Here is a 144,179-nt window from a genome sequence, read left to right as displayed (position 1 = left end):
GAGAAGCGTGCATGGATAACAAGCAGCTGCTCCCGAAGATATTTAAAAGCTATTCCCTGAGATAACTAAGATGATCTTCACAATATTACTGCACAGCAATGGAGCGTGGAAGTATTTCTTGGTCCTTTGGCAGATAGAAATCTTCCAAATGTGATTAAAATTAAAACAACAGCCACTTCCTTTGACACAAGAAAATTTGTGGTTAGGCATATAAGTTAAAAAAAAGAAAAAAAAATCCTAAAAAGGCAAAACAGCAGCTCAATGCAAATCAACGAAAAAGCTACTGGTGTGAAGAAGGAGAGCAGAATTACCTCAGTTGTACCTTTCCGTTGTACCTTTCCTCAAGTATGGAATACGACTCGCTTCACTGACTTCACTGGGAAGGGCATGAGGTGCTAAACTAACGAGAGGGCAGTGGGGCCAGCAGGAGAGCCCCTTGCCCGGTGCCCTCGCAGCCCGAGATTCGGCTGGCTCTGGGGGATGGACGCTCCCACCGCGCACAGGTTGGCGTGGGCAGCCCCTCCCCGATGGGCAGCGTGTGGGAGGCCGGACAGGGCTCGGGGCAGGGGCCGGGGCTGCAAACAGGCCTTGACGGGCAGGGCTCGGGGTCACAGCCGGGCCTCGGCGGGCAGGGCTTGGGGCAGGGGCCGGGGCTGCTAACAGGCCTTGACGGGCAGGGCTCGGGGCAGGGGCCGGGATCACAGCCGGACCTCGGCGGGCAGGGCTTGGGGTAGGGGCCGGGATCACAGCCGGGCCCCGGCGGACAGCGGCTCCCTCCCGGTGCGCAGCCGGGCCCCGGCGGACAGCGGCTCGCTCCCGGTGCGCAGCCGCTCCCGGTGCGCAGCCGCCGGCGGGCCCCGCGCCGCCCGGAGGAGGCGCTTCCCACGGCGGGCGGGCGGCAGCAGCGGCGGCCCCGAGTGCCGGCGTGCGCGGCCGGGAGCGCAGCGCTGCGAGCCCGCCCGGCAGCCCTGCCCTGCCCTCGGCCAGGATGCGCTCGGAGGCGGCGGCGCAGCTGGGCGGCCTGGAGATGTTCGCCAGCGCCGGGAAGGGCCGGGGGCTGCGGGCGCGGCGGCGCTTCGCCGTGGGGGAGCTGCTGTTCAGCTGCCCGGCCTACGTGGCCGTGCTGACCGTCAGCGAGCGCGGCAGCCACTGCGACGGCTGCTTCGCCAGGTAGGGCCCGGGCGGCGGCCGCGGCTTCACAGCTTTCCCCCTCCTCGGCTCGTGGTGCTGTGGAAGTTTAAACTCAGAGCTGGTGCTCAGCAGCTCGGGAAAGAGAAAGGAAAAGGAAAGAAAAAAAAAAGTTCAGCTCTTCCCGTGCTCTGGCGGTCACGTTGACACGTGCGTAACCATCCTCTCGCAGGAAGTTTCGTTGAGTTTTGTAATAACTCCGTGCTCGCTGCTTTTAATGAAGGGTTGATAAGGGAGAAAAGGGTCTGCAGTCGCCTAGTTCACACTTCCTATTCCATAGTGCGGATGGAATACCTATGAATGAAATGTGTATATTTCCGCAATGAAATACACAGAAATATCTGTGTATTACCTCTGTCTGAAACCTTAGTCTGCACATTGCCTTTGCTGGGGCGGAGCGCAGGCAGTGTAAGAAGTTGTTTGTGGCATAGCTGGGAGCATTGGCACTGGAGTGCTGCCTGCTCCTGTGTGCTTCACCCTTCCCGTTGCTGGAGGGATGCGGGGGCTCGAGTTAGCGGGGCCTCTGCAGCTGCACCTGACCTGTGTGAAGGGGAGGGGTTCAAGGGTTTGCCTCAAGCCTTCTAATGTGAGCTGCTATAGGGAGAAAGAGAGAAAGAAGGGCCTATTAGGGTTAGCGACTTCAGCATGGATACGACACTCCTGCAGGTCACACCACACCATATTTTTAGAAGGTGTAGTACTTTTGTGGATTCTGACAGCTTACTGAGGAATTAAGTGCTTACCTGGTTATAACTCAGAGCAAATGTTAGTAGCTACCTCAGTAAAGAAAAACAACTGTTGCAACTGTGCTATTTTTATCCACACATCTTTTTTCTTTCCTCATTGCCTTATTTACTTGTGACTTGTTCACTTGATTCACCCCTCCTTGCATGTGAGCACCTAATATAGCTCCTAGTGAAGCCGGTGAAGCAGTCCCATCAATTTGAAGAAAGTACAGCTCAGGTGATTTTCCTCAACTCCTTTACACCTTTTCCCAGCCTCTAAAATTTGTGTCAAGGTGTTTTTTTGGGTAAGGGTTTTTTTAAATTTATGTGCCTAACCACAAATTTCCTTGTGCCAAAGAAACTGTCTGGTTTTGCTTATCATATTCAGATTTGTCGGCCAAAGGACCAGGGAATACTTCCATACTTCACTGATGTGAAGTAATGCTGTAAGGATAATAGTTATCTCATGGAATAGCTTTTAGTTGTCTTCGGGAGCAGCTGCTTGTTATCCATGCAAGCTTCTCCTTTGGAGCTCTGGAGGAGCACAGCGATCAAGGAACAGACTGACTGCAGCAGGACAGCAGTTAGTGGGGTAATCTGAAACTTATTTCACACCAGGGTGATGAAGTGCCACTAAGAGGAACGATGTCTCGGTGATGTAAGGCGATCCGCCAGTGCTCAGACATTTGTTCTGTGTCTGTGACTGTTGCATTAGCACTGAACTAGCACGTACCAGATTCCGAACTGTGCTCGTTGAACGCGCAAAGAGCCCTAGCTGGAAGGTTGTGGGCTCGACACCAGCCGTGGGAAGGGAAACTTGGCGAAGCTGTCGTGAAAACTTTAGTGGCGACACGGGCAAAATGAGGCTGCAACATTGTATTTGCATGAGATAGTGGTTGTTACTTTAAATACGCGGTTGTAATGTCAGCAAGAGGAGTCATGATGTTAGCCCGGCTCGCTCAGGTTGCACCTTGTGTGCTTTGCAGATACAATCAGAGGATGCCAGACTTGCTGGAGCTTATGGGCTCCGAATGCCTGTGACCATCAAAATGTTGTACACTATCACATCATATGAGGACCCTCACCCTTGATTTACTCCAGTGAGCTTACATCAGTTTGAGACAAATTTTTTTTTTTTTTTTTTTTTTTTTTTTTTGCTACTTCCACCAGGGAGGGTGTGCAGGCATTTTAAAAGCATTCAGTACTGCTGAGAGATCCCTATTGCTGTCATACCAAAATGTCACTTGTTGGGTAACACATGTTCTATTTTTGGTGGGATCTGTTGCAACACATGCACTTTAAAGTAGAAAAGGACCTTCCTCGTGGCAGTTCCCCCTGTTGGGGTATATACAAATATAAAAAAGGAGAGTGTGAGCCTTAGGTCTGCTCGGAATTCACAGATATCGGAGCAGACAGGGTGAGACAGTGAGGGGCTCTCAGGTGACAGGAGATCAAACAGTATATTTAATAGTGCAGTATTTTTTCTTGGCTTTTGGAGGCACTTACTCAACAAAGGTCATCCATTCTATAACCAAAGAAGCAATAGAATGGTCATAGCAGAACCAAAGGGTTAATAGTGGTTTTAAAGTTTGCAAAACACAATAAGTTTAGCTCATTATGCATTGTGTAGTGTTGTATAGTGGCAAAAAAATGATGGTGTCTGTCAAATAGCATAGAGTACTATGTTTTCAAACCCAACAATTCATCAAGAAAGCAGAGTGCTTTTGCATAATGAGAGTTGCTTGGAAAAATGTACTTTTGAAAGTCTAATAGAGTTTTCATTGTGAAATGCAAAGTACTGTGCAAAAAGTGATCCAGCATACAGTTTTTATTTCATTCAGGTTTCTAGAACAGAATAACTTCTGTGTTCTTTTTAAGGAAAGAAGGATTGTCCAAGTGTGGAAGATGCAAACAGGCCTTTTACTGCAATGTGGAATGTCAGGTATGACCATGCTGTTTGTGAGGATGGGGGGGAAGGAGGGTGGGAGTTGCAGAACTCCAGTTTTTGTTTGTGTGGCATTGATGTCCTCTAATTGTAGCTATGGTTAATAGCAGTCCAGTCAGTTCCAGCATCCCACAGATGCTGACCATGGAGTTGTGCATTACAGGATTTCGACATGGTCTGCATGAGTCTTTTAAGATCTGTAGCTTCAGGGCTTGGTACCACGGAGACTTTGATTAGAGCTGCCTGTCAACCCACTAATTATATCTGTATTACTTCTTTTAAGGACCAACCACGTTATTTAGCAGTAGCTCACTAAAATGGTAAGAGATCCTGTGTCTAATTTAAAAAAATCAAATCACTAAATAGCCATCGTAGGAGAGAGATTTTTTTTTTAATTTTTTTTTTTTTTTAACATTTGCAAATATTTTGAGTACTGAGACTACCACAGCTGATGGTAGTCATAATCGTTTGAAACCTACCAGGCTTTTTCCCTAACTTACTTACTCATTTTCAACTTTCATTCTTTTTGTGTACTTTGTTTTTTAAAGGCCCCTGAATGTAGAATATAAGTGCATACTAAAGTAGAGCAATACAAAGCCGTCCAAAACATTTGCATGCAGTTTTAACTGTGTTTTTAATTCAAATTAGAATAAATTTAAAAAAAAAAATTCTAGTCTTTTTGGCCCCTCAACTTGATCCACGTGGAAGAATTATCCAGTTTCTGTGTGGAAAAACTCAAGAGGGTTGCTGGTTGAATAACGTGAGCTATGCAAGGTCTGTGGTGCTGGGCACAGAGTGTGGAACAGTGCTTATGAAGGATTTGAGTCGCCCAAGGTCTGGCATGCAGCTGTGTGTTAGCTATAAATAATGCAAACCTTCTCCCACACGTTAACATGCTGTTTGTTGGGTGCATGGGTGCATGCCAAGTAGGCTCTGTTCTCATTACCTGGACAGAGATGTTGTGGTTGGTGCTGTTCAGTTCCCAGGCACTTTGGACATGGCTGTTGCTTTTATTTCAAGGATGTATCTTATTCTCCTGTTGCACAAGTTTCAAAAGAAGTCTGACCTCTCCTCAGTTTTCCTTCTGGTACCTCCCTAACTTCCTGGTTTCCCACAGAATCCTAGTGAGTTGTGGGTTAACCAAACAGCCTTTTTGTTTTGAGGCACCAGGAGAGCTTAAAAGACTAAACAGAAATGAGTTTTTTACTAAATTTGCAGTAGTTAATAGAATTTCCAAAGTGAAAGCTTACTGTATGAGCATCCTTAAAGGCCTTGAAGAGGGATCTGGATGAGCTTTAAAGACAGTGTAGAGAAAGCCTATGATTCATTCATGGAAAATGCTTGTTCTAAGAAGTGTTTCCTCATGTCATTATTTCTTACAAGATTTTAACTAGATGAGGGAAGGAAATCCTTTAACAAAGCAGCTGTTTAGCAGCTTTTATCTGAGACTGAGTTTCTTCTCTTACTATATAAAATGTACAATGGTTTATGAAACAGCTATGTAAGATTTTCTGAAGTAGGAAAGCTCAGTGATTTGTGCTGGAAAAAATAGCAAGTAGATGTCATGCTGGAAGTAGAAGGACTTCTTCTCATCCATGGTCCTTTGCTTTTATCACCAAGTGGCCCTCCCTCAGTGTCCTGACTTCCAGCCGTGACAAAGTTTATACTTTTATATTTACAAACAAAGAGGGATTGATTTATTTCCTTGTTTTTTTTTCTTTCCCTGGTAAAGTTTTGTAAATGTATTACTTTTTTTAGATTGATTTTTAAGAAAAAAAAGTATTTTTTGGTGGTCAGAATTCTCTCTCTCAGGGGGGACATGTTCCCAGAGTGAAAACCTGAACTGCTTGAGCTGAGTGTCCTTAAGTCTGCTAAAGCTACTGATCAGCAAAAGCTTGTCTGTCTGATAAGTTAGTGATTTAGAATCTTTCCTACCTGTCTGTGGTATGATGCTCTAGATATAAAGGCCTTTTTTAGATTTTGTTGATGTCTATAGTACTATAGAACTATAGTATGACTTGCATAGGTACTAGCAACTCCCTCTTGATGATGATACACATGTGGCTTTTGATTCCCTAGTTGGTATAACACTGTGTTCCATTTTTTGGGCCCTTCTGAGTCAGCCTGATGAAATTTATGAACGTTGCTGAGATTGAGTTCTTTGACATTCTTTCAAAGTTACCTTCAAGCACAATATTCTCTAGAAACCGTTCTCCACTGTCTGTACATGCTACATAGACAGTCTGCGCTGCATCTTCATCCCTGCCTCGTTCAAAGGTGCTTTTCAGCAGCTCAGCAATTCTTTGGCAAAGCCAGAAAGGATATCTGTGCCTTGATACTGAATTTGTAACACTGGAATGTACAGGAAATGTATCCCTTTTGCCTCCATGGATGTGAGACATCATGCAACAGTGATAAAAGGCCAGGGCTGCACTTGAGAACTGTCGTGGTATTGTTCATTTCATTTATATATTATAAGTTAATTTTTCCCTGTAAATCCGTATTTTTTTGCTCAACTCAGCTAAAAATTGTGTGTAACCAACAAGGGCATGGTATGATTTCATATGTTGGTTAGTACCTTGTTAGTCAATACAATTCTGTTAGACAAATATTTACCACAAGAGGCATACTGGGATAAAAACCCAAAGCTTTTGAGCTTGCTCTTTTCTTACTTAAAGATATCCTATACCACAATTCCTAGGAATTCTTGCTCATTGTGGGGAGGGGTGGATCTGTGGCAGGTGGAGCTATACACACACACACACACACCCCCACACAGGCTTTGGCACAGCTCCCTAATGTTCCTGTTTTGGTCTCTTATTTTGCTTTTAGGATAGATAACTACATGTTTGGCCTATATTAAGCTGGACGTTTGCATAGGTGTGGATTCAGGGCACGTGAGAGTGGAAGTTACCTTCACTGCCTGTCCTTGCTGCTTTTAATGTTTTGTGGGTTGAATCTAGTCTGGGTTTGCTGGGTCTTTCTTTTCCCAAGCCCTAATCCGGGTCTCCTTTTAAAAGGGATTGTGATTTCCAACAGATTCACACCATCCCACTCTCTAGTTTCACCTCTTTGGAGCACAGGCATGTTATTATAGTAGTGGCTTTCAGCCCCCATGTGCAGCTGTTCGGGTCTTGACTTCTTAAATTATAATAATTTTAGTCAAGCAGGAGGAGACCTGTGCTCATTTTTTCTCTTTAGAAATTAGCTACTGAAACACCCTGAAGTGAAATGTTTTAAGAGGGTTATGTGGTTACAATTTTGGAACTGGTGAACTCTGGAACTACTGGAACTCCTCTTGCTGTTATTACGCATGGCTGTCATTTATCCCAGACAGAGTGGAGATCAGCTAGCCAGTGTGCAGAAGATGTTTCTGTGGTGATTTTCAACATTCAAAATGTATTTTGAACAGACCATTTGTGTTTTTCTTAACATGTCATGTTAAAGGCTGCTGTAGTTGGTATTGCTGGAGTAAATAAAACAGGTATTTGTAACCAGCTAGTAAGCCTCAAAATGTAGTTGCACATCTGTAATTAACATTAAGCAGGTGTGTTTTAAATGGGACCTTGTAGAAATTGCCAAATTGCCTGCTCCTCTTTGGTGAGCTGTAACAAAAAATGCAAAATTTTTTGCTGTAATGATTCTGCACGAAAGGATTTTGACACTGAAAGGTTGCATTGGGTGTCTGTCCTCCTATAGAAAAACTTTCCCAATGTATTTTTCTTTGGTCAATGTCTCCATGAACATGTTAATTGTTAGCCCATGGAGGACAAATACCCTCTAGAGCCCAGCATTTGGTAAATGATGATAGGGAAGGATGGCTGTGAAGATATATAAAACTTCTACCTTCACTGCTTGTTGGAAGGCTGCATCAGACAACTTTACCAATTAATATCAGACATCAGAAGTTGCCTCACTGAAATTCAGTTAAAGAGTTGGATGCCATTTAATCACAATTGGGCCTTAAGATTTTGAAGAAGTGAGGTTAACCCCTACCCTGGCATGCCCATCATTTCTCTCTAGTGTTTGTGTGTGTTTCTTTTTAATTGAGTGAAATAGAACAGAGTTTTTATTTGGCATTGAAAATGTCCATGTGAAAAAGGAGGTATGAGGACATTTGTTTGGATTTGAGTCTTATTTTTTGTATTGTTATATTTTGTTACTTGTTGTTTTTCTCCTACGGTGAGGTATAAGACAGTGTTCTGGGAATCAATCCAGTAGTCCTGGATGGCAGAATCCTTTTGAAGAACGCGGTGAAGAGGAGTGTTCCATGCTTTGATGTAAAAGGCATAACCTTTAAAGAACTTCCCTTCCAAAAGTGTTGTCACTCCTAAATTAAGAGAAAAATATTATGGATGTAATGAAAATAGGGTGAAAGTACCATTAATGTAGCATTAGGGATTCAGCTAGAACAATGCTGTTTGTTATAATTCAAACTACTTGGAGGAAAATGTGGAAAAGAATGCAAAATAGTCCTGCTGTGATCGCAGGAAAAGCTGCTGTCATGGTGTTTCTATCCCAGGTATTCCTCAGTCATCAGAACTCTTTTTTTTTTTTGTGGTGTTTCAGGCTTTTATCTCATTTTGCACAATTCAGCCGTATCTTGTCCCTTTAACCTCCCCACCAGTTCATATAACTCAGTATGATTCTGCCTGGGGAAAGATTTTAATTAACGATGTGTAAAGAATAAAGGGCGAAATGGATTTTTTAAAAAACACTGCTTCGAGACAGGCACGTGATTTTGCATTTTGATTTTTTCATCAGGTAATTTCTCCTGTTTATTTAATGAGTGTGTATGGATGAGAGTCCTGCAAAGCTTCAGGTTCAGTGCCTTCAATTTTTGAACAATCATGCTAAAGTTAGTGTGTGTCCTGGGTAAGCAAGAAGAGGTGCTAGAGGAGATTTCCCTCTGTCTCTTTTTAGCCTCTAACCTGTAGATTCCTTAGCAAAGGCTGTCAGGAATTTTCCAGAAAAGTTTTTTGGGGCATATATAGGAAATGGGTCTCTCTGGGGATGCATTTTGTAGTGTGACAGCTGTAGGAGAGTCAGGAGTGTAATTTCACATGACATGATTACCGTGTAATATACTATTTTGGTTCTGGTCTGTATTGCCACATCCTCTTAGAATATTTACACTGGAGCTTATTTCAAGCAGCCTGTATGTAGGTTTTTTTGGAAGTACCATACTGAGATATCAAGGACAGCAAAGTTGGCATTGTGAGGGGTTGAATACCCTTGCAGTGTCACACTGCTTCAAATACTACCCAAGGCTGAGGCTGGTGTTGACCTTTCTTTTCCTAATAAAATAACCTCCTAAAGCTGTCTGTGCCTAGGACAGTTAAAATAACTGTTTTCAATGGAAGAGGTTTTGGTGCAGTAACTCTGAAATTAGTAATCTCAGCTTTTGTTTTGATCTCCAAAACCTGTAAATAAGCTGAGCAGGAATCTCCCTCCCAGCAGACCTGCAGCCTATCTAGCAGTCCTGTGCAGATGCTTCAGGCAGCTTCGTGTGTCTCCCTAGTGTTTCAAATGGCTCTTGCCTGTAGTGGCTAGGCAGTGAGTGAAATCATTCCTTCTGTGCCACTCAGTCACTATGATGGGCCATATTGTTGAGTTTTTAGAATTATTTTTAAAAATTGGTGGTGAGTGGGCCAACACAGGACCTGCCATACCGAGTGAATCAGTAATGGGATTTAAGAACATTCTGGAAGGTGCTAAAAGGTTTTCAAGTTTTCGCTTACAGATTTGTGGGATTTGTTGTAAGTTTTTTTCTCTGCTAGTGTTTTCCACCAGTTTGAATCTGGTATGAAAACGAAATTTGATGCTCCCTATACAGACAGAGTACTATAGGTCTGTTCAGACAGAGTTCTATAAATGCATGTTTGGGATGAGATATAGCAATAAATAACTGTGCATTTCTTGAATATTTCCATGTTTAAATGAATTAATAATTTAATAAATAAAATGAAATTTGTTGCAGTCTGAGGACAGCCTTTGCTGCTGCAGATTGTTAATATGTGATTCTGTGCTATTCTTTGGAAGATTCTGTGGCCTTGGGTGAAACTTGTAGACAAAAGCCATTGAGTGCCTTGTGCCATCACTCCTGTAGATTGTTACTGCCTGTTGAGCTAGGAATACATTGCCTAAACTATAGTCTGTACATTTAACTTAAATGTTTGTCAGAAATGTTTGTCTATATTAGTGTGTTTTCATTGTCTAGTTGTACTTTTATTCTTCAGCATTTAAGGAAAAAAAATCTGGTAATTCCATCAGAATGTTTAGGTTTGACCTTACAGTCAAATGATTCTTGGTGATTGTGAATCCATTGACTTCAGACACATTACTCCTGATTACACCAGGGTCACCTCATAATGAGGGGCCAAAGTATTAAATGGAAATGAGCCCAATAAAGTCATCAAGCTCAGACCTACTGCATCCTCATATGCTTGATCTGAACAGTAAGAACTGGTGATTTATAAATCATGTTGTCTGTTTGCTTCTTCGTCATTTAATACTTTTATTCTGTTGAGTAAATGAAGATGTTCTGACCTCAACTTGTCCCTTGTAAATTTGTTTGAAAAAAAGCAAGATAGCTGTAACCCTTAAATGTGACTCAAGCTTTTGTTCAGATTTAGTAAGCATCATCTTATTTTTTGAAGGAAACATATTTCACTTGACCTCTAGAATCTGGCAGGACTTTCTTCATCCCCTTTTTCATAAGTTTATCTCCATGGCACTTTTTTTTTATTATTATTTTTTTTCTATGTTTTCAGAAGGAAGACTGGCCAATGCACAAGCTGGAATGTGCCTCCATGTGCGCTTTTGGGCAGAACTGGAATCCCTCAGAGACTGTGAGGCTAACAGCAAGGATCCTTGCCAAACAGGTGAGCAGAAGGTGAAGCTTGGGAGGTTTGCTCCTGCTCCGGGTACCAGGGAAGGCAGGACAATGAAAATTGACTGACAGTAACTGGCCCTGCAAAGCACACACACACACTCTTAAGTTTCCTGTGTACAGACAGGTGTAACACAGAGCTGCAGCAGCTGAATGAACTGACCATCAGACTACTGCAGTAGGGTCAGGGCCAGCATAGTCTGACTGGAGACTTTTGCAGGAGGCTGGTGAGGTCTTCAGTTCTAACCTGTGGCCAAGGTACTGCTGAACAGAGCCTGGAAATGTTTATTGTTGGCTTCACATTGGTGTTTCAGCCTCTGTTCCGGTAGATTTGAGCTCTTGGTTACACATATGGGCAAGCACCAAGGCCACATTGATGAAGAGAAAGAACAAAATTTGATATTTCAGTTTAAATTCCAAGGAATGCTTCTAGAGTTATCTGGCTGCAGGCATTGATGCATAACTTTATGAAGCAGTTGCCTGTTGTAGTATTTTTCAGCTACAGTTGCATAGCATTGTGCAGCATATAACTCCCAGTACATGAGTGAGTCAAAAACACCTCTGAGGTATTCAGGTATAAACATTTATGATTATGAGTTAGCTGGTGAAAACCAGACTTTGAGAGAGAAATCTCAGACCCTTGGCCTTTGGAGAAAAAGAATATTGTAAGGAAAGAAGATTGCAATGCCAACCTCCATTTCAGTGTTCCTTAATTATATGGATACTGAGGAAAGCACAAATGCTTACAGGGAGGGGATGGGATTCATGAGTTTCAAGGTTATTGTGCTGTGTATCTTTGTACAGCTCTAAACTCTCTCTGCAAAAACAAATCCTCTTTGAAGCATATTTTTGTGATTGAGATCTGCTTATGTGACAAGGGCAACCTGGATACTCTACATAGGGAGGATTTTGGTGGCCTGCTGGGAAGGTAGCTGCATCCTTGCTGTGTGTGTAGATGTGTGTGCATGAATGTACATGTGTGTGACTTAATTAAAGCACAGTTTGGTGGTGATCCACAAACAAAATCGAATGTTTAATGACAAAAAGTCGTCGGAGTAAATTTCTGCTTTCATCGCTTACAGGGAGTGGGGAGAACCCTACATGTCATATAAAAGCTAAATATGCAAACCATAGTCCCTGAACCTCAGCTGCTGGGCCACCTGCAAAGCCATATTTAATGGCCAAGATTACAAAGAAGTGGCCTTAGGCCAAGAGTGGAGCATTGCTTTTGAACTCTGTCAACAGTCAGTTTATTCACTTTCCTCAAAGCAAAGCCTGTCTTCTGTCTGCTTGCTATTGTTAGCAGCTTTCTGGGTGTCTAGAACAAAGCAAATGACATATTTAAAATACTGTTCAGTTTATGTATATAAATTTGATAGGAGTTCATCTTTTGCTACCTAATTTGGTGTGGAGAGAATATTTCTATGCCTTTATTTCGGGCAGTCAATTTAACCCATTGCTGTTCATCAACTCATAAATTCCATAGACTGTGCATTTGGATCTGTCTCAGAGGTAGGAGTTCCCAAATTCTGAATAAGTACACAAAACTGCCAAAGTGAGACATTAAAATCTTTTCTTATTTTGTTCCCCTTGTTAGAAAACTCACCCTGAAAGAACACCATCAGAGAAGCTGCTTGCTGTAAAAGATTTTGAATCACGTAAGTAAAAAAGGCTTGCAGGTAAACAGAGGTTTTGATTTAACTATATTAACGATTTGTTTCCCCATGGCTCCCCTCCATCAACAACTTTCAGAACATCCTACTCCTGCTGGAGGAAAGGAATAAACAGAGAGTTGGTTCCTTAATTTTTTTTGAAAGTGCAGTGCTGCTTCTTTGTTTTTCCCTTGGCTCTTTGTGGGAGCTGTGAAACAAGGATGAAAACCTAGATAGAGTTAATTATGTAGCATACATCTATCTCTTGCTTCTCTGGTATTCTAGTGTCTTTTGAGAATTGTAATGTTGTAAAATTAAAATAGCTGGTATTTGTTACCAGGAGGCATAAAATCAGAGACAGCACAGTTGCTTGATGGTGACAGTGACTAAGGGGCTAATTGCAGAACCCTCCGGACTGTGCTCCAGTATCTGTCACTGCCAGTCAAGTCTGACATGTTATATATTATTCCATAGTCCTAAATGCTCTAAAATAATCCAAAGAAGGAGATAAGGCAATGGCTTGCTTTTTACTGGAAAGCTACTGTTTACATCTGAGTTAGAAATGACCATTAATAACCATCCTGGTACAGATTTCACCAGTCTACCGTTTTCTTTCTTGGTGCTGAGCATAATATACACAGAGGCAATGGGCTGTATATTCACATTACTCACTCTGATGGCTTCCAGAACCTTTTACAAAATGCTGGCTAAATGTACTCATTGCTAGGATTTGAGGTAGCAGAATAACCAAGCACAGTAGTCTTATTCCTGAACAGCTCTTGTCATTGCTTTTGGGACAACTGGGAGAAAAAGGGGGGGAAATGCCAACATTTAATTTTGCCTAGGGCAAGGATAGTTCTACAGGTAAGTTGGCAGGATTGAAGTTGAGGAGAATGGGGAAGTGCTGAAGTAATTTCTGTGTATTCTTCTGCATTGCAACTTGTCTTCAATAATTTATTAATTTGGGAGATAAAAGGCTGAAATGTTTTTTCTGTTGCGGTGTCCCAGTTGTCCTCTAGAAGCCTTTGTTTTGTTAGCAAACACCCCTGTTCCTGCTGCCTTCTTGACTCACCTCACTGCTTAGCACACCTTTATAAGTGTCTTATGCTTTGCAACACCATACACAGACAGGAAAAGCACCTAGCTGTCAGTTGGAAGCTCACAATTTCTTATTTCTGATCTGTCTTAAATCTCATCAAATGGTCTCATTTCATTTTCCTCAGTGCTTTTCGTGACTCCCCCATCATTCCCATATGCTCTTACAAATAATTTCCTCCTTCTTCCACTGCTGTGCATCATTTTCTCTCCATTATTGTTTTGAGTTGGAGGGAACAGGAGAGAACTTAGTAACACTGCCACTGTGAGAGAGTGGATCAGGAAAATACTTCCAAACACTCTGCTCTTGAGGGGAAAGAGAGGGGAGCAGGAGTATATGGTTGATTATCTAGCTTACTCTGCATGGACCAGGTAGGGAAAGGTTTAGTGGCCATGGCTTTGGCTAGAACTTGTCATGGGCCTGAGGGTAAATCTCTGAAGAAACTCATAATGGAATACAGTTGGCAGGTGTGCCAGGACATTTCCACTGATGTTCCTGCTGTCTCCTAGTAGTAGATGTCTGTAGTCTAAACACATCTCTGTTGGTGGTCACTCCCCAGCCCATGGAGACGTGGGCACTTCCAGGCACTGTTTGCTACCTCCTGAAGCAGGTACATGCAACAGGTCAGGTGGACTGCATTCCTGGGCACCCTCATGTTATCCTCCTCTTGCTGCAAAGGAGAGACACTGTAAACATCCCCAGTGCTGTAGCTAGATCCCTATCATGTGTGGCCACAAATAGTTAGGGCTTCTGTGCTAGGAAACACCATGTCTTTCAAAAGCAGCAGGCATAAGCAGCCTTAGCAGCAGTTTGGGCTGCTTTGTGCTGGTTAGGAATAGGTATATATGAGAAAGTTCCATTATAAAAAGCATGCTTTCAGGTGAGTGAGGTTTAGTGTGAGTTCACACCACAGTAGGGGGGAAGGTCATGTCAGACAGCTGAGGACAGCCATCCCCAGCTGATAGGCTTCCAGAGGGCCAGGGCTGGCTGGGCTGTTTCTCCAGTTAACAAATGCACTTTAAAGACTACAACCCAAGAAAGTAAAGTCTGTGTCCAATTATCTGCTAACCTAAAGATGTGAGAAAATGCTTTTTAATCCTTCATGTTGGGCATGGGCTGGACTTGAGGACCTTGAAGGTCTTTTCCAACCTTGTGATTCTGTGTTTTCACGGCGCACGTGTGGCTTTAGCAGAGGCAACCTTGTGTTTGTGGAAGAGCAGGCACTCCTTGCAGTACTTCCAAGTGGCTTGTCCCTCAGAGGTTTCTGTTAATGTCTGGCCCTCTTTTATCCTAAGTCTATCTGGAGGGATTTTCCTGTTACTGAAATGGAATGTATTTTTTATCCACAGACATTGACAAACTAGACAATGAAAAGAGAGAGCTGATTCAGAACGACATTGCTGCTCTTCATCACTTTTACTCAAAGCACTTGGACTACCCTGACAATGCTGCCCTTGTAGTTCTCTTTGCACAAGTAAGTTGGCTAGAACACAGCCTGCTTAGGTGGATGGTGCTGTAGGAGTTTAGCCTTTCTAAAAGGGGGAGAATGTTAATGGCAATGGAAAGGGTAGTTCTTTGCTTATCTTAGGGACAGATGACTATACTTGATGGAGATCTGCTTCATTGAGCAGTAGTGGCTGGATATGCCCCACTTCCATCCTGAGGGGAGAGACTCTTGTCTGCAGACTTTCTATGAGTTGCCTCTCAAACACTGAAGGGGAAACAGCCTTTAATAAACCCTGTCAAAGTTAAGATTCTTGTGGGCCAAACACAGTGTGGCTGTTGTTGAACTAACATGGAAGGCTGCTAGCCTGAGACCCTGCAGAGGCAAATCCTTCATTCAGGCTTCAAACTTGTGGAAATCCTTGCTGGTCAGGTCATCATTGTGTTTGACCTTCACAGGGAGTAAACTTCAGAGACGTAGAAAGAGCAGCAGAAAGCACAGCCTAAAACTTTTATCTGGCGTGTGGCTTTTAAATGTAGTCAGGTGGTTTGGCCATCTGGAGAGATGAAGGAAAGACAAGATGTCTTGTTAGGTAACTTCTGATAAGTCACTTCTTTTTTCTTACCTACTTTTCATATGCATCTGAATTGAATGTATTGTAGTGGATGGAATAATACACTGGTGGAATACTGAAAGATCCATTTTCTTATTTTTCCTCTTTTGCTTTAATAAAAGCTAGTTTTGTACTTAAGTTTCAGAGTGAAATAGTGTCTTGAAGTGGGGGCAAATGTTGACCTCTGTGATGAAAGCTGAGATGGAAATATCCTGTGTGGTAGAGCTTGGCATCTACCAACAAGGAGGCACAGTTACTATTTTCTTAATACAGAGGTACTCTTATTCTGTAGAGGAATGATTATTTAGGACATTCAGCATCTGTTTATCATCCCTTGTGTTCTTTCTAATTACACATTTCCTTTCAATGACGAGGGGTTTTTACTCTTTTGAGGACTTTATATTTGTCAGAGGGATACTTTGAAGATCTTAGTACAACCAGTTACTTGTGGTATTTCTGAATATTTTTGTTAGGATGTAGCCAGAATTCCCCAAAGATTTCATTATTTTGGCTATAATAACTTTTGGTTCATGTCCTGTCCAAGCACAGCTCCAGCAGATTGTTGTACTTTAACTGATTTCTGTGAGCTACTGAATTCCAGATCTCATATTCCATCCAGCCTTCTCTATAGAGGTCACCCATAGGTGTTACTTGAAGCTCATGCTGTTCATCAGGTGCCACTGTGGACATTAGAATCTCCAGAAGTCATCTGGATGCTTCTCAGAAGTGTTTTACAGTATGCAACCTTCTGAGGTGTTAGTCCCAGGATAAATCTTTCCAGAAGAAAGGGAGGTATGCTTGTTCTTGAGCTGTACGAACATGTTTCCTAATAATTCGTTAACTTGACCTAAAACCAGTAGTATGGATATGCTGCTGCTTTTTTCTTTTCCTTCAACACTTACTCTGGCCTTATGTGGTCTATATTGCTCCTCCATTCCCCATTGTTTCTCCCGTGGTTCAGGGCAGTCATTTGGGGCTTGAATACCTCTGACTCCTTCTCATTGCTCTTAGTGAACTTTGCTCAATGCTCTTCCTTGCACAGCCTAAAGTGTAAGTGGTCCTTTTGAGTGAAATAGAGTTCTTTTGTCTGAAGTCCTTGCCTTTCATTGCTCTCTTCTCCAGACGTTGGTATCATTTTACTCTCTTTTGTCCCCATGGAATATAGCTCTTGATGCTGGAGCTTTTCTTCCTCAATCTCATCTTGTCATACTCTTCAAACAGTTTCTCTCTTGCCTCAAGTTCACCCTTTCCCTGAAGACCTTGCATGTTGTGCCTCCCTTTGCACATTCTCTTTTCTGCCATTGGGAACAACCTTGAACTCCAGTTTTATTGCTGTTGTCTATTCACTCCTTCCACTTTGCCTGTTTTTAGTCATGCATTCACCTGGTGAAACCAGTGACATCTCATCCCTTCTGATCCCTCCTCTTGTGTCATTTCTAATATGATACTTTCATGAAGTGTATTGGCTCTGGCTTAGTGGAGGGGAGTTGATAACTCACTACATATTTTTAAATATTTCCCCGTGATTCAGAACCATCAAGTTATTATTTGTCAGCCTTTGTAGCCTTATGTTCTTACTTGCTGTTGATATTATCTTTCCTTTCTATTGTTTTTGCATTCAGCAATTACATTTTGGTTTTGGGTCAGGTATACTCTTACATTGGCCAGTGGAGTAGCATGCCCATCTTGAGAGACTGAGAATCTTTGGGAGTTGTATTGCTAAAAATAGCAGGATAAAGATCAAGCAAAGATAGCAGAGATACTGAGGGACTAGGGATACTTGCCTTAATTGTGAACTCACCCTGAGTAGTTCATACCTGAGGAGTGGTTTTGGGTATTTGTGTATTTCTAAAAGCCAGTCCAGGCTGCATTCCAGCTTGTGGGCATATCACTTGTTGAGCAACCTGGTCTACTGGAAGGTGTCCCTGCTTCTGGGGATTGGAGAAAAAACATGAGATTGGAACTCAACATTTACAGTCCCTTCCAACCCAAACCATTCAATGGTTCTGTGATTATTGTTGGTAGTATTTGTTGTCAGCTCTTACCCTTTGCAAAAGAAATGCTGCACTATACTTGATTGACTGTTCCTGTGCCCTTTCTAGCTGTAACTGGACTTGGCCATGTTGTTTTAGTGAGCAGTTGTTCTAGTGCATTACTGGTGCTTTTTTCATGTTTGTAGGGAGATAATAGTGAATGTGGAGAGGGTTCTCTTTGTGTCAGTATGTGTGTGATTTGAAGTGGAAGTGGAATAAAGTACTTGACTGAGGTGCATTTTGGCCACTTAACGGCATACAAACCACATAAAAAAGCTGAAACTTCTCTAAGATTCCTTTGACTTGGATGAGAACAAAAGTGAGAAGGTTTTAAAACCTGCTTGAATCTATTCTAACAAGTTCTTTTGATCTTGTGTCTGTTGAAATTAGGAATACACTTCCTCTCACACTCTGTCCTTTTTCTGTCCCCTCCTATTCTATGTCTTTATGAGAGTCAAGTCTTTCTTGGTGCTTTTGTTGTTTTCCCATGTGCTTTAGCTGTAGCTGACATATGCAGTCTTTGATGACAGGTGGCATTGTGGTAGGTCTCTGTGACCTGTACTCCATCAAAGCTCTGCACTGCCCCAGCCTGGCCAAGCTTGCTGTCCTTCGTTCCCACATTGCTCCTTGCATGCGTAGTTCTGCTTTCCTTGTCATGGCCCAATGAAATCTCTTTGCCCCATATTGGAGCAAGGTTTTGTGTGCTCTTTTTGACCCCCACTCCTCTTGGTTGGGCCTCCAAGGAGCAATTCACTAGGTGTGTCCTGAGCAGGTGCAAGTATTGGACTCTCAGTTCTTTAGTGTCCTGTGCACTCCTTTGGAGTGGGACTTTGCCCTCACTTCACTTGTCAAGATGTCATGGAGCTCCCTGTGAGTCAGGAGAGGTGGATGGAAAATTGTAAGCAAATTTCTGTAATTGTGTTTGATGTATGAGAATGTGACATATGCATACATGTGGAGTATTCAGGTGACCAGAAGCTGATCCAGCACCTTTCTCTTTTTTCTTAGGTGAACTGCAATGGCTTCACAGTTGAAGATGAAGAACTCTCTCATTTGGGATCAGCCATATTTCCTGAGTAGGTTGATTTTAATATTTTTAAAAGATAAAATGAACTTATTTAAAAACTAATAGCAAAAGTAGGTATCTACCAAAAAATGAATTTATCTGGTTTTAAATATCTTTAATTGGCTAATGAAATGTGGCTAATTATTTGCAGTAGCTTTTCTGAAAAATTCCAGTAATTTTGGTTAAATTGCACATATAATTTGTTTTGAAACTTAGATTGTGAACTATATTCAGGTTGGTAGAAAACACTTGCTTGGGTAGCAGGTTCTGGACAGGGACATTAAGTAATGATCAAAGCCAAATGCAAAAGGATTGCAGGTGACTTGCTGTATTCACAGCTTCCTGTTTTGGCTGGGTATAATCCTTCCCCTGGTGCTCTCTGAAAAATATCCCTTCTACCTTTGTTCCTTGGCAAATAGTAAATCCCAGCTTCTTTGAGCCTCCTTACTATGACAGTGGGAAAAAAATATGTACAAGCTTCTTAGCTTTACAAATAAACTGCAGATGTTAAATGTTAACTGCAGTTCATGAACAGAGGACTACAGCTTTCTTTAGGGTCAAGAAACATTTCTTGCATTTTTTAATCTGCCCTTCCCAGCTAATATTGTAGCAGATGAGGGTATTTTCTGCCCCTGATCTTTGCACAGCCTGTATGAAGGTATTAGCACTGAGGCTTAGTTTAACTTCCTGGTGAGGCTTGGATTACTCATAGCTTATCTGTGTCAAAGTAACCTGAAACTTATGGATGCCCGCTTAAAGCTGGATGTGATTTTGCCAAGTGCTGCAGACAAGCAGTAGTAGCTAGTCCTTGCTTCACAGATTCTTCTTCTTCGTCAGGCAGGTCTGTCTGAAATGCATATCCCTGATCTACAGATTGGAAATTAATGCCTTGAAATGCCCATGGTCAGAGTCATTGTGGGAAGAGGAGAGTATTAAACCAGGATATCCTGGAAAAATGTCCACCATCATCCTTTGTAAATGCTCAGATACAAGAGTCAGGTCTTTCCTACTTAACAGTTATGCCTGTGAGCTAAAAATACTGAAGAGACAGTTGTTATTTTGCTAGATGGGAAGAGAAAGAATTAAAATTATGAATTCTATCTCAAATAAGCAGTGAACTGCACTTTCTCCAAGCTTTGTATTAAGGAGGTTTACTTTTCTCTATCCATCCAGGTTTTTGCCCAAATCGTGTGCATGTGTAACAAAGAGAGATCTCTTCCCTCCCACTTCAAACATGGAGGCTGTTTACATTTGAATAGAAGCCACCTAAAATTTTAACACCCATCTTAATTTACAATGCAGCAAAGACTTTTATTTTCCTGTATTTACTTGTTTCCTTTTAGGTTAAACATGTTTTTCGTTCTCCTCTGAGGAAAATAGTCTGTCTATCAGGTTAATAGTAAAGCTGTATGAACATACTTGTCAGGTGTCCTGTAGCACTGTAAGAAGTGGGAAATAACAACTTGCCTAGTTCTGCAGTAATAGGATTTAAAAATTGTAATGATTCATTAACACAGCCATTCTCCATATCATTAGAATAAATAACAGTACAACAGATTTTCCCAAGGTTACCTTCATGTTAAGCCTCAGAATAAAAACAGCTTAGAGAGACAGACTGACTCAATCTTTCAGACTTATTTATTTTGTGAAGTGGTGCTTAACTTTTTGCCTGTTGCTTGTGGTGGTGGTTGGGGAAAACATTTACTTTTCTACTTTTACAGTGTTGCATTGATGAACCATAGCTGCTGCCCAAATGTGATTGTGACTTACAAGGGAACCTTGGCTGAAGTCAGAGCTGTTAGAGAGATTGAGCCTGGAGAGGAGGTAAATGCAGTGGTTGAATGTGCTCTGTTCTCATGACAGGATTAATTCTGCTTCTCAGGGATCATTTCAATTAGATGGCAATTTAATAACAGGAAGGAAGGATCTCTTGTTTCTCAGAGAAATGCAAGATGGTGCTTTGGAAAAATTAGGATTGAAGGGATTTTTGGAGGCAGTACTCTATTTGTTGCTAAAACATGGGAAGGGCACCTGCAGCAGTCACTGTGTATCTGCCAGCCTCTCTCTCAGTTTACCCATCTGTAAAATGAGGCTGAGTTTACTGATGTTTGGCTGGTGCTTTGAAATTCCAAGATCAAAGCAAATTATTACTGCTATAATAGTTCCCCGTATAATAGTAATGTGTTGAAATTGAAGCCAGAATAAACAAGGTAAATGGGTACAGATAAATCCTCTGACTTCTGTTTGGACAGAGCATCCACAAAACATGGGACTTGGTCATATCACCTCAGTGACATTTACTGGGAAACCACAGAAGAACAAATGTGTGGTTTTAGGTGGAGTGAAACTGAACAGAGAGGAATAAAAATCTGTAAAATTGAGTAAGGCTCTGGGTTTACCTTGAAACTTTCTCAATCGAATAATGAATTTGGCAGGGATTTTTAAACAGTAGAGCTGTACTTTACTTAAAAAAAAAAAAAAAAACCAAAACAAAAAAAGATGTTAAACAGAGTTGGGGAGGATGTTCAAATACCTGCAGGGAATAAGGATACTGAACATTCTCTCTGGGGATGGAGTTTGAACAGAATATCAATGGCTCATTTGTAAATATTAATTTAATGAGCAAAGTTAATGTTGATAAGAGCAGATTTGATTTTTGATAGCATCTACTGTTTTCTGAGGTGTGTGATAGCAACCTGGAAGAAAGGTAGAGAGGTAATTTTTGTGAATTATAGCTGTTCCCCCTTGAGAACAAAGTGAGTTTAGTTGCTGTAGCCAAGGATGAACAACTCAGGTGAGCAACTTCTTTTGATGCCATTTGCCAGTGATGATTTGTCTGTGATGTTGGCAGTCCCTGCAAATGCTTTGTGGTAACAGACAAGGACTGATTCTGGCTTCAGAATTTTTTTGTGGAATCCCAGACATTTTCAGCATTTTGGGGGAAGGTGTATCATTAGAGGTAGAGATGTGGAATCTTTACCTTGCTCAGCCTCTTCTTCAGGCTGAATTCTGCCTTAGAAGCTGCATCAGCTCTCCAGGACCTCACAGGTTTTGCACATTGGGTTTTGTGACACTTCAGGGTTTTCTGAACGTGAGCTGTGGCTGTGTGTGGTCGCTGTGCAGTCTCCCAGCCTGTGTCTCCATCTTCAGGCTCCGTGCAGCCATTGCAGGGCAACATTTTAAAGTTTTTTTTGCTGTTAATGCTGTCCCTGCATTCCACATGCTTTGAAAGTATTGAAGGGAGAAGAGGAGTGTGAGGGAAAGGGTGAGATGGCACGCTCACGCTTAAGAAGAAGGAGCACTGTATGAAATGACATGTAATTTTACTTTTAAAGAAAAGAAAATCTTTAGGTATAAAGACTGAGCAAAGCATTTGAAATAACTATAGATGAGGAAATGGAGCTAAAGCTGTTCCTCGGTCTGCAGAATGATCAACTGTGGTGTGCATAGGACGTGTTTCTTGGGGGAGATCTCATTTTAAAAGCACTGCATTAAAGCTAGTTGCAGGGGTTCTTTTCTGAAGACCGTTGAAATAGAGGAAAACTTAAGAATAGTGCATATGAAGGGCCTTTAAAATGTTCAAAAGCAGGTTTTCTTTGCTTTAAAATATTGCTGCTGAAGTAAATCTGATATTCATTCTCCTTGAACTGGAGCACTGGGCCTCTCTTCTTTTCAGAGATCTAAAGGTCTTGTCCTAAGTTTCTAAAGCTACTAGTGACTGCTGTTGCCCCAATTTTTGTAGGTTTTCAGAAAGAAAAATTTGAGATTCCAGCCTCCAAGAAACCAGGCCACTGTAATTTATCCTAGGCTGGATACCTGAAATCATTATTTTACTTCTGAAAAGTAGGCATCTCTTTGTAGTCTGACAGGAGCCTGAGATTTATGCTGTGATAGTTTCCTTATCGACACCTGAATCTTGCTGTCCTGGGTGCAAGCCAGGATAGTATTTGAGGGAAATTCCATTATGGATAGGAAAGGAACACTTCTCTGTCACGTTGCATTTGCAAGTGACAAGTCCTGATGCTGCCTAGGGGCTTGGATGTGGGGGAGTGGGCAGGTGAAGTGGCTGCAGGGGTCCACAAGCTGCACAAATGTGTAGTTGTCATACCACATATATCAGAACTAGTATAATAAATATGTTTAGTGATGCTACTTCTCACTGACAGTTTTTTGTTTGTTTTTTTTTTTGCCACGTAGATTTTTAGCAGCTATATTGACCTGCTGTATCCCACAGAAGACAGAAATGACCGGTTAAGAGACTGCTATTTCTTTAACTGTGATTGCAGGGAGTGCACTACGAAGGAAAAGGTAATGGAATTGGTGTGAAATATACTTCTGACCATAGAGGACCTACCCAAGTCCTTAGATGTAATAACCTGTCTGGCTTAATTGCATTTTGGAAAGTAGGATAATGGGGATGAGGGGAGGTGGTTGTGTTTTTCTGTCTTTCTGTCCAGAATGCTTTCTGATACTCATTCTTTCCACTGTAATCATGACACATCAGGAAATTTCCTGGTAGAGACCTATTTAAAGTTGAGCTGCAAAGCAAAGATGAAAACATTGTCAAAAGTAGATAATTACACTGTGTCTGTGCTACCTGGCCAAACAAATTTAGCTCAGAAGTTAACTCCTAGCAAATAAATCTTGCTTGGGGCATTTCTGGAATAGAGTGCTGCTGCATTTCCTGGCTGGGACAATACTAGGGGACATTGCATGGTATGTCTGTATGGCTTGGAGACTCAACAGAATCTGAGGAACGGTCTTTTCTACAATAGCATCATATTGGTCTGCTCAGGGACAACACAGTCCTGGGTCACAGTCCCTTGTGATGTGCAGGCCAGAGTAATGTTCATTAAACATGAGCTGGTGCCCCTCAAAGGACAAAGGAAGACCCAGACAGTGTTCTTGACAAGATGTTAGGTGTTTTAAAGAAAAGCAATTCTTGGAGGGAAAAGGTACCCAAACCCAAAAGGTACTGAGACAACTGTGCCTGTGCAACCATTTGGACCTCCTTCACTGTAGGTCCTACAAGAATTGAGCTCTGTGTAGCTTATCTGTCATTCCAGACAAAATCATTGTGTCTGGCATAATCTAATCCTTAAGTTCCAGATCATTTTTCTTCCCATTTTTATCAGGCATCCTTTTGGGAGCTGCTTCCCACCAGACAGCCATCTCCTTCCCCTAAATGGTGCCATCTTTTGTGACTCTTTTTTTTTCCAGATAGTACCCAGTATTGTTGCTTGAGGCTATTCTGTTGATACCGTATCATTTGTGTTTTTCCCCACAGTTACCTTGATAATTTTGCCACTGAGTTTAATGAAGCCAGGATTTCATCTGTGATTTTCAACAATGTGCTACTCTGGGAGTCACCTGTCACTCAGCCTCCTTCAGTTCTGGAAAGAGTCCCTGTAGCTCTCTCAGCTGGCAGATTAAATAACAAAAGAAAAAAAATCTTGCAACAATGCGAAGCTTAAACAGCAAAAAATTGTCTCCAGATTGTAGCTGACTCTTCATGAAATAGTATGTTAGATAGAGAGATAAGAGTAAGTGGAGCTGTCCAGCAGAAATAACAAAATATATGGAAATGTGGTTTTGTCTGTAGATCTGAAGGATCCTTTTCTGTATTTAAGATCATGTCATTTTCCACAGAGATATCATTTGGTAGTCAACCTAAGGTCCTTGAGCTACTAGAGACTTAAAATTAAGCTTAAATTTGTTTTAAACCCTAATCTTGTGGAAGCAGGGAAATTTCTTGTGCAAAACTGCTTCCAAGACAAAGTCAAAAAGCTCTTCAATCTTTCAAAAGAAAGGGACTTCTTGGAAGTAGAGAATTGCAGAAGAACTGGAAGGCCAGGGGATCCTAGGATTTCTAGCCAAGACTTTAGAGAAAAATTGCAGGTGCACATTCTACCTTTGTTTTTTTCATTCTTTGAAGAGCTTATGTTCACATCTGTGTCTTTTTATTAGAGAAATTTGGTATAGTAGGTGCACTTTTACTTGTAGGGCTTGGAACCCGCCTTTGTAAGGTCCATTGTGTTTCCTTCAGGATAAAGAGAAACTGGAAATCTGCAAGCTGAATGGTCCTCCGTCAGCAGAGACAGTAAAGGACATGATCAGATATGCCAGGAACGTGATTGAGGAATTCAGGCGAGCCAAACACTACAAATATATCCTTTGTCTTACCCTGACTCCACTGGTGTGTGACCTAAAAATCTTGCTTGCTGGACTTCAGAAGCAGATGCAGGAGAAATACTATGACCAGTAGAAATTAAACTTATCTCTGTCCTCTTTGTGTCTGAAGGCATTATCAGGTAGATGTATAATGAGAGACTATAGATTTATTGCATTCCTTGACTTCTTCCTACCCCCTAGTGAATTACTGGAGATCTGTGAACTCAGCCTGGACAAGATGGGTGCAGTATTTGAAGACAGTAATGTTTATATGTTACATATGATGTACCAGGCCATGGGTGTATGTCTCTACGTGCAAGACTGGGAAGGTGCACTGTGTTATGGGCAAAAAATTATCAGACCCTACAGGTAAATATGAGAGACTATTTTTTTAATGCTATTATTAATAATCTGGACAATTAAGACAAGTTTGGGCAGAGAACATTTCTCTGAGTGTATGTTGTAGAAACATTCTACCCTTGATACTGCTTCTCAAAAAGGAATATTTAAATGCTGGGACAGTGTTTGTTGCTATCAGAATGTGGTCTGCAATATAGAGCAGGGCTGACTTTGAAATCCTTGCTTTGGGTTCTCAAAATAATTTTGTGCCACCTTGGGTGCTGTGCTAATTCTGCTTAGCTGGGTAAATACCAGTTTCTAAAACCATAATTTTTTACCGAAGAAGGGCTTCAAACTGCATCTGCAGCCAGTATTTTGTACAAGGTAATGGAGGCAAAGCCTGTGCTGCTGCCAGCCTCCCGTAGTCTCCCAGTGCTCTGTCTCTGCAGCAGCACAGTGGGCAGGGCTGCAGGAGAGCAGAGCCGTGTCCCAGGGCTGGGGCCGAGCAGCAGAGGGAGCTGGAGCCGAGATCAGCTCCTGTGCTCCCAGCTGGGGCTGCCCCGAGTCCCTGATCCCGCTGCCCCAGAGCTGGAGAATGCCCAGGCTGAAGCCCTGCATGGAGCAAGGCAGCACACAGCCTCTGCAGGAGACACGAATGCTATTTCTGATAGAATTCTCTGTTTTTGCAGTAGTGAGCCCGTTGGTTAGAGCCAGCCAGTTACGCTGGCTGTGCCTGGTCCTGCCTGAATCTCCCAAACAGATTCTCATCTTGAGATGTGACTCTCTTGCCAGCTGGGGGGAGCGCAAGAAAAGCTCTCCCTTTGGAACAGATGCCAACATAAAGTCACAGATCACTTGGCAGAGAGCAGTGATACAAAGAAGGAGCCAACATCTCCCCCCTCGCCCCGGGGGCTCAGTACTATTTATCTTCCCTGGGACTTGCCCAGCTCCTCTGGCTCTGAGCCTGGCATTCCAGGTCAGCTCTGCCCGCTCAGTGTGTGCGAGCACAGACTGCCATGTGTGCCCTGCACACTGCAGAGGGCCCCTCGCTTTCCAGCCCACCAACCATTGTGGAACACACAGAGCCGCTGCTGCGGGTGCAGGGTGGCTCCAAAAACTCCTAACAATGCAGGCTCTCTCTGTAGCTGGCTAGATTAAAACTAGTGGCAGAAAGTCATTGCCATCTGACAGCTGTTCAGAGGCATATGGTAGTTTCAGTCCAATTCCCAGCTGACAGGCGTCCCCATCCCAGACACAATTGGCACTGGCTCTTGGCAGTCACGGCAGAGGGGATGAGCGCTGAATGGGCAGGGGCAAAGAGAGGCAGCTTCTTGCCCCATGAGAGAGGGACAGAACTGGGAAAATGCTGTGAAACTGCCAAAGTTGATAAAGCTGAATTTCTTTCTCTCTTGCAGTAAACATTATCCCTCCTACTCGCTGAATGTTGCCTCCATGTGGCTGAAATTAGGAAGACTGTACATGGCACTGAAGAACAGGACGGCTGGAGTTAAAGCCCTGAAGAGGGTATTTATTGCCTGGTTTCTCCATTAATGCCACCAGTTCAGCCATGGGGTCATTGAAACACTGTGTGCTTCTCAATGAGCCTGGCGTGGTAGGAAATACACCATGTGTTAATCTATTTGGTCACTGGATTTTTGGCTCAGATTTGGTTTTTCTGGAGATGGAAGATAGGTCTGCTCTTGGGTGCCTTTTCACAGTGGGTTCATACTGCAGCAGCTGGAGTGAGAATTATGCTTAAACATTTGCTCTGAGTTCTTCTCTGAGCTAGAGCTGCACTAGTGTAAATGAAGCAGAACCCTATCTTCCCCTCATTTGCTGGGTAAGGACAGGAAAAAATGCTTGGCTCTTATAAAAGGCACACAGTGTTTCATTGAAGTCTGTGATTTCTATATCCAACTTAGACTAGGCATGCTTTTGGTGGTTATTTGTTCTGGAACCAATTGATTTCTACATAGCTGAAGGGAATTCAATGCATCTGGTAATGCTGAAATTGGCAAATACAGCATTTTGGTTTTATGTTTTTCTTCACCCCTCTTTGTTAGTTTGTTCCTTATTCTTTAGTTTTTTGTTCTGCTATTTTTATTAGTCTATACTCTGTTTCTTAACTATTTTCCCCAATGTTTTTGGACAGAAATTTATTGTCCTTTCTTAAGCGTCAGTGACTACTGTAGCATATAATGACTCAGTGTGGAATGTCACAATGTATTTATTTCTTCTTGCTTTTTAGATGCTGGCAAGTTTTTAGCCAGCAAATAACAGCACCATCCAACCATGGTGAAAGATGCTAGAAGAATATATGCTCTAAAATTTAACTGTTACTTAGTGTGAAATTGGAGTAGGTTTTCCTTCTCTGTGATGTTAAACCCTGCAGTAGAAATGGAAATTGTGCCAGCAGGAGCATGGGATGGTGGGTAGGGAACTGTGAGGTAAATTTGTTGGCATAGTTAGTTTCCTAACACAAACATTTTCTAATGACTCACTTCCAAAAGCTGGCTACAGGAACTGCCCAAAGTTATCCCAGCCTCTGATATTTGGGATTTAGTGGAAAAGCAAACCCATTGTTTCCTGTCAGTTTGTGAGCAGCTCATCCAGAAGGTCCTCCTTTCTTTTTTGGAACAAGAGGAGGGGTGGAGTCATTTCTTGCTGCTGAGGTAGAACCAAAAGCCTTTTTACTGACTTAACAAACACAAGAGCATAAAAGTTTCCCAAGAATGAAATGACTAAATAGTCAGAGGAGCAGGATACTGCAATTCCTTGCTCTGTCTTTGGTCTTTAAAAATTCTCTGACTTACACTGAAATTTTTTCTCAGTTCACTCTAGTGCTGCCTTTTATCACATCTTTTCTCAAGTGGAAATCTTTCCCCTGCACACACTCCAGGGTAGGAAAGGTGCCAGTCAGGGGTTTGGCTGCCTGCAGCCTTCCCTCTCGGGCCTGGAGCAGGCTGCAGGTGAAACACCAGGGACTCGGGTGCAGCAGCATCTGTCCAAACCTTACAGGATCTCACTTCTGCCTAAGAAGTTGCTTCCTTCCTAAAGCATTGGCAGCCCCTGGAAGGAGCAGAGGGTTTACAGGCTCAAGTTTGAAATGCCTCAGCATTACTCCTACACTAGGCCTGCATGTCTCTGACAGCTCAAGGATAAATTGGTAGGAGCAGAGCTCGCTCTGATACTGGCTAAGTCCTCTACCGGAATATTACCCACCACACTTGCAGTTTTCTGTCCTGGAGCTGGTTGCATTCAAAGTAGTTTTGTCAGAAATATAATTTTAAAAGGTGCTTTGGGCTCCTTTAAGATCAAAGATGTATTCTCTGAATATAAAACCTTTATTACTTAGTTTTGAATTTCATTTTATTTCCTACTGGGTTTATGACTACAAGGGGACAAAAAGTAGCTAGAGGTGTCAGACTGTTTCAAACCTCTAAAGAGAGTATTTATAGCCTGGTGTTATATATGAATCAATTGTGTGAATATATTTTTTTTTTCTTTTCATAGGCAATTGCTATCATGGAAGTAGCACATGGGAAAGATCATCCATACATTTCAGAGATCAAAAAGGAATTAGAGGACCACTGAGCCTTTGAATCTATGCAATCCTTCAAACCTTTATTTAAAAAGCCTTGTTATGGAAACCTTCAGGAGCACTTTGAAAAGCGGTAGAGTATGAACACAGTTCTGTCCTATAATTGGAATGACAAACACACGTAGGCCTAGCTTCCACACATCTACAATTGCCTTTTTTTTTTTTAAGGAAGTGTCCATGGTTTCTTAAAGGTTATGCCTTTTGATGGCTCATGCAAAAATGGCCTTTTTTTTTTCTTTAGGGATGTTGGTGTGGATCTTATTTGTGTAAAGTAAATAAAGTGGTCTTGGCCCCCCCTTGATTCCACTTGTACGCTTAAATGGGTGCAATAGTTTTGTGATATGTACTTTTGCCCAAATAGTTTTGCTTAATCTGACAAATTAGCAAAAGCCCTATTTTTTCTGTTGTGGTTTGGTACCCATTTATTATTCTTCTTGCATCATTTTTATTTGCAGTGGCTTAACTGAGAGAGAGGGGAAATGGGGTGATGGATTCTGTACATTTTACAGAAATGCCACCAGTGTTCCCTCAACCAGTTAATCTGCAGGTCCATCACTGCTCCTGACAGATGAGGATTCATCACAGCAAAGACCTAGAGCTCAATTTATCTTGTACAGAAAATACTGACACCTATGTTGGAGCTTGAAGGCTTGCACAAGACATGAACTATGCAACTTCTGGCTTTTTACACTCCTTTACAAGTTAAAGTGAGTTAGTGCAGAGGAGAGCTCGTGTTTCCTTGCAACCACACCTTCACCTCCAGTGGATTGCAACTATTGTAATAATATGTTAGCAACTATTTTTAAGAGAGGAAGAGGAACACTTTCTGAGGAAAAAGTCCAGGATTTTGCTTTCTCTACCCATATATAAAACAAGAGGATTTTCCCCCTCCATTTAGATCAATGGCAAGAGTTTGCTTTTAAGGGTGGGAGGAAAAAAGAGTGTAGCTGTAAACTTCTAGCATCAAAATTAAAATATGGTGCATAATAAAATTACCTGCCAGTTCCTTACTATTTTCACAGCTTATAAAGTATGATGAGAAAGAACACATCACCCTTAAGAACTGCTTTGTATTTTCTTTCTTGTAAGCACTGCTCTGAAAATAAAACTGCTCAAACAAGGGTTTGTCAGCTCATTTTGCTGGAATCTTTCACTGCTCTCAGCAGTTATTGCTGGAGTACATAAAACTGCACCAGATCTACACTTCCAGAAAGCCAAGGCCATTTAAGTACAGCCAAGCCTAGGAAGAGGGCACTATCTCACTATTTTTATCCTAACCTTGTCTTGTCAAATAAACTCTTGTCCTGGGAAATAACACCTTTACTTCAGGAAGTCTGTCCAGAGCCCAGACCACACTTCAACACCAAAGAATTGGATTAGCTGAACATGAGGCAGCAGTGGGAGCCTTGCCCCTGTCAAACTTGGATTACTAATTACAGAAGTAAATAGTATACAGGCCCTTCTGTGGCCCTGGCTGTGCCTATCACTTTAACACAGGAAACCAACTCAAGCGGTGTAGGTGCAAATACAAACCCCTTAAGCTGGTACAGAAAAGAACATAAACACTGTTTTCATTGAAAAAAAAGGTTTATTGTTTACTGTGAATATGAAGGACAGCCTTACCAAAAAACCTTAGAGACTGAAGACATTCTCACATTTGCAGAAGCATATAAGACACTATTTACACAAAGGCAGTGAAAGGGGTAAAAAATTATTGCAGTCAATTAATGCTGATAGAACTTTTTATTATAAAAAGAGAAAGAAAAGAAACAGTGCAAAAATACTGTCAAAAGTAATCAGTTCTATACACAAGATAAAACTGACAAGCATAAGCTTATGTACTGATATGAATAATACATTAGAATATAAAATAGCATGCATAGATTTTTTTTTTTAAAAGGCTTTCAATAGCATAGAATAGTTCTGCCATTCAGCCCTAACAGGAGGGGCTGGGGGCAGAAGGGCACATAACTGATGTCTCATTTCTCTACAAAATGTGTAAATACAAGGAGGTGGTGAGATTCAGATCACTGTTTTGTGCTAAACTGTCAGGTACAGAATTACAGAACAAATAAAACAGGAGGCATCACAATACTGAAGTAAAACAGGACAGTAAAATCCAGTGACATAAAACTTAAACATGTTATCTTATTTAACACATTTCACACAATAACATATGGGAATATTACAGTCATCTGCATGTGTAAACTTTTTCCTTTGTAAAATAACCAAAGAAAGGTACTTTACTAATGAGGAAAATGTGTTTTCCATATGGAACAACCTCAACAAGATAAACATCCTATTACTGGTGTTTCTGGCACTACAGATTTGCTTTCTTTTAAAGACCAAGCAGAAGCAAGAAAACACTTTTATTGAACACACACAAAAAGGAAGTTCTTATACATTACATCTATAAGTTGTGGAACTCACCAGCACAGGACATTGTGAAGGCCAGAGGAATAAAGGGCTTCTAAAGAGAAGGTAATGTGATTCATGAAGATGGATCCATCAGTAGGTACTACACACAGTGAGTGGGATACAGCTTTGACCTCAGAAACCCCCTAAAGGACTGGCTGCCAGGTACACCAGAGAGGCTGAGCACCCTTTTCTAGACACACCCCCATTTCTTCCTCAACTACCAGCCAGTGTCTAAGTCATGGGGTGCTCCCCCAACCTGACATGGAAAATTTGTGGGAAACATTCCTCTTTTTTGCCTCTCTGCCTAATCAAGGAACACAACCCCTGAAATACCTGGAACTGACTGTCCAACCACTGAGTCCCTGCCCAGGTGAATCAGGGGTAGTCCTTCCCTTGCTATTATATAGTGCTGGAATTCTCCAGTGGAAGCTCTTGTTTATCACTGATTTCCAGTTCATTCTCCGAAGGCAAAGTCCTGTTGTTACAGAGTGTGGGAAACTCTTGGTGAGGGTGCACATAAAGCACAGGCAACAAAACTTCAGAGAAATGCCAGCCAAAAAAACAGCAGAGAGAAACCAATGGAACTGTAATCTAAGATACTCCAAAAACACTGACTAAATTTATTTACTTTAAATATTTATATAAACACTGCTATTTTTGACCTGTGCGCTGTTTTGTTTCCCAATCTAACAATACTTTATTTATGGTTAATATCTCCATCTTGTTTGCCCAACAGCCATCTGTTCCCTTCCTCAAATCCCAATCCCTGCAAGCAGCTGCATGTATAATGTCCTTCTCTCTAAAGACTTATATGGCATCTATAGATACTACAAGAAAACCTCTCTAGAAGTCTAAGAGCGAGCTGGGGACAATTGCTTTTGGGGTTCTGGACTTGCAGCCTTTCTCTTACCGACATCAAAACCTATCCCAAACTCCATATGTCTTGTAGCATACATCAGCAGCTTTATATTCATTTTGTAGAAGAGTGGTCAAAGGCTGTTTTCATGCAGTCCTTCCTCTCATGGCCAGCTCAGGAGTTTGCCCTGCAAATGTTATGCAGCCTTTATTTCCTGCAGTGGCTGCTACTCTAGTGTTTTTTTATCCACCAAGATAAGCAGCAAAATTTAACTCAGACCTCCCTCAGTGATGCCTGAGAGTGCTACAGCAGAGATCAGCCTGATGATTCCACTTTCTGAGCACACAGACCACAAACTGTTAGCGAGGCTGACAACAGCTAATTCAGTCATCATCCCCTCCCAGGAGACCAGTGGGAAGTCAGTTGTTGGAAACGCAGCATTGTCAGTAGCTCTGCTGAATTCTCCCTACAGATTTCCATGCTATATCCAAGAACAAGATTGCCCAACAACATTTCTTTTAAGTTGCTTGTGGACTACACAGACATAGCAAGTACTGGATCAAAAAATTACATCCTGGCTGACAATGACAAGCACTATTGAAGTACTTAGGTTGGAAAAGAATGAGTGAGTCTATGTTTTGCCATTTGCATTTCTGTTTGTTTACAAGAAAGTGATTTTTAAAACCCCAGCTTTTGAAATCATGCAAATATTTAATAATATTTGTAGCTGAGGCAGCTGATTTAAATAAGTAGAACAGAAATACACTTCAATATAGTTCAAGGACTGTGCTGGCAATAGGTTGAGAAAGTTCTGAGAGATTGTGTCTTCTGCCAGCTAGAATTCGTTTAGGGAACTTCTGATAAGGCTGAGCATTTAGGATCTCTGTATGCCTATATAGGAAAATGCTTGTGGGAACAAGCTTCATCTTTCCCCAGGAAGTCAAGGACAAGAGGTGCCAAAACAAGCCTTTGTAGGACCTGAAACAATAGGACCTGAGCAGCTGATGCCCACCATCCTCTAGTGTGACTGATGGAGGACAGAAACAGGATCCCCACAGCAATGAGCAGCATCACAACTCAGCTGTCATCTCTCCCATCCCTGCTTGAACAATGGGAAGCATGAAATGCTCAGACCATAACTTTACCAAAAAGCTGATGCCATCACCTCAATACTACAGTTGGTAAGAGTTTAAATTAAAAAGGCAAAGGCTGTTAAATACAGATGAAGAGTGTACTAAAAGCAAAACACAAAATGGATGCCCAAGCCAGACTTACTCATCTGCTGCAAGTTCTCTCTTGGAAAGCATCAAGGAGTGTAGGCTGAACATGCCAGGCTGCAAGGTGGGTGCCCTAGGAGAAGACTGCTTGGGTCAAAATTCCATTCATTGATGAATCATTGTGAGATTTTCAATCCAGATTTTACTCCAAATGGATGAAACTGGTCTCAAACTACTGTTATGCTTTGATGTTAAAACATACAACACAACAAACAGCAACTCCAAAAACTAAACAGCGCTGTTGCTTTAAGGCTCATGTGTTCATTCCTGCTATGACTAAGAAAATTGGATGCAAAATGCATTTTCCTGTCACTCCCTAAAGGTTAGGAAATACTGCCCAAGCAATTTTGGCCTGATAAAACTACAACAGGTTCAAAGTGAGAAGGTTCATTTTTTCCCTTACAAAACTGTATCACATTTCAACCATAAAACATCAGCATGCTGAGGGCTGCTTGTAAGCTGGGGTGGAAAGGAAGACATGCACAAGCCCAATTCACTTATGATATTAACAGATCTAGTCAAGATAAAATCTAGCAGGGAAAAATACATTGAAGTCAGATGAAAGGAAAAATTTAAAATTACCATTCTTTGACAATGAAAGGGAAAAAGTGACTCACATTGGCCTCTATCTACCATACCAGCCACATTAGGAGTTAATTGGAAATGACTGTTTACCACATGGCCACTTATTTGGCTCATTAATAGGCACTGACTTAATTTGGAAAGGATTTTTTGTGCCTTTTTCTAATTAATGTTTTTCTAAGACACCTATGATGCATCTTTGCATAAAAAAACATTTGCTTAATTTTCTTCCCTTCAAACACAGCTCTTCACACTCTCTTATGCAATAACTTTCCTGTGCTCACTGTAGCAGCAGAAATACACATTTTAGCCAAGAGCAGCTGAATAATAAGACATAAGAACAGATTCTTTTCCCTCCTGATTTTCTACTTCTCACATCCAAGTGGAGCAATGGGACTTGACAGCTCTGAGTTCAAACTTAATTCATCATTAGGAAATTATTCAAAAAGTTATAACGAGATAACTAATTTAATACACTTTGCTTCAAGGTTTATTCCTTGGCTTTTTTCCCAGATATAAAGCATCTCTCCGCAATTATCATGCAGATGCTGCTGAAAAGACTTTAAATGGTTGCTGCTAATTTAACAAGAGATATGTTGGCACTGGCAGAAAAAATCTGAGGAAAACTGAAGTTGACTGAAAACTCAACTGATCCCTAAAAAGAACATGGTCAAGGTATTACAGTGAAACAATTCCTCTCCATTTTTTAGTGACTACAAGTCTTCACCAGGAACTCTGTCATCATGTTAGGCCTATATTGCAGAGCACCAAATCAACAGTGCAGTTTTAAACACATTCAAGAAACATTCAGGTATAGAACCTTAGTTCAGGCTCTCCACTAATTTTAGTCCCCTTAGTGCTGAAATTAAGAGTGCTTGTTTGCTTAGGCCTATGTACATTGAAGGTTTGGAGGTGGGGGTGCAACAGAAAAGCAACAGTAGGATTAAAATATTAAAAGTATCTGGGGAAGGGGTACTGAGAAAGGTGATTTCACCATGACAAAGTAACTGCATTGCATCACGTGCCCTGAGAGGCTGTGAAATCTTCACCCTTGAGAATTCTGAAACTGGATGTGACCCTGGAGAAGCCTATCCAAGTTTAAAGTCAGCAGTGGGGTGAGCAGGGCTGAGTCCAGAGACCTGCAAGGCACCTTTCTAGTCAGATTCCTTCTCTACCATCCAACAATAGTTCACACATGAAGACTAAGGCAACTGGAGATGCCTAATTTCAATGTGATTCCTTTTCTACACAGGGTGAGCCTCAAGGCAATAATACTTTCAGTGTAATTCATGAGAAGGTGCTTGATTTGGATTTTTTTTCTAGATATATTTGGTTGAAAATCCTCTGCTGTTCAACTCTCAGACCACCAGAGTTATTGGAAAAAGTCATTCACTGACTTCAGCCTGTAGTAGGTCACTGCACTTCACCCTACATTGCTTCTTATGAGTCCCTTCAAGGCTTGCACACAGCAGCAAAAGGCCTCCTTAAAAAGATACAATATTGATTTTTTTTCAAGGACTAATCTAAAACTGTAATTCTTCTGGAATTTGAACAGTTTAGCACCCAAAACTCTCTGTCCTCACAATGTCCTGTGCTTGAGCCCTCCGTAACGCGCCTGGCTGCACGTGCAGAAGCTCAGGTCTCCGTGCTGTGCACCCTCAGCTTCCACTCAGAGCTGTAGCTGACATCTAGCAGGTCTTGTTTTTACCAGAGAAGCCACATACTGGGTCCAGAACGTCCTTACGTGAGAAAAAGCCCACTGCCAAATAACTGTAGGTTTCAGAGGCTGTGCAGCAAAATAAAAGCCAGCAAACTACCTTTACAAAGGATTGTTTTCCTTACAGGCATGTTACAATGCAGACCAGTCATGTCAAATGTGGTTCACTTTGAAGGTCACTATAAGTTTTACAAGTTATAAAGTAATTCAAAAGTTATTCCAAGAAAAATAAATTATATCTTGTATAAAATAATCCATGGGAGACTAGTAAAGAACCATAATTCCTTACTTTCAAGACAACTTTAAAAAGTGCAATATATGCACACAGTGTTGTCAAGGCAGTTCCCCTTGTTCATCAGTAAGGTTCAGTCAGATCCACAATGCTGGGTCTGGGATGCTTGAAAAGATTAAATAAGTCTTGAGTTTTGGAGGAATTGTATGAGCACTTGGTAGACAAATTTGTACTGGGCTATGGTCTGGATCATAAACACTCTCTGCTCCCGCAGGTGTCTCAGCATCACAGGAACGTCCATTTTCTGTAAAGCAAAGAGAAAAAAAAGGCATAAGGATGTGGGTTCATTAAATCAAGCAATCACTGTCTCAAATATCAGTTCTCTGACACAGGGAACTATACTATAGTTATACAAGACAAAGGCTCTGTGGAGAAAATTAAATGTGCAGGCAAAGATACAGATCCTTTCACTGAAGGGGAAGGGAACTTATTGCCACCAAATGATCCAGAAACTCCAACATCTGATCTGCCATAGCCAAGCGTATGTTAGCAAATAACATTCCAGGAGGAATAGGTCTGTAAAGTGAAACAAGGACCCAGTAGCCACAATATGTGTTTTGCAGACTCCAGGGCAGCATAAGTTTGTTGCCACCTATAGAACATCCACTGGGATGTACCAGGGGTTCTCCGAGCAGGCATCTTCCAGCTTAGTTTACCCAAAAGACACTCACTTGTGTGCCCTGAAAATGCTCTGCAGAAGGAACTAAAGTACAGTAAATAGGCACAGATGAGGAAATCCACTGGGAAGGTACAGCTCTAACCCCATCGAGCAGGCACAGGCAGCCTTTAATGGTCTGAACTCTTTTGCAAATGAGTTCTGTGAAACAGAAGCCCATGAGGTGAAGCCTTAGAAATCACTGCACATTTCATTAGGATGCTATCATCAGATTTCTGGCATTTAGGGAGCCAAAAACCTATGATGCTGTTGTGTTTTATCTGTTACAACAGGTACACGAGGAGCTATTGAGAAGTTGTTGAGCCATGAAGCTCAGCCTGCCAGGCTCAAATTCAAACAGCGTGTAATGTGAGCCAAGCTCAGGGACACAAACCTTCTATGGCAGCAGCAAACGTGAGCAGTAAGGTACACACTGGTTTTGAGGAGGTTCTTGAGCAGCTCAAAATATAAAACTGAACAACAGCTACCCTATCAGGCAACAAAATAAACTGCACTTCGTAATGCCTGCTTGCAGAAATGCCAAGAGGAACTTAGCAAGTCTTTTGACTGAGATTGCTGCTAACCCTTGGAGGCCCTGCTGAACATGGAATCTGCTTCCAGGCACATCTGAAGTTTCCTGGAAAGTTTAAAATAAAAGTCACGCTGCATATCCATTTCTGTCCATGTATATAAAACTCAGAATCTCCATTCCATGTAAACAAGTATTAACTCATAGGCTATCACTTTCTGAAAACAAGGCCAAATATTCTGCCACATACCCCAACAAGTTGTTATAAAAGGACACCTCTAGAGAGTCAACGAGTGTAAATATTTGGGATGAGTAATGTCATATTATTATCAAACAGGTGCAAAGAAAAATGGAAGCTCTTTCCAGTTAACTTGGCTAACTTGGAGAAAGCCTCCCTGTGGACTCAGATGCTTAAGAAATGGTCCTTGTTGAGCACAGTCATGTGGAACCTGATCTCACCTGAACAACTGTAACAAAAATGTAGGCCAGCCATGAAGCTGCACATAATGCTCCTCTCTCAGCTTTTTGTTGCATGACAACTCATTGGTTTTTAGTGGGTACACAGAGATCCGTGCACCTTCTCAAAATGGAGATGGCTTTGCCTTATCTCAGAAATGGAAGAAAACACCATCCTGCCTATTCAGCCTCGCTATTTGTAGCCAGCTTAGTATTTGATTCCAGGTAAGGAGAATCCTTAAATTCACCTTCATTACAATGTACGTTTAAAAAAAAAAAAACAATACACTTAATGCTTTGCTAAGCTGGCACTTGCAAACAGAACAAACAAAAATGCTACTCATTTCTGCCTACCAAAGCAAGCCTCCCATGTGAAAGCATGCTGTAGATGCAATCATGAGTTAATGTCCCAGTGCCAAGTCTGGACTAGAAGTTGATAGAGCAGGTTCTCAATTACTTTCTCGTACTATGTGTCTACAGCAGTAAGGATGTAATGATGTGACATTTACTTGCCATGCAGCAGTTACTGAAACTCTATCCCTGCAATGAGATACAGCTTTAGACTCAACCAGCCACTGCCCAGAAGCCCCAGTGACTGAAGCTGTATAGAATTTGATTAAACATGGCTTTTTACCTGAACCTGAAACCTCAGGCTCAAGAGTTCTCGTTTTTGTTCCAGCACTGCTGCAGGTTTTCCAAAATGCTCTTTATCAAAATTTTCACACTCCCGATTTTTCTTCACTGCTAAAATGTTAATGCATTTACTTGCTAGGACACTTCTGTGAAAACCAGTTTCTAAGACTAAAACATTTTAAGTGATAAGTAATTTTATTTCAGAAAAAAACCCAACCAATTCTACTATAAAATAAACAAAAGAAAAGGAACTCCTCTGTGCAGAATCTGAAAACATACTGTCAAGACTTTTAATCTTTTTTAAAATTAGGTGTTAGCTAACCAAAAACATTAACTTGGTACAATCTAGAGAAACAAAGCCCTTAATGAAAATTGCATTTATTGTTAATGATAATTTCATTTTTAATCAAGACAAAATAATGCTTTAATTAAGGGACATCAGAGAAATCCCTTATTATTGAGCACCACCATCAGGTCCTAGTGAAGTTGATGAAAACTCATATGAATGATGTCAAGGCTCACTCCCATGCTGAGATGTTGAAGTGCCAAAGCTACTCTTTGCCCAAAGGGTGATTTCTGTAAACCAAGGTGGCCAGACCCTGTTGCACAACCCTTAGAGTTTGCTTCTGTGCACATACAGAGGGTGCTGTAAAGCAGACACAGCTGCACTGATGCTCACAAGCAAATCAGGATGGCTCCTTTTACTCTACAGCTTTCCCCTGGCACATAGAAATTTTGTGGCTGCTATGTGAACAACAGGAGCAGTCACTTCCATGCATCAGTGCATAAGGAAAGTCAAACAGAGTCAAGAGTCAGAGCCATTGCCCACACCAGAGCAGCTACTGAGCAGCAGTCAGCACTGGGAGGCTGCTGGATTCCCAAGGCACATCCCTGCGGGGCATTTCTCGGCCAGGATGCCTCCTCCTTTCCTTTTCTCCCCCAGATAAAAAGCAAAAGAAGAAAGTGTCAGCTTGACACAGATCTACAGGACAGCTACCCCTTTGGTGAGGCCCAAGCAGAGTTGGAGGAGATCTGTCCCAGATGTGAGCCCAGGATCTGTAGGGGTCTTGTAGCTCCAGAATGAGGAGCTGCTAGAGTCCTCAGTCTTCCCTGAACTCACCCAGTGGCTGATTATCGGGAGGGGCAGGAGATACAAATCTACTTGTCATTCTTGCTGCATTCTTATCTCTACAAGGAGCTTTGCTCCTTGAGCATTTTCTTTGGCAAAAGAAATCCCTGGTTTCCACAGTTGTCATGAAAACTGTGTGGCACATTGTTAGTCAAAACGTGATGGTCTTCCTAGACAGTTTTCCAGATTAAGATGCTACCCATAGTTGCTCTACTGGGGCTCTTGTTCTCAACTCCACACTGTGTTATTTGTAATGCTGGCTGCAAATCCCAAAGTCCTACTCCCCACAGGAATACATAAATACACAATTAAGTTTCATTCCAGGTGAGATTACAAGAGAGAGGAAGGAGCCCAAGAAGAGAATTTAGAGAGCAGAAAACTTAGTTAAAAGAGCAAGGACATTATTCTCTAGACTCTCTCAGGTACTGCTTGTAAATGCATTGTCGCTAGACTTTTAACTAAATACAGGTATGAATTAGACTAAATTCTTAAAAGAGGGAAGAAAGCCCTAACTTTGAATGTATTAATGATAATAAAAAATGCATAATGTCAGCTATACAGAAAACTTCAGTAAGTAACCTGCCATGGGGAATCTGCCTGTCACATTTAAGTCCTTATCTTGCTCACAAAGGTAGTAGAAAGAAAGCACTTCAATGCCTCTAAATTTCAACCTCAGAAATGAAGCCAGTCAGCCATAGGGGCAGTTCAGGGTTTGAAAAGGAAGCTGACTTACTTCATTATGCTCCAAGCAGCAGATCATGAGCTCTGTTAGGATCACCACTCCAGTCCTCCCCACGCCTGCACTGCAGTGCACCACGATGGGGGGATTGCAGGTGTTGCTGCTGTCCAGCACGCTGTTGGTGTGCCGACGCACCGACTGGATCTCCTCCAAGTAAGCTGCAGGAGGAAAAAGGCAAGGTTGCAAACACCTACATGTCCAAATGTATAAATTTGGAGGGGAGGGGGAAAGAATGTGGAAGAGTTACGCTCTGTCAAAGTGGCAATAATTTACATTTTTTACAACGTAATAATTATCTTGGCCAGGGTGCACTGAACAGCTCTGCATCCAGCAAGTACCAGCTGGGTGTCAATTATTACTTGGGAGTCTGCTCCTTTAAATTAAATAGTTCTTTAAAAAATTAAATTCTGTTTTCCCCCTTGCAAATCTCCAGGTCCCCTAAGCAGATGATTCTAGACATTACTTACAGCAATTCCTGCTATTAACAGGCTGGGATCAAAACAACAGCTAAGTCCCATTGAAACTACTGCCTGTCAAAGCCAGTATCAGATGGGAGGCGAGCGTCCATCTGCCCTGATTCCTCTCTTCCTTCTCCCTCCTAGACTGTGACAGAATCTCCCCCCCACTCTCTGCTCAGGGTTTGTTTCTCAATAGCTACAAGCTCTTCTGGGAGATCACTGCTTTGTTTTCCCTGAAGCCATTTGTAGAAAGCTCGGGACTCAGGAACAGCTGCCTTGTGTGGCTGTCCTAGCGTCATTCAACACATCCTGCTGTCAGACCATGCTGAGAACCTCACATGCTGGAAGCTCACTTCGCTTCTCAGCACTCCAAGTGGGAAGTCAGGCCTGAGCTGAACTCTCCTGCTCCGACCCTGGGTGTCAGGGCACTGCAGCCCCAGCTGTCCTCTCCCCACAGGCAGGACGGGGCTGGCTGGTTGGCGGTACCAACATCAGAAAAGCTGCACTTTAATGCACACAGGGAAATGGAACTCTAAGTGGTGGCAAACAATGGGAGAGAGGAAGTGGGGACAATCAGGTTCCGATTACTGCCATGCTCAACCACAGTTGGTAGGAGAAACAAAGTATGAAACAAATGAGCAATTGGGCAATAGTTTTTCCTTGAAGATAGATTCCGTGGTACTCCTTTGCTGAAGCTGAAATGTCATTTTTTATTTTTTGCCTTGTTGACAGATCTGGGGAAAGGAGCATGCACTATTTACATCCAGCATGTACCATGCAAAGGAGAATGCATCACCTAAGGAGTGTAGCTGTGGCAAGACTGAAACAGAACTAATGGATATTCCTGAGAGGACTTAGCTGCTACAGAGCTACAGTGCAGCTGCAAAGCTTTCAGGAACTAAGGGGGCAGGCATCTCCAACACATCAGTACACCATGAACAGACTCTTTCAGTGGTAATTTAAAGATTTCTGCATTATTCCCTATAGTAGTGCCAGAGATGTGTCTTGAGTTAAATAATGGTTTCATTCCTATTACTTAATATGGGAGTGCACATTACTTGGTAAGAATCAGGAAGTGTTATTAACACATTACAGATTAATATAATTGCTGTTTTTTCAGAAATAAACCAGGACTGAACTGGGGAGGCCCGTAAGCATTGCCTGGGTACCTGTGGTTACAAGGGTGGCAGTGAGTTCAGAGTTACTGCATGTGTGATAGAGCCCTCTGCTCTTTTGCAAAAAAAAAAAAAAAAAAATCTGGAGGAGATGCACTATATTTTAATAGGAACTGATCCACTCTCACCCAGACCTTTCTAATGACATTTGTGTACAGTCTATTATCTCCTACATTCATTAGGTAGTTGGGAAATGGCAGTGACTTACACCGACAGATCAGCCAGCAGAAGTAACCTATTATTTAAAATTTCCCAAGTTTTTGGCACTGCTGCTTCCTTGGGTTTTTCTTCTTGCTAATCACCTTAGCTCCTACCTCTGGAATTCCACTTTTTTTTTTTTCCTCTCCAAATTGCAGCAAAGCATAACCTAGTTGAGGCCTGTGTACACCACAGCAACAATCATTTGATATAAATCCCAGCTGTAACTAGGTACAGTCAACTGACTCCAGTGTGAGTATCATGCAAAATAAAGAAATCTTACACAGAAAGCCTTGGACTTCTTCTGGGCACCCATGGTCTGGCCAGTCAGTATACTGCAAATGCCACACTGTCCTCTCTTGTCCTGAGAGAAGGTGCTTGACCTTCAGACCAGTAGTTGCAAAGCAGCCGGAGTCTGTGCGGAACTTGGTGGTCACCTTGAACTTCCCATAAGTGGCTGAGCTGTGCTTAGAGCCCAGTTTAGGCCAGTAACGATGGCTCTTACTTCTTCCTCCCTCCTTGATAACAAAACAAGACAAAAAGCCATTAGTTTCTGCAATTATAATTCTCTACAAACAAAGGGCATAAAACTCTCTGGATAAGCCAAATATTCTTATTTTAAAGCACCTCAAGAGTAAGGAACATCCCTCAAAATAAAGAAAATCTAAACCTAAACCACTCAGCCATGTAATATTTTTAAGTGTAAAACTACTTGAAGACTCTTGTCTCATGACAAATGACAGCTACCGCCTACAACACCTTCATAAATACTCTCCTCCTGGGGAAGACTTTCCTTTAAATAGAAGGAGAATCTCCTCAGAAGCTTTTAAGTATCTGCTCTTGAGCAGCCTTGGGAACTGGACAGTGACTTGATGTGCTCTGCTACTCCCTGTGTTTGCTGAAAGCAACCAGGCATAAAGTCGAATGCGGTGTTAGTTAACATCGTGTGCCAGTTTTTACAACATAGCACATAGTTCTTGGATTACAATAGGAATAACTCTTTTGCTTGGCATAAGAATAAAAAGTCGTGGGGTGTTTTTGTTTGGGTTTTTTAACTTTTTGGTTTTTTTTTACTTCTGTGGAAACAACAGCTTCTGGTCTCTTTTCAGCTGATAAGAGTGATGGTATACAGAATTGGCCTTGGACAGTGTGGAAATCTCTGTCATTTTAACTAGGAGCAAGTTCAGCACTCTCACATTCCAATGGAAACATCTTTGTTTGGCTTGGCCCAAGCAGGGGAAAGGAGGGCTCCTGCTGGTTTCACTTTAGCACTTGCCAAAATGAGAGTCAGAAAGTTAGGAAGTATAATATGAGAGCAGTACAGGCATATGTTCAAACAGAGCCAGAGGAAAAGGGGATGTTGATAGAAAAAACAGGTTACTGGAGTGGGAAGTGATGATGACAGGAGATTGGCTCACATCAGAAAGAATTATTCTGTGACTTCACGTACCTCTTCAGCTGTGACCATGGCTATAACATTCACCCCCTGTTCCCACACCATCTGCCAGAAGTCATGGCATGTGTGTGGAAGGGGCCCTTGGGTAGCAATGTAGTGCCACTCCTCTCCACCTACAGTCACCTGGGAGAAAGGGAAAAAAAGTCAGTGCCTGAATTCTCAGCAGCATCGGTGCCAGAACTGCCTTTTAAACAAAAGAAACTACAGAGAATCCTTTACTTCTTTTTTTTCTTCTACTTTTAGTCAAAATTATGGACAAAAATCATCCTTTTGATAAGAGCAAATCTGTCATAATATAACCTTCAGTGATTCCACATCCTGTATTGATGCCCATAACCATAAAGCTTTGTCTAAAAGACATTCATCTTTCTTGCCATTGCATCTGGACCATACAAGGAAAAAAAAAAAAAAAAACAAGCAACAACAACAAACCAAATTAAAAAATCTGGGGATTTTTTTGTGGCCCTGAGTACAAATAAGCAGCTGAGTGACATCTCTGGGTCTGGTGACAGACCAGGATAAAAAAAAGCTGAGGACCAGTGTCTACATGCATTAATTGCCCTGCTGCAAATTAACACAGGGTAGTGCAGAGTGCCTGAACACAAATGACCCCGTGCCTGACAAGCTAAAGCCTCTGCTGGCTAGGACCTCCCTCAATCATTTTCCAATCAGATAAAAGGGATGTATTAAACAGCCTCTTCCTACACTGGTCACTGCTGAAGACGAGGCCAAGCCATCCCTAGAAGATGCAGCTCTGCCCACACTCTGCACATAACAGTGCTTGATAGGGCCTGTTGCCAGCTAGAGATGGGATCAAGACAGGCTTAATTTCAAGTTAATCTTCCTCACTCACCTTGGGTTTTTCAGTTCAGAACCTGAAAACTACCATAAAGTAAATCCAGCACATCAAATGGCTTTCAGATCATGGCTAGGAGAAATTTAAAATTACCCAAAGCTATAGTCATGTAAATCTATTTCCCAATACACAACTGGTTTACCAACCACACCTTACAGAAATATTTGTGTATTTGCATGACATGTAATGAAATTCTTTTCAAAGCATTAACATACAGATTTTCAGACTGTAAATTCTGTAGTGCCCTGAACAGAGTCAGGATTACCTTGCAGTCAGCTGGTATAAAACACTGCTTCATTTAACTGACAGAGGCAGTTAAAAAAATCATCACTTGTGCATAAAAAAATCATAATTTTATGACACATAATTTGCTATACATCAGAAAAGACTCACATTTATTTCTTTTTCTAACATTTTAGGTTAAAAACCAAAGTGCTTTTGCAACTTCTACATATCATCTCAGAAATATTCTTACCAGAAGAACTGGTTATTTTGGAAAGTTGAAATATTTTTCCTGCTCAGGCTAAGGCCTCCTAATTCTGTTTATTAGCCCAGAGCCACTCCTCTCAAAGTTATAAATCCCAGAGAAGAAGATTTACAACAAAAATGCTGACACACCCATAAATATCAACATACTGGCAGACAACGCTACGAGGAACGATCAATAACTCTGACAGGTTCAACCACATACTGGGTTTGAGGTACAAGTCTTTGAACACACTTTCAGGAATAAAAGCATTTTATTTGTTAGTCAAACAACTGTTTATTAAGCTGAGATGCTTGGAGTTTTACACCTGTAAATAACATAGTTTGTGTATGATAACAAGTTTCTCACTTCACTGAAAGCTGTTCGACCCCGTACATCAGCTCCTTTTCTTTATTTCACACTATGCAGCATTTTCTTTTTTGAATGATGGTTTAAAACTTCAAGATCAATGCTGGTAGACTTCTTAAGTTCTTGTACTAGATGAGAATTAGAGCAAACTGCACAGCCCTAAGCAGCATCCTGTACTTGGACTGATGGTCTGCAGTGGTACTGTGTTACTGAGTTTTTTGAGTCAATACTGACCTGACACATACAGATAGATGAAGTGCTCTGAAGAACTTTTGTGCTTAATCCATAAATGCAATTACAATTTTTCTCTTTGCTATAGATGATGATCTTTGTATCTTAACAGCAATGATCCATGGTAAATAAGCAGAGAAGTATTGTAAAACTGTGGGACCTGCAGACCAAGCAGTGGGAGCTGGAATCCTCTAGGCATGGATCTTATCAGGATGATAGAGGAGTTTTCTTTGTCTACTGACTTCTGGTCCAAGCTTCCTGGCACATGATATGAAAGGCCCATAAATAGTCTGAAGGGAATGGGATGCCTGGAATATTTGCTGCATTCTAATGCCCTAACTGCAGGAAATTAAAAATTAAATACTGGGCCGAAAACACAGACACACACTGTGCTGCTGAGGTAAATTTCACAGATGCAATTTCACCTTCTAAGTAAAAGCACATCTGCTTGGCTTCTGCAAGCGCTGCTCCGAGTGCAGGAGGGAAGCCCTGCCAAGGCCCTCTGTCAGGCACCAAAACACTGCTGCCTGCTCCTGGGTGCTCCATGGACATGAGATGTGTCTGTGTCCAACACTGACACACAACATAAAATGTGGGCTCAAAACTGGCCGGGGAAAATAGCATCATTTAGGGGTATTTTTTGTTTTTGTCCACCTACTTAGTAGGTAGACAATTTGGGGCTCAGAAATTCATCATCATAGCAATGTCTGATTATGCAAAAACTCGGTATCTGCTTCCCACAAGACTATGCAGAAAACTGCCAGGACCCTGGTTCAGAAATTGTTCTGAATTGCCAGGATTTAACACTGTAAATCACAGCCAAGGCCAGCAAGTCTCTTTAAACTTTTAAAAGGTTTTTACTCAAGGAAAATATTAATTTAACAGAATGTTTTATTCATTATTTTTGAATGATTTCTTTTTAATTTGGATTTTGACAATGAGAAAACGCAGACAACCCTCTCTTCACACAGACTCTGTCATCTGATGCAGAGGATTTCTGTTACTTCTCTCAGGGTACAGTAAAAGCCAACAGAGGACTTTGCAAATACTGCTGGAAGCTTTAAGAACAACAAGCATCTGCAGTCACTGGAACATAGTTCACTGTTAAAACTGACCATGCTTGTAAATACAGTCAGGTGGTATCTTTAATTATTTCTATTTTGAATTAACACGAAATCTGAAATTTCTTGTTAAAAACACAGTTTGAAATATGGAAGCTCAATGCAGTTTCCAAAAATGCAGGGATCTTATTGGTAAGTCAGTGCATACTTCAAAAAATTTCTTTATCACACTGCAGGTATGGGAGCTGCTCTAATGCCATCTCATGAGGTTTGACAAACAAGGCACCTCTTTCTACACTAACCAGTAGAGTCATTCCACAACAAGCTGGCAGAGATGGGCACCAAAAGGGCAGGATACCTCTCTGAAATGACTTCCCAGCCTCCAGCAGTTAAATCAACTTGTGTGTCAGCTGATAGGGGACTTTAGAGATGCCCGCAGTGACGCACAAAGGTGTAATGATGCATCCTAAACTTCTCAGAAGCTCCAGAGGTACAGAAGCTGCTGCTGTGCAGCCAGAAATGCAAACAAAGCTTTAGCACACCTTTATTTGCCAAGCAGAACTCAAACAAGCTTTTACCTTGATGTGTGAAGCATTGATGTAGCCTGTATTGTTTTCTTTGGTCGGCACCAGCTCCACTCGGTTCTCCTCGTAGGGAACGACCTCCCTGATGCGGTTGCGCTCCGTGTTTTCAGGCAGGGCAGCAGTGGTGAAGATCCCATCTGCCTTTTTCTTTGGAATCTGCTCGTATTCTGTAAACACCATCCCCTCCTCCAGCTTCCTCCTCAAGATTTTACACTGGGATTTAACAGAAAGGAGCACCAACACATTAATGCTTCTGGAAAGAACATTTACCATCCATCCATCCTTTGAATTCCAGTACACAGCCATCGTGTTCTTTCACTCGCTCCTCTGCAGTTATCTGAGGACACTTCTTTCTACCAAGTGAAACCCCTGGCAAATTTTATAATTTTACATTCCACCTCCACATTTTTAAGACTGATAGCATAGAAAGCAAACCTGTGCTAAATAATCTTGGTTCAGTTGGAATTTCAGAATGAATATAAGATTTCAACATAATAGATATTTTAATTTTTTTTTTTCCTAGGAAGATTGTACTGCAAGGAGTGTGATGTGGTCCACGTTTTCAAAATACTGCTTAACTCACAAGGATGCAATGTCTGTGGTTTAACATAACTCCACATACAGACAAGGTGGAGGTGAAGTGCTAATTCTTGGGTACCAGATAACACAAGGCTGCAAATTTCTATCCAGAAAACCACAAAGATTCTTTGCAAATTTGCTTCCCAAATCTTAACAGCAGAAACTGTTTTTAATATCTGAAATTCCATATACACACACACCCAAAAATCAGGAGGCAAACAACTTGTTTTTTAAAAAATTTAATCCCACTAGAGAAATTAACCAAACTCTATCTGTATCAGAACATGAAAGACAGTATCTGTGGGTGAGCACTGCAGAACTTCACCCAATCAAATGAAAAATGTGCAAAGTGTTAGATTTACAGATTGATTTTGTATGACACTGTACAATCAGGTGAAACAGAACAGCCTCCATTTTCATGGACTTCAGTAAATGTCCAAGATATTTGATGCTTTGCCCGCATTCAAAGGCATACCAGTGTTAGCCACAGAGTTTTTGCATTAATGGCTCTGAAATGGCTCTTTTAAGAGAAATTTTTTTTAACATCTTAAATCATATTTTAGTAGTTTAGATACTCCATGCTACTGGGGACAAAGGGAACAAGCAACATTTCGTGAGGCTCCATCTTACCCTCTCATCCATTGGCACCTTGGTGACTTCATCCTGGTTGTCCTCCGGCACTGGAACCCTAGCAACTGAGAGTCCGTTCAGTGCTGCCAACATCAAGGGCCTCTTCTGGGCCTCCAGGCCTGCCATCTTCTGCTTTTCTAGATTCTTTTGGCAAGAAAAGGCACGTTTTCATCTCTGTGTGATTATTTATAATGCCAGTAAAATGCTGGAATGTTTTTTTAATCTCCAAAATCTGCAACTCTCTGGCCAAGGAATGCAGATGATCACCATTAGCATCGTAAATTCAAATACAACCTCTATTCTTCCTGTTATTCCTCAAAGGCCTGCTCCTACATGAGCACAGAATTTTAATTTCAAAGAAGCAATCGCAGCATGTAATACAGTTTACATGCCATCAAAAGACACACAAATACAATCTCAAGCATTTTCCTGCAGACATTATTCTGAATGCAGGACACACAAAGCATCACCCTGTTACGTTAAAGTCTCGCTACCAAAGCCAAGATACCTGGGGCATCTTTTGAAAAGCAGTAATTTCAATCTTCAGCAACAAACACTAAAACACAGGCCATTGTTTCTCTTCTGTGATGGTAATGCTTAAAATGAGAAGTCTTCTGATGCACTCAGCCTTTATGGTGATTCAAACAGCACCCATAATATATTCTGCACTAAAAACTGAGCTCACATGTCCCAGACACTGAAAGCAATAGCAGCCAGGGAGGGATATTATTTATCATATTCATGAATCATATTATGGTACGGCATGGAGAACCAGAGCATGAATTTCAAATTCATCCTGCTGCCCCCTCCTTATGCTACTGGGAGTTGAAGCATCAAAAAAGACAGAGCATCTCCAGAAGTATCCAAATTAGGAACATTTTATTCCATTTCCTTAACAGCTCTTTCTGCTGGGTTTGGAAGGAGGGATAAGCAGAAGGGGTGCCTGGTTCTCAGCACACATATGGAAGCTGTGGTCACCAGATGGGCCAAGCTCAGCTCCTAGAAACACACAACTGAACCCAAATGCCCTCAGACATATGTATATGCCTTGATTTTTCAAAAGCTTGTGAGCTTTTTCCTCACCACTGGGTTCCTCCAGAGCACTAAGCGAAAAAGCAAACATCCAAACTCACTCTGGCTTCTTTTTATACTTTGAGAAAGCAGGAAAATGCAAGTATTTTTCCTTTCTTTGGGAATTTTATTATTTTTTACTACTTCAAAGGTGAAAGCAAAGAAAGTCTGCTTAACAGATTAAGATCACCAAATTACCATTAATATAACACCTGATTCCTGTGACAAAAGGAAGGCCCACACATGTCAAGATTCCTGACCTAGCTGAAACTATCTTCAAAGCTTAATGCTAAGTCTACCCCTTTACTTTCAGAACAAATAAAGGACCTTTTGACCAAATTATCTGAATGGCTATTGCAGAGGAAGAATATTCAAACATCTAAGATTGCTTCTCACCTTCATTTCCATCCTAAAATCCTGTAGGCTCCTGCTTTTCACTAACTTTTCTTTCCTCAGAAGATCAAAAGAGCATATGCATGCTTGTTGTTAAGCCAACGTCTACTCATTAATGAAAAATCACGATTTATAGTCAAGTGCCTGTTTTACATTTGAAGTTTAGGAGTTGTCAAGGACTAAACTTAGTCTCCATGTTGCAATTTAGTAGCTCAAGTTGTACTGCTAACAGTTACATCAGCACGAGGATGCCCAACGGACAAGAACAACAATGACAAGTTCAGAAGATTTCTTTGAATATATAGCAATATTTAAATCTAGCAAGTTACTGATCTAGTACACCACAAACTCTTTTCTGCTTTGGATTATTTAGATGCTTTACTAATTTGTTTCAGGAATTGTCTTTTTTTCTGATCTCAGTGCTAAAAACAAGAGCTGCAGTGCACACTTGTCTTTCTGTGGCTGCAGTTGCACTGCTCACAGCACTACACCAGGTACATAGGCAGGTCACTAAGTGATAAGCACCCCTCATATTTCTGTCAATGCCTTTAAATACTGCTCATTTTAAATTCACTGCAACTTTAACAGAATCCTACTTCTCATACTTGAGTGCATATTTAACAAAACAAACAACCCAGATGCTCAACCACACAGCTTCTACATCTGCTGCTTCTCTATTTAGATATCCAGTTCCTCAGTTACTGGCAAAACCGACAATTCGCATTCTAGGGCTACCAAGGTTTTATTCAGATAACTATGTCACATAAAGTGGGAGGAAGGGAATCATTTGAAAAAAAATCCTGAATTGCCATTATGTTACATGATACTTCACCCGACACCCTTGCAAAGGAGGAATAAAACACCAGTGCCTCCCATCCATCTTGGCAAACACATTCCAGACTTGCCCTGCCCTCAAATCCTAAAGGAAAGCAGGCATCAAGGGGGGCTTTGCCATCAGCCTCCCCATCCCGAGCTGCCCGCCCTGCCACCCACCTCCAGCCAGCACTGCTGCCAGGGTGGTGGTATCCTCAGCTGGATCAGACACAGGTCTGGCCAGCAGCCAAAGAGCCACAGCTGAGACAACAGACAAGCCCAAGCAGTGCATGGGATCAGCCCCTGAATGGCCCACAAAACCAAATTGTATGTGGCACTTAATATCACATTTCCCAACTTTAAGCAAACCCACCACTTCCCAGCCACATGTTCCCTGCAGTTTACTGACCCAACAGTTTCCTGGTATGGAAGCTGACCTGTGTGATTGCTAATTTCCAAGAAGCCACCGCAGCCGAGGAAGGCACTTACCCTCATCATGATCTCTCTTTCTATAATGCTGTCCTCGATAGAGAACATTTCAGACACAGGCCTTTCCTTGACCGGTTCTTTCTTGACCCGCTCCTTCACGCTGGTGAGGTCGGGCTCCGAGATGGAGGGCCCCAGTGACGACCCATTGATGGCCACTTGATCAGTCCGAGAGACACTGATGGCTTTGGAAGGCCCCGGCCTCATGGCCTTGGCCCTGGCTACAGCCACGGAAATGCTGACGTGGTCCTGCCTCAGCGCTCCGTTGCTGACACTTTTTCGAGGCCCAGGGTACTCCGGAGGAGGTTTATTTGGTATCCTAGCCAAGGCAGCTTGCAGCTGAGCACTGTACTCCATGTTCTCATGGAGGGCTGCTATCCGGGACACGGATTCTTGCGTTTCCTCTTCCTCTTCGCTTTCACTGCTGTGTATCAGCATCGTGGCATCAGAAAACGTCTTTTTGTGGTGGTAGTGAGGGACTTGCTGAACTTCGTGGCCCATCTGAGCAGCCTCCTCGGGCGGCACCTGCTCCCGCAGCGTGTTCCTGCGCGGCAGAGGCGCGTTCAGCGTTTTTAAGGCCATGGCTTCTATGCCGCGCACCATGTTGCTGATGACCTCCAGGCTGTGGCGCTTGTTGACGGCCGCGTGGTGCTTCACGGCCATGAGGGGCTCGCTGACCTCCTGCAGCGACTGGCGCACCACGGGCGAGCTGTCCTCCTGGAAGGTTTTCACCGAGAGCTGCACCTTGCGGGTCACCAGGTCCGGGCTGCTGCCGCTGACGTACTTGTGCCGGTGGCTGGCCAGGTCGGGCGTGCTGGTGGCCGGGCGCGGGCGCGGGTAGGGAGGCGGGGGCCTGAACAGGTAGTTCTTCAGCATGTGGGTGGTGTTGTAGCTCTGGCCGCTCTGCAGCTGCATGTTGGCCAGCTCTGGGGTGCTGACCGTGTGCGATATGGCGCTGGCTGCTGCCTTGCTCTGAGCGGCATTGCTGGGGTTCATTTGGTCAGACGGTGCCACGGGCTTGTTATAGCCGCCCCCCTGGGGCCCGTAGGTGACGGTGTAAGGGTGCCTCTCTCGGATCTCGGGCTGGCTGTAAACGAGGTCTTCTGGCTGGTTGTAGGCATGTGTGTTTCCAATATTGAGGTTCCTCAAAGACTGACTTTGGCTATCCATCTGGATCACCCCTCTCTTCATTTGCCTCATGACAGTTTCGTAATCTGGGGTTGGCCTGTAAGACGGGACGATGATTGCACTGTGCCTGTGGCTGGGGATGTAGTCTGCTCTCATGATGTCACTTCCCGGGATGCTCAGATTTGAGGACATTGGAGATGCCTGGATGAAGTTCTGTGAGCGATTGAGGGAGTTCATGCTGTGGGCACTGCATACACTCCCATTGGGTCCATTACCATTCAAGTAGCTGAAGTCCATTGGACACCTATCCAAACTGGTCTGAGACCTACAGTAGAAAGTTTCTTCATTTCCATGGAAAATGCTATCTGTGTAGAGTAGAGAGAGAAATGTTGACAATTTTAATCCACAAGGACTCATTCACTGTTAACAAAACTTCAAATGCAGTCTGTACCAGCCAGCTTAGGGCACACATATCTGGAATGTTTGGTCTTGGGAGCATCCTTGAGCCATTGAAATAGAAATAAAGCAAAGCTACAAATGTAAACATTCCCAACACGTAGCAAAACATGGTAACAGTTCAGATCCTTGTGGGAAACATGAAAGGGGAAAGAGAGGAAGTGTTTTTGCCTGAGGTGGCAAGGAAGAATAAAGGGGCATCTCCTCCCTCGGCATCGTGAAGGGTTCACTGCTGCTGACACCTTAAAACTCCAGTGCTGAAAGCGTATGGTTAACCTGAAAAATTCTCTTGTCTCTTCTGTCTGAGATTCAGAGCAGCAGAGGATTGTGAAATTGGAAATCCTACTTTAGACCAATCAACAGTTTTGAGGATCTGAAGTAAGACACATTTGGGTGATCAGAGCTTCAAGAGAAGAAAAAAAAAAAAAGAAAAAAAAACCCCAAACAACAAACCACCCTACAGATGCAATACAGAATGTTAAATACTTCAGCAAAGCATACCTGAGAGGAAATCAAGACAGTAAAGATCATATCTAGGATCACAGCTCTACTGCAAGACTGTCTTTGTTGAAAATCTTGTAAGAAAAGAGTAATAGTTTCCGAAACTCTGAAATCAGCTAGTTCTCTGAAAATGTAGAATAGCCTGTTGTAAAACTAAGGGAATTTTACAATTCTTCTGAGATTGAGAATATCCTTCACAGCCTCACATTCACAGTAGAACAGTAGTAGCCACTAAGTCAAGTCTACTGTATGCAAGGAACTCTGCTAAATGGCTCCTTTCAAAACTTATCAATTTCTACCTTAAACATAGTCAGACCCCACAACCCAAAACACTAACAGGTATGACGGAGTTCCTCTGCTGGTGAGAGCACTTCAATTGTACCTCTGATGAACTGCAAAGAACAGCCAAACAGACCTGGCTACGTGTATTCCAAAAGGTGGGGTGATTAAGGGTGTGAGACTCAAGCTGTTTAGGGGCTGGGCTCCATTCCCAGACTTGATCAAAGTAACCTGGCACAACCTCTTCAAGAATTTATTTGTCAAACATGGGCGTAAAAATAAGTTAACCCTCCTTGTGTCTGTAAGGCTAACAATTCAGGCAGATGGTGGCAAAAATCTGCAGAAAAGGTTGCCTACAGATACAGTTTCATGGACAGAACATTATGATTTCTCCTACAGTAAAAGCTTTTTGCAGTCTCCTTTTCCCTCACTCGGTTTCTCTCCCTGGCCCCAGCTGGCACTGCCTTTGAGAACAGCCATCATACTCCCTTTAGAAATTATTTTTTCAGCTCACTGAACTGGAATACCAAGTTTAAGGCCCATATAATCATACACAGATATTTTAGGGAAATTTGAAAACTGAAATTGGACTTCAAACAGAAGACTTGCTGCAACATTAACCATAAAACTGCTAGTTCTCCTGCAGCAGCAGCTCCCTTTTGACCATGATGGCATTATAAATCTAGACATAAGGCTTAGGAGCATCTTTGCATACAGATAAAATTGAAGTACATTAAAGGGAAAACACATGCTCTAAGTACCTTGTGAATTATGTGTTTCAGTGTAGTGTTCTCCACACTGGACATGCATAGGAGGCAGTATAAAAGGATGTTGTCTTGGCTGAAATAAAAGCACAAGGAAATAAAAAAGCATTAGACCTTCATTTGCTACAATTTTTGCAACTGAAACAGGAAAAATGGTTCTGTGCCCTTTCCACTGAGTACTGCTCCTTCTTACCCAGCCAAAAACACATGTTGGCAATTCCTTATAGAACAGAGAATAACTTTTTGTAAATTGCTTGCTAAATTTTTTTACAGAGCCCAAAACTGACCAGTTAAGACTTCTTTAAGCTCAACCACTTCAGAAAACAACAATTTCAGCTCTTTTAAAATTCTTCACATTTTTATTAAAAGCCCTTGCCCTTGAAGAACTAAACCCAAACAAAACAGACACCTAATCAGGACAAAAGCAGACATGGAACAAATTCAAGGACTTAGGACACTGTTATACAAGCAATAGAACCACATATGGACTTAAAAGAACTCTGTAAATTACATGAACATTGAATTCCTTAGATAATGAATTTGAGTTTACTCCAATAATCTCCACTGAAAGAATTTTTAAAATGCAAATCTCAGAGGGGGAAATTCAGCATTAAATCAGCAGGATCATTTACAGAAAATAAATCAGAGCTGATGCCATCATATTCCCCAGCTTTGTCCCTTGGTAAACCAATGTGCTTTGCAATTCTACTTTGCCACCTGCACTGCAATGTCCTGTCTGGTGCCACTGAGCAAAGTTTATGAAAACATATTTCAGTATATGAAGTAAGCAGAAAGACATAGAAGACACTCCTGTCTCATGAATGTGTCTTCCTTAGCAGCAGAATAAAGGTTTTTCATCCAGGCTGATTCACTTAGTTCAAACTATTAAGGAATACTGTGGATGCCCAAGGCAAAAAACCCCACATAATCTGCCTTTGTGTGCACATGCACCAAATGAGCACCATGCAAGTTTGCTAGCAAAGAGGGGTGGGGAAGGGGTAAGATTTACATTTTCTATGTAAATGGTGGGAAGGAATGAGAATCAAAGATACTGAGTTCAGTATGAATTCTTGCATACAAAATAGTTGTGTTAAGCCAGAGCTGGAAAACAAGAAGTATTTTTGCTACAAGAATCCCTTCCAAAGGTATAAAACCCTAGTCTCACTGAACAACCTGGGGTCAAAGAGACTACTGTTGACAATTTTATTAGGGGAGCTGAGGTTGGAACTAACAGAGATGCTGGAAAGCCTAACAAATGGAGGGCAGAGGAAAAGTGCAAGGAAAGAGAAGTGACTTCTACTAAGAATGTCTACATGTGGAGCAGACAGTTTTCTTTGTGATAGATATTATGAAAGGTATCTGAAAGAAATTTGGAATTTTTATTTCTAAGGCCCATCTGCCGCCTTTGAAAAAAGAGAACCCTGTAGACTGCGGAACAACAATATCCAAAGTAATGATGGCTTGGATTTTTTTTTAAATCAGGTAATTAAACATACTATTATATTAAGATCTCCTACACTGAGGGGGTTTTTCTGGAAAACCAACATTGCTGGGTGGTCTGACAGGAAAAAGAGACAGCAGAAACCATGCCAAAACCATATAAAGGGTCTTGATCTGAAAGTAAAGAACATGATCCCTAGTGAAGTGGCAGAGCCTCACCCCAAAGATTCCACTTCACTTCCCATTTCTGCCTACTGATTTATTGCTACACAAGACAAATGAATAGGTAGGTGTATGAAGGTATGTGCAGTTCAGACAACAGTCAGGAGGGCTTTTTTTTTTCCTCCCAAAGAGAACTGTTCCAACAAGTTAACAGAACAATTATGAAAAAGGCAGCTGAAAGTTCACCGTGAGCAGTCAGCAGCCCAGTGCACTTTTCAGTTGATGAGCCCACATTCTTCCTCTTGATCCTCCTGAGACTTTGGGGATTTAAAGCTTGTTGCATGCTTATGTTTAAAACAAAGTGGCAGCAGGATTTGTTTTTTCTTTTGAAAGAGCAGATTTCCATTTTTCATATGTAATTTAGAAAGCAGCTCACTTTTCCCTCTTGTGATGTAACACAGGTCATAGCATAAAATGCAAAGCACAGTTCACTTTTTCACCTTCAGTTTTTCATAGTGATTTCCAGGGACCTAACTCATAGATACCAAAACTACTGTAAATATGCCACAGAGAATGCAATACACAGCCTGAAGAAATGTGAAATGTAGCCTTATGTAACTACTAGTTTTGATGCATAGAGCACAAGACATTTCAAATTCTTTCTAGAGGATTATTTGCTCTACATATTGAAATAACCTAAATTAAGCAGAAAAGATGCTCAGTTTCTGCAGGGCAAATAAAAATATAATGCCTTGAAGACTGTAATTTTTACTACTAAGTAGTGATATTATCCAGTTAATCAATCTGGGCAGTCACACCCTTGAAACTCATTCCAATCATATTGCCAACAAGAAATGAGTTAATGGGCTTTTTTGAAATTTAGAAAGTAGTTCATCTTACACAATGCCTCATCCCATCAGAAATGGTATAGATATTCTTAAAGACCTCACAGTGGCACGTACCAAAGATGACCTACTCCAGGTCGGCCGTCGTCGGATAGGGGGAGGAGAATTTGATTGTCTGTGGAGGAAAAAGAGAAATTATAGAAATCACAATATCTCAATTCTGAGTCAAGAATGATTGGGAAAAACAAGACATGAAGGATCTGTTCATATTGCTCATCACTGAGATTTTCAGATTTATGAATAAATGAAAATAATTCAGGCTCTCCTTTAAATACAGGAAATGCTCCCATTCCAAACTATACATGCCTTTTGTTCATTATCCTATTTGGTTCTTGGAAACACGAGAAAGAAAAATTTTGGTTTAAAATTAATTAAACAAGTCTCTTAACTAAAAAAATGGAACATGGCACACAGGTACAATCTCAGGTGACTTAATGTGAACATTAAAACAATGACAATCTTATGAAATTGATAGCAATCACTTCAAAGCAATGCACACAGATCAGGAAGAAAAGGAAAAAACAATTGGTTAGACAATACTAGCAGAGCCACATATACAGTGTTAGAGTAGACAGGTGCAGTGGAAGAAGCAAGGAGTGTAAGAGGGAAAAAAATACGAGTAAGGGAAAGAAACAAGTTGAAGGAGGTAGAAATATAGTGCTTACGTGAAGAGAGGAAAGGTGGAATTTGTCCTCTTACAGTTTCTGATCTGGTGAATGATGTTATGTGCGATTAGAGGAAAGGCACACAGGAAAACAAACATCTATCATTTTAACACAGAGGGCAGGAAAATTATTTGGCTAGAAAACACACAACAGCATCAATATCTGTAGCTCTAACACACAAGCTTATATCACATGAGAGTGTGGTAAGGAGAGCAGCTCTCATGACAAAAATACATTGAAACTTGCTATTTCACTCTCTGACTTTGTGACATTCCCTACCTTTATTAGCCCAAATATTTGCAAATTGGCTATGAAACTGCTACACACAACAAGTTCATAGGACCCACATACTCATGGTTCAGTGCTTAGGAAGAAGTATGATCAAAAGCTATGGTTTCTGCAGTCTGGATTATGACTGGTAACAGAAAATTCTCTCTGTTGACCCCAACACAGATTCAAAGGGGAAACATCCCAAGGTGACAGACTATGGTGTTTTGTTTTCTGTCTTGACTGTCACAGGTGGAACAGTCAGGAGCTCCCTTTAAATTCAACCTCTCTGGAACCATTAAAATTGAGTTTAGTATTGGACTGGAAATCCATTATATGCTGCTAAGAAATGTTTTTTCTGGTCTCTCACTCACCTCCCAGGAACTGAAAAATCTCTTTTCTGTAAGTGAAAAGATCACTCAAAGCAGTGCACCTCACTGGACTCTCCTATGCTCTAACTCACCATATGTTAATATAATGTGTGCACACATGAAAGACCTTCCAATCTTCCCCTCATCATTTTGGCTTTATTTTCCAACAGATGGCATTACCCAGTTGAACAGATGGGATGTCCAGCTCTAACTAGCACTGTTGATAGAGATGAGACTTCTTCATGGTAAGTTTTGCAAGAATTTAATGTTCTCTGCTCTACATGCCCAGTACACCACAAAAATTTCTCAAAACTCTAACCTTTGGAAAGTAAAATTTATCTCAATCTGAAAATGTGTGCTGGTGTAAATGAGACAGCTAAGAAACAGACTTTTGAATTAAAGCTAAAGCCTAATGAATTCCTCCTTCAGTTAGAAGGAATCCACCTGTGTGAGAGGAGTAGCTCAAGGCTAGTTTCTAAGTGCTCAAAGCAGAGCCTGAAGGAGACTTCAGGTTTAGATTTACAATCCCTGCTGTGTTGTGGCAGTACAGCTACGCAGATCAACGCACCCAGGTGTCCTCCCTCATTCAGCATGCATAAGAGGGAGATAAATTATCCTGCCCAAACTAGAAGATGACAACCTGCACTTTCCAGCACCCTTAGCTGCTGGATGGGCAGTGCATCTGCTGCTACAGCTCACATTTTGACATGATAACCTCTGTCACCTTCCACTCCAGTTTGGACTAATACTCTGGGCTATCAACAGCAGACACCAAGGTCTTTGATTCAAGACTCCCTGTAGGATTTGGTGCTTGGGAAGCAACAAAGCTCACAAGGTTCAGAATGAAATTTCATTCTCAACTGTCTGTTCTTGCTGTTGGTTAAAACAAAATAGAAAAAAAAAAGGGAAAGAGGAAAAGAATAACTGGCATATGTGACCGGGAAAAAAAAAGCAAACTAAAAACCCCAAAACCCAAACAACCAGACATGCAAAAACTCAGACCAATTCTAAAGCAAGGTGTCAGAAAACAACTGTGAAGCAAGAGTACTCACTCTGTGCAGATTTTGTTCTGTTTGTAAAACTTGTGTCTTGATGCAAACAGACGTGAAATATATTTGGCATTTTCAAGATCATCCTTTAAAAATGAGAAAAAATAGGAGAAAAAAATCATTAATTCTGTTATTCTTACCAAGAAGTGACAAAAGTTTCTTAAAAAATCCAGTTGCAGGAATGTTTGGTAAGGTCTACCATGTGCAGAATTTGGCTCCCAAGAACACATCTAGTGGTCTCAAGAGCATTCAAGGCATAGGAGTACTGAAACCCAGTGGTGTGCATTTACACACTGCCACTTCACTGCTAAGGCACAGTAGGGGGGAACAACAACAAAATGGCTCAAACTTTTGTCCAGTTCCTATACTGGCCTTGGTTCAGGGAGATGTGGAGTGATTTTAAGCAGCACAGAACAGCACCATGGCCCTCTGAGTTCCACACAGGTAGTTCATGCCCAGTTTCTACTTATGCTGCTGTATTTATGCCATTCAAAAAGCACTTTTTGTAGACTTCCCAGGATAGGTTATTTCAGCACGCTTGGAATAAAATACAGAAATTAGCACCTAAATGAAGTTAATTTCTCTTTCTGCATAAAGTGCAACATGAACTGTAAGGGGGTTGATGTTATGCAAGTGAGCCTCTTTGGGAAAGTGGAATTTTAAAGTTTTCTTTTTACATAAGTAGCTTTCATGATGACACTGATCAGATCTTTTTCTTACTGTGTGAAAGAGAACATTCTCTTCTTTGTTGATCAACTCTAGAACAATTGAAGACTTGTTATGAGCAATATTCCCAATGTCATTCCACCTGCAGAGTAAAAAAATGCATTGGAGTTTGCCAACACATACATTCAAACATTTCACAAACACAGTAAGAATCCCTTAGTCAATATCAGTCTCATTTTATGGGAAATGTTTTCAGTAACTTTTTGGTGAAGAAACCTGGTCAGGAAAATGAGGAAATAATGTTCTGATTAAAAGTGAAAAAAATCTCTTAATCCAAACCAGGAGAGTTAAAAGCTCTCTTTAAAAACACAAATTTGACAACTCACAATAGAAGACACATTGAAAACACAACAATGATAACCATTTTACTGAACTGTGGCATTTTGAAACTGATTGATTTTAGCCACATGTAATAGAATTATTTTGTTTCAAGTGCCATTTCTCCCCAAATGCTGTTTCCCCCTTTCATTCAGTGCCAATTCTTGCTAAAGAAGGTTAAGTTGACGACATGGCTATGTAGGCAATGCATACCATGTTAATACTCTGGCTTTATGTTTGCAATCTTTTTTTTTTCCCCAAGTAATTGTCAGGTTGCCCAAGATCTGAGTTATAATCTTCTTACAAATAGCTGACAGACATTTGCGTACATTGCATGCCATCCACGGGGATGGAAAGGACTTGTTTGTTCTGTTTGCAGCATGCATTCCTCTTCATGTCATGGCAGGATGCTTGCAGTGCATATTTCCAAAGAGTAAAAATCCCAGCACCAACTCTCATTTATACTTGTAAAGAAACTCCTTGCTTTTGTCACCTGGCCCAGTTAAAGGATTATCTAATTCCTTCTCAAAGTTACATATGCAAAACATCAGCTATGGGGAAAAGGGAGCACTACCATTTTTCAACCTGACTAATGAAAGCTCTTTTAAGGCAATCTTCCCCTCAAAATTCCAGATGAAGTCTGATATAAGCCTTAGCTACTGACTGAAAATCAGTGCATCACAAAAAACACAACTTTTAGGCTGCACAAAATTCCTACACTAATCACAGGGATTAGTAAAAATCCACTTCAAGTAAACAGCAACAGTAATAAAAATACACACTAGAAGAATAGCAAAGAAGAGAGAAGCTATCCTCCCTGGAATCATAGAGATTTCTAGCAACATTTTCAAGCAGAACAAACTTACAAATAAAAGTTAATGGATAAGTCATTCTTATTAACCAAAACAAACTGCATAAAAACCAACAGAGTGACACAGCCACACTTTTCAAAATCACAGAATGAGAAAGTTCAACATTTTTTTAGTGGGGGCACCTAAATGTGGCAACCAGATTTTCAGAAGTGTTGAGCTCTTAGGCTGCCAGCTGTGAGGTTTAACAGATTTGCTTCCAGAAGCATCAAAGAAGAAGGCATAAAGACAAGAGACGGAAAGGGATCAAAGCCTTGTAAACTAGAACAAGATACATGACAGGCTACTACAACTTTCTTGCCATCCAACCCATTCAGAAACATCAGAAATTACTCTTTGTCTAATCTCTTTGGGCCAACAGACCAATCCTGAAAACAACACGGTTACTACTCCTTAGTTAGAGGACTGGTACTATTACAGTCACATATGCAAATAAGAAAAAAATCCCAGACAGAGTTCTGGAAAAAAACTCACTTTAAACACAAAAGACCCTCGTTTTTACCTATAAATCACAGTTGTCCTTCCAATTCTGTTTTTTATGAAGATGCCCATGAAGAAAATCCCAAGGTGTATGTCATTTCCATGGTTATCCTGCAGAGAAAGGATAATAAATTTAATTTAATAAAAAAACTGGTCAATATGTTTATAGGAATGCATGTCGAAGTAGCAAAGAGAAGCCCTTCAGTGTGGATGCAGGACTAACCTGTATTTTGCTGCTTGACTGGACTCTGATTTTCATTATTTCAGAGCAGCTAGCACTTAAGTGGATTCATTGTGCTGATTAGTGAGAACAGAAGAAGGCTAAATGAGCTCAGAGTTCTCCTCTTTCAAACACCATGCAGACTACAAATTGGCATTTATTGTATAATAATACCCCACATCCCCTGTCTTTGTGACTACAGCTACCTAGAACCTGTAGGAATAGCAAAAGCAATAGTTGTCTTTCACAGCCATGGTATTTCTCCAGACATCTGTTAAAACATGCAGAGATTTCAGAACACCACACCTGGAGATGGAATCCCTCTCAAAAGCTCTACCCTTCACACGTTCTCCTTTAAGTACTCCTTGTAGAAGTTCATAGCATGTCACCCCAAAAAGTACTTCCATCTCTATGCAGACACATCCTCCATTGATTTTCAATTGTTGGGTTAAATATTCACTGCACACACCACATAAAGACAATGCAAAAATAGTGGACTCTAAGAAGTCCTATGTTTTTGCACCTACCATGTGTCCTTGTAAACTCCTGTTTGAAAACCACATGCTCCTGATCCATTTTGCAATCAGTTTTCTTAAAAAACCTTTTCTCTTTTTTTTTTTTGGCTACAAAAGCTTAATACTGTTGACAAAGAGGTTTTTCTACATTTACCAGCAAGCAAGAACAGTTCCCACTCAGTTGCACATACAGTAATTGATTCACACTTTAAAGTGGGAAATAGAAATCACGCTAACACCACCAGTGTGGTTAGAAAGCATGGCTAGAAGAAAGCATATGAGAGAGGTTAATGTGCTATGCCTGCACACACTGTAGAAATCATTAGGTGCCCCTGCATTTTAATAGATCAGATCAGAGTTGTTCTCCTGGCCTTGCTGTGCTTCATCCTCAGAAGGCAACGATGGAGTCTCTGCGCCTGTTTAGCTACGGAGCGCTCGGCCTTTTGCAAAGAAACCATGCCTGGCAACTCATCCACAAGCTGAGAGTCAGCAGTTTAGTCTGGTTAGAGGACAATGCATTCTTCTGCCTTGTGCCAGAAGGGGTTTTACAAGGCAAAAAAACTGGGAATGTGTGGGGGGAAACACATGTATTTGTACACATACAAGTACATATATATACTTATGTGTGCGTATACACACAAATATCCACATGGAAAGAAAGACACGTATTTCTAATAACATCTTTTAGCAGGAAAAGAGGATAAACCTTTCATTTTCCCCTTTGAATGCAGTTCTGTTTTTCTCCATGGTCAGCATGCTGCTCCTTGATGCAAGGTTAACACCTTCCTGCCATTTTGCAGAGCACCAGTCCACTATTCATACTTGCCTTACTGACACATGCAATAATGTCTAAGAAATCTTTTGCAGTAGTGTGCAGCCTTATTCCAAATGGATTTGGGGAAAGCTTTCATTTCATTCATTGGCAATAAACATTCCAAAAATTTTTTTGATGGGTTGAAAATTTTTTGCCATTCAGCTCCTCCCCTCCAGGCCAATTCTGAAATTGGCATCAAAGCATAAATTTTGACTTCAGCAGCAAGCTTGTTCTGTTTACTGTGTGTCTGTGTTTTTAAATTCCAAGTTATTGTTAACTAGTAGGAAAACCACTCACAGTTCACCACTTAGGTTAGCAAAAAGGAATGAGTCATGTTGAGAACAGCAGTTTTCAGTTTCTCAGCACAACTTTATCATGGTAGCATGTGCTCCGCAAGGACAGACATCCAGACAATCCATGACAGAACAGGACTGCCAATGAAGGGAAAGTGACTGCTACTGCAAAATAATCCCTGAAATTCCACCTTAAAAAAATGCTTCGAGGACCTGGGTGCATGTATAGGAAACAACAGAAAACTGAAGTTAATGCTTGGTAAGTAGCAATTTAGAAAGACAAGAAAAGGTCTCATTTTCTTATCCTGTTTAAAGGATAAGCAGAGCTGAGACTCATTTGTCCTGGCCACTCTCCCATATACAGCACACGAAAGAAAAGCAAGGACCATCTCTTGTTCCCGAGAGAGCACACCCTAGAACATAGCAACCTCTTCTGAAACGAGGATTTTCATGGAAGAGAAGTAGCACTATAGGCCTAAGTAATCCTCATGTTGCAATGTCCATTGAAACTACCAGCAGTCATTTCACCCTCTGGAGCAGTTAAACAAGTCCTGTCTCTTTTGGACAAACATGACTTGCATGCAGACCAAAGGCTGCTGCAGAGTTCTGCACTGTTTGATTCAGAGGTTCCTTTATAATATACACTAACATACCTTCACAGGGAAAGTTTCCTGTCCAAACCCATCCAGACGTTCCACTTCATTGATGTACATTAGCTCAGCCTCTGCTGCTGTAATGCCACTGCAATTAGATCAACAAAAGGCAGCAAATAGTTCAATATTACACACACAAATACTAGTAAAAAAAAAAATGTGAGTTTCACAAACCACTTGAGAAGACACTTTGGAAACGCTGCCTAGAAATGCAGAACACAAAGCTAATTTTGAACATTAGGATCATTATCAGCAAGGGGGAAAAATTTACTAAATGTCACTAAGCTAAAGTACAAAGCCCAGTTCAAATGACAGGAGGAACAAACAGAACTGATCACATTACTCAGCTTCTTCCACACACATCAAATCTTTTCCAGGCTTTAATAAACCAACAGGTTGTGGATAGTTTTGGATGGACAACTTGAACCATAGGGGTGCTAATCTGCTTGAATATTATACAATGCCACTTGAAATGACTTAAAAGGAAAGACCTACATTTTCAAGTTGGCAGTTCAAAAACACAGGCACTAAATCCAAAAGTTGAACAGATTCTCTTTCATAAGAGAGAACAAACCAGCAGAAAACTTTTACACACGTGTCTACACACGCTCCTGTCACAGCTCAGGAATTCAAACAGATTTCAATTCTCAAAAGCAGGTCAGAATAGATTGCAGGTTGCTCTAAAAGAAGGCCACTATTAATTTTTCTCCTCTTTGCTCCTACTTACCACAGCTTACAAATAGAAATATAGGAACCAGACAAATACCTGGGAGAAGAGAGGTGGAATATGATCTACCTGCTGAAGCGAGGGGAAGTGTTTGCTCTTTGTGTTGCAGAAATAGCACTATAGAGCACAGCAGGTGGGAAATCTTTCCTTTCAAGTCTGTGAGTTAACCAAGATCACACAAGCAGCCATGGCAGGGGGAGAACAGAACCAGGCCTGTTCATGGCTGGCTTGGAAGCTATTCCTTTGGTTGCATCAAAGGCCCAGGCTTGCATTGAAACTCAAAACTGAGAATGGCCTTAGACTGAGAGACTGGTATTTGTCCTTTTACAACCACTGTCTCTCATGTAATGGGGAATGCAGCATCCTTCACAAAATATTCCTATTGCATATGACATGTGGGCACTGCCATTTTTCCCATAACAGCACTCTAGAGGTTTGAACACTTCCACCACTGAAACACCTGGACAACATGAAAGATTCCTGTTCACAAAGAAGGTTTTTTTTACTGAAGCACTAATGCACACACTCCTAGCTCATTAACTAGTAACACTATACTGTGTCTTCTCCTTGAGACTTCAAACCCAATTCCTGGTTTTTTTTTTTTTCATTTCCATTACACTGAGAACATTTGTATCCCACTCCTGTTGGAAGAGGCCCTTGGATTGCCACCAATGAAGACACAGGGTCTTTCACCATCAGGATTTAAATGAAAACAGAAAGAGAAAGGAATCCACTGCATAGCACAAGTAGTGTTGCACATACTCATTAAACCTAAAGGTGTAAATGCTCATTTATTTGGGATTAAGTTCCTCAGCCATTTTGTGTTTACAAGAGGCAGATAATCTTCTGTGATAGACTAATTAAAAATCCAGTGACACAAAGCATAATAGTAACATGAAGATAAGCTGGTTAAACACTGCCAGGAATGCATGGGGAGGCAGGGAAGCACTGGAATGATGATAAAAAGATTTTTAAAAAATAGCACAAACTGCAACATGTCAAGCTCACCTGTGAGTTCGGTGTTCCTGAGCAACCTTTTGAGTCAGCTCCTCCAGGACAGCTTCATCCTGAGTCCAATCCTGTAAGAACATGAAGCAGCATCAAAAACTAGTCAGTCAAAGAGAGAGAGGGCAAAATGGCAGACAGAAATTATGACAGCAGTTGTTTCAAGACTTGTAGTTACAGAGAGAGAACCTATCACTGACCGCATTGAAAATTCAAAGCATGGGATGCTGAAAATATGTGAGAACACAAAACTCCAATTTTTTATACCTTCTTTTGAGAGGGTAAAGAGATACTGTTAAAAATAGGAGCGAGGTCCTTATTATTCCAAAATAGAGAACAGAATATAGAGTAGAGATAAAGGATTTTTCCTGGATAAATACTAAACAAATCCTTAAAAAAACTGGAAATCTACAAAATAATATATACCTTTTAAAAACAGTCCAAAATAATATACAGACCATGGAAAGTGAATTCATGACTACTTTTTCTCCTGCAACATACAGTTATTCCCTTCCTCATGTTAAAGGGATTGAAAGTTTTGCTATTTCTTTGAATATGCATTAAAACCTACTTTATGCTTGCAACACATTCCTGGGCAGAAATTTTTACACCCTCCAAATTTAATAACGTGTGGTAGAAACAATTCTGAAATAATTGGGAGTAAGTTAATAAGGGAAGTCTACTCATAAATTCAAGGCCAAAAAAAGGAAGCTGAAAAACTTTCTTGCAAAACCTCAAAGTTCTTACTTTTATTTAAGAAAGCCTTAAGGCTTCATGCAATGTACTTAAATACACTGCTTCTTGCTCAATGGGACCCTCCCCTCTGATATTTGCTTCTGCCACAAAAAAATGTGAAAGTGGTAGCGTGCTAATGAAAAATGGCATGGTGCATGCCTATGCACAGCCACACACCTGTGGGGTGTACTGTGTACATAACTTTGTTCTTTTCACTGCTGAAGAAATGCCATTTGACACACATTGTAGCCTCACAAGATCAAACAGCACCAAGGCAGCTGCCCCTCCCTCATCCACAAGCTCACTTCACTAATGAATTTATAGCAATGTTCTTGGTGGAGGCATTTTCTGTGCCCCAAATTCACTCAAATCCTCCAACTTGCTTAGGGACTCATTTGTATCTGCAGTTATTAGCTGCTGTTACTGAACTTGCAGTGAAATATTTACTATTAGGTTATCTATCCTCCCCAGAAGAGCAAAGAGAAATAGTTAAAGCATTGTCTAGAGAAATAGATTATTTAAGAATAGACTTCTGAAGGTGTAGGAAGCACTCTGCTGATCTTCTTAAATTTAGCAATAGTTGCATGGATGAAAGGCAAAATACCACAAAGTGATGGTAAACATGCACAACAGGAGAGAGCTGGCCACACCACCACAGAGGCAGCTGACACAGAAACACAGGTTCTAAGAGATGGGCCCAAAGAGTAAATTGCTGAACCACAGAGAAATTAACCACCTGAAAGCTCATCTAGAGACCTAAACCCTCCCCTAATGTTTATCTGAATAGAAAAATAGTACCAGTATATCCCTGGCAGTGCTCAAGGCCAGGTTGGATGGGGCATTGAGCAACCTGGTCTAGTGGGAGGTGTCTCTCCTCATGGCAGGAGACTTGAAACTAGGTGATCTTTAAGGTCCTTTACAACCCAAAACACTCAATGACTCACTTTGTATTGAAGGAGCTTTGCAGAAGTTCATTTACAAAGTGACGCCCTGACAACAAGACTTTTCTCCATATATACATTTTCAGCCATCTTCTTTTCCATTTAGGTCATCAAATATACACAAGATCATTAATTACTTATCAGTGGACAAGATGGCTAACCAAAGAAATTCTGGTCCATGGAGAAGATAACAGAAGTTTATTAGTGAAAGGTCAATACTGAAGCCTCATTTTACATGTATATTCTTCACAGTGCATATTCAGATCTCTGTACATTCCCTTCTTTCTTTTGATTTTTTCAGATCATACTGAGCTATCTAGTGGCTCAAAAGACACCCCGCAGATGTCACCTTTTTGGACTTAAGATGACCTGTCCACTGCAGTTCCTGTACAAAGGGCATGGGTAAGAGGGATGAAATGCTTCTCAAGCCATCAAATCGCAGTGAGATGAATCATTCTCCCTCTACTGCTCCACTAATTGCAGAGGGAAACCAGATGCCTTAACTTCCAGGCAGCTACACTCAGGGCATGGGAACCCCACCCTGCTTCCAAATATTTTTTCCAGTTAGAAAGAATTCCATGATCTTTTATATTTATGAAGCTTACACTAAATACTCACGCTGAAAGACTTGTTCATCTAAGACAAAGTCAGCCTTAGCTTCAACAAGCATTTGTTTTGTTTTTTTTCATCTCTAATTAATCTTCCCTGAGAATCTCAGTGTCACAGACTGCAAGTGCTTGGCATTTGTCACCAAATTTCCTTAGCTCATTAGTGATCCAAGCTCCTTCCCTAGCAAGTTACTTGCCAGTTTCCAAATGTAAACCAAATTTACAGCAAATGTTCCCTGGAGAACATTTAGAGAAGACCTGATTCAGGCTTCACTTCAGTGCAATGGTCAGCTGATGTAAATCCACACACTCTTCAGGAATGGCTGCATAGTTTGTCCTGGGACACAGCATTTACTACAGCAGCAGCCCTCACATCCCCTTGATTTACCATGTTACTAATACCACAGGACTGCTAATATACACCTTTTAAAACAGCTGCAAATTCTTTTTTGGTTCCAAGATGTCTGTCTCTTTTGTGAGCACCTATTCCTAGTGGCGGCTCACAGGAACTGAAAATGGGTTGACATAACCCAGCATAGCGTCATTCAGCTGCAATTGAGTTTTGGGGAGCAAATTTTGCTTCCACTAGTCCAGCACTGGTGCTTTCACTGTTATCAACAAAGCCATCTCTGAGTCATGGAGAACTTACTCACAAAAGACCACAAAAGAGAGGGATAAGGAACTCACCATAGGAAACAAGACATATTCTCTGAGGAAGTCATGAGATTCAAACTGATTATAGTCTCCAAAATCCGCTGGAAAAAAACAACACAATTACTCATTTTGGCACTTTCCACACACGTTAAGACCACACTCAACCTTTGCACAGATGCTTAATTTCAAGTGGGAGAGTTCTCTCTGAAGCCACAACCCAGCACAAAGACTTTTGCTTGGACTTTAGCTTTTTACATGGAGGTCTGAAAATAATAGTGTTATTACCAGAGATCAAGTAACAGCCAACAAGTAATTTCTTTCTTTTGATCCCTAATATAATGACCATTTGCAATGCTTAACCATCAGAAGTACAAGAGCTTGTTTTTCTGTAGCCTTCTTGAATTCATACTCCCATTTAAAAAATGCTGGGATTGCTCAGCCCCTTTAAAAATGTGCACACTTTTGCTTCTCTACCATTTCCAACCATGACCAGGAAAAATAAAGAAAATTCTACCTCACTCTGCTCCAATTCTACATAGTTGAAGAAAAGATTAATTTTACAGCCTATTAAGGTTAAAATCCAGCAAGAAATTTCATTAAAAATTGTCGATAACCAGCATGGAGGAAGGATTATCCTTCTGCAGCCAAACTATCAGTGCAGGCACTGTGCTGGTTTAACTGACTGGCCCACACCTGTCTACTCACTTTTCTGCTTCTGCTACATCTCTCCAAAAGATACTCATCTCCTTGCTCACATTCACTCAATGCCAGGCTGAGGATTCTTGTCTAAATGTCCTTGAGACTGTGGAGTCTTGGAAATGCTTCCTAAAGGCTAAACTACATTTAAAAACCCCAAACAATGCCTATATTTATCTATCTCTTAAATATACAACAGCTTATATCAAAAGAGTATCTTGCCAGGAGGTTTTTATTTTATATTAATTGAACAGGATCAAACGCCATCTACAAGATTCTCATATTATAGGAGCTGGAAATCCCCACCATAAATCATTTTATCTAAACATACTTTCAAAGCTTCTAGACAATTTCACATATTGCAGGATGCCAAAAATGAAGTTTCATTTTGTTTCTACCTCAGAGTTATGTTTTAACATAAACAGAAAGAAATCAAAATGGGCATGAAACAGAGCCTGCAAGTTTAAAATAAATAAGTATTTCAAATACTTTTGGTTTCATCACATGCAAAGGACAAATGAAGTAATACAATGTCAGGAATAGTAGGATTGATTCACTCTCAAAATTAGGAAAAAGCTCCAAAAACACAGAGAAACATATTCAGTTTCTATTCAGACCTAACTTACACACTGGAAAAATCTTCATTTACTTAAATTAGAAGATTCATTATGGAATCTTATTCTCATATTTCCCTTTATTAGACAAGCATTTCAAGATTTGACAAGAAACATTTTCCCTTCAATTTTTAACAAAGATATAAGATACAAACCCACAATTTCAATTGCTCTAAAAAAAGACCTTATGCTTACATAAGCATTTCTCTCCATTGAGCCTTTAATTATCTAGAATCAGATTCTCATATTTGCTATGTATGTATATACTTGACCCTTTCCACTCATCAGAGAGCATGCAGAGAACATCATTGCTGAAACTCTGCCTCAAGTTCTCATAGTCACTTGTGGATAGACTGAAACATACTTTATCCAAATACAGGGCTTCTTCCTCTGCACGTATACATTATATGATCCTACTTTTATTGATGTCCTTAGGAGTCTCAGAATAAAAATCATGTTATAAGAAGTTTATTATTAACTTATAATTCACATAACAATTATGGTCATGTGTTCTTTCATACTTCATATAGCACTATACAGCGAAATGAGTTTTTAATTAAAGGCAAAATTAAAGCTGCTGCCATGCTCTTTGATGTAATTTGCATTTCAAACCAGAAAACGTGAAGCAAATTCATTACTGCAAAGTACTCCGTGGTCAGGGCTGGAAGAACTGGAGTTTTGTTGAGATTTGCTTGCATGAATTTTAGAAATAGGAAAGCTGAGTGCTCTGATGTGGTCCCTCATTCCCTCCCTGAGGCAGTCCACCCATGCACTTTGGAATCAATTGGAAACCCAGCTGCTGTGAGTAGGAGTCATGCAAGGCCTCAGTGCCCAGTGAAGATAGAGGACAAACCAAAAGAGCCACTGCTGGACAAGGGCTATGGGGTCACATTTTCCTACCTTGCACTGCCAGACCAGCCAGTCGAATTCCCTGCTCGAATGAGGATATCAATCGCCCGTCTAGAACATCCTTTTTCACCTGCAGGTAATACTGATATCTGAAAAAAAAAAAAAGGACCACAAATGAGCACAAATTATAATATCTATATGCTTGGACATTTCCTACAGGAAAAAAAACAAGATTGTGGAAAGAAAAAGTCACCCCAAAGAGGTCAGGCTGCTGAGCAGAGATCTGAACCTGGCTTCAGAAGCTCCACACTATCACAACAAATCAATATGATCCCTACCTGTGCAGTGCTTCCAGATGGATGAAAGGGAAATTTAAAAGTTCTAGCTCGCATTGCCCAGACCACATAGAAGAGGGGCATCTGTGAAAATTATCTCTTTTGTAAATTTTATAGAGGTGACTGAAGATCATGCAATCTCCAATGCAAAAAGGGGCTTTTCCATATTGCTTCTATTGTTTTTGCTTCATTGTCACCATTTTGATTGAAGAAACAGAAGTTTAGCTATACTCTTTGGTCTGCTGATTTACCTTAAACTATGGCCCATATAAAAGGTTTTTTAACTGGCATTTTTCATAAGTAAGGATAACTAAGACACACAAACCAAGCAAATACAGCTTCTAGCACAGTCCATGTGTGCGCTCAGCCTCATGCTCCCAACCCCTGGGTACCTCTGGGTTATCCAAATTAAGAACCTCAAACCCCACCAAATGGGCTTTTTCAGGCTGTGAGCAGACACAGCAACTCAAAACAGGTTGAGAGGTTACTGCACCCTTCAGCTGCATGCCTGCTCACCCCCTGAAACTGAAAGTGGAGGGCATCCACTTTAAATGCCATGGATTTAAGAATCAATTGCTTGAGATCAGCTGGGATAGAAAGAATTGGTACACAAGCACACCAACCAGTCTCAGAGACTGCAAGCTCTGCACGGCAGACATTGAAGAGCAGTCAAAGTCCGTGGGCAGCAAACTCCTAGTTGTGCTCAGCTGCGACCAGCACACCACATCTGACCTTACCTCTGAATCTCTTGACAAAGAAGCTGTTCTGGTTTTGTTTTAGAGTGCAAGTCACCTTCCCAGTCCCAGCAGAAGGGAGAAGCACTGCAACATCACCCACAGAACAGGAACTGTGCTGCCTTAACCATGCTTGCAAACGTTACTGTTTGTGTTGAGGTATAAGAAAAATATAATCTAATTTGAAATGCTCAGATTTGGCTTTCACACAGCCTAATGAAGATTAAACCTTGAGGGGATTTTGAAATTTGATTGAGAGACAGGTTGAAAAGCATACAGCTTCTCAGCCCGAGCCTTTTGCCTCAGTCCCAGGTTTCACACTTGCTCGGTCCAAGAGACAAATCAGCTTCTTTCCACTCCTTTGCTATACCCTAACTAAAATCATGCATGCTAAGTTACTAACTAACTAAATTCTAACTCTGAAATAATGCATGCTTTATCAACAATGCAGGTGAGCAAGTGTTTGATGAATTTGGTCTTCAAGACTTGTAATCTCAAAAGCAGCTATTTGGGTCCACGCTACATACATACATATACACACAAGTTATGTATTCTAGTCTAACAAGGAGAGCAAAACCCATATCTGACATAAAAATAAAGCTATTTTTAAAACAAATGCAGTGTTAAGAGGTTGCATGACAGTCAAACCAATGTCAAATCTTACAGTGACAGCCTAGCGGTACAGAAGTCAAGAATGACACCAGCTGTAGTGGAGCCATGATTTCAGCCACGGTGTCCACACAACTACAGACAAATCACAGGAAGAATTAATGAGGTAAGCACCAAAAAAATACTATGCCAATGCACTTACTGTAGTATCAAATATTAAGACCTAGGCTTTCAAAAGAAACATTACTGTGGGGTTTGAGTTGCCATTTGACTTGCCATGGGAATATGGTGTAAGCAAGGAAGGAACCATTGCTTTGTGTCTACCTTGGACAATGTAGAATTCTCAAGAGTTGTCGCCACAATTTTCCCCCAACACTGTCTTTGACCTATAGCTGCCAAAATTTGTTTTTAAAAAGGCAAGACCCTAGACAGATGTTAGAAATTATAGGGTAAATAAAGAGCACAGACACTGTTACACACTCACACAGGCAGCAGAAAGCACCCACCATCTGAGAAAGATGTCCATTTACACGTGTTTCTCTTGATAGTCAGGAAAAGGTCACATTTAAAAGTTATTAGGAATATTCTACAACATTATGGAATCATAGAATGGGTTGGGTTGGAAAAGATCATCTAGTGAGTTTAGGATTTATTATATACTGTAGATTGACATGCAGTAAGAGTTTAAGGGATGTACATAATTAACACTCTGACATTAACTAGAGTATCTGTCAGGAAAAAAAATCTCATGGAGAAAGTCGTCCCTTCTCACAGGCAAACTCATTGAAATGCAATCACCTGCTGTGGCTCTGGCACCTGCTTCAGTGGAATTGCCAAGATAATCTGAAGAAGATTGAGGCAGAAACCTGTGGTTGGTACCTGCTTCCCTTTTACTCCTGGACTGACAGTGACAAGTGGCATCCGCCTGAAGAGTCTCCTGACATGGAGACTTTTCATGGTGTCCAAATAAAGCAGGAGCTGGGACATCTGTCCCCAGGCATGCACTGGGGTGGCTAATTCCAGTGTCAAGGCACAGGAGGAGGATTCCCTGGAGGAAGCTCCACTAGAAGGCTCTAATAACTCCACCAGCCACAGATTCATGGCTCAGCCATGCTGCAAAACTGTGGTCAGGCTCCCTGCCCAGCCAACAGAGAGGAGCAATTGGCCCACATTCTGTCAGGGATTTGAGGCTCCTCCACATGAAATTAGATTAAATGCTGTTATTATACCACTATGCTAACTGAGACTGCTCTTTGTTCACTTGGATTGCAAAAGTAGATCTATAATTTGAGGGAAATCAAACATTTTAAAAATGCTTCAGCTATAGATTCACTGAGGAAAGCTGTTCCAGGACAGCAGAAAAAACCATGCATTTCATAAGCCTTCTATTAGGTGGTTTCCTTGGGAAAGCATATGGAAAATGAACAAAAAAGAAGTTTGAAATCTGCACCCCCAAATAATAAATGACAAAAAAATTCAAAATTAAGATTTACAAAGCTTTAATCACAAAGCCATTCTGGCATACCAGAGGAGTGCAGGGCAGCAAAGACACCACCATAGCTGAGTCAGGCTAGAGCTGAAATCTCTCACCTTCATTGCTCACTTTGGGTTAAACATTACTTGCAGAGCCATTGTGTATTTAATATAATAAAGGCTACTGCAGTTTGCCAGCCTGTAGCTAATTCCAAGGGGAATGGGAGTGGACAACAAGTCTGAACAAAGCCATCATTATAAGGATATCATTTCCCACAACTCTATTTAGCCAACACACAAAACATTGGAAGTATATTTGCATGTATTGCATCAAAAAGCAAATTTTTATAGCGTAAAGAAGCTGCAACTGGATGTATTTTAGACAACATCTCAACTCCAGAGTAAACATCTGTATTTTGGGAATCCATACAATAAAAAGAAAAAAAGCCCACCAAAACCCAACAGTATTAGTAAGCAGGAGATAAAGGTACTGTTTTTTAAAATTTAATTGCAACACCCAGATTCAAACTCTGCTACAGCTAGATAAATGTAGGGAAACTCCATTTGCTCAAAAAATTCTGCATGGACCTGTCCCAGTTCCAGGGTTCACATTTGTTCTCCTGTCACTTCAAAAAAGAACGTGGGTGTTTGTATAGTGTCACTGAATTCATTGCACCCTTCTATCACCAGTTTATCTGATGTAAAATCCCTGTTGCTATTTGATACATGCAGAAAATAACTCAATTTCATTAATTTGCATTCTCCTCAACAACCAGTGTTTCAGATGTCACAAGCCACACAGAACCTGGCCTGACCAACACAAGTAGTGAGGTCTTTGTAAAGAAATTAAAGGATCGTTTAGAAAAGTAAAAATATGGGTTAGATTTGCAAAGTAATTGCACTGCATCTTCAGGATTTTCTTACTTTGTGACTACCACAAAGAACCACAAGACAAATACTTCCTTACCTTAATAATTACTCAGGATTATCAGATCCACTAGCCTTAGTAATCAAACAGCAACACACTCTGCTAGGAAATGCAAAGGAACAGAACAAAAAATTCTTTTTGCCAGGATTTTACAATCTAAATCTACATTTTATAGAGAAAGGTGACAATATTGAGTTAATGAATACTGCAGTGTGACCTGTCTGGATTTATGTTATTTTTCTCTGGCTCTGCTTTCCTTCTCTGTAGACCAGGGAAGGTTCGTACCGCCAACGCAGCAGCTTTTATTTTATTTTTTATTTTATTTTTTCTTTTAAAATCAGTTTGTTTTATTTGGAAATTTCAAGCCAGTATAAATACATCACAGTTTTGATATCAATAAATATTTACCTTTAGTGTATCTGAAAATAAACAAAGCACTACAAAACATGCATTAGTTACCCAAGAGGTACAATTCCTTTACAATAATTTCTAATGATGCAATTACTGGCATGACTAACTTTTTTATAACTCATTAGGTACCATTTTGGCACCAAGCCTATCTGTTGGATAACTACATAGCTATGTAACTTAACTTCTCCTCTGGAGGAAAAGAGAATTGCTTTACCATTTCATACCTCCAAAAGAAGAAACCTTTAAGAGTCAAAGGAGAAATAGATTGGTCCACCTGTGGTTTAGCTCAAGAACTTCAGTTCTTTTCCAACTTCAAAAATAATTGCAATTAGAGTACAAGATGATCTTCTAAAATTAGGAACACAATAAAAGTCTCATTGAGTCACAGCAGCAGTCCTAGTCAGCTCATTTGAGATTATCTTAGTATGGTAATATATTTCTGAGGAGAGACACTGCAATGTACACTTATGCAATAATATGCCCCCAGGGGAAGCAGTTTCTCCAGAACAGAGGTCTTTTATCATTTTCTAAAATTATTTTAAGCACCAGCTTTGATATTGATGTGTTTATTGTTCACCTGACACCTTAAAATCTGCCACAATTTCAACTTTTATAATATTTAGCAACAGGATTCCATAGATACTTATATGCTACCTTTGAAGTAGAAGCTCATTTTTTATTTTGAGGGCATATTTTCTCAGCCTTTGAGGCAGAAGAGCCAATGACTTGGCTATTCAGGGCAGCCAAAGGAATTCACTGACAATGACTGAAAAGTTATTTCTATTTGTTTATTGTATATTTAAGACAATCATATTACTACTTAATTCTTATTGGTCGTTTTTCTGAGAAAAACATGCTTTAATGTATGAATGATCATTAGCCTAATTTCATAGAAAATCTGAGGTTGGTGAAGATACTCATGTAGGAATTCAAGGCAGATTTGGGAGATCTAGGTTTTGTTCCCAAGTCTCAGTCCAGACCACTACTCACTGGATGCTGCTTATTTCATGAGGGTACTCAATATACTGCAACAAATCTGACTTGCACTGGGTTTTATATGGTAAAGAAGGCAGACAGGCAGACAAGACTGGTCTTCTCAAATGCAACATCAGTATATTGGCAAAGATGGTGTTTTGATTTCTGAGCCTGAGCATGCTGAAACACATTTTGGAGGCAAGGATTCAATCAGCACATCTTAATCTTAAGGCACTTAAAAAAAAAAGAGAGAGATACATAGATCCATGATGTCATTGTCAGTAACAGAGCTAATGCCTCGTCTTTGCCACTTTAAAAACTTAGATGGTGTTGATAAACAGAACATCTCTAGTTCACTCCTTTGGAATTCCATCAACTTCTCTCCCAGCAAAAGTCTGCTGTTTCAGAGTAATAGACAACAGCCACTTATCTGGGATTTGTGCTAGAATATAAAAAGCAATGACAGTGTTTCCACTAATAGAAGGGTAATATTTTTGGAAGGGTATTATTGAGAATGAGTCTACCACACCCTGTCACAGACCTTCAGGAAGATCAGCAGATTTGCCAGAAAAAAAGAGCAAAGGAGACGAAAGAGCCTTTGTCACACATGCAGGAGGAAATTCCTTCAGAAGCTCAAACTGTCAATGCCAACTGTGCAAAAACACAGTCATAACATCTTCCAGGGTAAGAGCTGTTTGATCATAATAACCTTAGAGGGTAGGTCAAGGCTAGCTTCAGGTAACTGAGAAATGACTCTGTTCAAAAGCAGCATCCAACTGCCTACATCCTGGTTTCCTCTAGCAGCTGGATGGAAAACATGACTGACACTAAAAAAAAAATAAATACATGGAAAGATTTGTGTCACTCCCCTTCCTAATAAGACAGAACAATGCTGGGATAGCATCATATTCACACATTTGACTGAATAAAAAAGGAGAACAGACCAAAACACAGTTCCTATCACCTACCTCCAGATCACTCAATCTCTCCAAAATATTATAGTTAAAGGGGAAACAGACTAACTTCACAGTGATGCTCACTTTCAATTTATTTTGATGTGCAGGTTGTGAGATAAGGACAAATGCAGAGCCTGGGTGCCTGGCTTGCTTGGTGAGCTGCAATGGTCACAGTGAGGTTCCTACCAAAGGCCAGTGCCTTCCAAAGGTTAAGGGCCAGCTCTACAGTCAGCTCCTGGCTAAAGATACCAGAACAGAAAAACCTTTGCACAGCTAAAGACAGCATGATGAGAATTGTACACTGCTTAGTTGTTGTTCATCACTCCCATTTCAGCAGTTGACTGCTGGAAGGTTGTTCATTTGCATGCATTCCCCAAAATCCCAGATCTCCACCTCCTCCAGTTCTTTACACAGCTGGCACATGATTTCAGAGGAAAATGCAAAGTGTTTTAAGTCCAGTAAGGTTTTCATTCTGGCATGAATTAGTCAATAATGCCAAATTTCTGCAGAAAAATAGAGAACTTTTTTAAAGAAAAGTTTGTTTGCATTATAAATGGGCATGGACTGTTTAGGAAAGTAACACAGGCTGCATAACCTCTCCCATACAAGCAGTATATGCTTCCACTCCAGCCTGATCTCGTAGTGCTGTGGCTCTTTGCTGCCCAGAGTTCAAGGGATGGCCAGTGAAACCCTCAGCAACGAGCCAGGAGAAAACAGCGTCACACTCAGCATTCTCACTGGCAGAAAAGAGGGAGCCTGCATAGGAAAGAAGTGCTCTGCCAGTGGTTTTCTTTTCCTGCCATTTCTGATGGGCCACAAGCACAGACACGCACCCAGGCCCTGTTGCAGCCCGCAGACATGACACAAGCCTTCCAAAACACACACTCCTTCCATGAGAGGCTCAGCCACCAGATGCAGCTCCACTCTATCCACCAATTTCTCTGTGTTTAAACAGAATCCTCCCCAACCACAATGGGTCCATCCTCTGTACTTGTACATTTTTTTAGGAGTGTATTTTGTATTTTGCATACTCCAAATTCAAATAAAGCCACAAGCACAAAGTGAAACTTTAAATAAAAAGGCCAGTAATGGCATGCTTTTGCAAGAAAGGAAGGCATGCCACAACCTGATCTTGATTTTCTGCTCTTGAGCTATTGAATTAATTATAACAAATTACAGGGAGCCCCACTACAATTTATAAGCACAATAAACTCCCTTACAACCACCTATAATTTTATCAGAGTTAATCCAAATACCTAAAGAATTATACAGCACAAAACTTCAATATGCCTCTTAAACTAAAAAAAAAACAGGGGAAGCCATATTCTCTTGTCTTCTGAACCTTTTCACTTAGAAAAGGCTACATTTGGTCTCTGCAAAGAGGAGTCAATTGGAGTCCAGCAAACCCTGGTGATACCACCATAGAAGGCATCTTTATAAAGGCTGGAGTGGGATTACAAAAGTAAAGAAAAACAGAATCATATAATGCAAAGAAATCTGCATTTTAGCATTTCTAACTGGAAAAAAAACCCCAATGCATGCATAAATATTACATGGAAACACTAGAATTAAAAACATTGGGAGCAAAGAGTTTGTTATCCATGTCTTTGAAAAAAGCCATGTATCCATTTGGTTTGGGTTTTAAACACATGCTAAAAGTGGTATTGTTCAGCCTAGGCTTGAAAACATGCTCAGCTATGTGCTCATATCTCCTGCACTGAGCAGAACACTTGCATTTAGCTACAGAGATCCAAAGGTTACAGCTCAGGAAATTTTTATTTTTAGCTTCACATTCTTTTTTGATCACCAAAAGAAAAAAAAAGGTAGAACTGAGTCTGGTAGGTCAATTACAGCAATGCCACATATTGCTTTTCACAACAATAGCTGTGAAAAGTTGAATAGTTGTAGATTGGGGTTTTTTGAGTGCAAACCCACAGTATCTCCCACAACTGCTGCCTCCACCTTCATCTTCCTCTGAACACAGTCTTCCCCGTTCCCATATAGGCTCCTCCTCACCCTGAACTGTGTGTCCCAGAGGCAGCCACTGCTCTGATGCAGGATTTTGGATAATAAACCAATTCTCCCAGTTACCACCTTGGTCCCTTGGTGCCTGACACACAGCATGGGCTCCAGCTAAGAGCACGAGCACATGCAGCCCCACCTACACACAGATGCTCGCCAAGGTGCCGTGGCATGCAGCCTGCCCAGGTGCCACTGCCCACCTGGTTAGTCACATCCTCACAACAGCAGGTCCCACACACACACAGAGCAGCTCATGCTCACAGATCTTCAGATGGAATAATACAAAAAAATAAAAAAAAACCCCAAACTGAAATGGCAACTGTAAAGATTCACCCACACAAGATGCAAAAGTGCAAAAGTGCAAAGATAAGCAGTGACTATGTATGGTAAAGTCTGCTTAACCTCCTGGGGAAGAGGAGCACAAAAAACCCTGTTGGTCTTTCCTGAACTGGAACTAGATTTTGGCAAAAATTATATTAGACCCCAAAATGTTAATAATAGCTTTTATTTACTTCCTTTATTCATATGTGTTGACTCAGTTCAAAATTTGCTGCTCCTTGCCCTGAAAAACAAGGCAGCTAACCTTCAAGCTGTATCTACTGTGGGAAAAGGTGGTTTAAGCTACATATGGAAGCAATATGAGTCAACAGTTTGAAAATTCTCCTGGTAGCCAGCCAGGTTAATGGCCAAGCAGGTTAGAATATCATGCTAAAAAAATGTGGTGAGTTAACTAGAACAAATGTATACTCAAGCTCATACTATGCTATAGTGAAAATAAATAGATAATTTTTTCTTTTTTTTAATGGCACTTAAGTACAGGCATAACTATTCTTTGGGCTCAAAACAAACATTAAGAGTTCTCATTGCTCCTTTCCCACATTGTGTCAGTTGTAACAATAAAATAGAGTGTATATACCCCATAAGTCCCATTTCATTTTCCAATATATATTTTAAATATTCTCCTTCCATACAGCTCTCAACTCTTGAATTACTCAAGCCCACCATGTTTTTCTGGCTAAATGTAGTATGTTCTGCTGTGCACTGATGCAAGAGCTGAACTGAGTGAACACATATACCAGTGAACAACTGGCATGCATATGTAAGCATCCAGAACATCACAAAATAATTGCTTTGTGGGTGCAGAGCAGCATGCAAGTGTATTCAGGTGTTACTTTATTCAAAGAGTGAGTGAACACGTTCAAACTTACAGAAGAATGTGTGCTTAGCCTGAACTTAACAAAACAAACCAAAAAAAAAAAAAGCTCTGGTGAGCCTGCAGTGAAACCTTGTTTATGAATTTATAGAGCTCATTTACAAAACCCTGTCAGTGAAACCTTATGTAGCATCCCAACCTCACCCAATCAATGTCTGAGAAAGCTCCATTGATTTAGTGGAATTTTACCTGGTGGGGAGTTAAAATCCAGTTGCCTTTTACAGTAATCTGTCCTGGCAATAAGAAAACACTGCTTGAAATGCGACACAATGAAGTTGCTGCCTATCTATAGGTCATCAGTACAACACCTTATAGCCCTGTGAAAAGATTGTTGGAACATCTACATTAGCATCACTGCCAGCGGAAAACAGGAAAACTCAGGTTGCTTCCATCTCCCAGAGACCCCAGTGTTTCCAAAGGAATAATTGAAAACAGTCACCCCACACCTCAGTAACTCATGCAACAAAACCACGGCCCAGGAAGCTGTAACATCCCAGTGAACGCAACCCTGCAGAAGTGAACGCAGCTCTGATAACCACAGGATGCTGCCAGGGAAATATGTGAATCAGTGCCCTGTTGGGTGGGTAAAATAGAGCCATTTCATGAAATGAATAATTATTCTTTGTAAAAGCTTCAAAAACAGCTGAAGATATCAAGTGCAAAAGCAGCTGCCAAAGATAAAACAGTGAACCAGTAAACATCTCACTGCACAGGAATCTGCCATCTTCCGACACTGAGGTTTCTGCCAAATTCTTGTTGAGATTCTCAGCTGCAGAAGGGCCTCCACACAAATGCTTCTTTTAAACACATTTGGAGACTTCAGGGTTGTACTGAAATCCAATTGCAGATCCTTTAGTGCTATGCCCTGCCAGCAAGGCAAAAAAAATTAAAGGTATTCTGATCACTGAAAAAGGTAAGTTTAGAACTAAGTTTTCATGATCTGTGTCTCAGCTATAAGAGAAGGGAAAAAGTTTGCTCCAGCTTGCAGTACAGACTTCAACATTGAATACATTTAACTGAACACTGGCAGTGCTACCATAACCAAGATTTCTACTGCCTAATGAATTCTCAAAATTTAAAAAGTTGATAAGAGTCCCAGTCAAAACCCACACATCTGTTTGCTCACATGCTGCTGCTGCTGGTAGCTTGACCCTCTTTCTAATGCTGTAGAAAAATTTCAGACATCTATCTGGAACTCTAAATAGAAGACCAGTGATCCACAGTTCCCTTTTCAAAACACCCAGTGGGAAAGAGAATGAATCACCTGCAGAAAGTGATGCACAACAGAGGAATCCTGAATCACACTGTGGAAATGCCCATTTCTTCTCACTGATTACACAGGAAGTCTAGAGCAACCTTCACTCTTTAATGCTTTATCAGGAGTAGCAACATGACTGAGAGAGGACTGGCATGTGTCACAAAGAGTGTAAGGAGTACAGTCTGCACTTCCCCGAGGAGAAACTGCTCAGCCCCTGTTGCTGCATCATATGGGAAGGAAGACAAACAGGAGAGTACCAGCCCCAGCCTAGGTAATGCAGTCACCTGTCCAAACCAGTGCCTTAAACTACCCTAGGAGACAAGTCCAAGGCACATGCTGGTGTGTGAGGTGCCCCAGAACACCCATCCCCTGTACAGTGCTCCTTAATGAGTGGGAAACCTCCCTCTGCAGTGACACACACTGCTGCTACACCTGCAGGGGAAAAAAAGGGGCAGCCAAGCAGTTTGCAACAGTCTAAATGACAAAGGCAGTGAGCAGCTCAATTCCTAAACCAGAGGAGGATTTATCCTTTTCATCTTCATTTGAGGAGATGCAAAAACACTGATGGGCACTTCTGTGACTCGAGCAGTTAGGGATGACAAGTGTTTTCCCTTTTTCCACTATTTTATCCTTCCTCCTTTAAACCAAAACATTGAAGCTATCATAGTGTTTTTTCTAAATCCTTCTATTTGCTTTTAGTTGCATCTGTCTGGTTTAAGGAGACAATACACTAAAACCTCCAGACAGCAAAATCTATCATAACTGATTCTATTGAGAAGCATTGCAGCAGCAGGGACTTACTCATTAAGTTTACAGAAACCTCCCAATCTATGGATGGGAACTCCCTGTCCATCATGGTGACAGCAGCATGCTCCCAATGGTCAGGAAACATTAGACATCAATTTCCAGTCAACAGAATATTATTTCTATTTAGAAATAAAACTATTATGAAACAAAGTCTGTTCTTTGTTTCTCTGCATCCTGTCTTAGGCCTGACACAGAGTAAATACCTAGGTGAAGGTTTCCTGTAGAGTTTACAAGTGTAAGTAGATCTAGCAAGGCCATGTTGTTAAATACAACTTTTGACACATCCTCCAGCTGCATAAGCAGCTGTCCATACACTCATACACTTACTATCCATACACTCATCCTTCAGACACTGCAGTGTCTTAAGCAGGACACAATTCTCCATTTTAAAAAGTAAGTTAGGTCACAGTTTTCATGAGGTTCTGCTGCCAATTACAGCAAGATTTAAAATCACATTTCAGCGCTATTTAAGGTAACTGGTTACTAACACAGATGAAAAAGCCTCATGTTCAGATCATACCTTTGGCAGATTTTCCATAAATACACAGACACACAGAATGGGTACTGCTAGCAGTACAGCTACAGATGTGCAACCATGTGTCTGTGTGGCACTGGGAACCTAACAGGAGAAAGCCAAGAAGCAAGAAAAGCTGGATTTAAATAGAAGATAACTCCAGGTTATCACAGTGATCCACGAACACAAGTGCTTATCACCAAGCAGTGGTGAGCACAGCTTCCTCAGAGGCTGAGAAACAAAACACAGCCAGTGTGACTCATCCAAACACAGCTCTGTACACAAAGCAAGCTCTTCACTGATGAAAGCAGAAGCCCAGATTTCTAGCCTGAGCACCATTTCAACTGTCAGATATCACAAAATAAATATATAGGCCACTCAAATTGTTTTTGTTTCCATGCAGGAAGGCAGATGATTTTTTTTTTCTGCAACAAAAGCTGGTTAGACCTTCAAAGCAAGTTTCAAAATGCTTGATGTATTTCCTTCTCTTTAAGGATTATAAAATGTCTCAAGCACTAGGTTCAGTCTTATGGACCCTCAGCTCTTCTTTCTGGAATTAAGGTTCAATCCTGGCAGTCTATGTAATCAAGACACATTTTTAACACAGTGGTTTGCAGTTGTGTCCTAACCATAAACACTCACTTCCTCTGGTGACCAGGAATAGGACACGAGGAAATGGGATGAAGCTGCCTTAGGGGAAGTGCACTGGCATTGTAAAACAGGGACAGAGCAGGGCCTGTTATGATAAGACAAGGAGCAATGTTTTTAAACTAAATGAGGGTCGATTAGTCTTAGACATAATGAGGAGACTATTTACAGTGAGAGTGGTGAAGCCCTGGAAGAGGTTGCCCAGAGAGGTGACGGCTGCCCCATCCCTGGAAACATTTAAGATCAGGTTGGATGAAGCTCTGGGCACCCTCACCTAGCTCCTACTCATTGAAGGCAGGTTGGACCTCTCAAGGTCACTTCTAACCCAAGCTATGCTATGATTCTGTGATTGCAAGTTCAGATTGGACACAAGGAAAAGATTCTTCACCTACAGGGTGGACAGTCACTAGAACAGGCTCTCCAGGACAGTGACACAGCACCAGCCTGAGGGTGTTCAAGGAGCATCTGAATGATGCTTTAAATCATTTAAGCTTCAGGTAGTCCTGCCAGGAGCAGGGAGTTGGGCTCAGTGATTGTTATGGGCCCCTTCCAGTTGGAGAGATTCTGTGATTCAGTGAATCCCCTTCTGTCCTGTTGCACGTATCCACATTTTCTATCCATCTGGTTCCTTATGCACTTTTGAAATGGATGCATGATTAATGTACTGTCATCTTTGAAGTTTCACAGGTCACACATCAACCCCCTCAAAGCCATACTATTAGTGAAGAATATTTCTTTGTTTGGTAAAGCTAAGTATTCTTTTTCCTTCTGGTTTTTGAGAGCTATAAAGTATTTGGAAACATACCTTTCATGCCCTTCTTTACTTGCCCTTTACTAATCTAGTCTGAGTTTTGTTCTGAACATGTAAAGAAAATCCCAGACTGAAATTCATATCTTTACCTCACTCCAAGATCTTCAAGGTTTAGGGAAAATCCTAACACAATAAAAATCACAAGCATGGACAATAAAAATGCTACATTGCACCCAGTTGCAGAATTGCTTTTTAAAAATCTGAATCATTAACAGCTGTCAACCATGGTAAAAGCCATTCCACATTGCTTATCCAACATAGAGGTTCAGCCAGTGTCTCCAACAGCACACATGCCCAGGTGGACAAGGAAAGGAGATCCAAAGTACTTTTTCCCAAGCGCAAATGCCTCCACTACCATAACTGCATGGAAGGATTCAACCTGGACTATCTTAGAGCAGAGAGGAAGTTCCCTCACCTTGTGTAAATGATGCATCATTGCTATCCAAGAACAGAACCTCCGAATGTAATCTTCCCTTCCATTTAAAAAGGTCCAATAAAAAAGGCTACATTACTCCAAAAGTATCTGTTCTACTAAAATTGAATGTAGAAATAGCTCCCATCAGGGAAGCAATATGTTAACACATGTGACTAAACCCCAGAGCATAAAATTAGTATTATTTCCTTATGATCAGATATAAATGTGAATCTGCCCAATGCCAAGATGTTCCTGTTGCAACATTTCTAACCATCACAGCCACTGCCTTCAAAACACAGTAAAGAATGCAGGCTGAAAGTATCCTGCACTGTATTTATAGTTATGCAACACTATTTTTTAGAGTTGCTACATACGTACTGCCCAACCACACACATGAAAACACATTCACTTTCTGGTCTAAAAGCACAGTATAATGTAACAGATTAGATCTAAGCGTCAACAGTTTCTTAAAATATCTGGCACAAAGAGCTCAGCTTTCAAAAACCAACACACAGAGAACAAGCTCCCCATTCACTGAAGAAAGTCAGCTGGGAGAAGGGTTTGCCCTCCTCAGCAAATATTTTATAAACAGGGAATTAATGTTGAATCTTAGGTATGCCTTGAAGGAGTTCTTACTTTTAAGTCAAAGTTTAAACATCCACTGAAATACACATCCAAAAAGAACCAACCGAAAAATGTTACTGAAAAATAAAACAACACATACACTGCAATAATATGAACACAAGACCCAGGCAAATACTGCAAATTATTTGTTGTTGCTGTCCTCTAAACACAACATGAAAGCTAATTAAGTATTAGGGTGTTTACAACAAGGCAGGTACAAGCCTAATATGTGTGTTTTATGCTGCATAAGCCACTAATATTAAAAAAGTCTAATAATTAAAACAAAACAATAATACCATCAAAGGAGCACCAAAATGCGAATATCCCAGGCTGTCTAAGCCTGGGTGGCCACCCAGGGCTCTAAGGACTCATCCAGCTTGCATGCAGTTCCAGAGCTGCTCCCTTGCCTGGACAACATGAGCCCAAATTCCTGCAGCTAGAAGGAAGGGGAAGAAAAGAAAAAAAAAAGCCAACATTTCTAAGTGACTTCATGACCCACCCACAATCTTGTCCAACAAAAGAGAGCTGGGATCCCTGAGGACTCAGGACTGCCTGACTCCACTTAGCAGTGAAGCCCAGAGCTTGCCTTTCTCCCAGCTTTGGGAGATGGGTGCAGTCATAAGACAACGAATACGATGACCCTGAACTGAAGCAGGGCCTGTATGGTCATGCAGGCTGTCAACAGCCATCTAAAACCAAGGGAATTCTGTTCCAGCAAAAATTCATTTGCCTCATGTCAATTAATAACATTTCAGCTCCAGAGTTCCTACTGCTTCCTCTGGGGAATCCCACCCTGATCTCCCACAAACACTCCCATGAATAAAACACTTATATTAGTATTTGTCCCAACTCTTCTTTTGCTGTGTTTCCATACTCAACACATACCTACAGCACCCTCTATTAGTCCTTCTAGTGAAAAAGGAAAGAAACAGTACCACCACATATGGGGCACTTGGCACCCCATGCCCTTTCACTATTGTGTCACTCCAGTCCTCTGTAAAAACTTACCCAGTAATTTGACTCCCCAAATCATTTAGCTGAGAGCAAAAGTTTTGATGGGATTCATGGGATTAAATTATCTTCCATTTCTAAGTTCTGCCATTCTTACACAACACCCTGTCCTTTCCTGCTCATTTGACACAGCTTCCATGTGCAGCAGCAACTGTTTTAATTTATGTTAATCATGTAACATTGCAGTCCATTGATCCAAAGCTCTCTATAAAATAGAAATATTATATATATTATATATATATATAATGTTAAAGCTGGAAATATTCTAGAAGAAGAAAGAAGCTGCACTAGTTTATGCTACACAAGGGTCCAGCTCAATTTAAGAAACAAAGGGAACTGACAAACTTTTCAACTGGAAATAGTTAAAAACACAGGACTCCTCTAACCATGAGTATCATATTTATGTTGGAGTGAACACTTGCTTCTTAGTGGAGGTGCATCATCTTTCCAGCTGGGCAAGCCACACAGCTGTTCCTGGTGCCAAGAGGGAGGGATGTGTGCCAGGGCTTTCCTGTGTGGTGTGAGTGCAGCTGGTCAGCACGAGCACCGTAGCCATGACACTTCCCAGAAAAGCAGGCAATGAGTGCAATCATTTTTCTGGAAACTACATAGCCTGCCTCCAGATAAGATCTTTCCAAGACAGCAGGCATGCTCCTAAAACATGTGTTGGTAAGTACACTGTAAACACGGACTGACAAAGGCTCCTAGGAAGACACAAATTCAGACAAGGCAGTGAGACTTCTGTTGCCTGAAAACTAAACTTTTTTCTGCTCTGTTATACACCAGAAGCACTGAGGGGTTAAATTCTGACTTAAATCTCCAGGAGAAAGACACCAAAATCTGGACTTCTTTTGTTTTAAACACTCCACCTTCCCATTCACCATGTATCACTCAGTTCTCTCTCATTTACCAATCCACTCAACTAAAACATGCATCTCTTTTCTCCTCCCATCCTGCATACTATTTTTCTGTATTTTCATAGAAAATTTGTTTAGTGTCAGTACATTTTAGAGAACCATTGCCATTAAAAAAAAATCCTGTAGGTCTATCTGTGGTGTAGTAACAAGCACAGCCACACAACTGGTCACAGTCCTTGCTTCAGGCAAGCACAGTCCAGGATGTCTGGAACAAATCTGATTGTACACATTGTGCTGTTTTTTCTAGCACAGTGTGATATTCAAAATAATTATTTTGGCCAATGAAGCCAAACCAACTACCATGAGCTCAAAAGTACACACAGAGACTTCTGCAGCCCAAGCTGCAGGTGTGACCAACCATGAAAAGCAAAGCAGCCTCATGTACTTGTCACATGTAAATGTTGCATCCTTAGCAGCCAAAAGAGTTCCACTTCACTGAGCTTGCCACAAAACCAGGCTGGCACAGGAGGATATGTGATATCCAGCGTTAACACAGGAATTAAAAGCACACTGTAAGGAGCAGTAACTAGCAGAAAAGACAGCAGTGACTGGTATAAATCTGCAGCTGATTAGACTTGTATTAAAAGCTAGCTACATGGGAGGATGTGAAACTTTAGCTTTTAAGAAAAAAAAAGAAAAGCACAGCAGACTAAAAGCAAAGATAAGCTCAAGTAGGCAAGACATCTAACAAGGACTTTTTTGAGGAGAAGGCAAAAAAAACCAGTATTTGTTAAAACAGATTTGTAAAAACATTTTTTTTTGTAAATATGAAGCACTCAAACACTAATTTTCCCCCTCTACTTTATTCTCACACAATTTAAAAATTCATATAGTTCTAGGAGTCTTCTGCTTAAAAAGGTCTTTGTCTAACACTTGTAGAAAAACAAAGAAAGGGAAAGGCTGGGAACAGTGAAGAAGAAATACTTCCTTAAAAGACAAACAAAAAGCCAGCTACAAGAAATGGTGCAGAAAAGGGTATGGCAGCAAAATATCAGGGAAAATAAATACTCACTTAGTTAAAAGAGGGTAAGTAAAAGAGGCTGAATTTTCACAGACCCTCCAGAAAAGAGGCCTGGGAGCCACAGGCTCTAATTTTCCACCTGCGAAAACATTCATTCCCACACTTTGCAGGTGCAGCCATCCCATTCCAAACACTGCTTCCTTTCACAGGAAAGCTGTACAGCACGTTCTTCTGGGGAAATGCAGAGCTGACAGCTGAACTCAGGGCAGGAGCCCAAAGCAGCACACTGCAGGTGCTGGAACACATCCCTCCCCACAGAGCTGTGCATGCCAGACCCACCATGCAGAGCACCACAGGGACCCAGCTCCATGGGGCACCCATCCTAGGAACTGCTCTCACTTCCCAGGATTATGTCCCAGTCTGCAACAGCACAAAAGCCACTGGATACTACTGAGTACAGAGCACCTGGTAAGATACTGAAACTTCTTCCAGGAAAGAAAAAAGAAAAGCAGACCAAAGCACACCTTTATTCCTTCACAGGAGGCACAGCACTATCACGCGCTAAGGAGAGAACCGTGGGGAGCAAAATGTGACTTCTGTTTTCCCCTAGAACTGTGGGAAGGGGAGAAAAGAAAAAGGCCCTGGATTGTCTGATAATTGTGCAGAAAGCAGCATCGCACCCACATTTTCAGAAAGCCACAAGAGTGTGTGGGTTCTCTGTTTTTGGAACAAGAGCACAGTGAAAGCAAGCTTGTTTACTTTAGACACTGTACAAAGACTTTTTTAAAAATAAATGCTTGAAAGGATGCCTCCTCTCTGAGGAGTTAGCAGAAAATAAAAGGCAGATTTATATGTCTAATCTATGCAAATATCTACTCTACAGGGCATCACAAAGACTGCTTTATATCAGACAGTATGCAGATCCCAGGTGCTTTAAATATGCCAAAAAGCATGTGCAGCATCTCCATCTGCGATGGCTGCTCACTGAGAACAGCTGGATGACTAAAAAGAGGTTGTCTAAGTAGCCTTCCATGAAAAATGCTTTTTGCTAATGTGCCAATCCCCATACTCCCACCCAAATTACTCCTGCTATAACTGCCATTGAGTCTGAAGAGGAGGTTTTTTGTTGTTGTTGTTTATTTGTTTTGGTTTTAAAATTATGTTTATCACAAATTCTTCTAGAAATTTTTAAATTATAGAAATAATAACATGGTGAAAACTCCTACTGACAACTTAAGGAATTATCATGGAGTTTTAATTAATCTGTAAAAAGGGAAAACATCTGTGGGACTGGGGACCAGTAGAATGTCATGACCAGTGGCCAGGGAGATGCTGGAGACACTGAGATCTTAGAACAGACAGGATTAAAATGAGGGAATATATACAGATGGGAGCCTCAATTCAAGAGGAAAGAAACTGAGTAGAAAGGGTAGTGAAATAAGAGGTCTAGAGGGTAAGAAATAGCTTTCCTAGGAGAAGGCTTAATGCCAAGAGTACAGTGCTATTTCACTGAAAGTAAGGCATGACAATAATATTTATGTCATGGCCACTACCAGAAATTAAAAACAGGTACTCTACAACTGGTAACTGCTTTTTGTATTTTGCCCTAGGACATCCTTGGGAAGTATCCATCCCAGGTCAGGAAACATGACCACCCTGAGTAGCCCCACCATTTGCATTCAAAACCACGAATTGAGCAAGAATGACAATGTCCTGCAGGTGCATCTTACCCTGTCCCAGTGATTAGCTTCATCCAAAGAAGAAAAAAACTCTACACCACTAATATTTTAATCTTTGAGCAAGAGTCACTTTTGTAGCAAAGAAGGAAAGGACTGCAAGACAGAGTCAGATCTGACCTACTAAAACAATTAATGTGCTCCCCAGAGTACTCTTCACCTCATCTTTCCTTGCAGGTCTCAGAGGTTGGCTTCAAAGAGCTTAACAGCTAAATAAACTCCTCTGGCAGTCTTGTCTTTTCATTTTCTTTACCACAGGCTCTCATTTTATCAGAAGCACCTCTTACAAATTAACTGCAAGCATCCCACATGAAGACATGGCAGTACTTGTGTTTATATGACAGGTGCCTGCAGCTCTACAGGTCCTAAATAACCAGTTGCATGGCCAGCCCAGGTAACCCATTCACCCACTCAGCATCAGTCCACAACTTGAAATTATGGGTCACTTGGGCACAAACTGAAATACATGGTATGCCTTCTAAATATAAACCCCCTTCTTTATTGCAAGGGTGACTGAACAGATTTCCCAGAGTAAGTGTGGAATCTTTCCTTCTATTAATATATTCCATACCCAATGGGAAATGGTCCTGGAGCAATCTCCTCTAGTTGACCTTGCTCTGAGCAGACAATCTCCAGAGACATCTTCCAACCTCAACCACTCAGCAAATGCTGCTTGCATTTCACTTGAGTAAATCATCTGACCTTGCCACAGTGTGACACCCTGTGAGGGACAGCACTGACCTCTCATCCAATGCAATTCCACTCCTCTCCCAGCATGTCTCATGTGTCCACATCCAGTCTGTCCAGCACTGGGACACAGTGCTTGGGGCAGTGTTACTCACCCTTACTTCTGCCTCCACACTTGGCTTGTCAATACAGGAGGTTAGAGAGAAACCACAAAGAGCTCCTGACCACTACCAACACCTGCAGGCACTTAAAATCCAGAGGCCTGGAGGCATAATTAGCATTTTCTACTTCCAGCAGTAATGATAAGAGGTAAAGGAGCTACAACTTTATAACTACTGTCCTGTTGGTATCAGGATTCTTCCTGTTGGTCCCAACCACCAAACCACAGCCAAACACAAAAAGGTTCACATAGTGCTTTGAAGAGATCTTTCAGATGATCTTTCAAATGAAATTATTAAGGAACACTACCTCAGAGCCAGTGACCAACACCCTCTCAACCAACAGAGCCTAAAAGACTTGCATCATATTCCCTTTTTGCTATGACAGTATGTGAGGCACAGGAGGTTGCAGTCACTGGAAACAGGAAGGAATACTCAACTTGGCGACAAATTTCTCAAAACTACCTATCAAGTCTATAATCCTACAGATCAGAGGAGAGTAAACCAGCTCAGGAAACCAACTCCCTAGTTTCTGAACACTTGTGCATTATGTCAGTGTTTGCTGAAGCATTCTCAGAAGACTTCATCATCTTCAAGGAATATTAATCAACCCTGGAAACCCTGGAGTCTACAATTAACTAAAAGCTTGCTGCTGAGAGATGGGTTTCACCTCCAACTCCAAACACAGCCAGGCAAGCTCAGGGCTGGAGATGTTTCCACTTGGAGAAGGTTACAAGGGTGACAGGCTCACTGCTGGCAGCACTGTCACCACGTCTGCATCTTCAGCCTTTGGTGGTGGCTGTGTTTTGGGGTTGGGCTTGTTTGCAGTAGTTCTGCAGCCTCACAGAAGGGGATGAAGTGTCTCATCACAAGTTCTGCATTTCAGACAGATTTGTCATTTGTACCTAAACATGAGTCAAATACACAGGCACTGAGTGGGTGAGTCCAGTGCCTACCTCAACATCACATGTAATCATATCATGATCAAGTCTAATCCTAGAAGAAGGCAGTATGAAAATAAAAACAAATGTTGAATTAATATGCCAAGAGCCAAAAAAAAAACCCCTATAAGCCCACATCCATCTGTGCATCTAATCAGGTTTTAAACTAAGCCTTTCTCTGCCAGTTTTTTCAGAAGAATCCTCCAGGTCCTCATGTTGCCTCAAATATGAATCTATTGCACAGTTGAAGGTTTGCTGTCACCACACTATCTACAGTGCAGCAATTCCACTCCATGAAACAAACAAGCAAACCTTAACAGGCTGTTCTATATCTGAAATCCTCTGCTGGCTTTGCTACACACCTTTAAAGAAACAGAAAAGGCACTTATAAGACTCTGCAGCTTATGCTATCAATCACTTCAGAAAGAAAAACAACTCAGCAGCCACTCCAATTGAGAGTGCTGTGAAGTTCAATTGTCACTGAAATGCTTTGTTATTACCAACCTGGGCAGAATGAGCAAATATACCTCTGCAGGTGAGCTATGAATGAGCAATCAGCACTGCAGGCTGCAGCTTGAAGAAATAATAGCATCCAAGTAGCTACAACGCTTCCTTGCACACAACTAGGCCAGGATTGGGCTGACAAATTGAGCAACACAACATTTCAGACATTCCATCTGCATGTTAAAATAATTCTGAAGGAGAAGGCACTGAGGCTTCCCTCTCCCAGGGTGTACAAAGCAGGAGCACATTCTGACAAGCATCAGTGTTTGGTCTGTTCTCAGAGAAACTGAAGTTTTATGATGCTTTTATCCCACTCTTTGGCAAGAATTCAGCACACACAGTAGTCAAGGGATGGCTTGACAGCTGCCATTTCAAGACACAACTTTTTCACATCCTACCGATGCCAACTCTCCAGTTCAGTGTCAAAAAAAATCCTTCAAAATACACAATCTGCAGTATATAAAATTGTTTCATATCTTGCACGCCTTCTAGAATTAAGGTCATTCTTTCTTCACTATTTATATATCTTTTCCTAGCTACTATGACCATGTGGTGAATTCCAGGTTTTCAGTAACAGCAGGGTTTTTTTCAGAGGCAAGGCTTCTACCACCCTGAAGTCTTCACCCACTTACTCCAGGCTTTACCTTTAGTTGTGCTGATACAACTTTGCTCAGACTAGATAAATGAAATAATTTTGGTTAGAAAGAAAACAATTCCACCCCTTTTTAGGTGAGGTGGGCTTTTTTCTCCTCACTCTCTTTTTTGTATTACTAAATTTCAATACAGCACAGATGTGCAAAAACCACACAGTGATGTGGTTTACAAAAATAGCCCCTCAAAACAGTTGTATTGTTACAACTGCAGCACAGGGCTCTGAATAAAGGAGTAATTCCACTGAAGTTGTTTGCAAAGGTACGCCCTGATCATAATTAAAGGACTAAAGCCCTCTTAACAGTTTTAATCTTTTTGTGAAGCATAAGGGAAAAATCAAGAGTGGGATGAGCAAAACCTGGGGAAAAAAATGCCAAAGTTCACTTTCACCAAAGCACACGTAGGCTTTATATAGATCTCCTTTGACTGTGGCTTCCTTTTAATCAGTAGAGTTACAGAAGAAAAACCATGGTCACCATGGGTCTTTTTAAAATTTATGTCAGATTTTAAAATATGTAACTATTACTCCCATTTTTTCCCTGCAGCTGGTCATGCACAATCATTCAGTGAGACAGCTTTTTTTTTTCCCTTCCCAAGCAGACATAATCAAGTGGTGACTTCTCCCATTTTTTCCCATTTGGCAATCATCAGGAAAGGAAACAACCAGATGATACCTGAGCAAATACTGAATGCCAGAAACTGAGCAACTGTTTCTCTCAGATGCTCTACCACAGTCCCATCCTCCCCCAGCTCTATCACAATACTGTGAACACAGGGAAGCACATACCTTGTTACCTCCTGCTGCAGTCGGGAGACGCTGGGCACATAGAACATTACCCCAAAGAAAAGCAAAGGCTCATTGGCAAATTTGTCCAGCTGCTTCTTCAGAGGCTTTTCCAGTTCAACCCAGCGGTCTTGCTGGCTCTTGCTGAGAAACGACAGGCCGAAGTAGTGAGTCTAGACAAAGAAACACACCAGTGTCAGTTTACCTTTGCCAGCTACATCACTCACACCTTGTCACAAATGCAAGTAGGAACAGGTGGCACTGTGTACGTTTTTCCATATGTAAAGTTTCTTTTTGACCGCCCTTTTTTGTAGGGCATTTTGAAGACAATGACAAATTAATATTGCAATATATTTGACAGAGCACTATCTCCTACCATCTCTCCCAAATGCATACTGAAGAGCTCTACCTGACATTGTGGCACAGGTGACATAAATGATTTACAGAAAGTGCCCGAGTCTTTTGTTTCTTAAGGGACATCTGTGCTTTGTGAACAGACAGCAAGCACTAAGTCTGAATTAAAGTGCAAAGGTTTCATGAGACTTTGGATCAGCCCCACTGCACACAAAGGACAAGGACTCTTCCAACTAGAAAAAAAAGAATGCAAACCCACATGCATATGTCAAAATATCTCTACCAATACCAGAACCATTTACCCAACACAGAATTGTTTACTCTTCTTATTTTTCATACAGTTACAAGGTTTTATGATGGACAAGTGTACACTTAGAATGTGCACATCACAAGTTGTTTGCTCTAGGCTCTACAGGAATACCAGGTTAGAAACCTCAGCTGTTTCCTGCCACATGGGACTGCTGCTGGTGAATTAACACAGAACAGTGCTCAGAACTATAAAGTAGCAAATAAAGTGGCAGTAAAGTAGCTGACAGAATAGCCAATCCATCATGAAGGATTTTATTGAAAAGCCCTTAAACATCAAGTACTGTGACTACAGATCTGAAGAAAAAGTGAAAAACATTGTAGCAGACAAATTGCAGATGTTAAACTCTGCAAAATCCACCATGAACAGCCCGTTTCATGCTGGTAGGGATGTTTCTATAAAAACCATTGCACACACCATGACTTAGCACTCAACACAAGGACAAGTAATACAACACCAAAAATTTTAAATGTTTACAAATGGCAACAAACCAGCAGAGGAAACACTGCTCCAGCTACTTTATAGCTGAGGGCATACAAGAGACAATCATGCAAAACTCTGAATGGAAGCACAGGTGTACTTACTTTAGGGTCTCATTACATACATATTTTCAACTTTGGACAACATCCAGACTAGCATTTAACTAAGGTGATAACTAATTCAACTTGATTCCTCAATTAAGCCTGACAAACAGCTTAAGCACTGCTCAGTCTGGTACAGTGAAGTAAACCTGTTCTTCTGCAGTATTTCCTCCTAGAAATTAAAGGTATCTTCAATAAATCAGTCAATCAATCAAAGGCACAAATAAATCAAGAAGTCAGCATCTCCCACAGGATAAACTTCAAACAAAACTAACCTCACACATGCTCCCTGACATATTTCTACTCTCCCTTTGTAGTCACCAGTCGATAAAAAGTTCTTTCTGATGAGTTCATCATAGTAGTAGTTAGGTTAAAATGAAGGTGGGAGGGACAGTGGAGGCAGCAGAGAAAAGGAATTAATATGAAGGCAGAAAAAAGCGGTGATTTTACCACCTCTTAAGGGAAACCCTTTAACACATTTGGAAATCACTGCAGGGCAACTCATCCTCAGTAAGAAACAGCATGGAGATGTGAAAATAGAGCTTCCATATTACTTGAAAAAGTAAACATTCACAACACCTAGAACCCAAATTTGAAGTGTGAAGTAAAACATCTAGCAATGAAGAAAATTCAGACTCTGGAGTCTAAAAGAGTTATTCAAGGAATTAATGTATTGCAATTAAACAGCTGGAATGAGCACAATCCCTCCCCTTTGAGAGGGGGCTGGGAGACAGCACAAGCTTAGATTTGCCACAGTAGAAAGGCTCCTGAAGTACCAATTCCAGGGAACAAGAGGTAAATGAAATACAGTGTTGAAACTTCTAGATTACAGCAGGTACAGTGGAGCAAACACTGCACATTTTGCACAACTAAAAGACAACTATTTTCCTGGAAAGCAGCCTGGAAAGGATCAAGCTATTGCAGCTGGGGCACAGAACTGATTGCAGAGCACAGCTCATGTCACAGATTCATGCACTTTGGAGAGATGTCCCACACAGTTATTTGAACATCAGCTCATTATTGATTGGATTCGATGATCTTGAAGGTCTCTTCCAACCTAGTGATTCTGTGATTCCCTGTTGCCAGCAACTTCACTTCTTGAAAATGTAATATGTTGTTAAAGAATCCACAGAGGAAGACTTCTGCAGCCACTACTGTGCAAGCCTGAAGAGCCCCTGCCCCCTAGGAATATCAGTAATCCCCAAAAAGGAAAGGAAGAACATGGGACTGGAAACAGCTGGACCATCAAGTTCAGCATGCTATGAGAAGGCATTTGGTTCTCCAAAAGGTGAGTCATGCCATGCTCTCCAGTCCACAAAGCACCCCAAAAAATAGCTGAGGTTATACAAAAATGAGATCTGCTATCTATAAGCACCTAATTAAAAACTAGATTGATTCCAAAAGCTGGTCTGTTTGTCCATCTGCACAAAGAGGACCACATACTTCACTCAGATTTCCATGGAATCAATATCTACACCTACAGCTGCCAGGCTCCAAAGTAACACATCTTACCCTCGAGGTTTTAAAATTTGTCTTACCTACCACACATTACTTCGTATGTGTACAAGGAAATCAGTTTACACTCCTCCAGGAGCTGTGGCCCTCTTGCTAAACAAGAACCAGAGCACCTGGGTGCCCTAACGAAAATGTGATTCTCAAAGTATGGTGAGTGGACAAAAACTGCACTGGGAAGTCTTAAAATAGGTGACATTATAGCTGCCAGTTCAGAAGGCAACACATTTGTTTTGGACTTGGCCTTAGTCATCCTCCCAAGTCCAGAGCTACTCCTGCCTTTACACTGGACCAAACAGTAGAATTGTCAACCTCAGGAGCAGACAGAAAATGACCAAACCAAGCCCTGATCAGTGTTTGTTAAAGCATCTGGTTAAGCGGCCAACTAAATATTTATCCTTGAGAAAGAGAAGGAGTTCCAGCTTCTCCAGGCAAAAAATATTAAACCCTGCTATCCCAGGGCACTGAACAGAGGGGAAGGTGCCATTTACAGCAGCCAATTATTCCTAGAAGGTCTTTTGTCCAAGCACTGCCTGAACCCCATCTCAGTTTTGCTGGCAAGACGAGTCAGACCAAGCCACACTTCGAGGCAACCCAGCTGCAAAACTCCAGGTTTCAGTTGTGCCCTGAAGGGGCACCTTCTGGGGCACCAAAGTAAAGGTCAGAACAGCAGCAAAACTCATCCCTGCACAGTGGGCAGCATCTGCCTGTGGTGCTCAGCTCACCAACCTCCTGCTTTGGTTTGGGGCTTACAAGATCACAGTGATGGATATATCATGGTGCAATTTAGCTCACAAGAATAATTTTGGTTGGGAAGAGCCTTCTTGCCCTTTCCCCCACTTACAATACATCAGAGCATACCACCTTTAAACATTTTAGCATTTTTGAAAGTGAATTTAAAAGAACAAAAAGGGGAAGGAAACATGAAGATTCCCAACAGATTTGTATAGATTACTCTGCTACTTCAAGCACAGTAGGTTCACTTAGTCTGGAAGTGGAATGGAAAAATGCCATTATGTTGGGGAAAAAATGCTTTTTATAACCTGTGAACATACATACAAGATTATAAAATTATGTTTTTGACCTTGTCTTTCCTCTCCCTTCCTCCCCTCTTCTCATCTGTACCTTTTACATAATGCTGGAATAAGAGCTCATTTTATTGGAACTGGTAACTGTTCAAGTAGAAGACCTGATGCTTTGTCAAGAGCTTTGTTGAAAGGGATAAAACCAGATTTTACAGTAGTTACACGGCTCCACTTTCTACTGACCTATTCCTGAACCCTGAGTCAGTCAGGCAGGGAGTTGCATTCCCCAGAGATCAAATAGAAATATGCATAATCCATTAGATACTGTTTTTCAGTCATGTGTGGTGTGATCGACAGTCCCTCACAACAAGGCATAATCCCAAAGAGTTTTGCTTTTCAGCAGGAAGGGCTTGACAGTTTTTTGTTTATTTCTAAGAAATTGGATTGAGTGAGACATGGATGCATGCCTAACTTGAAGGCAAAAGTTGTGGTACACCTGGGATTTATTTGAACATAAGACCAAACTGAGGTATTACCTGAGACTGCACGAAGGAGACAAACAGGATTTTGGCACAATTTTGTTAGCATGAGATTTAATGAAGGTTGGCTTATCCTTACTTGAACATCACAGTTTGCAAATCAGGATTTCTAAGAAAAGGCATGTGCCAGCTGCAGTTTTTGCTGCATTCAGGGAATTTTTAAAGTCTCTCTGATATGAATGCTTGCAAGGATTTTTGCCTGAGTATACTTAACAGGCTTCTCTACTCAGCTATGCAGTTGCACAAGTCTTGTAGAAATTTGAGCTTTGTGAAAGTATTTTTGACCCTTCTGTAGAATATGTCTGGACAATGAGTTCAAAAACTGTGGTAAACCTAGAGAGGAAAGGGGACAGTCACCAAATTACTTCATCATCCTTACAAACAGTGGCAGGAAGACTACAGGGGCAGAAGAAGAATTGAATTTGGGGTCTGAAGGAAAGAACAGCACCAGGCACCTCCAAGCTTGCCAGCTCCAATTACTTCTCATCCAAGGAGCAAAAGAGGATACACGGAGACCCTCTCAGAGTTGAAAGAGGTAGGTAATTCTCTCCTAAAAAAAACCCCAAAACACCCACTTCTGTCAAAAAATGCTGTACTGTTGAAATCTGAACTCTACAAAACCAGTTCAACGTTGCCAAAACCTTGTTTAGAAAAAAAAACCAAGGAGGGTGATGAAAGAAGGGGAATGTGTTCCAACAACATCAAAGCATTCTCTTCTATGTTGTTAAAATATTTTTTTATCTTGAAACACAAACTTTTTGTGCTGACATATTTCTTTTTGCATGACAGAAATAATTTTGAAAATTATAAAACTCCAAAGCAATAGAAAACCCCCATAGAACTGAACACTGATCTAAGCAGCTTCCTTTGCTACTCTAATGTCTAATTTCATTTATCTGGAAAATTTTGGAGCTTCAGGCTTTGTTCCAAAGTGGAACAAAACACGTTCTGAAATCACAAAATGCTTTATGGAAAAGAACACAAGCCTGCTGACAGAGCTATTGTTTGCAAATGCAGGTGGACCTCCAGAGAGAGTCAGGAGGCCCCAGACTTCTGCTGCACCAACTAGATAAACTCACAGGGAACATGAGGAGAATCACTTCATTCATTTCCCTGTTTTCTGCATTGGAAGGAAAGAGAAGTTAGGTTCTTCTCTAAGGACACCCTAGGGCATCACCAACAGAAAGAAAAAAGGGAAAAATTACTTATTGATAAATCTTCATCTCTATAAGTTATGTAAAGGAGGTGGGGGAGATGATTCTACTAAAATTCATATTAAAAAGCAAAACAAAAACAAACAAAAAAACCCAAACAAAACCAAAAAAACCCACCCAAGTATGAAAAACACAATGCAATATTCCCTCTGCCCTGTTCCTGCCTGCACATTCTCCAGCCTATTCTGGAAACACACACATAGAGTGAGATTCTTCTCTCATTCTTTATCATTATTTAAAAAAAAATAATAAAAAAAGAATTTTTGTTTTGCTTTCAGATATTGTAGCTATTTGTATGCTACCTTCCAGCTGCCCCCACTACCATGGGCCAACTGCATAAGACACTGCAAGGTTTTTAATTTCCCAGCTGTGCTTAGAGAAAGTATCACCCAGGACAGCCAGATGATAACAGAGCAACTTCCAGGGAATGGTTTTCCACTTACGATTTACAAAAGTCTAGAAGCGTGTAGGACACACACAGGGAGCCCACAGAAGGTAAGAAAAGTCAGTCCGTTCATTTGTGCCATGCACATTGCAGAGCCATTTCTATAAAGGATTCAACACTTAAACACTAAAATCTACAGCAAGAAGCAGAAAATAAAGGATTTCAGTCTTGGATAAGGACTGGTTTCTTCAACTTTTCCAGAAGCATTGGGAATGTAAAAGAAGCCTTTCAGGATTTCAGATGTGAAATATTAAACAAAACAAATGGAAGGGAAAACCCTTTTTTTACCAGCTGTTACTGGTGAAACAAACTGTCAGTGGTTACCGATGCCACTTCGGATTTACAGTAACAAGAATATTTGTGTTTAGGGCCATGTTTAAAAGCCGGGAGTCTCCTTCCCACTTGCAAACTCAGGGTTACATTCAGAAAAAAAGTTACTGTAACTCGTCCTTTGGCATCCCAGCTCAAAAAGTAGCACGACTTTCTAAGAAAGGAAACACAGAGCTCTCAGAGCCCGATGGATGCAAAGCCCCGAGCGCTGCCCTGCCCCGCTGTTCACGCAGTCTGTCTGTCCGAGCTCCAGCTGCTGATGGTATCTGGCCAACCCTGAGAACAACCTGACTCAAAGGCACAGAGCTGAGCTAAACACGAGCCCAGTTAGGCGGTGACAGGTGGTCCTGCCCTTACCTCGCGCAATTCCAGCCTCTGCGCCACAGCTTCCAGGCACTCCTGCCCCGTGCTCTCCACGGACAGCGTGCACTCGATCACGTTGCTGTCCAGCAGCCGGATCCGGGTCACGAAGCAGTTCTTGCTCAGCACGTTGTAGCGCCGGGTCCGCCGCAGTTTGAGGCCGAAAGGCATGGCTGGCAGGCGGCAGCGAGCCCTGCCCCGGGCTCTTCCCGCAGCTATCAGCACTCCTGGGCTCCTTCAGCTGGCTCTGCTCTGCTCCAGAAACACAGCCGGCTGTCCATTCCTGGGGCCAGCTCCACGGGATTCCTGCAAAACACGCACGAGTAAGCGGGCTGAAGTTTCACCCAAGCGTGAGCAAGATGTTGCTGAAGTTCAGCGGGATAGGAGAAAAGTTGAAGGGTCGCATTTAAAAAGCGTGAAGTAAACACCTCCACACACAGGATTGCCAGGTACTTACTACGCACCCCAAATGAATACCTTGTACAACAAATCTTCCAAAACGCTGATTTGGCGCTGAATTTAAAGCACGGATTTAATTGCAAAGCCGCTCTTTGAGAGGCTCAGTACAAACAGCAACTCTCCAGGGCGCTCATCCAGAGGTGCTAACTCTCCCACCATTACCCCCACCACAGGGGTCTATAACATAATCTTCGAGTTTTCATGCCCTCGGGCCAGCTTTGAAAACTAGTTTAAAAAGCTAAGTAAGGAATAGAGGCATTGAAAAGAGGTGCGATCTTGAAAGAAGAAAGGCTGGCTGCAGTCCGCAGGAAATGCAGGCACTCAGCACCTCCGAAAAAATCAAACCTAAAACATGCATGTGAAAAGCAAGAAGCATCCGAGCCATTTCAGAGGAGCCTCCTCTAAGGCAGCCCCTCGCATTTTGCCGGCTTCCAACTCCTTAGCAATTGTGCCTTTCACCCTTCTAGGTGGAATGGGTGACGGCAGGAACGCGGCTGCCAGAGACCAGGGCAACACCGACGGGACGAAGAGAACACATATTCTAGATACTGCTTCTAACTAGTACTCCTAAAATCTGTCACGATATATGCATCTGCTGAGCCAAAACACAAAGCAGACAGAAGAACTAGAGATACAGAAGTGACGACATTTGAGAAGCTATGATCCTCACCTGCAAGAATAACTTACTTTAAAGCGAAACAAACCAAAGAACTTCAGTTAGCAGGTTCAAGCTAAGCTAAAACAAAGTATTTGAACTGACATAACCAGCTCTAAAATGCCACTTTCCGTGTGGTGAGAGGAATGAAGCAAGTTGCTACCAGGTCTTCCTGGTTTTGTTTGAATATTCTGGAGCAAAAAGTAGAGGAACACTAATGGTGGCATTTAAGAGTCCATTTCTCTTAACCAATAGTACTACAAATGAAAAACTAAACTCCATTTCCTTACTTCCTAAGAGATGCAAGGAAGGCACTGCCACCAGAGTATTCATCACTTGAATGCATCAGCTGAGTGTGACATTTCAAACAGATAGTACATTGCCCACACACATCCCTTGGCACACAACTGCATGAATCAGTTATTTTCACTTTTTGTTGAATTTAGTTGCTATGGAGATTATTAAAAGCTGCCCGATTGACTACAGTGGTTATCATTACACCAGTAAAACAACTATCACATTTTTACACTAAGTGTATTTTCCAAAGCCAGTATAACGTGGCATTTATTAGGGAGTCAGAGCGACACAAACAAAACAAATCATAAAAGCCCCACACAAACAGAACGCCACTGGTTAGGTGTGTGACTAGCCTGGTAGTCTACCAGCATCACCAGAGAAAAGCCTAGAGACTGAGAAGGAGCACTGCTACCTGACTGAAATGCAAACAAACCTATCAAATTAGCTGTTGTGGTTTAATCTCCCATTTTTAGCTTTCATGGGTACAGACATAAAGCATTATTTTCACATAATTGCATGAGAGAGCTGTTATACCTTGCATTGCTCTAATATCAGAAGCCATCAAAGATATAAATACATCCTCACAACAATCTGATGAGTCAGGGATGTGTTACCCAAGACTCACAGAAAAGGAATTGAAACAAACATTCACTGGCTTGTCCAACACAGCTCAGGAGAATGGCTGCAGACCTCCTAAACCATGCAGGACAGGCTGCTGCCTTAACCCCTGGCCAACTACTCACCAACTACCTTGCTGACCAACCCATCTGAAACTACTGCCTGAATATGAAAAGTGGGAAGAATGAAAGGAAATTCCAGAGAGGGAAGGGTGTGGAGGACCACATCTTATCAAGAACAGCATTTTTGTTCAGTCTCTGGCTTCACAGATTAAGCTGGACACATGGAGAGTTTTAGCTAGCCAATTCAATTTCAAAAGAGACTTTACTTGCACACATTTCCTTGCATAGCAAGGAAACTGTACAGTAATTGTACAGTTAGCAGTAGCCTAAGGATGTTAGTTAAAAAACCCCAAGTGTTTAGTCTTGCTGTCCAGGTACAGCTACAGCTGGACAAGCCATCCCAGAAGGTGTGTGTGCAAACACGCTTTTCTGGAATGAACCCAGCAGCTCCTGTATACCAGAAATGTCAACATGGATTGGACATTAATTGCTCTAAGTTGTATCATACACTCAGGAAAACAACGCCAGTATTTCCCCTGCTTTTCAAAAGCAGTAAAGGAACAGGAATTTTTCCTTAATTCTGCTGAGGGCAACAAGCCAGCACCATTTTCTCAAGGTGCCAAGTGTACAAATGGGTTAATGGATGCACTTTGTGTAATATGGACTGGGTTACTTTTTCATTTAAATGAATGAATGCCCAATGACATCTCTCTCACATGAAAGGTTACACTTAAACCAGCTCCCAGTTAAAGAATTATATGGGATGGCAAGGCTGGAGACATTTAAAAACAGCTCAGATTGACCCAGCTTGTAAAAGCTATTAATTCTCAAATCAATGCAGGTATCTGAGTTTTCTGTTTACACATTTTCTCAATGTCTGACCAACTTCGCACTGGATTTTCTGTTAAGGTTACTAAGCAAGATCTCAAAGACCAATCACTTGCAGGGACCAAAAGGTAAACCAGGTTCTTCAATGTTTGCATCATCTTACAAAGCATCAGGAGCATTCATTTTACTCATGGTTATTTTGTAGATGACTGAAAAAAAGATGCCACTGAGAGACAGAAATGTTTTGGTCTTTGAAATGAAGGATCTCCTTTCTCCATTTAAAAGTTGCCTGGGAGAAGCAATGTCCCTAACAAAGTCAACCCAGCTGTGCAGGCATTCACAACACTCCCCTCCTCATACTCACACTTCACTGAAAACAAAACCAAACCAGTGAAACTAATGCAAGCCTATAAACAGCCTTATCAGATAACCATGAACTTGTTCTAATGTTAAGAAAGGATTTCTATTATAAGAGAGACACATCACCTTTAAATTGAAATTTTATATTAAGAATTAATTTTTCTGAAGAGAAATTACACTGGGCTCCTTTAGGTACTTTTTCTTTTTTGTGTATCAATTGCTCTTTGCAAATTAAGCTCATTCTAAGAAGTATGCTGAATTAAACAAGGTTCTTGGAGCATAAGCTTTGGAATTTAAACATACTGCTAAGTGGAAATTCCTTATGTTTAAAGTACATACTCTGTAGGGCTACAAAACACACAAAACCTTAAAGTCCTTCAACCATTTCTCAGAAAACAGCTACTGGAAAAAAAAAAAGGTAGTATCCTAAATGCAGTTTCATCAGTAAGAAGACAAAGAGATACAATGTCTTTGTGGATTCTTGGTAAAATTTGATATTCCCCTGCTTCATCAGACCAAGAAAAAATAGAACAACAAGATAGTTCCTTTGCTATCACAGACATTGGCATCAGAATTTTTATGGTATTTACTTGAAAAAAACCATATGGATAAAGTCAATTGCTGTGGAATGAGGAAGACCAAAAATGAACAAAACAGAATAAAGAATGAAAACAAATTTCAAATTTGACACAGAATAAAACTAAACCTTTAATCCACGATCTCATGCCAAGCACAACAGAAGTTCTCCTAAGAGCCTTCACTAGCAAACAGCTTAAAGAAAACCACGTACATCTCAGCTCAAGGCACTCTTACCTGTCTCTTTCTCTATATGTGAGTGAGAGAACCATCTCTATTTACCTGGAATCCTTACCAGCACACTGTCTGTGCAAAAGCAGCAGACACAGAGGTATGGATCTCTCCAACAGCATTTGATTCCTCCACAGCTCTACTGCATCTTGCAAGGGGGGGACAGGAGTCCTTGATCATTCTTGCAGAAATTCCTTCTCTGCATAGAATGGGTTTCAAGAAGTACCATTTCCCCACTGTTCAGTCATAGAATACTGCTGATCATGTACCAAAAGGCAGGGGGGAAAAAAAAAGGCATAACTGATACAGCCAAGAATATCTTGCAAGCACAATACTAGGACCAAATAAACATCTTCAAGATGACAGAGCTATAATGGTTTAGGGAGGAAAAGGCCGATCCATTAGTGCTACCTCTTAGCAACTACCCTTCTTCACTGGCCAGTCCTGCATGAAGAACTAGGTCAGATTCACACTGTGATACACAGCATAGAATTGCTTCTGGTTGTTAAGAAAACTTGGTTAGTTTCTGCATAGAATAGAAACTCTCCCTATGAATTTAAGTTGCCTCATGCAGATAAAAATTTGTGCTTTTCCAAACCAGTAATTTTCTTGGTTTGTTGTTGTTTTTCATGAGACATTACAGGGAAACCAGGTCAAACACAACTACTACATAAAAAGCAAATCAAGTAATATTTTACACACTTTCCAAACCTAAAACCAAAAGAAGGCAAAAATTTTAAAAAAAAGAATTTCCTTAGTCCTCCCAAAGTCAGCTGAGGCTGGCAAGATTTTTGTGTGTTAGCAATTTTAAAACACAGACTGAAGGGATCAAAGGAAGCTGAGCTGCTTGGTGTTTCATGAGGAAGAGGCCGTACGGCAGAAGCTGCTTTGTGAGATGAAGGGCACTGCTCCAGTCACTGGGCATCCTCTCACTTTCTTAAATTTATCTGAAGGCCAGAAGTGAAGAAAAGCTCATAAATAATTAAGGCCAATATAACTCTCAGGACATTTCCAAGTACGTGACTCCCTCCTCTATCACAGACAACAGGTACAGACCGTACTGCATTCAAAGGAGCATAAAAAAAAGAATAAACATCTGATATGAAATGCACTTAGAGCAGAACGCTTTCCTTCACTTCGTTTGCTCTTGTACGTAATTTCTGGAACTCCAGGAAGAGAGCAATTATGTCAAACTGCAGCTTGTATTTACCAACAGTGCCTGGCAGCCCTCCAGCATTCCTGGCACTGCAGGAGCAGCAGCACACCTAAGGGAAGTATGTAACCCTGGGCTGGGCAGAGACCGCAGCGTGGCAGGGCAGCTGCAAGGGTGTGCTGTGCTGGCCTGCGCTTTCAGGGAAGGGTAAAAATAACAACACTGCATGGGAGATGAGGTCTGACACAATCCATCTCCATCTAGCTGAGCTGTGTCTAGAGGAGATCTCTCTCCCTGTGAAACAGCTTTCTCTCCCCTGAGTGGTCTCATGGGAGAGTCTCATGCAGGTAGAGCACAGCAAGGAATATTTCTGTGCCTAACAAGGTGTCTGTATCCCACCCAGTCATGGGTGGAAGTCCCATAAAGCCTTTCAGGAGTCGAATTCATCTCTGGGCAGATAAAAGGGGGTTTTAACCTTTACATAATGAGAAGTCTTTTGCTGCAAGGCCACGGTCTTCAACTACTTATTTATACAGTCCCTGGTGAGACACAGGCATCATCCTCTGGCAATTAAATCTCCTTAAAAATTCTTGCAGGCAGGAATTTAAATATTTCCCTAATCCAAGCAGTAATAAAACTATTAACTCTCACCTCTACATTCTGGAATAGGAGTCCAATTACAATTTCATTTAATTTTCATAATTAATATTCTAGGTAGAACTTTTAGAGTCTGTAAGCATCTAGAGATCCCATACCTGTGTGCACAAACAGATGCCAAGGCTTCTCTGGGACACTGAACTCAGAAGACAACTGCTACTGTTACTACAATTGTTTTGAGTCACCAGAACAACAATACACAGTGGTCAAAGATCAAAAAACCATCTCGGTTAGCATTTGTACTTTCCCAATCCAATCACAGCTTTCCCTTTCCAGGAAAACTTGTCTTCTCCATCAGATCCACTTCTGCTGTAAGAGATCTTTTTTGATCTAAGTTGCTGTGTGTTTTCACTGTATCCAACCTGAGTCAGTTTCTGGTTTCAGTACTCCAAATAAAACATCTAGAAGGGTTTAAATAAAGTCAAAATAAAAACTTTAATTCAAACCAGTTATAGAATTCTGCCCTTTCCTCTCCTTTGTGGCAGTACCCAAGAGTACATACTCAATAACTCTGAAGCACATAGAGATTAGTACACACACCACTAGTTATTCCCTCCTTGTCTCTCCTGCAAGTAACACACTTTCAGTGTAAACACACCTTTTTTGTTCACTTTTTTTGAACTATGCAGTTTTGTGGGTACAAATCTGTCAGTCAGCACCTAAGTCCTCTTCTGTGACAAGGTCCTCAGGTACCAAGCATTTCTACACATTCTAGTTAGGCTGTGTCCAACAAAGTTTCCATTGCAGACAAGATGTGAACTTCCCAAAGTGCAAATTAGCACCTTATCCATTACTTCCTTACTTATCACTCCAGAGTACCCACAGCAATTCAACAGGTCTTTCTAAGGCAAATACTGATGGAGGGCTCTTTCTGAGATAGTCTAAGCATTCAGGCTAGGAGTAACATTTGCATAATGGCCATCTTGCATGGCCATTGTGATCAGTTTTAATCCACATCATATCAGTAATGAAGGCAGAGTAACCACTCCCCTTGTAAAACTTCATGTTCTAAAGTTAAAATTAAAAAAAAAAAAAAACCTACCAAATCCAAATGCCAGACTCCAGTACTTTTCCCTTCCAAATAGTAAATGCTGCCTGACCATGCCAGGTGGCTGCAGCAGCTCCACCTTTGTCATGGTAGGGTTTAGGTCTGCAGGGTACAGCAGTTAACCATTTACAACCCTCTCACACCTTGGCTGTGTTATTGCAAGACCTCAAATTAGACACAGCCAAGAGCCTGGATGGCACCTGTCCAAGGATGCAGTTTTGTACCTGAGGCAATCTCATTTAAGAGCTCACTTCTGCCAGGAATGGAGAGAGGTCCTGATCTCTTCTCCCTCCCTTAATTCCAGAGCACATTACAACTTGTCTTGTGCCAACTCTGAAAACCTGCTGGAACCTCCTCCTTGTTTAGCCACTTCACCTCCCTAACTTAGTAAGAGATTATGTTCTACCCCTTTTCAGCTTGGGTAATGAGTTTAGATAGCTCACAGCAGAGCCCAGAGTGAGTAGCTCATCCAACAGAGGGAAAAAAAAAAAAACAAAAACCACACAGCACAGAAGAGGAAAAATAAGAGCAATTCTGCCTTAACTGACAGCAGTTGGTCAGGTCTGGAGAGCAGTTTGTGAAATCACAGCCCAGGGAAGGCTCCTGGTCTCAGGAAGCAAAGGAACTCCCCAGAACACATCCCCATTATTTCTGTATTACAAAGCTATGTTGGAATCAAAATTGCTTTATCTGAAATAACCAGTTGATTCACACTAATTTTTCTTTGTCCACCCTCCAAAATACAGTATTCTGTAATTGAACATCTATAAGAGGAGTTAATATGGCAACATCTCTATGTGTTATGTTTTCTGCATGGGACAACCCATTCAGAAGAGAAGCAAGACCAAGATTAGCATTCTGGTATTTTGAGACATCTTTCTTTTAGACCTGGTACAACAGCTGGTCTCTAAGTGCCACCCTTCAGAAAAGGCACAAGGTCCTGCAGCCTAAATTTTCACTGAACACTTCCTAGCAATCAAAGATTAGAAAACCCTAACCATTATTGTAAGGGTCAACTATTTCAAATCCATTATAACCAAGTGACTTAAAAATGTCTGAAAATATTTGACACCATTTGTCCCTATTTTACCCAGCTGGCTACAATCAGTAGCAACATAGTATTGGTACCATTTCGTTTTCCTCTAGTTAGTATGCTTTCTAAAGGCTTTAAACTCCTTCAGACTTGATAGAGCTACAGTGATTTTTAGGAGGTTACATTTTCTGCTAAATATGATTGATGGGCATGCAAAGACATTATAAAAACAATGAATGATACCCTTAGTAAAAACCACAGAAAAGCTTCTTACAGCATGTTTCATTATTCTCTCAGGTTACAAAGAAAGACATTAGTAAAACTAAGAAGTTCTAAACACAGGATAACATGAAGAGCAGAATCAATAGCTCCAACAGTCCAAGGATCAGATGGAGGTAAAATTATATACCCCAGAGCATTCTCACTAGTTAAACATCCACCAGCACACACTGGTGCCAGTTGGTGTATAAGTTTAAATAATGCAATAAAAACTTTATTAAAAAGAAAGACACAAAAGTGCAAACATCATCTATTTTGCTTTAATGAAAAAATACCTATCCTAAAGAGGTGGCTGCAATTTCACTTCTGTACTGGGATTTTGCAATGGAGCAGTTACAAGAGAGCACTTGGAGCTTAGGAAGCAAATAGTCACACTGCTTATGAGACTGAAAGATCAGCTCATTACACAGCTCTGGTGTCAGATGGAGCCTGGAAGTCCTACCTGGACTCACACAGTGCTGCTCTCAGCTGAGATCCTGCTGGGAAGGTGTGCTACTGCAGCAAAGTATAGTCTTACGTGTTTAATTAAAGTGTGATACTTCTGCTCCCGCCTTTCTTCTGGTTTTAAAATGGCTTATACAAGTGAGTTTTTACAATTTCTGACTAGTGGTAATGCTTGTGTACCTCCCATTATTCTTCATTTTTTAAAAATATATATCTAACTATATATGGAAGATTGTAAAGTCTTTCAAATAAACAGAAACTGGGAAAATCTGGGTTATAACTACAGATTTCCAAAATGTGTCACATTACCTCCAACTCTTGCAAACATCAGAAAGGTGTTTGTTTCACATAAGGAGGTTGCAACATATGTGGATTCCTTGGCCCAGCAGGAAAGAAACTGTTTACTTAATATGTACAACTGGGGGAGAGGGGAAAGAGCAACAAGATGCACTGAATTTCCAACATCTCTCATGTCAACAATGTGGTGACCACCCTAAACTGCCAACCTGCCTTCTCCTTACAGGAACAAAACCCAGTCCTGCTCCCATTGGTGCCAATAACAAGACTGGCACCATGTGAAGCAAGACCCACGCCTGCAGACTTGCAGTAAGAATAAAACTTCAGTTTCTTGAAGTTTAGAACAATCCTGGAGAGGCTCAGTTAGTCCCATTCACATATTAGGTAATGAACAGAGATAATGCAATGGAGGAAAAGTGGTTGCAGGTAAGCAATGAGAGCCAAGCGTGATAGAGCGACAAAAAGAGAGATGAGGGGGAGAGAGAAAGAAGAGAAATAAAGTTAAAAAAGCATGCACACTGTAAATCCCAAACCACAAGCAGGCACATCTAGTTACACAAGTAGATACTTCACACAAGATCATAACATGAACTTTTGAACTTGCATGGAAAAAAGCCTCTCCACCACTTAATGCATTAAAACATCAATGCTACAAAATCCTGAAAAAATTCCTTCAAGTTGTGTCAAAGGAGGATTATATTGTGGGCACACGCATGAAGAAAGCAAATCTGTTATCTTTACTGAATATAGGCCTTGATGTAAATCACACAGCCAGAGCCTGTGAATAACTGCATTTGTTTCGACGGCAAAACACCTCATCTGAAACACAGAATACCTGCCGGAAATGAGCTAATGGTACTTTTCTTTCTGTATTAAAGGATTATTTTCCAGTGCCCACTGTGTGGGCTTAAACACTAGACTGAAACAGTCAAAATACTTAGAAGTAAGATTTATGGCTAAAAAGGGGGAGGCTAGGGGGGGACCTTCTTTGAAGTGACTGACTTCTTTGACCGGCGTCTCAGAATTACAAGGCTACAAAAGAACCCCTCTCTGTGAGCAGCCCCCTGCATTCTTCCTTCATCTCTGTGGCAGATCATATTGATAAACAAGATTTGAAAACAATTACCTGGGAATCACAGTGCTGGATAGCACATAGTAACTGAGATATTATGACAAATGTCTTTTTATTTTCTAATGTTTTTTAGCAGAAAAACTCTTATATCTCAAACACTGCTTCAGCCAACAACATTAAGCCTTCAGCACTACAATACTTTACAAAAGGTTTCAAATGAGTTTGAGAGAAAAATCAGGAGTTTAAACTTCCACTGTATTCCAAAAAGTGTTGCTAATTACATTGATAGAGGAAGAAATTGTATACCAACTGAATTGTACCAACCAATTGTGCCAACCCCATATCCTTTCATTATACAAAAGTAAAATTTTCCTTTTTTAGTTGTAGCAGTGCTAAAATAGATTGGTGCTGCTTATTTCCTCTAACATATAATTTGTCTCAAGAGAATAGCTTTGTGCTGAAGGCTAGTAAAAATCTATTAGTTTTGGAGTACAAAATACATGCTGCAGCTTTACACACAAACCCACTGTAATACATTCTAAAAATTGTGGCATGCCATTCTTTTTTCACCTTTCCAAACAGTACTTTGATAATCATTTCACAACCTTTCACCATAAGTCTGCACAAAATACTCACCCTTTAACATATGGTGATAGCTTTATTTGGAATCATATCTGAGGTTATCAGCTTTTAAAGAGATTATAGCCTGATTCTTGTTAACCTATGAGAGAAAGCAATTGCTTCGTAGCACTTCAGAGCAAAAAATTGCTTTGCAGAAAGTTTTTCTGAAAAGAAATTCTTCTTTAAAATAAACCGTCTCTATCTCTTGCTCAGATTAATCCATTTTTATGTTAACATCCTAGCACACGATTGGAGCAATAAAGGTCAAAATTGACTTGCAAACTTGTGACCCTCTGTAGCTCCTGTAGTAGACTTTGTATATTAAAATGGAGACAAACCCATCAAAACAGAACATTAATTTCTTTTTTTGCTGTTCTTTATAAGCAACTCAGCTTTGAAAAACAGGAGTTAGTCTTTTAATTCTCAAATGAAAAGCAGTAAGGTTATTCTAAATTTAAATTGCACAATTTATTAAAATAGCCTGGATCTAAGCACAATATGCACAAAATCAAAACACCTCCTATACAACCACAGGTAGGTGTATTTATTGTATGTTTGTATCAAAGTGGCACAAATAGGCCTTTGATCCACTGGATCCACTGGAGTGGCCATTGAAGTTCTGCAGGCAAAGAAAAATACTATATATAGGTTATGTAAGTTTATTTTCATCTAAGTACAAAACCTAAACACCAAAAGAGAAGAAGGTGGAGTAAAATAAATAATAATTAAACAGTCTCTCTGTATGCATCAGGTTAACTTATTTGTAATCACATAATTGGACTTGCAGGAGTCTAAGGTGCAAGGTATCCCTAAGATACTCAGTTTAACTGCAACACAGAGAGAAGCAAGAGAAGAAACATGGAACAAAAATAAAAAGTGGAGAAAGTCCATATGGTACAGCCCTCCCTGTAATCCTGTCTCTGGTTAGCAAGTTGGAAGCATTTCATTTTTCTGACTTGAAGCCTGATATTAACATTCCTCTGCGGCTTAATGTGGACATGGACTACAGATTGCACTCCTGTCTTAAAGGAGCTAAATGATTTAGCACAGCAAGCCCACAAACTCCAAGAGGGACAGCAAGAAACCTTATATTCCCATCCACTTTGAAGGAAAGGGAAATTAAATTTCTTAATTCCTAGTTCTGCTGCAAAGTAGGCAGTGCTGTGTGGATGTAGTGATTGCCTTTACCAAGTAAAGTAAAATCTGTCCTTGGCAGTTGTGAAGACACTGAGGCATCCTGAAGTGCTGCTAAGTGTGGCCACCCCTCCTGTGAAATCAAACAACCTGTACCAACACAGTGTAGGAGAGAGACAAGTCTCCAACTACAGCCTTTATAAAATCAGTGCAGAGTGGCAACAGGCTGAACCAAAATGAAAGCAAACGTCACAGCAAAGATTTGACACCAGTGTGCATTTCATTCAACAATTTACCACAAAGACAAGTCCATACTAACGCAAATTCCTAAAATCATGGAAGAGCAAGTTGCTACATGTGATGAAATAAATGGAGCAGACCAAACCATGCCTGATGCTGTCCCACAGCAACATCTACTCCACATGAGACACCAGTGTCAGTGGGAAAGGAAAGGGAAATGCTCCCCACCAAGTGGCCACAGCTCTGCAATTCCACCCAAGCTATTTATTTATTGCTGCTAAAGTTCAGTGTTCGCATTTGCAGATGCAAAATTCTGGGACAGACTTGCCAAGAATTAACTGGCCTGCCTTTTTTATAAAATGATCAGCTGTGCTTTTGAAAGAGTTACTAAGGACCAAAGGGTCACAGGGTGATTATTTACAGAATGAATGCCAGGGATGAAGTGACAGATAAAGCCATTACAAAGATCATGCAGTGTAAGGAATGAGAAATTCCTGCAATTTATTGTCTATCACTGTGAAGTGTGATTCAGAGATGGCACCAGCTCTGCTTTCCTCTTAATAATGGTAGACTATAATGACTCAAGACCTTTAATTCTCCATTTCCAGCTTCATACTTGATCTATTCAAGGTAAAAAAAGATGAAATCAAGCCTGTCACACAGCAGATAGACATCGTGAAGAGGTGATGTTTCCTTGCTTTGGTTTGGAAGGTAACCAGCCCAATTGTGACAGAAATGAAGTGTTCCCTTTCAGCTAAAGAAGAGCTGTGGTTGCAGCACAAACCACTGCCCTGCACTTCAGCATAAGGAGGGTTTACAACCTGCTCTTGACTGGAGGCAGCACAGTTCAGCCATGACTCTCTAAGAGGGAACAGGATCACTGGAAAAGAGGTTTAAGGATCCCTGTGAAAGACAGAACAGCTCGTATCTTCCCCAGCCACTCCCCCACTGCAGAATACAGGACACTCAGTCCAGAGGCATTTTCAGTGCCTAAATATAACACAGGCATTCACATAGCATAAATAGGAGAATCCTCCTGAAGGGCTGTCTTCAAAACAACCTCCATTCTTCAGGAGGGCTAGAACTCACAGTCATATACTGGCATGTCAAATTCCGGATATCCTCCCAAGAAAAATGAATTTATTGTTATTATACCTGGCTATTTTTATAAAGTTTCTGGAAGCAAGAAGCATTAACTGTTCTTAATTAATACTCATACACCTTCATGTTTCTCTGGTCACAAGCCAAGAAGATTTGATGGAGTATGATCATATCCTTACGGGATTTCATAACATTAGTGGCAATCATTGATTACATACTCCAAATGAAGCTGCCAGATTTTTTCAGTCTTTTTCCTAAGTTTTAACAGATAAACGTGCTGACCCTTAATATTACAGTTCATGCCAAAAATAATATGAAACTGTTGGAATCACAAAGCCTAGAATTCAATTAGTAAATGAATACTGCAAAATAGCCAAGCATAAGCATTATGATTATATCAAGAAGGAGTAAGCAAAAAAAGTGCCATTTTGAAGTAAAGCTAACCTGCTACTCATGATGGACAAATTTCAAAATCCTTTGTTTCTATCTCTAAACACTCCAGTAAATCAAACATTTTAACTGGCAGTAGGATGTATGTACTGGCAGACAAATGTCTTCTGATAGTGACAAGGACAGCACTAAATCTACTACCATGTTTTGACAATGGAAATTCAAAAAATAAACAAGTAGAGCCAAAAGACCAAGTTCATATTGTTGGAACTTTCTTCAGGTCACTGGGCTCTATAAGTAAGACTCAAATAGCACCCACTCACTACTATGCCTTATGAAACTACTCAGCCTGACACTAGGAAAAAAAACAGACACTATTTATTTTGTTAGTTTTAAGTGAGAATTTCATCTGCAGAGGGAGGGAAAGCATCACTTTGGCATAAGTGGAGAGAAAGCAGGGAGAAAAAAAAAGATAGGCAAAGATAAGCAAAGAACATAGAGAAACATTTTTTCAGTGCAGATAGAAAAGAGAGAAAAAAACTTTCTAGCTGTTGGCCAATTTATGCAAGTTTTAAAAGTGTTCTAAGAAGTAAAACAGTAAGTGGCATGAATATCATGCAAAATACATAATTCAGAAGACCATTCTTCTTTTAAACTTATTTTGCCTATTCAGACTGCACTTTTCCCCACTGCAATCAAAGTTCTTTTTTTCTTTTTTCTTTTTCAGAGTAAAAAGCACCTCTAACTCATCTAACTTGTGATCATATTAATGATCAAAAAGAAATCTAGAAACCACCTCAATTCTAATGTTTGTTTTAGTTCCTTCATGTAGAGGTCCAACATACTCACCACCCATTCTCAAGAGTCAGGCTCATCCTTTTATGTGCTTTTATTACTCAGACAACAAATGAGAACAATTACACCATTCTATGGAAATAAGTTCAAATTTGCATCTTGCTATCATCTTGCACCTCACAGATATAAGAATTATATATTTTTCTCATCTGTAGACAAATATTACAGCAGTTTCGAAAGGTCAGAAAGATGAATTATCCCATTGTGGAATCAAGCCTGCCTGCAACCTTAGACATCAAATACCCTCTCATTTTCTCACCTTGCTTTTCCTTGGAACACTCTTTGTGCATCTTAAGGGGTTCTAGAAAACAAAATTAACTACTTTTATAGACAAGAAAAGTAATAATGTTCTACATAATCTTCTTCCACTGCTACAGCTATCTGCAGAATCTTAAATTGAAAATGAGACAAATTTTTCTGTTATCGTGGGAAAAGAAGGGAGATGTTGAAGCAAGAACACTTAAATTGAATAATGGTCCACACAGTTTCAACACCTCCTTTCAGCTGGAGAAAGAAGACAGGAATTATATAAAAGCTCTCAAGTGGTATAAAAATTATGTGCCTTAGCTATATCCCATATATAGTTAGCTGCCCTACACAGGGTGGTACCCTGAATGCCACACAATGAAAACAGAGGAAAAGTCTGGCTATAGACATCAGTATAAATGTGCTGTTGTAAGTATTGCTTTCCTTCTACAGAACTAAGAAATATGAAATACCCCACATAATATTTTATTCTCCTGTAAATGAAGAATACAACACACAGACTTCCTGTAGTGGAACATGCTTTTCTTTTCCATGTGAAATTTAAACTGCCAAGTTTGAACAGAGAAAAATATTATATGTATCCATGGATATCTAATTTTAGAAAGACAAACAATTCTCCTGTTCCAGCACCAGGGGGGAAAAATGGTGAGAAAGAAATAGTTATTACAAGTCTTATGGAAAAGAGCTATGACAATATGTGACGTGCACAGAACGTGGTAAGGACTGGGTTGGGCAAGTGTCCATAAGGAAAACAAAGATTTTGTGGGCTCTGCATCTGAAATGGACAGCTTACAGCAAAAGCCATCACATCTTACTGCCAGCTTGATACACTACCTTTTGTCCAGTGGAAAAGCTTTGGGAAGGTTGATGCCTTTAGAGCCTCTGCAGCCATTGTCAAGCCCTGTGTGATGTTAGCAAACTCAGAGACTGGTATCATGACGGTTCCATAAAAACAACTGTAATTTATACAATTTATTTTTCAAAATCCCCATGGTTTTGGCTTACAGAATTGGGCCAGAACTCTTCAGAAACTCAACTGGTCAGTTTTTCTTCCTACAATCTGAAGTAGATGGAGAGATAGATGGTTTTATTGCATGCAAGCACATACTATAGTTCTTGCTACTACAAAACAGTAAAAGCCAGCATGTGAAATGTAAAGAAATATAAAGAAAAATATTTGTGTTCATACAGAATCAGTGTGCTTTAATGAAGAGGCAAAAAACCAACAAGGCAAGCATCTAAAAAGAGAAAATGATAATACCTCTGGATGTTATATGTTCTGGAGCAAAAGGCCAGAGTATCCTTACAAACGAAGTGCCAGTGCTGTAAAATTCATGCTAAAACCAAGATATGGCAAAGTCCCTGTATTTGCCTTAGGTAGCTGCTAGAGGTAGCAGCAGTCTCCAAGGTAAAACTCACTAGTTTCCAGTACCAGAAAAATGTATTCCTCAGAATTAAAAACTGTCTAATTAGCAACTGAGTTAGCTAGCTAGTTTCAATTATGAACAAGCAATTCAGATATTCCTTCAGGTTGTTATGCCATTTATAAAACACTTTCATTCCTTAAATATACTGTTAACAAGGGTCCATGAAAACAAGTACTGCTATCTCACCTTGAGAACTGAAGCATGCCTTGCATTTTTGATTTTTTTTGTCTGGAATTAGTGGACAGAAGTTTACCAATCCTCAAGGTGTACTGAATCCTACTTAAACTTGCCAGTTCATCTGAGCTTAAAAATTACATTTGTTTTCTTCCCCTAGTCCTTGCTCGTGGAAACTCCCTGCACGATTGTACCAATCAGAAATCAAATTCCCAATCTTGGGATGATCCTAGATGGTTGGTTTTGTTTAGCGACAATATCATTAACAGGAGGCAAAAGAATATTATCCAGAAGGACAGAGAAAGAAAAAAAGAATTGAATGAGCATGATGTCAAAAGTATGACAGGGCTTGTGACCTTCCAAAGATGAAAACAAAAAATTCACTGCTCAAACTGAGACATTGATAATGCTAAATCCTAAGAAATACACCTCCCTGACCTTAAATTCAATAAAATATTGTCCAGAAACTCACCTCCTGTTCAATCCAATTTGCAATTCAATTATCTTGGTTAAAAAAAATAAACATTAAAATACGCATAACTAAAATTAACCTCATTGTTCATTAATACTAAACTTTACGTAGATGGTCTAAGGACAAAGTAACCACCCAAGGCCAACAAAAAAACAAAAGGCCAGAAAAAGAAAGCAACAATGCATTTTTTAAAGGGCAGTTTTGAAATTCATTATAAAGCCTAGAAATAGCCACTGAACAATTACAGTTACAAATTTAGCTTGCCAAATTACCACTGCATTGCATAAATCCACCAAGTTATGCTTGATCCCATGCAGGGCACTAGCACCACCATCCCAAAGTCCTACTACGTCCTTTCAAAATACAGACCAACTTATCTCCCTCCTATAACTGCCTCTGTGGTTCTTTGTTAGTGCCTGACTCAATTTTCTGTTTCCTTATTTTTATCACACATGAGAACACTGGGATATTTAGATTACTTACAATGTTCAAAATGTTTTTGAATTAAAATAGCCAAAATAATCCAAATAAAATTAATCAAGGGAAAACAGTGATACACAATGTATTTCCCTCTTTTAAAAATCTTGGGTTTTACCCCGAATTTTATCTTCTAAAAGTTTACCAGCCAGACTTCCTCCCCCTGCTCCAGCCACTTGGCACTGGGAAGAGGCTGAATCTCTCTCACAGCAGCCAGCCAGGAATTCCCTAATTTCCGACCCAAGCAGTGACCCATGCTGAGCCAGAGGTGCTTTAACAGCCAGGTACTCCTTGCTTCCCACTCCCTGTGCTGGAAAACCTCGGCACAAATTCTTCTTTGCAAACAATATGACTTGAAAACAAACCAAACAAAGGTTCCTAAAAATCCCCATAACGGGGACTTGAAACTTGTCCATGGATGCACGCACAGACAAAAAATACCTCAACCAGATGTGGTGCTGCAGAGGAAGGCAGAGCCCTGTTCGTGTGTTCAGGACCTGACAGAGTGGTTTGAAACACGATACAGCCCCTTTGATACAGCTCATGAGTTTAGAAGTGGAGGGGCCGCATCCTATTAAAAATAACAGGAAATTGGCCACAGCAATAAATCTAAAGCTTTGGCTGCTGCAATTTCTTATCTTCCACGAGCAGCTGGTGGTGTGCAAAAATAAAAAAAAACAAAAAAACCCCAACACCATGCAAGAAATAAACAATTAAAAAATCACTCCAAAACTGTAGCTTCCACTTGGTGATAGTTTGCATCAGTCAGTTGGCAGCTTTGGGAGACCTAGATCCCCAAGATCTTTTCCTGTCACACCAGGATGCTGATGGTTTACTGCTGCCTCCAGGCAAAATCACGTCATTGAGAAAGTGGAGATGGTGCACTGAGGTTGACAAGTCCCAAGGAACCTCATCAGAGGCTTTGGTACCCCTGACAGTACTTTTCTCATGCAATTTCTGCCTCCAAGTGATCTCTGTCTCCTCTAACAGCATTTTTTCTCTTTACCTACTGAAACAAATCAAGGTCCAAGATGACAGTAGCTGCTTGTAATGACTTACCAACACTTAAAAGGGACTGCACCAGGCAATATTATCTCTGCAATGCCCACTGTGGAGAAGCAGCTTCTGCTGGGCTGGAAAAAAAAAATGATGAGGGGGCAGGGAAGAGGTAGCCAAGGTTCTTCCTCAAATGGAATAAAATACATACGTCACAGGATTTCATTCAACTGGCAGAGACTACACTGGAGTTCTTTTGCCAGCATAACTGCGTCTGCTGTGGGTATGACTTGTTTTCCCACTCATAAAAGGAAGAGCTTTGCCAACAAAACTTTAAAGACTAAGACCAACAACGTGGGTGTGGGGTTCACTGTGTTTTCAGTACACATGAGTGAAGTTAACTATGGTCCAGTTTCCTGCCAATCTAATCCACACATCATGCAGTGCCAGTATTTTCTTTGTTTCTTACTCTGATTAGGTCCTGCAAGCATTTCTGGAGCAGACTTTCCAGACAGACAATCCTCCTCTGAAGCAATTTTCTTTTTTTTAATCCCAGTGTAAGATCCCAAAGGTGGGAAAAACTTAAGGGTCAAGTGGTTCAATATGAAGGGCAGATGTCTACTTTAAGAGCTAAAAGCACTTCTAAAACACATATATTTTGCCTACATTTAGACAACCACAACATGCTAGTTGTATGAGATACAATGGAAAGATGAAACCACTGTGCTAAGTAAAAAACCCCCAATCAACAACAACAAAAAAATTCTTCCAGCCCTAGAGACTTAAAAACCAGAAGATGAACCTCCTAGCATTAGGACTAATTATAGCAGAATAGTTACAACATGTTTGGAGATCACCTCACCTCTGAGTATGTGCCAAAACCAGGGCTCAGTTCTCTCCTGCTCCCCTGGAGGAAGGTGGGAGGGGAGTAAGTTCCAGTTTGGATACTGCAGGACCCCAAGAAATGCCTCCCCTTGAGAAAAAATAGTGTATATAAGAAAAGAGATTGAAAAAAAACTTCCTCTCCCTTGCTTACACAAATTCTGTAGAGTTATTTCTTTGGCTGGAAAAGCTGTGCTAGAACTGGGCCTGCTATGTGCACCTTGTCATAAGATTTTGAATTTCAACCGGCTCCTGATCCCAAGCATGAGGAAAGCTCTGCATATTTTTTCAGCAGCCTCCAAGCACAGAAGGTTGTGAGCCAAAACATTCAATTTCTTGATATTACTCCTTGGTAGTCTCTTCTCTAGCACCAAAAAGCCTAAGACAGAAATCCACAGAGTGCCTGGTGATCCCACTGGCAAGAAAACGAACATTGGCAAAGGAATTACTAGGCCACCAAAATGACTTTCCACTAGCATATTAGAAGGGAGAGTTGGGGGTATGGAATTTCTTCATGCTTGAGGGCTAACTCACGCCAACACTAACCCATCTGTCTTACACTGTTTTATGTCTGCTTTGATTTCTTTTTTTTTTTTTTGGCTGCAAAAAAAGAAATGCACATCAGAAATGTTATGGACCACCAGATCTGTTTCACATATTATCAAAGCTAAACAGTCAAGCATTTTATGGAGATTAAGAGATTAGAGTCCCAGAGTTTCTATTCTCCTCTGTGCAAGGCTCTCTCTTTCAATCAATCTAAAAAGTGAAGTTCTAGGTATGTTGTTAATTCCTGAGGGGAAATGATACATAACCCACACACACAAAGAAGTTGGCTTGCAAGCAGTTGTTTTTACAGCATGGAATCTGTTTCAATCTCTGTTTGTTTAACAAGATGCAAGTCTAACAATGGTAATTTACTAAAAGCTTGTGCACTAAGTATGTACAATACCAGAAACAATGGTCATAACTCCTTCCAAAGATACAAAAGCATCTACAAAACTATCAAAACACAAGCACTGCCCTGGATTAGTTGTTTCAAAACCCGACATTCCAAACAGCTTCATCATTTCAATAATCCATCTATAAACATTTAACTAATTTTGGACTACTGTTTTGCATTCCAGCAATGAGTTACTGCCAGTCACTCCAACACAAAATTTCACTATTTGTATTTTCACTGACTTTTTTTTTAAGCCATAGTATCATTAAAGTTTGCTCAGAGTTTTACAACAGTAAATTGTGACTTAAGCATTGAACTAGAAGCACCAATCATTCAAATAGTTATTTACTATTAAGCTCCTCAATCTATATTTAAGCACTTGAGTAACCAGCTGCTTGTACAACTAATGGCCAGTGACCACACAGCTGCAGAAGGCGAGGTGGCACTCTGCCTCTCCAGCAAGCCTTTTGGTCAGTGCTCAACCTGCATCCTGCAGCCTCACAACCATAATCACATTTTGAAATGATTCATTATTTACAATGTTGTTTGAGGCTTACTAGATGATATTCTGTTCTCCCTGAGAGCCAAATAGAGCTAAATGAATCTTTGTGATGAACAACCTGTGCCTTTAGCTATGGCATCAGATGGTCAAAGCTTCTTCAGCCCCCACCCTGTGTGCTCCCAACATTTGTATTTTACAGAACCTATCTCACCACAATTTGTACCTGCTCACTGTCTGCACCAGAAGGGTGAATCTTTCTTTGTCATGGGGAACATGTGAAAAATAAAAAAGATTTGGTTCAACATTTGCATTTTGCTCCCAGACAGTTTTATGTCAAGATAGCACAAAAAACTTCTAAATGGGCAGGTCACTTCATTAGAAAAGAATCAACCAGAAAACAACCAGGTGTAGCAATTCCCCTCCAGCCCTAGAAAACAATTAACAACCACGTTTACAAAGGGCATTAAAAACGTTAGAAATACTTGCTTGGCAACAACAAACAATGCACAAACCTCTTCCTGAGGACAACTGGGGAGTGGGGTTGCAAACAGTTATATTGTAGTAAGGTCTGTAAACTATGGGTATTTACAGTGAGCTTCTTACCACCTTCAAAAATAAAGTGTTTCACATTTTAGACTAATTTGGTCTTAGTTAACTGCAGCAATCAGTTAACCCTCATTCAATCACATGTACTTGGAGGGTGACTCACCAGATGTGTTTAAGTTGCGTGTTCCCCAACTAACATCTAGCTGCTGATATTTTTTTTTTTCCTCCCCTGCCTCCAAAGCACAAATGATCACAGCAGTGGGAACTCGCATCAGAGGATTAATATCATTAGTTATCATAGTTAGGATTAATATCATTAGGAGAGATATGCAATGCCAACCACTCTGAATCTTGTAACAAATGAGATAAGCTGCAAGTTGTCTCTGTAAAGAAAGTAATTAAGGGAATGGTATTTCCTTTGAAAATTGCTTTTTTTCTGATAGTGTTTGACTTCTCAATTCTTCAGCCACTACAATACAGGCACCAGCATTGATCTATTTCTTTAAAGAAATATAAATTCAATTGTGCTACCTATTTGGAGTAGCCCTGGCATTTTAATTTATCACATTTCAAAACAGTACCAAGTCATACACCTCATTGTTTTTGCTTTGCTGGCAGGCATCGATGTATTTAGCACTCATAGAGCATCTGGTCAGCAAGATGTGGCAGCCTTCAAGTTCTGGAATTCCTTTATGTTTCTCTAAAAGAGAATTGTTTTGATCCCCAAGTTGGTCCAGATGGTATCTCAGAATTGTCCAACTTCTCCTTTCAAGGTAGCTGCCACTATTGTTCCAGAGGGCCAAGCAAACAGGCTTTTCAGAGCAAGCCATCACTACTGGAGATGGTCCATCTGAGGAAGTTCACAACATCTAAACTCTCTGATAAGCACTGACAGGAGAGTTTCTGTAAATCAAAACTATTTCTCTGGTGTGTCAGGCTAGAGCTTTGAAGTCTCATGCAGTTGCTGGGCTGGTAGCACTAGGTGACAGATTTCCTCAGAACTCTCTGAGTGCTGATCCTAAAACTGCAACAAACAGCCTTCAGGGTTGGCTCGGACTGGTGAGCCTGATCCTACAGCTAGCAAAGCATCAGAGCTCGCATGAGAAAATCAACACACTGAAAGCACTTGTCAGCAACACAAGGAGTCAAGAAGAGCAATCCCCATAAGAAGAGAAGATTCTGATTACTAAAGCAACTTGCACAGTGCCCCATGTGCCCTGCAGACCTCTGAGAGCCACAGAATCACTCAGGTTGGAAAAGACCTCCAAGATCACCAAATACAATCTTTGACTGAACACTGCCATATCAACTAAGTGCCACTTCGAGATGCTTTCCACTTCCAGGAATGGTGACTCCCCCACCTTCCTGGCCTGCCCATTCCAATGCTTACCCAACCTTTCCATGAAGAAATTTCTCCTGATGTTTTACCTGAACCTCTCCTGGTCCAGTCTGAGGCCATTTCCACTGGCAACAGGTTAATGCAATTAATCATGTAACCAAATAGATAAAACCGTTTTTCAATTCTAGATGTACTTGTGGAGAGGTTCATTGATAACAAAGCACTACAGACTAAAGCCAGGCTTTTTGTACCAAAAAATTTTACAAGGGAATTAGAAGGGTATCCTTGACCTCTTGCAAAGTAACACCAACTTTTCTGTAATTTGTATAAAAAACCTGACATTGAATGCACCAGAAGCACTGCGTTTCTGCAAAATCCAGGCAATTTCATATAAAAATGCTCCTTTTACAAAAAAAAAAAGTGCATTTTTAGCAGTTCAATACAATGAGAAAAAAAATGCCAGTACTCATCTTAGTCTCTACAATTTAATCCTTTTTACTTGCACTGAATCTTCATCTACTATGTACAGTTATCAGGAATCTCATTTTGCAGCTACTAAACCAATTAAGAGAGGAAAAAGGGAAGCATTTATTTTCACTTTTTCGGGGGGGGCATGACACTTCAAGGAAAGAGTTAACAAGTGTAACTTGAGTAATATCTTGGAGTATAAAGAATAAAATGCTTTGGAGAATTCAGGAGACAGGGAGAATAAAAACCAGATATTATCATCACAATTAATCCTTTATACAGATAAAGCAACTGAGAGGTATAAGAAAATGAGGTGCCCAAAGTTTCTCAATAACCCCAACCAGAGAAACCAACACTCCTTAATGCTTTGGAGAATTCCTTTGTGTGATCCAATCTAGAAGTGAAATTATCCTTTTGGAAGTGCAGAAGAAAAAGTTGTGCAGAGAAAGTGACTGTATCAAAATGATTAAGGAAATCCTCTTCCTCCAGATGGGTTTCCCTACCACAACGCTACAAATTCAACAAGCCCCATTTGGTCCAAGTCTTTAACAACTATATACATTTTAAGAGGTTTTTTTAGTCAGCAAATACAACATTGCCCTTAAGCTACTAAGGAAAGAGTGTCACCATTCCAGGAAATGCTCCAAAAATAAATCTCAATGAATGAAAAACTAGAAGTTACCTACAAGTATTTATTACACTCCTACATTATCTCAATAAACAAATACATTATGTCACTTGGATAAATGTTTTTCAGCAGAAAGCCAGACAAAGCACCAAAAAGCATTCTCTGGTTTGTAAACAACAAATATTAACTCCATTAAAAGGATATGAAAAACATACCCATGTTCAAGTTACTTTTATTTTTAATGGAAGAGTTGCCTTTGCCAGTACCCATTCATCTTCTTAGAAAAGTGTGCTTTCCATTTAGTCCAATACTAAAAATATAGTCTTCAATATGCTAAGGCATATATTTCAAACACTGCACCTTTTTATTTTTGTTTGTAGTCTAAGACAACAGAATATATTTCCTTAATGTGAATATTTTCTTCAAATTGTTAAAATGGATTATATGCAAAGTTTATTTTATGAAAACTTGCTACTTTTTCCATCAGCCTTAGCAATTTGAAGAATATGGTGCTTAAAGCAGAGGTGTTTGAAGAAGAGTAGCTTTAGATACAAAGCTGACTTCTGGTGAAAAAGCAAAATTTAGCAAAGCAGCAAAGACACTGTGCCAAAGCAAGACGTTTTTACATCTCTTCTACCCAGACACGTAAAATTCACACACAAATAATTTATCTCTAAACGCCAAAAGGGTTTTTGGAGGGTAACGCTCAAATGCTTCAAAAAGACATTTCACAGCAGAACCCTCTCCTGCAACAGGTTCCTCCTTACACTGGCATTATCCAGTTTCTTTACATGGTGCAACCTACTGGACCCTTAATGTACTTTGAATGTCACCATTCAAAGAGTACTGAAGCAAAATATTGACCTCAGCTAATAATGTGCAACAACCAAATCACGAAATTGCAAGTACAGCTAGCACAAATCTTGAACAATGATGTACTTCAAAAGCCCAACCCTGGGGCTGATGAATGCACTCACACACCAAAATACAGAAGCAATCTATATTTCTGTATGCACATGCAGTACAGACAGGGTCTTAAACTCATAGTGGTGTCTGGTTTCATAACATATGCCCTTCCTTATCAAATGTCATTTGTATTGCCATCCCTGCATCTGTCTCCACAGATGTCATCCCATGTAATGGAGCATATGGGCTTAAGCTGACATTGTTTGCAAACAGGAAGAGCTTTTGGCAAGAGGAATCAAACATAAAGTGTTCTGCAGGCTGCCTCTCTTAACCCATCTTTGGTTGGCTCCTCTGCTCAGCTGAAACTGGTCAGCTACTTTCTGAGAGGGCAGAGTGCCAACCTGACAGATGGGCAGAAGTCATGCCAAAGAACCAGAATGTGCATCTAATTTGATAATTAGGGGCTGAATTTCCCCTTAGAAATATTGCAAGGGTAGCACACACAAAGTTTTCAAGCTTAAGGGTAAAAGAATATGCTTCAGCCTATCCAGTTAAGGGTTAATTCTAAAAATGAAAAAGAAAAAAAAAGCCAATAACAGAAGTGAGCCATGGAGGAGGGAGGAGACCAGCCATGGTCTCCTATCATTCAGGATTAGTATTCTTCAAGGAGAGAAGAAACGAGAGAAGGGGAGGAAAGACACAGCAAGATTAAGCCTTTATCCTGAAATAGCTCTCCACAAGGGGCACCTGCAAATCTTGGCCAGAACATTTCTGTGGCCTTGCTGAAAATAATTTATGATGAATAGAGATAAAAGCAAGGAATTGATGGCCACTTTACAAAGCATTAAACACAGCTTTCCTGTCCACAAGGAATAGCCAAGCCAATAGCTAGCAAAAGGCAAAAGGACAAAGAGTGTTTATGGCTCGGTGGAAATCAAACATATTAATGTACACACATACTTGGAACTGTTGACAAATATTGTCTTGGTTTTGATATACAGTGATACAAAGCTGTGGCATTCAAATAAAAAAGTTAACAGTAAAAGAGAGAGAGCTGGAGACCCAACTGAAATTCTCTTCTCATACATTTTACAAGTTTTCATGCAGTAAGGCAGTGGTCCTGTGACTGTCTTAGAGCCCTGTCAAGGCAGGCTCTTCTGGCTCATCTTTCTCTTCATCTTGTGTGTTCCCTGCCCTTTCTCAAGCCACTTTACTCAGCAGAATGAATGCCAGCAGCCATGCTCGGCTCAGTCTGGAAAAAACATTGTTTTAATTAGTTCTTCTTTTTCCAGTTCTAAAGTGGCTTTTCCAATTTACAGCTCCTGAAACAAAAATATTAAGAGCAATAACTATGATAGCTTCAGTTAAGTGGGATTTAGAGGCTTATGTTTTGGATAAACAAAGAAAATTTTTAATCCTGTCTTTTTATCATAAGCCTTGTGTTGAAAAATACTCCAAGAAGCTAAGAGGTTACTTACTCTCACTTTGACTGCCTTGGAAATACGATGTTTCAAGAGGGCTTTCACGTTGTCAGTGGATGGAAATTAGCTCTCCAACACAAGTAGTGTTCTGAGTCACATCTTTGGAACAGAGCAGAAGGCTCAGTCACAAATATAAAATAATTTAAAAATGATAGTGAGAAAGTGTCTAAAATTACATGTGCTGCTTGACAGACCTCCACTGAGACATTTCCTTCTGAAGAAATTGGTCAATGAAATGTCCTTTGTTGTACTGTCAGATTCTGGCAAGCTGCATCTCAGTATAGCGGGAGACTTAATTGGGCTTTTGTTTAATTACCACCAAGACAATGACGCTCAAATGAAGAGCACAACATCAGCAAATGAGTGAAAGCAATCAATTAGGATGAGCCTGAAACTATCTTTCAAGAGAAAGGAAAGGGCTACTCATTACTGCAGTCATAGGCTAGAAATTCAAAATATAAACATGTCATTTACTAAAATAATACATAGCTTTTAGAAGCAAATAAATGAAATGACAGAGTGTTACTCTAAAGAAGAAGCATCATTATGAAGCAAGATCAGAATTTTACGCCACAGCACTGCTGCTAAGCTTAGGAAAAAAAGAAACTTGAATTAGTGGACTAAGGTGAATGCTGGTATCAAATTAGGCCAAACTCTCAAATGCACTACCGGTGCATATTTAGCAACATACTAGATGATGATATAAACGAATCAATGAACACAGAAACAAACTGTCATGGAAGATTTTAGGTATCAATTAGCTTGTAATGAATCAAGAAAGTAGCTGGCATCCCCAAAAATAATATTCAAAAAATCTAAACATTATCCTGGTAACTCCTAAAATCAGTAATACAAATGAAAATAAAAGAACACAAAAGGATCTAGTGTATATTCTATAGGAGTAACACAAGACTTAATATGAAATCCACAAATTGGTGACGGGAAATGAGACTTAACCAGAAGCGATACACAGAAGGTCAAGCAAGGTACACAGCAACGGCAAAATGTTTGCCCATGATCTAACTAAAGTTGGACTGATCTGAAGGAGTTCTACCTCACTGCTCTGAAAATTCAGCTCCACTTTTTGCGTTAAAGCCTCACGTCTAGGTTTATCCTTTGGTTTGATAAGTAAATGAGCATGTAAAATCCCCAAAATCCATTATTTTCAGTGGCCACAGTTTTCGTGCTTAATGGTAAGAGAATATACTAAAGATTATATATTTCCAGACTTATGTATTCAATTTCTACCCTAGATGAGCCAAACATGACACTGTGCATCTCAGTTATTTATTTTCTCAGTCAGAGTTCTCAACTGCAGGGTCACCTCTTAAACAACAGAACTTTCCCCTCAAGAGTAAGCATAAGCAGTGATACAGCTAAACAGGTTGTAGAGCTTTTTCTACCATTTATATAAGCACTCCAATTGCAGACAGAAGTTGTATTATGCTTTCTTGGCCTGCGTGTTATTACAATAGCATGTGTCATTAAATAAAAAAAAAAATACATGGTTATGTATCAGAGTTGGAAAGATACTTCAGACAAAGTAAGGAAAGCAGACAGAGGAAAAATTTAAAACCACAACAGGAAAAAAAACTCCAATACATAATTTAAGTGAAACCTTTATTACAGAAACATGATACTGGTACCTCCTCAAAGAGATGGTAAAAATGGAAAAAACCCTGGTGAGACAGGAAGCTTAAACACAGCTAATCTAATGATAACTTTCATAATACAGGAAGCAAGCACGCTACCAAAGAGATGACAAAACCAGAGATTATTTTAGGTGTTTACTTATTCCCAGACGAAGCTAAAAAGTGTGGGAAAGGAGCTTGGGGTAAGCACACCAGACTTATTGCTACAGCCTCTTGTTTTAAAATAAAATCACAGCACACAACTTGGCAGGTAATAACCTCCAACAGAATTTACTTTGGTACAAGCTGTCAGGAGTTACTGATCCCTTTCACACACTCACCTTGGGAAGTGCAATTTCCTGTTGCAAATTGGTGTCCTGATCCTGATCCTGCAAGCTTCTGCTCCCACGAACGCCCTGGTTTGGGAGCAGGGCTGCCAGCTGTGCCGGTGGCAGCAGGACCAGCAAGCACACGCCACAGATTTGGGGATGTAGTGCTCACCAACTGGACTTCCTGCCTGGAGCTTTCAGTACCAAGGTAAACAATTACGATGCCACACTGACAGATGTGTCAGAGGTATGAGGTATTAACTAGATTTATTGCATTCTTGAATAACTGGGTTGTAACTTTCCATTCTCCTGGATGGGATGTAAGGATGTGAGATGTCTCACAATGCCAGGATGTACCAGCTGTAACACTTAACCTTCTGTCACTCAGAACCCATGTGCATTGCACTGCCTCCTCTTGCACAGGACTCTGAGCCCCTTCTGTCTAATTATGCTGCCCCTCCACTGAAAGAATTTAACCAAGTCTCAGTTCCCTCTGCCTTGTAATCTACTGAGACTGACAATTTGAGAAGTGTTTGGACAACATTGTCAGACACATGGTGTCATTCTGGGGCTCATTCTGTGCAGGGATCATGGAGTTGCACTCCATGATCCTTGTGGATCTCTTCCAACACAGGATATTCTATGATTCTGGTCAAAGGACATAAGACGCAGTTGTCATCATCATGATCCTGGCAGGACAAGGATAGTGTAATCAGTGCTCAGTCTCAGCAGACGTGGCAATCAGGCATTCTTTTGTTTTTAATTTCCTCTGACCTTGCAGTTTGTCCTTGTAGAGTTCTCACTGTTCATAAGCTAAGGCATCTATGTTTGAACAAACTTAGTACACAAACTGCTTCCACACACTCGATAACGTCTTCTGCTCAACATTCCACCAGATCATCAGAACCACCATTCATTGCCATATTCCGTAAGTCAAGGAGATATGAAAGTACAGAAATCACTGAAAATAGGAAAGATTTGACATACAGCCTTTAAAGACATATACAGACAAATGCTAAAATGAAATACCATAATTGATTCCAGTATTTCAAAGTGCCCTAAAAGAAAGGGAACTTTTCATTGTTTGACATTTCTATCTTCTGAGAGATATAAACTGCAGAGGTAAAACTCATGGTCACGTCTAGACACCACTTATCCAGTGCACAATGGTTGTGGTGATAGGCAGCTTGCAGCACAATCATGCACAGTCCATGATAAAGAACATCACATCTGGGAGACTACAGGTTAATGGTCTTCATCTGTTGACAGAGCTGCTCTTAAAAGCCATATACCTTTGTTATTTTATGAACTTCATTTACCTTTCCTATATATCTCTACCATTATGGGGATGAGATATGCTTTAAAACAAAACTACAAAAGATCCCACAAACATTTCAAGCTTTCCTCAATGTCTTTTCCTACTGGCTAGAGGAATCACCACATAAAGGCTTGATCAAACACCCATCACTGACAACATCAACCAGAACAGATTCTGCACTGTTGGGAGCAGAGCCCCTTCCTGTGCAGTTAGCACTTGATACCCAGCCCTATCAGTTTGTTACCCTGATTAAATTCTTTTCGCTTTGACCTCTGTACACAAAAATCACCACGCATACCAGTAAAATAACTTCACTGAGATAGCAGTGAAGGAAATCTACATTTAAGTCATCACCCAAACAGTTCCTATCCCTGCTGGTTCTCCATGAGAGGCATTTAGGACCTTGTTTGGAGCAGGCTGCAGAGAGCAGGTCAAACGACATCCGACAGAACGTGGTGTACAAAGCACCCCAGCGTAAAATGCCAACATGAAACATTCCTGGGCATCACACCTCAGGACAGCCCCAGGTGGGGCAGGAACACACACAGGTGGGTGAATGCATGGCCTGTCAAATGCCACAGGATAAAGCAAATAACAAATGAAGCATCTATCAAAGTACAAATAAGAAATACTGCAAAAGAGGTCAGTTTGTTCACAAAGGCCCCAAAACACTGCCCTGCCAAAAATACTTAAAGATTCTGGATTGGTTTTATACCACCATTTTACCAGATCATTTGCTAAAAAATGGGTTCAAATACTGAAGCAAGAAAACAAAACAAATCAAAAAACCTTTGATTTTTTTCCCAAGTTCAGTAACCCAATTAATCTTTATCCCTAAAAGAACAGTGAAAAATAATATAACTGGAGCTAATATCACAGGTTTTTAAATTAAAAAATACTTTATTATTTCAAAACACTATGAAGAAGGTGACCTCTTTGATTACAAAGCCAGAACCTTGTCCATTTTTCTGATGAAGACTTTGACTCTTCAGTGAATGTTTCAGCAGACTGTTGAGTCTTATTTTAGCACAGTTCCCACAGCAGAGCAATTCCTAAGAAATTAATACCATAAATCATAGAGCTTATTAGTGGGAAGTTTTCCTGACAAACAATCTAGATTCTGCCTTTAGCTTATAAATTTTTTTACTAACTGTATTACCAAAGGGTCTTTTTCAACATGGAAATTTAAAATGTTATTTTCATTCACATATCTCAACCTTTGCAAAAGGTACTCAACCAAACTAACACGTTCTACTTTCAAAGCCACTGCCACAGGGTGCTCAGGTTGTGGTAAAAAGCCTTCTTGAGATAAACATGCACAAACCTGCTTTCTTCATTATAAGAAAATATTGGAATAATGGAGGATATCCTTCACTGAAATTGTCCTATCCTCTGCTCCTCTCTTTGATTGAAATACACAACATGAAGAGACTGACAAATGGACTTGCTCTGACTCCATGCCAATTAAAAAAATTAATTACTTCATAAATTCACACTACAAAAGAGAGCAGAGAAAGCAAAACTAAGCGACATTTGACAGTGGACAGTACTACCTGAAGTTAGCTGAATGCCCCTTTTATTGAACAGAGTTACATGCAGATGACTTACTGTATTATAGCCAGCTCACAGTGGAGCCAGTCACGACGATTTCATTCATGCTGAATGTATGGGGGGTAGGAAATGCAGAATTTCACAGCTGTATGCAGAGAACTAGTGGTACTTGTCAAGGACACCGACCACACAAAGCTAACATGGAAGTTAAGCCACATGTTACCAAAATAACACAAGCTGAAAATACAAAGGTAGGTAAGAAACCTTATATAACATAAACCAAAGCTGACATTATTGACTAATAGACAAAATGACTAATTGTCTCCAACGTGCACCCACCCCTTGTCAGATGTTTTGACAGACTAATTAGTGCATGGGTGGCAGTCTTCAGACCTAAATCAGGTTCAAGGAAAAACTAAGAGTACATCAGTCTCTCCAGATAAACCCATATGTACATCAAGAAGCAACTGGGCCGTCGTTAGACAAGGTTTTGAAAGCTCAGCCTATCCACAGTAGTACTTTACCCTTTCAGCAGTGAAAAGCTGTGTGCAAATGTACACTACAAGAACTCAGAGCCGTTCTGTGACCTACAGTTTTAGGTTACTACATCAGCAGCAAGGAGCAAGAGCAGCTACAGCAAAACTAACACACAGTTAGCAGAGAAGATCTTGTACCTCAAGCTACTGCATTCTTACAGGTGCTTCTCTTCATCCTAGCTCCAGAGAAATGCTCATCACAAAGTGAAGCAAATCCTGAAGTGGTGTCAATAATTTTCAACTACTGAACCATAAACCTGCAATTCTGAGTTTGCATATTCAAATGCTCATGCAATTTCCCAATCAAATGCAGAAACCAGAAGAACCTTCAAGAGCTTCAGAGGGCAGTCTATGTACCAAAGAAACCAAAAGCCTTATAATACATGCCAGCACTCCCCAACACACCCTCTGCCTATTGCACCAAACCATTTCTTCTCCTCCTCCTTAGACTGTAATTCAAGACATGTATTTTGTCTTTTCCTAATTGTAAATTTCCCAGTACATTCTACAATACAAAAGGAATGCAAAAACATTACTTATGAATCGAGATTTCTCTCTCCATATGCAACATTGTATTTAAACACTTCTTTGTAGATACTGTTAAGCAGCATGCAACATCAAACTGCACAGCAAAAGCCCTAAAATATGCAAAAATTAAAAATAACGTTCATCTTTAAATGGCAGTTTTTATTTCCCCCTTTCAGAAAGAAAGATAATTTTTAAAAAGGAAGTGCAATTGCTAGCAACCAACATACTTATCATTTGGATGCTAAATGTTATCCCACCTCAATAATGCTCTCCTGCAACATTTCAGTTCTGTTTTACAAACAAGATTTCCAGCTATGCACAGATGCATTTTGGGGCACCAAGCTAAGAAGGGGAACACGGATACATGGAAGAGAACTTGCAAAAAAACCCTGTCATTGTCTTTCTCTGCTCTCAAAAAGAACCACAACAAAGTGGGGAGCAGCAGCCCATCAATACTGTGATTTAGCTTCCTCTGCTGTCATAGATCCCCCACAGCAGAGTCTTGGCAGAGGTGGAAGGAATCACAGGAACTTTACTCAAATATGTCTACATGAGTTGTTTTATTCACAAGCAGAAACTTGCCCTGTCCATTCTGAAGCTGCCAGAGTTCTGAAGCTCTGTCAATACTTCTGTCTACCAGCAGCAGACTGCACCAGCCATCTCCTTCAATTAGCAGCTGATTTCTTTATCTGGTAAGCTGACCAAATCATCCTCCTAAACAGGCTGAATCTTCACAACACTATAAAGAATGTAAATAGACACCAATTACACTCAGTAGCTCTTAAAAGTATGCCAAACTAGGAAAAACAAGAAAAATAAAAGAAAAATTATTCATCATTGTATAATTTCAAATGCCTGTTTTCCAGGACCTTCGAAATAAATTCCCACCCCCAAAGCTCATCAGGGTTTTTCTTCCTGAGGCAGGTCTGTACACATAGGGCATTTCACAAGGCTCTTAAGGGAGAAGTCAGATTTCCTCTGAAATGCCTCTTTTCTGTGTTTGAGGTAGGACTTTCAAGACCTGCTCACTCTGAAGGCACTGCACCTCAGCACTGGACAAATTAAGCCACTAAATATATTGCTCCTCTCTCTCAATTCTGGTAAACAACAGGCACAATGTTTTGTGCAGAAATTCCTTTACACACTGTCTCCCTTTCAAAGTACCTGAGATAAGCACTGCATATCACATACCCAGAAAATGCAGGGTTTCCACCACCAACAGGACACACTTTGCAATGAAAGGACAGATGAAAGCCCTGTGTGAAGGGGTCAAAATCAAAATGGCACCAGCGATAGACATCAAAAATAGGATCTGGCTTCTATCTGTTGAATCTCTGATTGGCAAAATCCCCTGATTTTGCCCAGACTTGTCCAAAAACCTGGTTTAATTATCATCACCAATAAAAACCTAAAGGCATTTTATCTACAAGGTAGTGAATGCCTCCTCTCAAAAGAGGGAGTTCCATGATAAGAGCTAATCTCAAAAACCTTAGGAATGCAAACTATTTTCTCAGTTGTAAAAACAAGAAGGAATTTCACAAACACAAGTTAAAACAACTACTGGTATCCTGCTTCTCCTACACTGCCAACTTCTGGGCTAAGGCCCTACCCTTTGTCCTTCAGAAGACATGCTTTGAACCCAGCCCGATGGCCAAAGGACGTCCCAGGAGAGGACATCACTGTTATGCACCTTTACAAATGAGTGCCTTGCCACAAACTTTATTTGCTAAGTTTAAAAAGCAGTGCAAGGCCCCCTTCACAACAGCTTCAGCCTTTCAACAGGGAAGGCAAAGTCAGCCCATATTTTATTTTGCAGATAGCTGCAAGGCAGGCAGTCTATAAGACAGTTCATTCTGGCTGGTTAGACCACGTAAAAGTTGCACAAGTCCTGGCTTTTTATTCTTTAAGATACAGCATAGCTTTGTGAAACTTCTACAGACAGTTTTTAACTATGTTATACACTACAAACACTAACCTATTAACATGAGGTGTTGATTGTTAGATCAATCACAATGCCTGCTACTAAATCAACTTTTCCCCCAGCAGATAGATATGTAGGAATTCCATGGTGCTGGTATATTACTGCTTTGACAATATTTTCTCTGAAACACTCACTAAGTTGCAAGAGATGTAGCTACCTCCACAAACCAGTCCTTGTGCTTCTCACAGCCACAGAACTATCATTCTGTTATAGAAATCAAAACTATTTACATTAACTACCCAAATTTTAAAAAAAAACCTTTGTCCATCAGAAAACAGACTAGAAATCATAATCAAGCTGGTTAACATATCAGTGCCTTTTAAATGAAGCCTAACCATCACTTCTGTCCCATGCCTCTATACCTCTATGCCAACCCAAGTGTTAAAGACTTAAAATCCAAGACATGCTTTCCATGAAAGATATAACACATAAAACATATGTTATGAACAAATAAAAAAAATCTTTCAATTGCCCCTGCATGAATATGTAATTAAAATCAGCATAATTCACAGTACAATAGAGAAACTAAATTACTATAGTGTGTTTAATCATCAGTCCAATAGTGCATCTAGGAGCAGCTTACCCTGTAAGAGAATATACAAAATATCACAATAGGCATATATAGCATCATCTGTCCTAAGAGAAAATTCTCAATCCATCAGATAGGGCTGATTTACGCCCTAGAGCAGTACAGTTAACATCTCTTCATTGTAGTTGTGATGGTTCTTCCTGTGCCTAGAACAGGTCACTAATCTTGTTTATCCTAACAGGCTTTTGGTTTATATGCTCTCCTTTGGTAGCATACACCGGAAATGGTGATTTAGAAACATTATACACTTTGTCTTTCAAACTACTCCCTATAACAAGTCATTGTATCAAAGGGTAATAATGGTCAAGCGCTACTTTGCACATATACATCCTACCTCCTCTAAGTGACCCCCTTGAAACAGTGTTACATGAATATTTTCCATTCAACTTCATATTAATATTTTTCAATCACTTTCCTTTGATAGGAGATCACAAACTGATTTTCCAGGTGAGTTTGAGCACCAATTTAATAACATCCTTCATGTCATTAACACAATATTGCAAAAGAACTGTAGCATTTTTCTTCTGCCCAACACTAAGCATTAAGAAGGTGCATAAGTTCAAAGAAAACATTGCTGAAATCTTCCTCTCCACCTTAACAAACAGTTAATTTACAATCCAGTAATATGAACAAGTAATTTGATTATTCCGTCTAGCATGCATATTCTTGAATTTATCAACATCATCTGCTTTGTTTCCCTTTCACCCAGCTTTCTTGGATTCCCTTTACAATTTCTCAGTCTTCTTCAATCTTGCCTAATCCAAATACTTTTGCATCATTAGCAAGTTTTGGCACACCATCATTCATCTAGTTTATTAGATCATCAACATGCATGTTCACCACCCTCTTTTCAGAGGTGTTTATACATCACATAACGTAATTTTAGGTTTACACTGCTACTGACAAAATAAAAGAGTATTCTTACTCATAAGGACAGGTAGACTGATTGAGAATTAGAAAGGAGAGTTGCAGCTTCCAGAAGATGTGCTTGGTGTTGAGCAAAGCTCAGTACCTGAACTCTTTACACAAGCAGAAAACAAGACTGTCACTATGGCTACAGGACATCAGAGGGGTCAGCATTCTCTTCTTCCCAAGCCAGCATGCATCCATTGTGCCATATACCCAACATGCTCCAGAAAAGTCCTCTGGTCAGAAAACATTCTTAGTGTTAGCCAAATTTACAGTCACTTAGGTATTCATATATAGCTGACAATAACATGCTCAACTGCTTATGAGGACAGCCATGATAAGGTAGGAAATACATTTTAGAACAAATATGCGCTTCTTTTTACATATTTTGTGCTGTACCATAATCTTGTGTCCTTAATTCCTTTCCCATTCCTGATTTCTCCCAACTGCCTCTGACAGTGCAAAGGAAAGGGGAAGAGGCATGAGCTGCAGTTCCTGCTCCTGGTGCTATCTCCACACTGGGGAGGAGGAGCCCTGTTCCTCCAGAGGGTGTGACAAGTCTCCTCACCCATCACCTCTTAGCTCCACGTGCACAGCAAACTAAAAGGCTCCAAGGAGAACAAGAGCACCTCATGGGACAGGTTACACTTGCTCTGGACATGGACTGAATCCAGTACCATCAGAGGAAGCTGCACCTGCCCACTGAGTTTTAAGGACCCCTGCAGCAGGTACAGGAGGATAGGGGTTAGACAATGATACCAAAATAATATTTTTACTACAGGTGTCCTTCCATTCCTTTAGGAACTACTCTTTAATTCTTGCTTTTTAATATGTATTCTTAACAATTTCACAGGTGGAGGTAGCAGCTTTCATAAAATCACTGAATAGAAAACCAGTCGATTTTCAAAAAGGAATCGAACTTTTTCACACAAAACTTCAGAGAATCTTGTGCACAATCTTGTACCATACCCCTCCTCACAGGAGGAAAATCTACATGGTACTGCTTTATTTTATAAGCTCAGGATTAGTTTCAATGGAACTCCACAAAGCATAATAGGTGAAGGTATATGCTGTACTTCACAGTGGACTTAGACATGAAAAATACTTTTATGTCATTTGCTCAGCATAAAAATCAGGCTTTTACTGAAATCTTCTTACAACTGAGCTGGATTCACATGCACAAATATACTGCATAATAAGTATTATAGCCTGGCTCCTGCAAGGACTTGTATACATGTTTGTTATTACATCTATAAAAGAAATCCCATGGTTTCAAAGGCACTATTCATGAACTTGAATTGAAGCACATGGGTGGGTCTTTGCAGGACTAGGATGTATAAACTGCTGAGCAGCACTGCCTGCTGAAAACTTTGTACCTGTTGTATATTACCAGCAGTTTACACATTCTCTCCTCAGCTGACAAATCCTTGCAAAAGAGGATTCCCTTCCAGCTGAAGAGATGGAGTTCAAGTACACTTTTCATAGTGTATACATCAATGCTGAATGGAAACCCATATTAAAATGAGCTACTTAAGTAACAATTAATCAATCACAGCCTCACTGCATGTGAAGAGAAACAGAACGAGGAGCAGCAGATTGGCTCAGCAGTACCAAATAAACACAGAAAAAGAAAGCCACAGAGTTATCAGAACTATGCACACAACTCTATTTGTGTGTATATATGTAAAATACTTTCTCCATGATTGGAGGAGCCACTGTTGGCCAAAGCAATTTGCTAAGTGCAAGAGTGGATGCATTTCATAGAAAGCCATTCCATACCTAAGTTACAATAACTGACTCATGGGCTTCTGCTGGACGAGAATGACCAGGAGAAAAGCCAGTCATTGGTACTAACACTGGTTGCTAATTAACCCTCATGAACAACGCTGCGCCAAAGCTACTTCTGCCACTATTACAGAAACATTTAAAAGGCACGTGTAAAACTCTAAACATAATGTACATACAAAAGCTCATATTGCTCAGTACAGAGATGAGCCCAGCAGCCCTCGCTCTGGCCTTGGCGTGCACCACTGGATTCCTTGAGGATGCATCAAGACAGACATGCTTTACAGCTTCTCGCACACAAATGCACTGGCAGAACTGATGGCCCACAAGCTCTGCCACAGATTTCAGGGACTACCTGCTAGAGGACGGACTCTGCTTCAGCCCATAAGTTTGCAAAGCTCCCAAGTTTTGTATCATGACCAGTGAGATACACACAAGTGCCCTCTGTCTGTAAGCAGCTCTGGCACAGCCCTCTAAAGATACCAGAAAGAGTTCAAGTACTGCCAAGAACAGAACAAGTCCTAAAGCTTATTGGTATTACTGTAATATCAACACACGCTCTATTTTATACCACGTAACAAGTACTAGATGTCAGCAACTAAACCCCCAGAGGCCAAGAGCAAAAGCTGTTTAATCTGTGTTTTGTCACTCATTTGATGGGACATTCTCAGCCGGAGAAGGAGAGCACAGTCCTTGCTGAGACTGCCTCCCCTCACATCTCTCCTCAAAAAGAGTTATCTGCTCTCATAATATGGAAGTTGGCAGGTGGTGACTAGTGATTTTTGGGGGGGAGAGCCATTTTACATTAATATTTTTCCAAACTCTGAAGAACATGTAACAGTGCTTTTGGAATAACCAAACCCTGTAGCAACTATCTGCATAGAGTTTAAAGAAAAAAGAACTGGCTTCTGGTAAAAGCATTTCTTCTATGGTTTCAGGCTACACGCCAAAAATCCCAGAAAACTTCTTGGGCAACAAGATATCGAATCTGAGCCTTTTACGGGTCATTGTTGCCACCTTGTTAAAGTTACAAACAATCGAAGATGTACTTATAATGGTAACATATGATTATTTTATGCAAAACAGAGAGATAAGGCATACTCGATAGGAAAGCACACATCATATCCACATACCACACATACATTATGTAACGCTTGTCCCAAATACACCCCAATAAAGTGAGCTGGTTTGAGATCTTAACAATTCATCGACTTTGCCACATCAGAAAGGAGAGGAGATGTCACTCTTCCCTGCCTCGCCGCGATCTTTGCTGCAGCACTCGGCAGAGTTACAGACTTGCCGAAGACGGCCAGTTTAGGCTTGACTGTAACTAACAAAGAGCGAGGTAAAGCCCCGGGCGGGGGGGAAGGCAAACACGGGCATGCCGCGATGTAAATAGGGGCAGCCCAGCACGGAGCCCTGCCCGTTCCTCGCTATTTACAAATACCTCTCGACTAGACAAACGCCGTGTTATCCGGGTGTCTAACAGATTAAACCCACGGGCTGGACGGACCGTCCAAGGCTCGCTTATCGCAGGTCACCGAGTGGCATCTGCAGCCCAAGCATGGCTATCGCCGGCTCCCAGACAGCGGTGCACAGCCGGCGGAGCCGCGCTAGCCCGCGGCGCGCACGGCGAGCCCCGCGCAAACGCTGCGGACCGCGCACGGCGAGAGCTCGGCGCTGCCCGGGCTGCTCCAAAGTCTGCGCGGGGACGGCCCCACCTCGAGCGAGCTCGGCGGCTCCTTACCTGCTGGGCAGCGCGGCGCTCCGGCTTTGTGCGCGCCCGCGGGAGGCGGAGGGAGGGAGGGAGGCAGGGAGGGAGAGCGGCTCCCGCCGGCCCGGCCCGGCCACCGCGGGGCACCTCGGCGGGGCGGCCGGCAGGGCGCTGCGGCCGCCGCTGGCGGCGCGGAGGGCCGGGCGCCCTGAGCTCCTGCTGCCGGCCCGGCTGCGGGAAGGAGGGAGGCAGGGCGGGAGGGAGGGAGGGGACTGGTGTCCTGCGGGGGCGAGCGGGCGAGCCGGAGGCGGCGGGGCCGGGGCCGGGCTGGGGCCGGGGCGGCGCGGGGAGTCACGGCCCAGGAATGCCAGGAATGTGGGGCGGCCGCTGCGGCCGCGGGGCCCGGAGACGTCGGGGACGCGACTTGGGATTTCTTTTCTCTTTCTCCTTCTTTCTTTCTTTTTTTTTTTTCTTTTTTTTTTTTTTTAAACTCTTACCCCCTCCCCAAGGAAGGAGGAGGAGGGTTGAAACCCACCCCACGGAGGAGGGAAAAGGAGGGAGGAAGAGGAGGGCGCAGGCTCCTGCCAATCCGGGCGGGTGCCGGCGGCGGCTCTCCCGAGGAGGGCAGAGCTGCCAGGTGCGGGTGCCGGCCCTTTCCCGGCCCCTTCCCGGCCCCTTCCCGCCCCTCCTGCCGCGGGGCTCCGCGCACGTGTCGGCCCGGCCCGCCCGGAGCTCCGGGGAGCTGGGGGAGCGCCCCGGACTGACTTTGGGAAGGGGCGGGCGGGGAGCTGGGACAGGCTCTGCACGCGTGGGCCTGGAAGCTGCTGAGATCCTCCTTCCAGCCCTCCCGTACGAAGGTGCGGTGCCGCGCTGCTTCTCTGTAACCAATTTTCTGCCCTTCCTTGACTCCCTGTCCATCTCTAGCCTTGCGCGACAGCATCGCTTCTCTCCATTCCTCCCTGTGTTTGCTTCTGCTCTTCCCATCTCAGCCCTTTCGGTCTCCTGCCGACTGTGTGACCCTCACTTGTACAAGTGTGGTTATCCCTGCGCTTCCAGCTGCGCAGAGGGTAAAACACCCGTGGTGGAAAAACACTCATGATGCCACCGTCATGCCTCTGTGCCTTGCTGGAAAGCAACCAGGAGAAAACCTGAAGTTGGCCTAAAACGTGGTGGTTTGTAATTACACGAAATGCCCGGCACTTGGCAGATGTGGGAAAGCCCATCTGATGCCTGGTGTAAATGACAAAAGGAGCGGGGAACACATCACGCTGTGGGAATACTGTCAGGAAGGCCGAGGCTACCAACAGTGTTGAATATATCACACCAAATCAAGTAGGCTTAAGAGCAATGTGAATGTTAGAAATTATATGTAGATGCTCTTGTGCATCGTTGCTAATAAGCAATTTGCAAATATTTTTTTTTCCTGAAAAATTGCACTTGTTTAAAATTATCCACATTCCAAAAGTAATCCACATTCTAGAAAGTGTGTACAAATACCTCTGGCACCAATAGCATCTACAGAAATGTCAAAGGCAGGTATCCCTTTAAAACAATTGTGATACTTTGAGGAACTTCAGGACTCTTGCAAACAGGGGAAATTATTAAAAATAGTGATAAATGAGAATTGTTACTGTTTTGGAGTTGCTGCTACTGTTTGTCTCTTGTACACATTACTGAAGGAGTGAGTGAGCAGATTCACTGGAGTCACAATTACTCAGATTATTAATGGTAAGAGGATCAGGAGCTGAGAGAAGGAGAAATAGCACAGATTTTTGATTTTGATAGATAAGTAATTGTATTTAAACACTGTACATGGAATCACAAGCCTATGCCTTACCTCTGGCATAATAATATTATAATTACATTTTGCAAGCACTCCTTTTCATCTGAGACTCTGAGACATCTGCATTTTACAAGCACCACACCTTAATGAAGTAAGCAATTATCCCCATTTTACATATGGCTACACTGAGGCACTAAGAAGTGACACCATTTAAGATTTAAACTTGAATTTTACTTGACCATGTGCAGATACGAGAGCTTAGTGTAACAATTTGGAAGAAATATCAGGTGTCAGAATGAGATGATAAAATGGATCACGGAGCCTCTGTGCTCTGAACTGATACAGAAAAGGGATTGCTTTACTGAGTAGGAAGTTGCAAAAGAGTACACATAAAACCTAGGGTTTAACTTGTTTGTAGGCTGTCCTGTCCTTCCCATGGTGGGCCAGGTGTAAGGATGCTGTTTTTAACACAGTAAACACTGACTTATGCATCTGTGCCTCAAGGTGGTGTGCTAGCTCCCTAAAGCCTGTTGGTCGGATTCCTGCTTTGCAGCCTGCCCCTTTCACTTTCTCAGGTCTCTCTGCATTTGAAGTAAACTTATTTAGGGAGCTTTACTGCGAAGGAAATAATGTTGCAAGAATCGCTACCACGCTGAAGGATGAGAAGACTTGGGAGAGAAATTTGCCGCATTGGTTACTCACGGGATCGGGTCCCTTAGAAGAAATAAAATTAACTAGAATAAACAAAATCATACTGCTTCTTAGCAAGAGCAAGGTCAGCTCAACAAACCATGAAAAATAAAATGCATTGCAAATTTACCCAGCCAAGAGAATCTCCCAAAACTGGAAATGCTGATGATCATTACTTTTCATGAGATTACTTAATGCAGTGGTTAATATCTGTATTAGACTCACAGGGATTGTAGTAAAGCAGTAGGTGCTTTAAAACACCAAACTTCCCAGACATTATAGCCGGTTCCTGCAAAGAGGTTTCCATATGCAAATCTTCTGTGTTGGTGATACTACAGTTTTCCAGGACCATTAAAACCTGCAATCTTTACACATATCTTTGTTCCTCAAGAGCAGTCAGGAGTATAAGAGTTTGGGATTAAAGCTAACTGTTCCTATCTGCAAGCTGGGGAGTGATTTAATAAAAGACTAGAACTAGCTTAGGTGTTACTCAAACTGTTTCAAGAATTGGAGGTAAAAATAATACAAATTATTGATTTTGCTCCAAATGCCTGTGCTGGTTCAAATTTGTCCAAAAACTTGGATGGTTAATCTTTTATCAGTCATATGTGGGCTGGATTATGTACTGTCTTTCTATGCTGCTAGGGAATTTTACAGCAATTTTTTTTACCTGAAAACATGACACCTCTGAATTATATTTAGAGATTTTATTGACTTGCTGTAATGATTTATGGAGTCTATCTCAAAAATATTTCCTCTGCTCTGGTATAATTAAACTTTTACACTTGATCTTTGCATAGTATCACCAGGATTATTGTATTAAGTGTTCTACAAAATAGAGTAAATACTAAATAACATACAAATAGAAACATCTCAACAGATAGGAAATCACTCACTGACTTAGGACTGTACCTCAGTTACCTTAGCTACCAATTTTTTGGCTGATGTTGGGCATGTAGCAGCACACCCCTGTGTCTGTTTTCTTCTCTGAAAATTGAGATAATGATAGTGATCTTAAGAAGGTGCTTTTTGATTTCCAGATGAAAGCAACATACAGGAGAGAGACATTATTTAATTTTTTTTACCCACATTTTGGATTTGGTAGGCCTGAATGTTTTCTCAAACCCTTGTGAAAATAAAGCCCAACACCATTCAGCTTGACCAAATGATTCACTATCAACAGAGGAAAACTGACTTTATCTGTGTCAAAATATAGGAGAAATTTATTATAAAACTGTGCAAGGAATTTTGAAGTGACTTAGCACCTTGATAGCAAAATCTATATTGAATGTGTCTTGAGTGTCTTAAAGAATCTTGTTATAATATGGAAAAAAATCTCAGTCCTTGTTGGTCGGTGAAACCATGTCATAACCTGTTCCATACAAAACTGTCTTTAAAGTGCGCTTAAGCAACAGCTGGTGGTTTCTTCTGTGAACAGTAGATGATGTTTAATTAGCCTTACAGTCATCTACATTACAATCAAATCAAAGAATGCAGTTGCAACACATTCCCGATTTGTATTGTAAATGTGACCTTAACTGTGTTCCTAAAATCTCTGTCATGTGCTACAGCTGGGTACACTGACTTGATTGTAACATAAGCAGGAACTTAGTGCACTAGCAGAAATTCCCATTCCTAAAATCATATTAGTTCTTTATAAATTGATACTTTCAATGTCTGAAGCTTACCACAAAAACAAAATTTACTTCTCTAGTATTCAGTGCTATAATTAATTATTCCATTTAATAGTGCTTCTCAAAATCATCTCTTAGAAAAGGAATTTGGATTACACAACCTTGAAAAACAAACCTGTTGCCACCAAGCATGAGCTAACATGTTATAGTACTCTATGGCTTATCACAAGTAAGCCGGCACCCAGTTTTGTAGTCCAGAAAAAGTCTTGGTTGATTATCTCTGCAAATAAACTATGCTGTGTTGAATATTCTAGTTTGCTTAGAGTTGGATTCTGCCTGAGGACCTGTTTAATACCTGTGTTTCTTTTCAGCTCTCCAGTGATGGCAATAAAACAAACAAAACTTTTTAGTATTTGTAAATAAAACAACGAACTTTTGATTCCGTGGTTGCCAGTACTCCAAAGGGGCTTGGGATGATGAATGTAGCTTACTATGCAATTGTTAGTGCTGTCCAATGATAGAATGAATAACATTTTTACAGTTTTCATGGATTACCAATTTGGATATTTTTGAACATATCATTTAGTATGGTATTAGGTCTTCAAATTTCTGAAAACACTGGCCTCTTGAAAAACAAACAAACAAACAAACAAACAACAAACCAAAACCCAACCCCAAAGAAATTACTAACTTTTAGCAGAACTTAGTGTTTCAGCATGCCTTGAAGTGAGTATGCACCACTGATTTGTAGCTGCTTTAGTGGCTGCCCACTTCTGATAATCTTCATGCATCTCAGCATGGATTTATGTGTCTGACTGTGGGCACGCCAGTTGAAAATACTTTGTTGCCTGAGAGACAAATGGTTTCTTGGAAAAGCAAAGAGCTAATGTCATAATCTAAAATGTGGGTTTGGGACCGTCACAAACCTGTGCAACTTGAATTGTGCCATTAATGTTTG

General features: G+C 40.9%; 2 protein-coding genes and 1 long non-coding RNA gene across 5 annotated transcripts in view; 1 reads left to right on the top strand and 2 right to left on the bottom strand.

Annotated features, from left to right (window-relative positions):
* LOC116994069 overlaps positions 1-397 on the bottom strand; it is a 111,183-nt gene extending 110,786 nt beyond the window's left edge. For both annotated transcript variants that reach the window (XR_004417409.1, XR_004417408.1), the window contains exon 1: positions 312-397. This is a non-coding gene — a long non-coding RNA (uncharacterized LOC116994069). The remainder of the gene's footprint in view (positions 1-311) is intronic.
* Positions 342-29,885, top strand: SMYD2 (SET and MYND domain containing 2). Of its 2 annotated transcripts, none has more exons than XM_033055482.2 (12): positions 342-503; positions 3,792-3,855; positions 10,632-10,742; positions 12,348-12,408; positions 14,848-14,972; positions 18,597-18,664; positions 20,376-20,478; positions 22,852-22,962; positions 24,701-24,821; positions 25,020-25,194; positions 26,580-26,688; positions 28,678-29,885. In XM_033055482.2, the coding sequence occupies exons 1-12, from the start codon at positions 481-483 to the stop codon at positions 28,756-28,758; spliced, it is 1,152 nt and encodes a 383-aa protein (XP_032911373.1). In that variant the 5' UTR covers positions 342-480; the 3' UTR covers positions 28,759-29,885. The 2 variants fall into 2 exon arrangements, with proteins under 2 accessions (XP_032911373.1, XP_032911372.1); XM_033055481.2 differs by lacking the exon at positions 342-503 and adding an exon at positions 927-1,170.
* A 3,909-nt stretch (positions 29,886-33,794) lies between these two features.
* On the bottom strand, positions 33,795-139,228 carry PTPN14 (protein tyrosine phosphatase non-receptor type 14). Its single transcript, XM_033055392.1, has 19 exons — positions 139,148-139,228; positions 100,326-100,634; positions 93,665-93,834; positions 70,630-70,727; positions 68,453-68,520; positions 65,485-65,555; positions 63,750-63,837; positions 61,277-61,365; positions 59,582-59,669; positions 58,865-58,947; positions 56,567-56,624; positions 54,000-54,078; positions 50,878-52,367; positions 48,112-48,255; positions 46,897-47,115; positions 43,330-43,458; positions 42,163-42,397; positions 40,043-40,206; positions 33,795-36,151 (listed from the first exon to the last, which is right to left on the bottom strand). Exons 2-19 carry the CDS (start codon positions 100,497-100,499, stop codon positions 36,023-36,025), a joined length of 3,576 nt encoding a protein of 1,191 aa, XP_032911283.1. The 5' UTR covers positions 100,500-100,634; positions 139,148-139,228; the 3' UTR covers positions 33,795-36,022.
* Between the last annotated feature and the right edge of the window lie 4,951 nt (positions 139,229-144,179).

The sequence above is a fragment of the Catharus ustulatus genome, chromosome 3 (genome assembly GCF_009819885.2).
Source record: "Catharus ustulatus isolate bCatUst1 chromosome 3, bCatUst1.pri.v2, whole genome shotgun sequence".
Lineage (NCBI taxonomy): Eukaryota > Metazoa > Chordata > Aves > Passeriformes > Turdidae > Catharus > Catharus ustulatus.
The sequence above is the reverse complement of the archived record's forward strand: the minus strand, read 5'-3'. Positions and strand labels throughout refer to the sequence as shown.

Excerpts from the sequence above, each read along its gene's own strand:
- SMYD2 (XM_033055481.2), top strand. The coding sequence starts at position 989 with ATGCGCTCGGAGGCGGCGGCGCAGCTGGGCGGCCTGGAGATGTTCGCC. Across the intron at positions 14,973-18,596 it reads TTGTAGTTCTCTTTGCACAA|GTGAACTGCAATGGCTTCAC; the intron begins GTAAGTTGGCTA and ends CTTTTTTCTTAG. Across the intron at positions 26,689-28,677 it reads GAGTTAAAGCCCTGAAGAGG|GCAATTGCTATCATGGAAGT; the intron begins GTATTTATTGCC and ends TTCTTTTCATAG.
- PTPN14 (XM_033055392.1), bottom strand. The coding sequence starts at position 100,499 with ATGCCTTTCGGCCTCAAACTGCGGCGGACCCGGCGCTACAACGTGCTG. Across the intron at positions 70,728-93,664 it reads CTGCAGCAGGAGGTAACAAG|ATATCAGTATTACCTGCAGG; the intron begins GTATGTGCTTCC and ends TTTTTTTTTCAG. Across the intron at positions 63,838-65,484 it reads CAGGAACACCGAACTCACAG|TGGCATTACAGCAGCAGAGG; the intron begins GTGAGCTTGACA and ends ATCTAATTGCAG.